The sequence below is a fragment of the Gymnogyps californianus genome, chromosome 11 (assembly GCF_018139145.2).
Source record: "Gymnogyps californianus isolate 813 chromosome 11, ASM1813914v2, whole genome shotgun sequence".
Classification (NCBI taxonomy): Eukaryota; Metazoa; Chordata; class Aves; order Accipitriformes; family Cathartidae; genus Gymnogyps; species Gymnogyps californianus.
The window spans coordinates 21051323-21188029 of NC_059481.1; the positions used below are offsets into that span (position 1 = coordinate 21051323).

Sequence of the window (136707 nt, forward strand, 5' to 3'; positions counted from 1 at the left end):
CCTGCGCTCTCTTGCAGGAGCAGCACAAGGACCCGCACAAGGGTCCCCGGGACAGGGGTGTCCCCCAAAACTGGCCTGAGCCCAGGGAAGGGCCCCATCTGCACCCCGGAGTTCATTGCTCGCTGCAGCAGATCGTGGCAGGTGAACGGCACTGGCACCCTCATGTGGTGGCCGGGATCAGCGTGTGCTCGCAGCCCAAACAAGCGGTACAGGGAGACTGGAGGGCACCGGGAGGGTCCCGCTGAGGAGCAGAGAGGGGCCCAGGACAAGAACCGAGCCTGACGCCGGTCTGTAGGCCAGCATGGCACAGGGAGGGAGTGCACAGCTGATGCTGCAGGGACTAAGTCGAGAAATCAGAGTAGCGGGGCTGGAAGGGTTCTTGCAAGGTCACCCCTCTATCCTGTGACCAGCGGCAAAGAAACCCCCCTTTTGCAGTCAGCTCCCTCTTGGCCACTGGGAAGCCATACACAGGAGGAACCAAAGTCCTGCCTTACCACGATTTAAGCTCATGCCTCCTAGTCCTGCCCATCCTGGGTTTGCAGAACGGGTTATTCCTTTCTCCTCACACCGCCTTCCTATGGATTTGAAGGCCAACAAACAGCATTTACTCAATCAACCCAAGGCGTCACTCAACGTGTCACCCCATATCCATGGCAACACTGAGTGCAAGCAAACACAGGAAAGGCTAGAAAATGTAAGGAGTAGGGAACACTCATGTGCCACACTTACCCTGACAAATTAGATACGGGGAGAAAGCTGTGGGGCCCAGACCCACGCCAGAGACCTTGCACTGGCTGAACTGAAATGGCTGTGGCAGAAAGAGTGGCTCCCGTGTAGCTCCAGGAAAGGTTTGCTGCGAGAAGAGCCACTACCTGGTTCTTCATGAAAAGGCAGCATCATCTCTCAAGCCTGGAGAAAGACAATGCTGACAGGAGCAAGCACCCAGTTTTGTAAATTTTTTGGCTGTTTTGGACCTTTTTTTTTGTGCCTACCTCAGACCTCCCCGAAACAGATGTGATTCTCCCCTCAACCTCAGCTCAGCCACTGCCTGGTTCCTTCCTCCTCAGACTATCAAAATGGAAAAGAAAATAAAAGACAAAACCAGCCCCAGATGCTGAAACAGGAGAAGTAACTAAAACTCTGGGTGAAGAACGCTTTTAACTCCCTCCTGCACCCACTGCTGTGCCCCGGCGGTGTGGTAGATGAGAGCACCTCATCCCCTGGAAACACCAAACCCTGAACCCTGCTTTCAGGGAAAAAAAAAACAACCCACCCTGTATTTCCCACAGAATAGAAATCCCTCTCCTCCCAAATCGGGTTTGGAAACAGAATTAAACCACCCACAGCCTCGAAGTAGCAGCACTTAGTCGAGCCACGCTGAGGTAAAGGGTGGCACCGGCCTAGGTAACAGCCGTGCGGCCCCCTGACCGAAATGGCGGTAGCTGCATTTTCCCCCTCAACTCATCCCAAAACGGCCCGAAAACACCGTTTTTGTCGGAAAGAGGGTTTCTTTTATTTATTTTCCTTTAAATGACAGTTAAAGAGGCGCTGTGCGGCGGCGGGGCGGCGACTGTCAGCCCGCCCGTGAGGCGGCGGGGCCGCGCCTGTCAGCCCGCCCTGAGGCGGCGGCGGCGGCGGCGGGCTGGCGGGGCCGGCGGGCCGCGCCATGGGGGACGACCTGGCGTCGGAGGGCGATACCCGTGAGTGGGGGCGAGGCGGGGGCTGCCCCAGCGGGGCGGGGGGCTCCGCGCCCTGAGGGGGGGCTTTGTGTGGCGGGAGAGGGCGGCCGCGGCCTCCCCCGGGCCCGGGGCCGGGGGGGACGGACTCAGGGGCAGGGCCGAGGTGTTTTAAAGAATAACAAGATGCATAAAAATCCGTTCAGAAACAAAGTAGGTGTATAACCTACGCGGGAATCGAGGTTTTTGCCTCAAAGCACCCTGTATCCCTAAGATGCTGCATATAACGCCGGTGCCCCCCACTTCAGCGTTTTGGCCCCCTTTATCGACCAGTCCCCGGCCATCCTGGGTTGTCTTTGTGTCCTGCAGCCTCAAGCAGAGCCCAGCAGACAGTTTTAGTGCATTTCTTTGCATGCCTTTCATCTCCTTTGCTGCTTTTTTTAAATCTCTTGCATAATGAACTGCCTGTGGGTTGGTGCGTTGCACTGAGGGTAAATCGCTTAAATTGGTTTCCACGCTGTTTGGGATGACTGAGTTCATATTCGGTACCATAAGGTATGAAATACCTTGGAACCTGAGCTCAAAAGAGAAGGAAGAACTGCTAAATATCTACTGAAATGCTGCTGTTGGACGGGTGCATGCCATGATGAGGAGAGCATTTACATTTACAGGGCTAGCTTCGCCGGTGTGGACACTAAGTAGGAAACTCAGACCATCAAATGGTTTCCCATGTGTTGCTGAGAATAAATAAACTGTGGCTTCTACAACCTTAGCGATGCAAGGTTTGTTACTGCATCTTCCAAGGTAGAGGAAAGAATGAATGAGTCAAGGGGCAGTTTGGCATCTCTTGACAATGATGCTTTGTGCAATCATAAAATGTAAGAACACATTTCTGTCACCTGGAGAGCAGGGGCAGCAACATTTGCTTAACTGAAACATAGGGTTTACTCCACTGAACGGAGGTAAGCGTTTGCAAGGAGGTAGTATGTGTGTAGCCATTGGTGTTAATAATTAACATAAACTCCACAGGTTTTTCCTAAGTTCTCCTGATATTTCTGCTCAAATGAAGGGTCTATGTGGTGTGGAAATGCAGTCCTGTTAACACAACTGACCAGACGAGAACGGGGTCTCAATATACAGCACAGAAAATCCTGTTCCTGCAGAAATCAGTGTCCAAATCCTGCTGCTTTCAGTGAAGCAGCAAGTTCAATGCTCTTGAATGACCCTTTCTGGTATTAAGATTTGTGTTATTTGTGTTTTTCTTGAGCTAAAGGTTTTTGTTTGAAGGTAAGAGGAACAGAAATTGGAGGATGAGGTTATACCTCTGTTGCCTTAAGAGTCCACGGTGGGGGTGCCTTTTTTCTGTGCCCTCCAGAGAGAAATGGGGTAGTGCTATTTAGACAGCAAGTCTCCTGTTTCTCTCCTCAGTGTGGTGGAACAGGAACAATAATATGTTTCGATGCCTCTCGTACGGCATGTGGTTAGTGTCTAGTTGATACGTTGATACAAACTGAAGTTGCGTTGAGCCCCTGCTACCCTCAAACTGCAGCCTGAGATCTGCAGAAATGTAGAAGAGAGCAGGGCATCCGAGACAGCTCTCCAGCAGGATGTGACAGGCTGAGGGTCTGACTCAAGCGCTTGTCAAAAGAATTCCCCAAAAGCACTAGGGCAGAGACTGAGTCCAACAAAAACTGACACCAGCCTTGCCAAAAACCTTGAGAGCCTCCCTGTGGGGCTGCGGCAGGCCCAGAGTCACAGCCTTCCTCTCGTTTCTTGGCATGAAGGTTTGTTCGATCAAGGAGAAGATTGCTGGGGCAAGGCCCAGCATGGAGAGTAAACACCCTTAAATTGTGCCTAACTGTGCAGGACAAATACTGCCGGTTGTGGTAAATTATGCCCAGAACTGCCACGGTCTGTTAAGAGATGCAACACTGATCACGGGCCAGGCTAGCGGTTTTGTGCTGCTTGGCTGATTCAGGTTACCCGGAGGGGCACAACAGGACCACGTGTAAAGGCCTTCTTGTAGAGCAGTGGGATGTAAGTGGAGGGATGGAGGAAAGGGTCTGTGTCATCTGCCTGAGCCCTCACACCAGCTCTGGGCCTCAGAGGATGCCCAGAGGACACGGACCTAATGGATCAAAAGGTTTTGCAGCTGGAGCAAGCCCAGGCAGAGAAAGACACTGAATTAGAAGAGAAGCTGGTAGGACTGGATGTGGCACCACTGATGTGGCACAGGGGTACTCAGGAAAGGGGAGATAGTGGGAGAGGACAAATCCAGCAAACATGCCAACGTCTGTAGGGCTGGGATTCTTGCTGGAAGAATCTTTCTGCAGTCATCCTTCCTTGAAGCCACCGGTGCCAGTGAGATGAAGGGAAGGTTTGTTGGGGCATGCTGCTCCGTGCTCCTTGCCAGCACTGTTTTAATGCCCGCTCTTCTGTCTCTGCTGCAGTGCTTCACTCAGAGAAAGAGTTCCACGATGCGGCAAAGCGTAATGACACGGCCAGAATGGAGGAGCTCATCAGGAGAGGGGTCGACATCAAAGCCAAAAACAATGTAAGTAAGTCCTGGGTTTTTCCACCTCTAAGCTGCAGGGAGTGCTGAGGCTGTGTTTCAGAACTGCGGCTCCTTAATGCTACTCTTCTCATTAGCTGCTCAATTGGTCAAAGCTTTAAAATACACGACCCAGTGCTAAATAGGGCCTGTGGCAATGAAGCAATTTCACATCACACTGAAACCCACAGCCCTGTCATCCTGGCCAGACTGGAAAGTTGGAAGCACTGAGGGAGGGTGATAATTTATGGTTCCCCTTGGAACCCTTGTGCCAGATAGACATGGCTGCAATGAAAGGCTTTGATTTTGCTATCTCTGTACGCCAAGGCTGTGGGACTAATTCAGTTCCTGGTGCAGGTCTCCCCTTGTTGACCAGTAGGTTCCTGGAAATATGTGATTGCACCCATCTTTACTCTTTCAATCTGTCCATCCATGGTCAGTGATGTTTCTTATTCCTGTGCTGTCATTATAGTCCAGAAGTGCAGTTTCTGAGTAGAAGGTGACTAGCACCTGGCTGCCTGACAAGAGAGCAAAGAGACAGAGGGCTATGTCCAAAGAAAACCCTGCACAGCGTGAGAAATTCTGGCTCCATGGATGGCAAAGGAGATTTTGGCCTTCAGGAAGGCTGGTAATTACACATGCACTCTGCATACATCAGCCTTCCTTCTCTCCTTCCTTCCCTTCCAGACAGACCGGACAGCCCTGCACTGGGCCGCAGGAGCAGGGAACGTGGATGCTGTGCGATTGCTCCTGGATCACGATGTTCCGGTGGATGACAAAGACAGTGTATGAAGGCGGATCTCCCTTGCGTGTCATGCAAATGTGTTCTGTGTGGGGGAGCGCCAGGGACTGGGTGCTGGGCTGGTAGTTACAGACTGCACCTTTGCCCTGGGTGGGTGGCACAAGGCATTGCAGTGGTTGGGAAGCTGTGGCGTCCCTGCTGAGGCAGGTGCAGTGCCTTTCTGGAGAAAGCCTTGTTTTCAGATATGTTTGTGCTCTGTCTTTGGCCTTTTCCTTGCACGCACAGTGACCGGGAAGTAGGCTGGTAGAATCTGTGAGGTTTTCTGTACAGCATGGGGATGCTTGGCTTCTTCAGGTCGTGTTGTTGGGGCTTGTGGGAAGACAGTGACAGCCAGCAAGTTCTCCCTCCCCCGTAACAACCAGGCTAATACACACCATTGACTAGGAAGTGGCTGTCAAGAGGCAGGTCTCTGCTCAGCTGCTGCGACCATCTGTGGCAGGAATAATAGTAATTGCAGAAAGCGGGGCTAAAAAAAACCCAGAGAGAAACAAAAATATTTGGGAAACTTCACTAAGCTAGAGGGACAGCTTTCCTCCAGGGTGGGGATGGCGGCGGCTGCAGTTTAGCTGTAAGTATCTCTCTTCTCTTCCGCCCAGTTTGGAATGAGTGCGCTTCTCCTGTCTGCCTGGTTTGGCCACCTCCACGTCCTGCAGATCCTTGTCAATGCTGGGGCCAAGATTAACTGTGTCAATAGGGTGAGAGAGTCTCTCTACGTGAGTCCATCATGTGGCTCTAGGCAGTGACGGGGGGGGAGAGAGAGAGGCTTACCTGTGAGCTAAGGTAATCGTGTGTGACAGCATCTGCTATGGGGACTGCCATCTGCACTTCTGTCTTATTCCTAAAACGGGTGTAATAATTGTAGCTATAGAGACGTACACGGCTTTCTCAGCTCACATTTGTGCAGTGCTGAGGTGGAAGGTGTTACAGAAATGGGAAATGAGTTTAGTGAACGAGCAGTCCCTGTATTTTGAAATAGACCTTGGTTGGGAAAAGGAGCATTAATACATCAGTCATAACTTGCTGTCTGCAGCACAAGCTAGTTTAGCCCTAGAGGTGCAGGGAGGCATGGAATGGGTCTTTGCTAACAGGAAGAAGTTGTTAAAAGAGACTGTCCTGCAGTCTTGGACTTGTTAAATGAGCGGTCCTTTATCTCCTCTCCAGAATGACAGGAACCTGCTCCACTGTGCGGCTCAGAGGGGACACATCCGGGTGATGGAGTTCATCATGGAGGACTTGGAGGACATGTGTGTGGATAAGACAGACAAGGTAGGAAGGCTTTCACTGCTTTGTTTCACGAAGTCTGATCTTACTCTGCTAAGCTTAGCAGGAATGTTGCCCTTGGTCTTGAGAAGGGACTCGGAGTCAGATGCTACTCCAGGAAGCCCTCCTGCAGAGCGGGGCGTAGGGATGATGGGGATTCTGGCTCTGGTCAAGCTTCAGCAGCCAGGGCTTCCCAGTGTAGCCTTTTGTAGAATAAATTCAGGGATTTCAGTGTCCTCTCTTGCAGCTGATGCTCCAGAGTGTATTGTAGGTAAGTAATAACCAAGGGTAGCCCTCTCCCAGCATGTTCCGGCATTGGCTGATCTTTCTTGAAGACAGCACAAGAACACACAGGAGCTAGTGCACACTCTTTTCCACTCCATGGCCTTCATGGTTCCAAGAGTGATCCCCACTCTGATGCTTGGCAGTTAAATGAAGCAACAAGAGGTCTGGCTTTCCCCAAAAGGGGTTCTGACTCACTTGATAACTGGGGTCTCAGATATTAATTCCGTTTTTTTATCCTTAGTTGCTTTTAGTAAACTATTTATTATCCTCTATTTGTATGAAATAAACGCTGAAAAGATCTCTTTTCCAGTGTTTGGCGAGACCAAAGTGCTTGGAGTTGTTAGCCCCAGTGGGTAGTTCTGTTCACCTTGTTTTGTTAGGGTCATCCTAAATGTAAAGCAGAATAAAAGTTAAGAGCAGGATAAAAGATAACAATTTTTGAAGTGCAGCACTTTTTCTTCCTGTGGACTGGGTTATCGCGCAAGGCATTATTATATTGCTTGCAGCAGATGATCTAATCTTTTGCTTTCTGAGCCTTTCTTGGACTGTATTTCTTTGTTTCCTTTCAAAGATGGACAGGACAGCGTTTCACCTGGCTGCAGAGTATGGGCGGCTGGAGGTGGTGGAGTTCCTAATTCGACTGGGTTGTTCTCACAGTGCCAAAGACAAGGTACGGGCATAAAACCACACGCAAAGGAGGTAAAGTCCAAGGATTAGAGGATGTGAAAGTCAGTGAACGGGAAACCAACATGCAGGCAAGTTATCAGCAGTTGTAACTGTGGCTGTGGTATGTCAGGGCTTTTTTTCCCTATCCACTTGCAAGCCATTTGCACCTCAGTCCGTGTTGGATTTATCTCCAGGACTTTTCAGACAGGATACACAGCGAGCCTGGTGGACCATGCTCCAGTTTAAGGTAGCTGGGTTTCTTCCCTCCCTGCTACACCTATTAGAAGACTGTTTGAGACTTGTGCTGCTGGTTACAACCTCCTTTTCAGTCACGCTGGATATACTCTGTGCAAGGTTGTGGTGTATGAACACTCAGTCCTGGGATACATATATGTATGAAGTGATGTTTACTTTCAGGAAGAAAATACAGCATTGCATTTAGCTGCTAAAAATGGACACCTCTCTGTGCTGCAGAAGATTATAGATGTTGGAGTGGACCTTGATGAAAAGAACTTAGTAAGTACACTTAAATGAAATAAAAACCACATCAGTTTTGCCCTTTCCCTCCCTAAAAATACTCTCCTGCCACAGTCATTACGCTGAATAGTCAGTATTGACTGGAGAGGTCTAGAAGATAGCTGATTTTATCTAAACCATATGTGTGTAAATGCAGGTCACACTTGCAGAATATCAGTGAAAGGCAACATCCTTCTTGGACCAATATCCAATTCTAAAGTGTTGTCTTTTCTTCCTGCTGTATCTGCTGACCTACCTTATCGCTCTATTTAATCTCCCTTTTTCTCCCTGACCCTTGTACATTCAAGTGCCTAAATGGTTATTGAGTGTGTTTTTAAACTAAACTTCACAATGCTTTATAGTATTGACTTAGTCACTGAACATATGGACCTTCTGTTTGAGATCTCTCTTTGACAGATCTGCTTTGGGAAATTATGTGGCTGGAACACAGTTAATGATTTAGATAGCAAATATTGGCTTAGTAACGCTGTTACTTATTCCAGGGCACACTCTGTTTATCCGCAATTTTTTTAGTCTTACTTGGTTACTGTCTTTGAAAAGTGTATTTGATTGTGATTAAGATCTGAAAGAAAGGGAAAACCACCTTCTGTGGTAACTCTGGTAGCATTTGTCTTCCCCCAGATGAGCTGCCCTTTGTGCGGAGAGCAATAATAAAACCAGATTAAATCACTTGGGAATTCTGCGTGTTTCTGTTTTCTTGTAAAGAAATGAGCTGCAGCCCTCAGAAGGGAGAACCAGTGGTTGAGGGCCACAGGTTTCCAGTTTTGCCTATGGCTGTCTCTGGGCTCCAAACCAGGAGAACGGTTTGTCTTCATTGTCCGCGTGAAATCCTTTTTTGTTTGCCAATGGGCTGAAGGGGAGAAAAGATGGTGAACACGATGTCTGTCTTGTGGCCCATGGGCCAGCTATTTCCAGTGGCATAAGGACAGAGCAGTACTCTGATATGTCATGGCAGATAATTGTGTTCTTTATTTTCCTAACAATCGATTAGAGATCCCTGGCCCTCAGAATTGGTATTTTAACGTGTCGTGGATTCAGAAGACAGGGCAGAGGCTTACTCATTCCACTGCTCTGTCTTGACCTTGTCTACAGAAATGCTGCTTGTCTCCTTTTTTGCCCTGTCCAGGAAGGACTTACGGCTCTGCACCTGGCTGCTGAGGGGGGTCACAGCGACTGTGTGAAGCTGCTCTTGGAAGCAGGTGCCGATGTCAATGCCCAAACCCAGGTTAGCTCCGTGGAGGTGATTCCATTTCCAGACACTACTTTGTGGATTTTTGCCCAGACCTGTGGCCTCCCAGGGAGGGCACCCGTTATCGGGTGAGGCTGTGTGGAGCCCAGCGCTTCGGAAATAGTGCAGGGAGTCCAGAGGAAAGTACACACGGCTTTGTACGAACAGGCGGGTGAAGCTCCTTGGGACTGGTTTGGCTGTGGAGACAATCTCTATGAATTTGTCGGTATAGGGGCATGGAGCTCTTGCAGGAGGGAAGCAGGGAGATCTCTGTGGATAGTCTGTAACAACTGCAGCCTCTGAGACGAAGCCCTGACTAATACCCATCTCTTCTGACTTGCCTCTCAGAAGAAGATGAACTGCCTTCATTACGCAGCACTGCATGGCTACGAGGAGTTAGCCAGGATCCTCATGGATGCAGGAATCCACACAGACGCTGTTAATTATGTAAGTCCTGCTCAATGCTCTCATCGCTTACAAAAAGGCAAAGGCGGTTTGCGGAGCTGTTGAAGAGCACAAAGCAACTCTGCAAGGACCAGTGCTGCTGTGGGGTCTGTGCTTATGGGGCAGTATCCCCAGTCCACCCAGAGCCCAGGCTGGCAGCTGTCTTACAATAAGACATGCTGGGCACAGCATGGTCCTTTCAGTGCCATGAGCTAAGCTCTTCCTAAGCACGGGGTCTTCTTTCCACAGCAAAATGCATCGGCGACACACATCGCGGTACTGCAGAACTTCCCAGCCATGGTGAAGCTCTTCATCGACGCAGAGTGTGACCTTGACATTCCAGATAATGTAAGACTGCAGCTCCTGTACTTTGTCTTTGAAATGTGAACCCATTTCATGGGGGATTTGATCGCCTTGGGGACAGGATTAAAGAGGAGTGCTTTAAAATGGGGAAAACCTGGAAGCGCAACTTAGGAAACATGAAACCTGTGAAAGATTCTGAGTGTTGCAGTGAGGTAATCGCTTGATGGCATTCAACATGTGGGCTGTGCCATGTCCCTGGAACCTGTGCACAGTGACATTGCGTAGCCAGGCTCTCTTCTCCCTGCTGGAAGCAAGTGGGAGAAATTTCAGGCCGGAAGATACTTTGCAAAATGTTTGGGGGGCTGAGAATGGGAGGCAAGCCTGGAGGTAGCTGGTTGTCTCACCAAATTGTAATTTTGTGAATGAGGGGCTTTGTGTAGCTCGTTTGTAATGTTTCGGTTAATGTTCATTCTTGTAGTGACATTCTCTCCTGATGACACCATAGAATTGCCACATTTTGTGTTTGAATTTAGTTGTTTCCATTAAACAGGCCCAAGGTGCGTACGGTTTACAGTGCATACGCATTAACCCAGCCCTGTGTCCCAGGAACAAAGAATTGGCACAGGTCCTTTCCTCCCTTGGCCAAACTATCTGCCTACAAAAATTGTTTAAATAACAGGAAATAGTACAGTCCTATAAGTGACCCTAGGGAGCTTTATGGAACTGAAGAGGTTCCTTCTTCAGACTGAAATGTTACCAGGGAGGCTTCCTAGTGCTGATGCTGGGACAGGGACAGACCAGTTCCGCTCAGCCTGAGGAACCCAACTCCAGTTTGAGGTAGGAAGGTGTTTGGCCCTCAATTATAAAGGGATAGAGGGAAAGGAGGGCAGAGCTGACAGCATTCTTATAGTGCTTCCTCCTGGTATTGTTCTGTCCTGTCCTTCCAGTCTCACACTTGTACTCCTCTGAAATTTAGTCCTTTCACCCTCCTTCTGCAGAGGCAGCAGACCTCACTCCACCTCGCTGCGGAGCATGGCAGGCAGGACATTGCTGAAATGATTCTCATTGCAGGAGTTAATCTGAAGCTAACAGACAAGGTAAATGTCTCCATGGGTTGAATAGATTCTGTGGGCACATGGAGGGAAAATATGGATGGTCTTTGCCACTGTTTTTTATAATTTTCAAGGAAGGCTAGTAATAACATTAAAATCTGGATATTTCCAGGGATAAGGCTTTGAAACACTGCTGAGTAGGTTACTTTGATGTGTTTTCCAGGAAAGAAGTGGCTGGTTCTTAGGAAGGTAGAAAACAGTTCATACAGTGAGCAAACTTTTTCTTCTCAAAGTTGTTCTAGTTCCTTCTACTTCTACTTGTGCTATCATGCACATTAGTATCAAAGATCTTCTCGAATAATGATAAATAATATACCTCAAGAATTACAGCACACATGTTTTAATAGGTTAAAAGTATCTGGTTGGTATAGATCTGGCACTGGTATCCAGGGCTTTTGCCCTCTAATTAAACCAACAAAAGGAATTCTAGAGGAATCAGGCAAGTTGCGTGCAGCCTGAAAGCCTGGTATGTGCCCAGAAAATGCTGAAGGGGGCTTGGGCAGAGATTAAAATAGTGTCTGCCATTCACAGTGGGTTAAAGCACATACATACGGACTCCAAGCCACCTGGCTGAAACGGCCTTCGGCTGCGGTGAATGTTTGCCACCTTCCAGCAGTCTGTGGAACCACAGGGAGACTCAGCGCAGGGAACACGTTCACACTTTTCTGTGTGAAATTGGGTTTCTGCTCACATCTGAGGCGAGAACTGTTCTCACTGGCATGCCTGATGGCTGGGCTGGCTCGCTTTCCTTCATGCAGCTTTCAAGTCTTGTTCTTTTCTGCTATACACTTATACACTTTTAGATATAAATACAAATTGCCCTCCCACCCAATCCAAAATGATGCTCGTGTAAGGAGCGTAATTACATTTTCATAGTCCCATCAGCCTGTGCTTCTAGGAGACTGTTTCTAATCATGTGTATGTGGAGCCTATAAAATTAATGAGGTTGTATAAATCACTTCAGTTTCATGTGTCAGCAAACCCGCTGTGCAAAAGGCTGTAAAATGCCTGGGACTGTAGTGCTGAGCTGGTCCTTTGATGGCCGCACCCACGTTGCTGGGAGCCTGAAAGCACCCTGCCATCCACCGTGGGTTACAGGATGCTTTCCCAACCGCTTCTGCCAAACCGGCAGATCCCCTGCGGCAACAGAGGAGATGCTGCAGAGCCTAGAAAAGGACTCCCTGTGCCCTGCACGCAGTAGCTCGAAGCTAGAACCAGAATCATAGAATATCTCAAGATGGAAGGGACCCATAAGGATCATCGAGTCCAACTCCGTGCTCCTCGTAGAGCAGGTAGTAGTTGGTAGAGGTCTTTCATCCCGGCTGGGTGCATTGCTCAATAGGCCATGCTGCCTGCTGCTACAGACTGCCGGGTGGGCATGGAGAGCGTACCTCCTAAGCGTGCAAGGTCTTTTCCAGCTCATTTTTCCCCTTCTAATTTCAGCAAGGGAAAACATCTCTGGATGTCGCCGCCCGAGGCAATCACATCAACTTGGCGGACATGATTATCAAAGCCGATCGGTTTTACAAATGGGAAAAGGTGAGCAGCTTACACCACCGTCCCCTGCGCTTTCCAGGGCAGATGTAGCTTTATCCTCTCCATTGAGACTCCACATTACCAGCTGTCAGAAGGCAAAGAAATACAGGACATCCTGTGACAGCCTGACCTCTCGTCACCTTACTTAAGAAAAACAAAAGTCCTCACCATGCCAACAACATCTACTTAAGGCTTTCCTTATTTAAAAAAGCCTCTGTTGTTAAAAACCCCAGGCTGCGCTGAAGGGAACAGGGATTTTCAAAGATTCTTTGGCAGCTGTTCCCAAAGCCCTGTAGAAGGGAGTGGGATAGCATTAGTTCCTTTTCCCAGAAGGAGAAACTGAAGCACTGAGCAGGAAAATGCTTGGCTCAAGGTCACCAAATGGGACGTGGGGAGTTTTTCAGCAGTGGAAGGGAGCCTTGCGAGCAGAGTGATCAGTTCTTGTTGGAGTCATACAACCGATTTCCCTCTCAAACTTCCCCACAGCTGGGGCTGTTCCTCCTGCGTTTCCCAGTGAGGCCCAGCAGCCTCTCTCCTGCCACGGCCCCGTGTGCAAGGCGCAGCTGCTCAGCCCCGGTCCCCCCAGCTGAAACCCTGCCTACCCCAAGCCTGCGCCCAAACCAAGCTGAGCAGAGGGCGTGCTGAAAGTACAGCCAAACGCCACGTCCCTTGCGTCTTCCTAAGACTTTGGGCATCCTCCCATACCAGGACAGACAGTGCTCTGGCGGGGAAAGAAAAGGAAAGAAAGGAGGGAGTACGCCTGTGGCTCAGGCGCAGCTTCAGGAGTAATGCTGTGTATATCAGGGCCTTGCATGGGCTTCCCGCACAGCCCTGGGGAAAGTCATTTAGCCTCTTTGCAGTCTAGCGTGTAAAGAAGGCGAGCGCGCGCCTATGTTGCAGGGGAGCAAGGAGATTTAGTTAAAGGATTCTGCGTACCAGCCCCAGATAAAAGGCACTGTAGAAATGCAAATTGCGATTTGCATGGGCTTCCACAGCAAAGCTGCTATTAACAGTGTTTGTTAACGTGCATAGTTAGAACAGAGTGAAACAAGAGAATAAAGAGAATTAAAAAAACGTGCTGTGCCAGGATGAACTCACAGCGACCTGCAGAGCTGAGGATGTGGGAGGCTGCAGAATGACAGGTCCATCCGCAGCCTCCCAGCTGAAACCCCTGTGCTGGCTTTGCAGGACAATCTGAACAGCGACTCCGACTCCTGGGTGGCAAAGCACTTGACCTTTAAGCAAGATCACAGGCTGGAAACACAGCACATTCGCTCGGTAATGTGGAGATTAGCTACTAAGTACCTCAAACCTGGTGAATGGAAGAAGCTGGCACATTACTGGAAATTCACTGATGCCCACATTAGGGCCATTGAGCAACAATGGACAGGTATACAACACTGCCCAGGTATTTTCCTTCCTTCACGTGGACTGTGTTTCTAGGAGATAAGTCTGCAGTAATAGCAAAGCATGAAGAAAACCAGCTGGCTTATTTGAAACAACCAAAAGATGAGGTTAAAAAGCCTGTTTTTAATGAATGTGGAGTTATCTACACACTGGAATTTGTCTAGGAGTAAAGCACACAAGCATGGGGGTTAGTGGTTCATTGCTTGCTCCTGAGGCACTTCCCAGACCTGTGAGCTCTTGCTGCAATTCTTGTTCTATAGGACAGAAGAAACTTGCTGGGTTTATTTTTTTCTTTTAAGGAGCTGAACCAAGAAGGCAGTGATGTCCCATTTAGAATTTAAAAGAGAGACATTAGCAGAAGCAGGTTCTGAGTTTCAGAAGCAGATCACCGCTGCTTCAGTTACTGTAAGGATTCCTGTAGTTTGCATGATGCGAGCAAGGGGCTAAGCTATGCTCTGAAGGCAGAAACTCTGTATTGCCATGAAAGGTTGTCTGACAAATCCAAGCTCATTCATGGCCCAGTCCATTAAGTTTAACATTAATCTAGCAATCACACCACAACCAGGAATTAAGCTAAACTGTACTTTAAAGCCTCCTAGTAAAATCCAAAGAGGAGGGAGGGGTGTCCAAACCCACCAGTTGAGAAATCGGCTCCGTCAGGGCCGTGCACTGTAAGTGCAGGATTTCAGTTGTGGTTTGATCTTGCCAGGCACTAAAAGCTACAGGGAGCATGGCCACAGAATGTTGCTTATCTGGCTCCATGGCGCAATCACGGCAGGAGAAAATCCAATCAAGGGATTGTACGAAGGCCTTGTGGGAATCGGAAGAAGAGATTTAGCAGGTAATACTTTTGTCTTCCTTCAAATAACGCACAGTGAGCGCTACCTGAATTCTGTGGTTACAGAACATACACAGAGGAAAGCTTCAGTGAAGGCAATTCACACAAGCTGGAAGCCGCCCTGTCATGCTACCATGGCACGTCATTTCTTTCTCTTCCTTTTTACTTTGATAAATTAACACATCCTGCCACAGCGTTATACTTTCTGTGCAGCAGAACGTTCTCTCTTCTTTTACAGAAAGCATTCGTAAAAAAGCAAACGCAGACTCTGCCTCTCCACGGAAGTGCACAGCAATGTAACACCGGGAGGGCACCAGTGGTTCCTTCAACTGATGCGGCCTCAGCTTGGCTTAGAGCTGCAGGAGAAACCCTTGCTCCGCTACTCATCAGAAGGCAGCTGCAACTTCAGGGCTTCTCGTCATAAACAGCCAGCATCGCTGCTGCCGCCTTCGCGGTCTGAAACAACAAGGGTATCAGCAAACACGAACGGTGTAAAACGGCTCTTTACGCAGAAGGGAGATTCTTACCAGCTATCGGGTACGGTCGGGGGGCTGTAGTAAGAGTTCAGTGCGCGAGCCTCACTTGTCATACTGTGAGCATCAGGAAATACTACGCTATTTTACTGTAACTTGTTTACATCACATTTTTGTATACAAATTATTAAACTGTCAATTTTTTAAGTTATTGAGGGGAAAGCCTTTGTTTTCAGGAGTGCTCTTTACTTACCTTTTTGGGGGGAGGGGGTGTCTGTCACTTGTGTCTTAGCTGTGTTCATAAATTCCCACCCCAGTAGGGAAGTTAAGAAGAAGAGTCAAGGGTACCGCTTGGTCCTCTTGGAACCTTAAGGGTCGCAATCTTTAACGTTTCGACTCTTCACAAAAAGTACATTAACATACACTGTTTGTAAGTGTACATTAACATACATGTACTGTTTATAAATCAAATGGGTAACTTTTTTAATCCCTAGGTTACAGCTGGAAAAGTGTAAGATAAGAATGGTTGTGGGTTATCTACGCAGCCTCTGACAAGGACATAGGGTTTTCTTAAATACCAATCTGTCATGTAATACTTCGTATTTATTTTTTATGGTGTTTCAAGGGGAAAATAATGTCTGTATTTCAATAAATCCAGATTTTACCCTTAAATTTGCAAGTTATGCTTTAGTCATTCTTTATTAAAAAATACTACAGAATTCTTAGTTGGAGCTAAACCAGTGCAACCTTGTAATTCAAGCTGTTCCATGCCTGAGGTGAACTCAAGCGGAAGGGGCTGGTTTTCTTAATCTCTAGAGGTATCTGTGGAGGCAAACCAGGACTGCGGTAAGCTACACCGCTGTTCTCTTGTAGTGAAAACAAGAGACACTTGCTGAAATTGAAGTTTTATTGAAAACCTTTTTAAACAGGAAGAAAGTTAAAAATTCAAACGCTTTATTTCAAATAGAAACTAACTTACAACACAACATATGAAGCAAATAAGTGATGGCAACATTGGCACTTAAACATCTTTTAAACCAAATAACAAAAATATATGTCAGCTTATAAGTACACGATCTGCAGGTGGCAATATGTACAGCAGAGTGAAAAATATAAAAAGAAATGCTGTTCTGCTTAAGAACATGATAGTGAAGACTTTGGTAGCAAAAATGTCTTTGTTTTTAAAACTGTAGTCTTCAAAGATGCTTCCTTGAATTCAAAGACTAAAAATGAAGCAGATCTATCCCATTACACTGCTGGAGGTTACTGTCCGCGGGTTGTTCACTAACTATTGATCCTGTTGGAATCACACAGTGATAATCGGCTAACGCAAGGAAAAAGGCAGAGCGGGAACACTTGATTGTACACAGGAAGACCACCAAACCGATGCCTCATTTTCACCGGCACTCCAAAACCTACTGCTCTTCTTGCTCATTGCTGGTGTGAAGACTGATCTTTTGGACTTCCAGCTCTTCTGCGCTGACCATGGAGGGATCGATGGCCGCGTACCGGGTACCGTGGAACTGCAGTAAATGGATCTGTCGGGACACAGAAAACAACACTGAAACAGGTGTAAAAGCATAAGGTTTTGGTAAAAGAGAAACATTCCTTCGGAGTAATTTTTGTGAGGATGGAATCATGGCTCTGGAGGACAAGAGTTCAGAGAGGACAGAGGAAGCAGGCAACAGCCAAGACCCCAAAGCCAGCCCTCCGTGAACGTGGCTGCTCCCAGCCCTGCCCTTCTGTATCCGTGATCTGGGAGCCAGAGCAAATGGAGCTCAAGCAGGTGAAGAAACAAGAGCAAGCACAGAACAGGAGTTTCCTACTGCCGTTCTGGCTACACCTGTTAGTAGATTGGGTTGGAATGCAGAGACTCACTTGAATATATAGGTTGACCTCAGCACTCCTGCAGAGATATGGGAAGTTGCCTCCTGTTTTCAGATGAGCTCTTCTGGCATTAGGATAAAGCTTATACATTTCTTCTTTTGCTTCGGTCGAAAGTGCGCTTTGGTCAAACACCTACGTAACAAGTCACAGCAGTTAGTTCTGAATCTCAGATTTGGCTTGTTAAATCAGACTGGAAATATGCTGCTCCTAGAAGCAATTCTCAGCTTCTCTGTGGAACAGCGTTAATGAAACAAAACCCGCAAACACGTTAGGCATCGACAGCTAGAAAGCTAACGCTGCGCTACGCAAACATACGGCTGTGTTACTGCACGGAATATCCAATTCCTAATGTAACACAGAAGAGTCAGGGTGTTGCCCAGTCAGTAGAAGGCTTATCTAAATCTGAAGTTAGACGCTGCAAATATTTATTAAGTTGGAAACAGAATATCCAGGCCCCACCTGCCAGGGGGAGGAAACAGTGTTAAAAAAAAAAAAAGATTATGTTGAGATTAACTTACATCCATAATGGTTACAGGGATGTCTCGAATTTTATGAGGTTCTACATAGGAATTCTGGCAGTTGAGGGTAAGTCTCGAAGCGAGCTCGCTCTGGCCCAGACTCTCCAGCTTTCAGTAGAGAGAAACGCTGATTAACAACATATTTCACTGCAGGAAGTTAATGCAATATTAACGATACAGCCAAAGAGAAGTTAGGTTGGAAGGGAAACAGGACTGCACTTCAGATGAAGATTAGAGTTCCAACTTAGTATCTCTCTGCATGAGACAAATGCTTAAAACATGTTCCATTAGTCGCGCCTGCCTCCAGAGCACGGCCTACAGACGTATCCCAGCACTTTCTCCTCTTCCATCTCAATTTCTTAACTTCCTCTCTTCGGATCTACATAAATAAACAGAACCGTAAGGCAGACGGTCACAGCATCAGTTAAATTGCTGGGGCCGTGACAGCCAACACCCGCTAAGGATCCATTCCTTACTCCTCCCTTCTGGGTAAGTAAATGAAGAAAGCAGCAGAAATACCTACAACCACCTGCTAAGTAAATCTGCTACAGAGATTGACATCACAGCCATCAGAGCAGACAGCTACCTACCCTGTCCACCATGAAATCAATCCCGTCGGCCATTTCAGGATCTAGAGGACCGGATGCAAAATTCCCAAGGACAATTTTTTTCAGCATAAAAGCAGGCATCAGCCAAAAGCTAAAACAGAAACAAGAGGTAACAATCTTCAAGCACCCAGGACTCCAACATTAAGATGCTTTGTTGTAAGCGCTCCCTTTCCTTGCACAGACTTTGTGCTTTTAACTTCAAATGAAATCCTGAAGAAGCTTCAGGAGCACAGCGATGGAAAACCTTGCAGCTAGGTGCTCGAAACGCTCTGGGAAGCTGTTAGCCTTACATTGCAAAAGTATATTTTAAACGTGGTGAATAACACTTTTCTCACTCTAAATGGCTTTGCTAGAAAACAGGCAGAGTTCTTAAATCTGACCACACATCCACAGCGGATCACAGGATGACTCGTCTGTCAAATTCCACAGTCCCAGTTGTGACAATTTCCATTCTCCTTGTGGCGTGGCTTTAAAAGTCACAAGTATTCCATCCTGCACCTCCCTCACCCAGCCTGGAAACAGGTTAGACACACGTCCAACCAGATCAGCATGACATTTCATTGCAAAAAAGACAATTAATGCCACAAATCTGATTGTTTGTCTCAGTCTTCCTTACCTGTTTGCTGTCCATGTCTGATTGAAGATAGAAGTGTCGCTAAAGGAATTGCACAGGATCAGAGATTGAACTCTCGGAGATTTGTGTGTGTATTCAGCAAATTTTTGAGCCAGAAAGCCTCCCAGAGAAGCTCCAAAAAGGTGAACCTAATTCAAGGAAAAAAAACCAGATCATGTTACACTTCTGAAATAAGTGACCTCTAAGTACAACGTTTCATTACAAAAATAAGTCATTCAAGTTTTACCCTGTCCTCATAACCCATTTTTTTAAAAGAATCCAACTCTTCTATTCAGCTTCTGGTTTTATGCATGACATAAATGTGATAAATACCGAAAAAAGAAAGCGTTTCCAGGTCACAGTTCAAATTTCTGTTTGCTCATCAAGCTTAAGAAAAACCAAACATTTCACTTTGTCTTCAATAGCTATTCCGATCCAAGATACTTTATTGTGGTATTCCGCGCTACATGAGTTAGGAAGAATAACTTCCACAAGATCTCATGAAAAACTAGTTAACCAATACAATTTAATAAGCCTTGAACAACAGTTGAATTTAGACCAAGGTATTCACCTTCAAAAATAAACTTGTTTCAAAAGTAAAATTGCAACACAGCTTCTTTATTTATAGGCTATGTTTTTGTGTCATATTTTATACACTTGCTCTTAAATGAGACTCTTTCAAACATTAGGTTTTTATTGGAACTATACGTCCGTTTCCTCATCTCGGAGCACTCACTTTATCCAGCTGAAGGTGGTCTAACAGTTTTCTGAATCCGTCACAGAACTCAAGGTGATCCCAGTACACCGGATACTGCAGCTAAAATAATAGGAAGTCAGAAAAAGCCGGTCTCTGATCAGTACCTGTCAGCTGTCCGCTTGAAAGTCATACCAATTCTCACATGAAAGGTTTCAAAGACAGCAACCTGCCTCTCCGGTACCATGAGGCTCACGCTCCTCAGCAAGGTGAGGGTGCGAACACCTCCCCCTCGCTTGCACAAAAATACACAACTGAAAGCACCGCAGAGCAAGTGTGTTGGGGAAAGTGCAGCATTGCTTCATTCTGTAACCAGGGGGAGGAGAGGCTGGAATGATTTTTCAGCGATTCTGTAGCACGTAAAGTTGGCAGGTACAGAAATCATTAACTGCTGCTAGAGAAACAGCAGTGCTCCTAAAGCCATACTGTTTAGCAGAAATATTGTTACACAAATCAATCGCTTCAGTTCGGCTCAGGAGCTGAAAAGTCACAAAACAGCATCCTGTTAGGATTTTTAAGGAGTTACTTAGCATTTGCAGCTAGGCAGGCTAAGAACCAGGTTACCCACCATCCCTAAGGCAAACAGGGAACCCTGAACTAACCCATACACTTGCCTCATGGCTAACAAAGATCCAGCTGGAGGCAAAGATGACTGGTGTCCAGGGCACACAAGGGAGAAAATAGACCGAGAAGTTAATAATGCGTACGCATTACCTAGACCCAGCATCTGGGTAAACATTGCCATAAACGTACAGCAGATTTCAGCCTGGATCTGCACACTACATACTCTGGAGTACAACTTAGAATAATTTTTTTTGTGGATTCTCCTTAGTCAACACTAAGAAGTTCATCTTCATTATCCAACCTCTGATTAGAGCAACAAGCACGAGTAAGCTAACTTTGACACAGGACTGAGAATACTCACAGCGATGACTCTGTAGCCCCATCCAGTCAGCGCCAAAATTTGCTGGAAAAACACATCTGCAGTTCCACTTACAGGAGGGAGAAATATGAGTGGGCACCGAATGCTCCTAGGTCCTGCATCATACAGCGACCACACTTTACTGTCGTCATCATCTACTATTATCTGGAAAAGAGAGAGGCATGGGCGGAGAAGAAACACACAAGACAAATGAGGTTCTTCAGCCAGCTTCCAGGATTGCTTATACAAAATTTCTGTCATCTAGTAAATATTATAATACTCAAGACCCCTTTGAACAAGACCATCTTTTCCTCTTCTTCACAATAGCTTTCTTCTCTAAGGCTGTTTACTAACTGGAATTACAATGTTTGTGTGAATACTGCTGGAAACAGAACTGCGGCCATGCACTGTCAGACCAAATGCTTTGTGTGTCCTGACGTAAGCTGGATAACGAACACCACGTCTTGGGAAAGGAGCCACTGTGCCATGGCCCAGGAGAGACTCAGGAGGTCAGTTCAAGGTACCGAGAGCAAGAGCTGTAGGCTGGAAGAGCCAGCACTGTCCCCGAGGGCAGCTTTTTAAACAACCATCGACATTTGTATTCACCGGACAAAAGATGTTACAGGTCTGGACACATGCAAGCCTACTGAATTAAGCAGCTAACACCACACATTATTGATCTGAAACAGCTATAGCTGGCTGCCAGAAGCAGAGATGCACACAACTCCCAAAGCAGCACTGCAAAGCTGACCTGGAAAGGAAAACGCTTCCATCATCTGGCAGCATCTCGGGAGCATCTGGAGTGCCTAGGACACGCAGCTGGCTGAAGCAGATTATTCACACACAAGACGCTATCCTTAATGAGCAGTTCCTCATACAGTGCCCGTCTCAGGGCAGAAGCTAGAAGTCCTAGCACAATTAGTATCTTTAAAAGTATAAGAATTAGGTAAAGGTCTTCTTTTCTAGCACTGCTGGAGCCTGACTTGTTTTTACAGGGCCTGTTCTACCAGCAAACTGTTTTGTATATTTAGGATGCTCTTTCAACACTCCACAACCCAGCAAAAGCATGCAGCTCATACCAGATCAACAAGCACAAACCTCTGAGGAAAGCCTGTGTCACACAGCAGGAATTCATCTCCTCCGTACCAAGATTTTATAGCTTTTTGAATAGCAATATACAAGCACAATTCACCTTTCCATCACAGCAGTTAAGCTTCTCAGGGAATCAGAGAACAGAGTATCACAAATCAGATTTGCTTGACTAACAAATCTGCTTGTAATAAAGCCAGTATTTCAGGCTCTGGGAGCATGTGAGAAATCACATGATGCTGTTGTTCTGCAAAGTCTCTACGAAAATAAAAGATTGCATACCAGAGCTTCCAGACCACTGAAACCATTTAAAAATAAACTCTGTACAAACCCCCTCCCAACCCCCCAAAACCAACCCTTTGCACACAACTCCAGAGCTCCAGGCCTTGCCGTTCTCAGCTGTTACTCCATCGGTAACGTTGGATCCATTCAGGGTGGCTGTCGGTGGCTACTACAAAGTTTATCTTTAGGAATATTTCCAGAGGCAAACCATACTCCTTGAAATCACAAAACCAAAGTTAGTTCACGTCAAGAGAGCTGAGGCTGAGAGATAACGTTTCTTTCCTCGAGCCCAGACAAAGAATCAATGGGTTTAGACAATTGTTCTATTTGATTTCTAGCCACATAACCGGATAGTTTAATTCCGGCTCCCAAACAAGGCTAAGCGCTGCGTAGGCGGACAGCAGCATGGTTAACTGCTGATTTGGTAGGTCAGCAGCCTTTTTCTTGTTCTGATCGATCGACCAAATTCGCCTACAGTTTACATAAAGGGCAAAATCTGCACTGCATTGAAACAAGGGGCAGAACTTCCCCCTTGAGTTTAGCAGAGCCAGGGTGTCCCCTGCTGAAGACTTTTAGGAAGGACTTACCTAAGACAGCAAGCAGCATATGCAAATAGAGGCTCACAGGCAAAGCTAAAGACGTAGTTTAAAAAATGTTATTTTCTGTGCTGTACTTCCTATATCTGACAAGAGCAGGAAGGGCGATGGAGCTGTGCGTTTCCTGCTCCTGTCAGGAGGAGCATCTCAGCCCGTTTTCAAACAAACAGCTCTGGCTCTGCTTCCTGAAGTCGATCTGACAGCAGTAATGTGTGCTCACCAGCAGTAATGACGGTTGGTCATTCCTTCCTCTCTACTGCATGTGCTTTGCCTATACTTTTGGGGGGATAATGCAAGCAAATGTATTCCTAAAGACTGCTTCAGAGATTAATTACATCTTCAAATTGTGGTGGTTTTTTTTTTTTTCTTCTCTCTCCAGAAACCAGGACGAGTTTGTTTACTTCTACCTTCTTCATACCTCACATTCATCACTGTGGCATCATTTTACTTTTGAGTAGACTGAATCACTCAAGAGGGTAAGGTATTCCCTAGTCTGAAGGTCACCAGGTCAACAGCAGCTTCAGTTTACACGTCCCCATTTGTGAAATCCTGAGTAGTCAGCAGCAGCTGAAGGCAGTGGCCCCCAGCAGTGAGCTGCAGCGTCCCACAGCCCCCACAGCAGCAGCAATGCGTTCCGTTGTAACCACAACCTCCAGCTCCCTTCATTTACCGTACTGCATCCCATAAAGCAGCGCCTCAGAGCACCCACGTGTCTTTCCGCTGAAATACTGCCTCCCGGCTTTGCTGACCCGGTGAGGCATTGCCTGGAGGCAACAGCATGGCACAAACAGACCCAGCAGATCTGGTACTGGCCAGAAACGGAAAGAAGGTGGACAACTAGAGCCTAGACAGAGCATGCATAGTCAACAGCAATGGATCCTTCTTATTTACAGAAGACACAAACTGGCAAAAATGAATGAGAAACCCTGAACGGAAAATCCTACAGCCCTTCCATAAAGGTAATTTCTTATAGAAAGCTACACACCACTCAGTGGAAATAATGCTAGGCACATATAAGCGTTGTTCCTTAGGTTTGGGGACACAGTCCCTTTCGAGTGGCCCAACTGCAACCAACTTGCTGTTGAAAGAGGTAATGCTGCTCTTGCCTCTGCTGCCAGCACCATCCCCGTGTTCTTGCAGCCCACGCAGTCATCCAGATTAGGGAACTGAACCAGCTGGAAGTCAGCTTAGCCCAAAAGCCCCCACGCTAGGTAGGTCACTGACTCTGCTCGGCTTGTACGGTCATGAGTGACCGTGCTTGCAGGAGCAGCAGGCTGGGGTGTAAAGGCAAGACTGTCCTTCAGTCTGGCAGGATTCTGGGCTGCTGCTGCAGGTTAGTCTGTAACCACAGCCTCAGCAAGCCTTATCTGCACAGGTACGCGTGAGAGCTAGCCCAGGTCAGGAGCTACGTACCAGTACTGCACTCCGTGCCCTCTGCCGCTCGGCACATAGAGAGTAGAAGTCGGAGCACTGCACACCTCAAACATCCTCCTGTGATTCAGTGAAAGGAAGCGGAGAAATCCAAGCGAGAGGAGAAAGTGGTGGGACAGTGTGATTAAGCAGAAGACATCTAAAGGACTCGCAGCAGAAGAAACCACTTGGTTTTTTCCACCGCGGTTAAGGCACCTTCCCACTCTCAGGAATGCTGCGTGCAGCCCGACTGCTGAGAAGTCACCTTCAGATGCTCTGCTTCGGCCTGAGGACAATGGGTAGGAACTGCGGAGGTGGCTCTGGCAGCACGGCTGCATGGCAGCCGGGTCAGCTGCCCTGCCTTGGTGCGGTGCAGTGCACACAGGCAGCTCCGTGACGGGCCATGCACGTGGTCCCCAGCACACGCTATTTCCTCCGAGTCTCCTCCTCAGGCATGGCTGGCATCAGGATGCCAGGCACCGCTGCCGTGGCTCACAACTGCAAGCCTCTGCTCCCCACCACTACATGCAGAAGTGACCTCCGAGAAGCATGTGAAAATTAAGAGTGTGCTTTCATGCATTCATATGACACAGGGAACAACAGTTCAGGAGATAAGCCAGGTCACTAGCACAGCCACAACTGTTCTGCATTAACCAAACAGTCTCCCCCACTACAAAGCAAGAGGAGACATTTCACCCACAAGTCGATTACAGCTGTACCTACCTTTTTAAGAGGAACTGTGCTTCTGAACCAGTTATAGTCAGGAGAGACTTTAATCTCTCCCATGATGTTTAGAAAAAACTCAGTTTAGGTCAGCCTGAAAAAAAGAGACGACAGAGTTAGAAATCAATACGACAGCTTTACCGCAGGCAGCACTCAAAAGCTGTGCCCTGTACATAAAGCATTTGCAGGGTGAGTTTGCTCTTATCAGTTGATTGTACTACCTCTGACTCACGCCAAGTTTACTTATCCTCAGTTTTCATCACAAACCATTTAATTATTCTCCCAAGAGGCAGTCACCTGACGGCCTTATTAAGAAATGATGATGCTTTTGTAACAGCATTCCCATGTAACAGTTGTAGAGAAAGACAACTGTGTTGCAGGCTGTAAGTGGCTTAAAAACCTAAAGGACGTTTTCAGGGGTTTTTTAATTTATAAAACAGTCCAAATTTATATCTAATAAATATTCACACAATTCACTCCGCAGTACAAACCATAGACTTACATTATTTCATGAACCTACTGCTGAAGTATTCAGACCACATTCTTCCATCTCAGTATAACTGACCCAAAGGAGTTCCAAAGCATGTTGGGAACATCAGCTGATCTGAGGCTTAATTTACAGAAGAGCCCTGAAGTTTTAATTCTATCCACACAGAAGCTAACTCTTGTCAGGGGTGACCAACAAAGATATCTTTGAAGCACACCAATTAATACAGAACAAATTGATTCACAGTTGGGTCCACACAGGAATGCCACTAATTCACTCTGAAGTCAAAATGTCCTGGCATACATAATGAGTGTCTTATAATACTCCATTAATTAGTAATAAACTCTTTGGTAACTTCTAGATTTAACTTTTTTTAAAGCAGCAAGAGACCATTAGTTTCCATTTATACAACAGATGGTATCAAACAGTTTTGAAGCTTGCAGACTCAAGAGTTTTACTCTGAAAGCCAACTGCCTCAGGAGATTATTTTCATGCATTCACACACAGCACTGAGCATAATAAAACAAAGCAACTTTTGCTCTGGTTACTTAACAGTTGCCAAGTATAAATCAATAGGTTTTGTTTCTTAATTCTCCATAAAATAAGACCTTGGTATGTTCTGTGAGTCACTCCATTTCTCCCTGCAGCAAAGCTGCCAGTGTGCAGGCTTAACTAGCTTATTGGGTTACAGCTAGGTTAACAGTTATTCACAATTTCCTCATCCTTCGGTCTTCATTTGCCATTTTCCAAGTACAGAAAACATGAATTTTAAAAGGGAAATTACTTTCTAAATTGCAAGACAACACACATCTTCCACAGAGCACGTGATACACCTCTCACATCCAACGAGGCTTTGAGGTAGGAAATTCAGCTGTGTGGCCACTGTTTCAATTTTGTGTAGCTTCATTTTGGCGCTTGCATCAACTATTCTGCTCTTTGGTATAGTCTGGCAGCAGGTAAAATTACAGCGGAGGTAAAAAAATATCTACTCCAACAACCTGCAAAGCAGAGCAGGCACAAAGATGCGTTACTGGACTAAGGGGGACAGCTGGTCACCAGAGAACGGAAACAGCAGTTCAGACTACTAATTCCTTTCTGTAACTACACATCAACTAGTTTTCAAAAGCTATTCAGCAAATAATGGGGTGACAAAATTATGGCAGAAATAAATTACAGCAAATGCCTTAAAACAACATGTTAGCTTTGAGTATTATATCACAGCAGGGCCAAGAAATACCAGTCATGGTCAGGGCTTCACTACGCCAGGCACTGTGCGAACACAGAGGCGCAGGAAAGGAAGACTTTCTGCTAATAATTCTGGTTGCCATAAAGGGTTGGCAATGTCCTCCCGCTGTGATCACCTCTCTTTTTCTGCCACCTCAGTCCTTCAGCACCATTAAGCTAATTTTTGCGGGCTGGCACATCACTTGGGAGCACAAAGCTGTCTATCGTTAGACTAGGTAAGGAAAGGGTAGGATGCAGATGTACTTCGTCCTGTCAGCGTACCTCAGCTCGCAGCAGAGCAAGTTAAGAATCCATTTGAAACCTAAATTTTGAGCTTCCCAGTTCACCTGTTACCACTTGTGGAAGCAAACCATTAGCCACCAAGACCTGGGCTGATTTTCCCCAGCTCCTTTCTTGTAAAGATGCATCTGTGACCCCACTCCTAAGGACTGCTCCTCTTTTAAAGCAAGAGTAAACAGTTCTTCTTTGATTATAGATGTTTCTGCTGAAGTCGATGTCCTATTACTGAATTTTTTTTTCCTTGGCACAGAAATGCAGCATTAAATTTGCACACACAAATATTCATGTCAACAACAACTATGTGCCCTTTCAGCCACAGAAAAGCTGAACCATGAACTCAAAACAGGGAACCAGCCACCGAAGGTAACTCAAATCACAAACAAAGAAACCAATGTTGTTCATGACCCAGCCTCTAAAGACCCAAGTTTCATTTTTAGTAAAACCAAAAAACCTGAAGAACTCTCATCTCTTAAAAACAATTCCTCTAAAGGAAGAATCACCTATGGATGTGTTCAGAGCACTTGATAATATTCTCCTTGTGAGTTATCCCCGCTACACTAGTGACATGTTCCATTCATTATTGATTTAGAAAGACTTTGACCCTGCCACTAGAGAAGACACCCCTGTCAGAGTGGATCAGACGAGTGGCGACTCGCTCCTCTCCCCCGTGCCGTGTCTGCCTGAGCCAGGGCCGCTGTGCAGCCGCTCTCCCACTGCACAGGCCACGCAGTGCCCACTCCCACGGGCCAAGAGACCTGAATCAGCAATACCAGCACCGAGGGCTGACGGGGGCTGCAGGCAAACACCAGGAGACGCAGGGGAGACGCCAGGGCTACGGGTGCTTTATGAACACCAAACGCAAGGCAATGGAGAAGAAGAGTTACAGACAATTGGGACGCAGCAGCAGGCACCTTCCCCTCTTCCCCAGCGCTGTTCCTACCGACCCCAGCCCCTGCTCCATGCCCCTCCTCAACCACAGCCGGCTCCCCCAGCTTTGCAGGGAGAAGGGGGCAAAACCCCACTCAGCACCCCCAGCCCAGGTTCTCCCCCCCCCCGACCCGACGCCTCCTCATAGCCCCCCAACCCCTCAGGCACGGCCTCGTCCAGAGGTAACGCTGTCCCGGAGCCTGAGAGACAGACAGACAGACACACACACACACCCCCCCCCGCTTCAAGTCTCCTCAGAGCCCACCCGGCCCCTCAGTGCTCCCCCACCCCCTGGGCCCTCAGGGCCCACCCAGCCCCTCAGAGCCCCCTCCCCGGTCCGGGGCCCTGAGAAGAGGGGCAGGCCTGTCTCCACAGCGACGAACACCCTCCTCCCCCCCTTCCTCTTTCGCTGCTCGGCCCTCACCGGCTCGGCAGGGCCCAGGGACGGCGGGGACGCAGGACCGCCGCTCTCCTCCTCCCCCCGGCGCACCCAAGCCGGGGCACCCGCCGCTGGCCGCTACTTCCGGGTGCTGCGCTCGCGCCGGCCACGTGACGGCGGGGAGGAGCGCGGGAGGAGCGGAAGGCGGGCGGCCGCCATTGCTGCCGAGGCGGAAGTAAGCGGTTCCGGCGCCATGGCTACCGAGGCAGAAGTCACGTGCCCCCCCGCGGCGGGGCGGTGATTGGTCGGCGGGCTGTGAGGGGGCCGCGGCCGCCATTAGCGCCTCTGAGGCGGGAGGGTCTGAGGAGTCGGTTGCTGCCGTTGTCCCGCCGCTCGGGCGGTTCCTCACAGAATTGGTTTTTTAGCCTAGGAAAAAAGGCACGGTGGCTCTCTGGTGGTGCTTTATTCCGCTCTCTGCCGCCGCTCTGCTTGGCGCAGGCGTCACTGTGACCTGCCGCTGCCATCCAGCGGGAGAGCGCGTCATTTTTTTGATATATGTGAGAAATCCCGAGTGATTTCAGTGAAAGCACTGGTGAGTGAAACGGCGTGTGTTCAAGTCGGGGTCTTACTTTTAATGTAGTAGGTTTTATCCAGCTCCCTTGGTCTGGGTGTTGTGCAGCGCTTGTTCGTCTAATACGAAATCTGGATCTTTTCATCAGCTGGGTCTATTCCAACAGAATGTATTTTAAAAAAGCTAAATTCAGAGCTATGCTAAAAACTGAGTTACAAACCGCTTCTGTCGATGCACATCAGTATGTCCCTGAGCCTAACCTGATATTCCTGCCTAACTCCCTCAAAAGGCTCCTGAAAGGAGACACGGTGGTGGATTTAATGCAGATTAAAATCAGATTGGCAGGTGTCTGGCTCTAGGTGGTGGTGTTAAACCTGTATTTTACAAGGGTTAAAATCCATCCGGAGCTTGGCAGAAATTAAAACCACCGTTCGGTATTCCTGCCGTACGCAGCCGAGCAGCACGGTGCGTGTTAGCCGCTGTTAGCGTGCTCTGCTGGCGTTTGCTGTAGGGCAGCTCGGGGGGATTGAGGAGGGCGACAGGGGATGTATTCCTGTCTCTCGAGCCATTCCTCTAAAGACCAGTTGGGATCAATTAGCTTCGTTTAATTGGTAGGTGACACATAGGAGTTGAAGGTGAGCTGGAAGAAACAGACCCATAGATACCTGTTGTTGTAGGTGCGTTCTCCGTGAGATACGTCTAAAGGATACGTCTGATTAGGTAATATCTATATTTATGCATAATGTTGTTCCCTGCCTGAAGATCACCCCATGACACGAGGCATCATTTTCATCTCTCCCCCAAAATTCCTTCATTTTGCCTAAAGTTTAGGGCTGCTGTCTCCATGTGGTTTTTCACGAGAAGCCTTTTTCAAAAAAATTATTTCAGGGATCCAAGGGAAATATTTTTCTCGGGGATGCATTTAGGAAGCAGAATTAAAAGGCGGCAATCGCCTGAAACACCGTGTGTGCGGGGCAGAGGGAGGCCGTGCCCGCGGGGCCGCCGCTGCCCGGACTACATTTCCCATGATGCAATGCGGCGGGGCCGCCGGGCTCCCCTCGCCCCTTAGGACTACATCTCCCATGAGGCTCCGCGCGGCCGCCGGGACTGCGGCGGGCGAGGCGCCCCGCGCGCTGCCCGCTGGGAGCGGTAGTCCGCGGGGTGTGCGCGGTGACGCCAGGCGGGCGGCAGCGCGCTGCCGTCACTGAGGCGGCGCAGGGCGGGAGGGAGGGGGTGTTTACGGCGCGGGTGGGGCGCGCAGCACCGCCGCCAGCGAGGCCTAGTCGGCGGCGGGGGGGAGCGGGCCGGGCCCGCGGCCGCACCATGTCCGCCTGCCATAGCTGCGCCGCCGCCGCCCGCCTCCTGGGCTCCACGCTGCCCTCGGCGCGGAGAGGTAACCGCCGTCCTCCTCCCCTCGCCGCGGCTCGGTCAGACGCTGCCGCCGGCGGGGCTGGGCCCTCCGTCTCGGGGCCCTGACGGGGCCGGAGTGCGGCGGCCCCTTCCGCTCCCCGCCGCTTCCCTGAGGGGAAACCCCGTTCCCTCCGGGCGCAGCACGGCTGTCACCGCTCCGCGCCCCTCTAGCCCGCCGGTGCCGGTGATTCTCGGGAGCGGGGCCCGCCGAGTCACTGCCGGAGCGGTGTCAGCGGGGAGCAGCCGCGCTCCGGAGGCGCTGCCTGGGGCCGGGAGGCGAGCCCTCCCGCGGCCCGGCGCCCAGCGGCAGCCGGCCTGGGGAGTTGCGTGCTGCAGCGCTACGATAAGGGCTTCGGTTAGGCAACGGGTGGCTGCTTCGGCCTTTTTCTTTCTTTTTTTTTTTTCTATTAATCTTTTGCTAGTGTCAGCCTGGGTGGTGTGAGGGGACGGCCGGTGGTGTGTCAGGATTGAGGGCAGTATTACATGGTGTAATTTCTGAAAAATTAGCCCGCATTGAAATATCTTTTAGGAGATGTAATGCGAGAATAGAGTTTATTTCAACAGGAGCGATTTTCAGCAGCAGTTTTCCAGTGTGTTGTACCCTGCAGTGCTAGTAAATGAGCTTAATTAGCTGACTGATTAAAAGCCTACCTTTTTTGCAGCCTAAACTTGAAATATTTCTTATAAAGACTTGGGCTCAGTTAGCAAAAAGTAATTATTTCCAACTTGGTAGAAGGGTGAGACTGTGCAAACCACTTACTAGAAGTTGAAGCGGAGGGAGACTGTTACTTTTTTACTGCTTTTGTCCTTTTCATGGTGTTCTTGTGGGTAGTGAGAGTTGACATATCATGTGCTGCTTTTAGTGAAAGGCACACCACTCCCAAATTGTGCTGAAAATCTCTGCTGCTGCCACATTTGCAACAGGGTTTTGAATGATTGTACCCTTAGCAATAGCCTGACGAGTCTGAGATGATTTATTACCTTCAAGAGATGAGTTAACTCATTGCAGTTGACTTTACATTTACATCTCTGACGTCACCTGTGCTGAAAGACTTAAACCAGTACTTTCAACTCCAGCCTGTCTGGCCTCACGTAAACCCACTGAAACAATAAACTTTAAAGCCAGCAAGGTTCTGAATTAACTTTAGGATTATCTTTTCTAAAATTTGTATTTTTATTGTCAGAACTAAGATTTAAAATGGATATGTAGAAGAACAAATGAGACTAAAACACTGATACAGAGTAATAAGATTATTCATGCATCGGTTTTCCATGAAAGTTCTTTAAAAAACCCCAAAACTTATTTTGGTGCATTTTTGTTGTTGTAACAGATTACGTCGCCTGCCAGGTACTTGGTTTGCTATTGCTGGTTGGTGCAAACTTAAGAGTATTCGAAGTGCATGGCTCAGTCTAGTCGATCAAGTGTTGTGTGGGACAGAGAGGAGACTTCTCTTTTGTCACAATTCTCCCTGTCACTTCCTTGGGCAATAAATTCTTCCAAAGTATTTGAAGCTTGGCCCAAAAGTCAGTATTTCTTTCCTCAAGTATCAATTAAAGGTTAATAAGGTGTAAAGGAGCCTCCCATTATTTCTTAACACACTAATCTGAACAGCCTGGATAGATGCCATTGCTGCTACCAACATTCTTATGTTAGGTACATGTCCTTTAAATTTACTGGTTCAGAAAACCACCCAAGCCCTGACTGCCAGCTGTGTGTGTGAGCAAATACTGCTGTGCTAGCCAGCTGGTGCAGATTTGAACATTTATCAGTATCTGGATCATTCAGTGGAAGTTGCCAGGCATTGGGCTGGAATGTTGATTTCTCCCGCAAATCTGCCTCTGGGCTTATTTATGCAAGAAAGTAGTTGCGATAACTTTCTTACTGGTTCATTCTTTAATTGTACAATGATATCTTGTCAAAAAAATATCACTCAGACCTCATGATAAGCACAGGGACGAAGCTTTCTGTGTTGAGCCACAAGCTGATGCAGCAGTAATATGATACTATTTTTTTTTTCTGATTTAGTCTATCTACACCCTTTAGAGTTCAGCACGTGTAGCAGGGTGAGTTTAATGTTCCCAAAAGGCTGGCCAGCTAAGACTTTAGTGACTTTATCAGCAACAGAAGCGTTACAGCGTGGGTGTAATGCTGCGGGCTAGCCTGGGTCTGCTGCCAGTGTCCCGTCAAATGCTGGAGGTGAAGCCCCACAGCTGCAGTGTTTCTGATCAAGAGATGGGCACAGTCAATAACGTGGCACTTACCAGCTCAGTACCTGACGCTGTGTATAGTTTCATAGTTCATCCAGTACTGTTTTCAGTGCATTTTCTGTGTCACGGGGGCACTCTGAATTAAAATCACCGATTGTTAGTCCACGTGCAGTGCTTAGCGGTAAAATGTTTGAGTTTCTGTATTAGTACTTCATCCTTTCTCCACAGGCCAAATCTCCCTGTATTGCAGGAAAGTTGTATGACTTTGGGTTTTGTTCGGGGGAGGTGAGGCAGTTTGGGTTTTTTATTTTGTTAAGGGGTCTTTTCTCAGTTCCCTTTAGAAGTGGTAAAACAAGTCTCAGTAAAGGAACTGTCTGTGAGGAATAAGCCCCCAAGACAGGGAATTAATGCAGAACAGCTATTGCGTTGTAAACGCTCACCACAGCTTATTCTCTACTGGCAAGTGCACTTGGCGCACGTAGTCTTCAGAGTTCTGTGCAGATTCAGTTGAAAGAACACAACAGCTTGTGAAAGTGAGCCAGCATTTTTAAGTTTACTGTGATATTTTCATAGTTTACCCTATGTAATCTAAAGCATCTTACTGTGTTGCAGTGGCACTCAGCAGAGGAATTTAAAATTGGAAAGCACATTGATCATTATTCCTCCCTCACGTTTACAGACAGAAGTAATGCTATTACAGATTTTTAAAAGATTACATTTTTAGTCATGTTAAAAATAACTGCAAATCATCTTAAAGTTCAGGAATCTTAGGCAGCATATAAGTTAATAAAACAACTTCAAATCTCATTTGTCACTGTCTTGTTGGTTGTGACTTTGCAGAAGCCTGTGAGAGTTTTCCTGGTAAATTTAGGCTTGTCCATAATGCTTTTCTTCTTTATTTTTCTGTTTTTCTGTTATAGTAGCAAGGTGAATTTTCTTAAATGTCCTCTTCAACTAAGATTCCAGCTCTTAGTTGTCATTGTTACTTCTTTCAGAGCAAATGAACTACTCCTCTTGCCATTCTTACTGTTTTTATTCTTTTTTTATAAGAGTTTTTTTGCGTTTTCTATAGGATTCTCTCATCTCTCTAACAGTAAAACCATGTATTGTCAACAACTTTTTAACTGTCGTTGTTGCTATATAGCTCTTCTGTTGGTAAGTCACAGAGTGCTTACCAAAACCAGAGAGCAAGTGAGAAATTTGCCACTTTAAATGAGAGAGAGAGATGAGATAGGGATTCCAGGCTCTTGTCTATGTTGAGAAATGTTGAAATAACAAACATGGCAGATGTTGATTCACATCATACCTAGTCATGAAATGTAATCCTGCCCAGTGTTGCAAGAGGAGGAAAAGGCTGTTTAGTTTCTCAGTGAGGTTTTTTTCATGCTGGCAATAAGCTATTTCAACAAAGTTAAGATTACACTGAATTTACTTGTGCCTGTCTGTCAGCACGTGCCAAATATGACACTACCTTTCAGTTTTCCTTAGGACAACTTTTTTTGTCAAGCAGTACCTCAAATTCCTGGAAACTAGTTTTTAGTAGAGTTCACAAGAGAAAGCCAAATCCAGACGTGCAGTCCGTGAGTCTGAGACACTTCTTCGGTGGTTTTTGCGTAATAAGGAGACACTTCAAAGGTCTCTCTTTTTACTTCGGGGTTGAATTATTTCACAATAGGTGCTGCCTGTTGGTTGTATTTATCATTCTGAGGGTCGGTTGCATAACTGGGATGTTCCCTATTTCATGACACAATGGGACTCTCAATTGTCTGACGTTAGAGGACCTGGAATTACTTTTGGGTCATTTTTGGACAATCCAGGCAGCTTTTAATGAGATGAACATCAAGGTGGTAAAGAGAACTTACTTTGGATAACTGAAATTTGGATGTCCGGAGTTGAGTTCTGTTGCTGAAACCTTTGAGCTCCGTTTAATGTAAATAAATTCTGGCGTTTGGTGGCATTGGGATTAGAACTAGAGAATTTTTAATGTTTAATTTTCATGTTTTCATTTTTTTAGGTATTACTTGTGGTCGTACACGCATCCCTGTTTTAGGAAAACTTGGGACTTTTGAAACTTGTTCCCTAAGACGAATTCCTCTTAGAAACTTTTCAGAAACACCAGCCTATTTTGCTTCAAAGGATGGTGCAAGCAAGGATGGTTCTGGAGATGGAAGCAAGGTAATCTCCACGCATTTGGTTTTTCAATAGTGTATATAAAATGTTTCTTAAATGTTTTTAGTAGATTTTTTTCGTTACTTAATTAGAATCTTCTTGAAATTTTTGCTAACTGTTGACATTTCTGATCCTTCAAATTGCTACAACTGACAGTGAAGAAGAAATAGTGTTGTGAATTTGTTAGCAGACAAACCTTATAAACATCCCATAACGCTTTTCCCAGGTATAGAAATCTTTTTGCCTAGCATAAAGGGACACTTGAAAACTTTGTAGAATGTTATAAATCCACAACAGGTTTCAGGATCTCAGGAAAGAGTAGTAATCAGAACTATTCTCCTTCAAAAGCCTGCTACTCCCAAGTAGGCTTTTTAAAGTAAGCACATTTTAAAATGTTTTTGTTTTCAGCACTGATTTGGTAGTTCTGTTAAGCAAGACAAGTTTGAGGAGACTAGCTTTATTTTTGTTAGTAAATTGTAATCTATTTTCATCTTAGTCTTTCTCTGTAATTATAGTTAATAAACAGCTTCTTCAGTTAAATGATTACCTGAGAATAAAACTGCTCTTTAGTCAGCAAATAAGATTTTGAGAGTTCACAGGCAATAACTTTGCCTTAGTATGGCGTGTTGTGACATCTGAGGAACTGTCCAGATGACGCAGGTGTGTTCTGAAGATTCAGATTAAACTTTTTAAAAAAAATAAAGAAGGAAGACAAAAAATTTTAATAGTTTTTTTTTCTTGAGAAGGGTTGTGAGGAGAAATGAGTTAGGCAAGCAAGGCTTAAAAAAATGGGGAACTGTCTTAGAAAAGGGAAGAGATATCTTTGCTGTTTCCTCAAATATAATAGCTTTTATTATTAATCAAAGTACGAAGGCATAGAAGGGATATACATTTAAAAAACGTTAACCTTGAACACCACTAAGCAGGGTAACATGGAGAAAGACAAGCAGGTCTCTGTCAGGGAACTCTGTCTTAGAAGTAAAAAATAAAATCTTTCCAAGCAATTTCTGAGATGCTTGTTTTATAGGCTATATCTACCCTACAGCCGTCTACCAGCATAGCTACATCTGTCAAGGACGTGAGAAGAGTTGTGGCTTCAGAAACCCTTAGAATCAACACAGTTGCGATAATGAAATTACTGTCTCTATAAGTATGATTTGTTTTCTTCTCTGGGGTTAGAATAAATTACATTGAAATATACTATTAAAACATTCTTTACACAGTTTTGTTTGTTATTGTTCTAGTGCCAGTCAAGCACTTATAATGTAGATATGGGATGCCTCTTCCATGGGCATCCAAAATTGGCAGACCTGTGAAATGCAGGTGTGTGTACACTTTAAAATGTTTATATCGTGTTGTTCTAAGTTTTCGAAGCCTTTAAAAAATCCTAACAGTAGGTATTTTGTCATTCAGCTATTGCAATATTCACATTACTGGATTCCATAAACACTGCTAAATGCTTAATGTAACAGCTCCATTGTTTGGGGCTAATTGTCTGGAAATCTTTTTTAGAAGTCTGTCGGTGAGGGGGGTGGTAAAAAGTCAAGCTCTGGAAGCTCTGGGAAAGGAGGGAACCAGCTGCGCTGCCCAAAGTGTGGTGACTTGTGCACACACGTGGAGACCTTTGTGTGTAAGTTTTAATGAATACTTTCTTTTTTAAATACACAGATGTGACTATATTTGTGATCTAACGTAGTCCTGATAGCTAGGTTTTAGCCTATCTAATTATACAGTGTCAAAAATTTTGTTATGCTTAGTTTGGCCATGTTGGTGTAAGCATGTATTGTCTCAGTGGATATGTTTGTGTAATTTCCTATGATGTGTGGTGGAGCAGAATGTGGTAGTGGAATTTGGACTGCCACTGTGAATATGTGGTTTTAAAATAGTTTGTTACATTTTATGCAGTGGAAGAGATGCTCACATAAACAATACCATTTTAACTACTGATATTTCTTTCTGTCCATTATATAAATGTATACTTATATATACATGTATGTTTGTAATGTCTGTCCTTTGTTTACTAAATAATAAAACTTTAATCCTGTGTGTAGTATAACCAAAGTGCTTATCCAGCAGAGGAATTAGTATATGACAGATGGCTTACTAGAATGGTCTTCTATGGCAAAGTCAGATCCATAATACATTTCAAATAGGAGGCTGGGAAGTCCAAATAGAAAATCCAAAACGTGTCAGATGCCTGGTGTCCAGCAGCAATAGCTACTTTTTTTTTGAAGTACAGTCCAAATTAATGCCAGTTATGCTTTAGGTTCTATCAGACTTGAAGACATTTCTCCTTATTTCAGTGCTAATGAGACCAGCCTAGAAAATAGTTGTCAGAAAGCAAATACCCATTGTTAGTTGGTGGGGCTCAAGGAGGAAGTATCAAGTCATAATCAGACTTGTGCCCTAAGAAGCTTAAGACAAGGTCAGCATAAACTTGTTCAACAGTTGTTAATATTGCGGTTGGTGAAAATAATGAGCGCATGTGCTATTATTTGCTGCTACTCATATTAAATACTATTTAATAAAAATGATCAAACATCATGAATCACAAGACAATTCTATAATAACAATATATTTACTTATGTTAGATAAAAGGATCAGTCTTCAGCTACTATTTTTTTCCAGAAATTTTGAGCATTTTTTTTTTCTTTGAAACTATAGGCAACAGGGTTTTCTGAAAAATTTGGCACTAGTTGATGGAACTAGAAATACAATCCTGTGGGGCATTCAGTATGTTGGCCTCTCCCTGGACTAGGGGTGGTTGAAAACACTGGAAGATTTTTACCCTCATTTACCTTCTTATCAGATGATTCATGAGTAGACAGAGACACTTTGAAACTCTCACTTCACTGGTGCGTTTGCTCCCCTTGTTACTGGAGTTTGTGCTTTTATCTGGAAATACCACTTAAGCATTACCCCAGAGCAGAACAATCACTGTGTATCCCTGGAAAGCAGAGATGTAATTTAGTATGTTGTCAGTGTCGCTAGGAATCTTTAAGCATGCTTGAAGACTGTCTTAGGAAGAGGATTCATTCATACTAACGTTATGGGAGACAATGTCTGGTATATGCAATCTCAAATTCACAAGTAGTGATACCGCACTTGAATTGTGGCATCAGAATGGCACAGGTACTGTAAACAGCTTGGGACTGGAAACCTACTTTGTACTTGTAAAAACAGTGTTGCGGCTGGTCAGATTTATCAGAACCTTGAAAGTCAAAATATGAGGAAGTCTGCTTCTGAATAATTGAATGTATCTACTTTTCTCATCCTTGCACGTTCTACTCCGAGGCTTTAGGATTTTACAGCCTTTAAATGAAGTCTGTTACTAGTTCAGACTAAGCACAGCGTCACCAGATAATGGAGTAGAGCAGACTTTTTTGTTCGTCTTGAGAACAGCAGTCGTCAGTTTTCTATTAATTGGTAACTTAAAAAAATTAAACCAAAGCTTGTAATTGCTCTAATTTCTCAGAAGTTCCTGTGAGTCATGGTCAAGTTTTCTCTGGACCTGTGTCTTTCTGATTTAGTCTGTTAATATGAGCACACTGCTTCCCAGCCAAACTGTAGAATATAAAGCAGCTGGAAAACGGAAGAGCTAAGTTCTAATTATCTTAAAAACAATTTTGAAAAAGAAAACAAAAACTAATAAGAAAAAAAAATCTCTCCCATTCTGCCCAAAATGAATGGGTTGCAGGTAGTGTTAAACATACTGTAACTTGATTTTTCAGATAAGCCTTTGATGTTGCTTAGTCAGGAACAATGATGAATTTGCTCAATTCTGATTTGAATTACTGAACTGCAGAGCCTTAAGTAAATATCTAAAGCCAAAGGAAAATATGCAATTAGCATTTGTTTCAGTTTTTAAATAGTAGGTTTTTCAGTCATTTTGTGAGAAGTAGGGAAACAAAATAGTGAATAAAAGCCACATTTATTAGTAAACTAATTGCCATTGAGTGGCAATGTGACGGGCTGGTTGTCCAGTGGAGTTTGTTTTTAACGGGGCTTCACTTTGTATCTGCAAATCTTGCACAAGGATTTGCTTGGCAAAGGTTTTCGAGTAATTAACAATTAAGGAAGAATATGACGCAAACCAAAAGGAATTTTGCTTTGACACACTTTCTCAGCAGTTCCTGTATTGTTTTGGGTTGTTGAGACTCTGTAAGGAGAGTTTTGTGACCAGTGAAATAAGACGTGAGCCTCAGATGTAGAGTGAAATCCAATAGCTGTAAGAAGCCTTATCTAGGCACTGCTTTTACTGTCTCCCCCTGATGCCATCAGGTTAGCTCCCGTCCTCCAAAGCAAGACTTCCCTGCTACTGTACATGCTTAATAGGCAAGAAGCTTCCCTGCTCTCATTCTCCTGATGTCTTTTTACCTTCTAGCACTTTAACAGTAGCCCATTATCTCAACCCTACCAAGTGTTTTTAAGATTAATCCTCCAATTGTTTTGGCTTCCTGTACGTATTGTAAAAAGCCGGCAATTCTCTTTGGCAAGGTCAGCTTGTATAGACTTTAGAAATCTCTTTGCAAATGCAGCCTCTGAGGTAATGTTGCCTGAATCAAAAACAACACTTGACTTGCATTTTACCACACTGTAAATATTTGCAAACATCTTAATGACAGTCAGGTAATTTGACGTGAAGGCTCTTTGCTGTGCATTTATGTGTTTGCTAAAAGAGCATATAAAAACATGCCAGTATTTAAGAATAGCAAAGTAGCTCGCAATTTTGAATGCTTAGTTTTAGGGAGATAGCAGTACTTAAACTTGGTTTCCTTGCATTTCAGAGCAAACTTCTCAAATTTTTTTGTTCTGTTAAACCTCATATTGATACTTGTTTCCAGATTGCTGTGTAGATGATAGAAACTGGCTCGTTTCACAGCTGTGTTTTGATAACCGAGTCTCCTTCCCCATACATCAAAGTTTCTCTGTAACCACAGACCCTATTGGTCTTGCTGAAAATTAGGAAGATCTCTAATAACTTTCCTCTGTGCTGCTTGGAGTAATTGATACAAGTGTACTCTGCATAATAATTTTTTCGGTGAATGATGTTTTAAAGATGCACAATAGTATTTTTATAGCCTGCTCTTTATTTTCTATTTTTTTAACCATTTCTGTGGATCTGTAAAGGGGGCAAGTATTCTCGTGGCTATTCCATCCTAATAAAGCTGACTATTAGCATTGCATAAGGAGGACAAACAGCCTCATGGCACTGTCAGTCATTATGAATATCAGAGGTGTTTTGAGTGAGCATTGGGAGGAAGTTTGGGGTTTTTCCCTACAATGCTCTTGCTAAATAATAGTTATGTAAGAGGGGTGGGTGCATTCAAGTGGTTCTCCACTGCGTTCCCATCAGGCAGATAATGGTAATTTGGAAGGTTGCCGGGAGAACTTTCCAGCTGTTATAGAAATTTTCTTTGGAGTAGAGTTAATAAAGCTGCGATGGTCACAGTATTATGTGCTGCATTCTTAAAATAATCTGCTGGTCTTACTTATCCAGTCATAAGGTGTGTTTAATATTAAAAAAACCCCACTCATTCCTCTTTCGCTGATGCCAGCTCTATGGGAGGCAACAAGTTATAAATAAGCAGCTTGTTTGTGGCTAGAGGCTGTTATTAAAATCAGCTGGTACTACAGTGTTCAAGCCATTTTCTAAAAACTTTTTATGATTTCAGAAGTTTTGACATTGAAGTTTTTCATGTGGTGGTTTTGCTACATTTACTTTGCTTTTAATTTAATACATTTACTAATATATTTACTTTAAATCAGTCCTATTGCACATGATTTACGTTTAATAGAATGGTGATATGGTCAGAAAAGATCTATTTTGAACTACAAATTTATTCTTCTCTACTGTATTTTCAATTTTTCTTCCTTTGGAAAAGCAAAGTTGAAATAAAAATAGTGCAAGTTCTAGTTTGCAGGGTTTTGAAACCAATCTTTGCAGATAACATGATTTCTTGAGACATAGTTCACAAAGTCAGTGGTAGGAGGGTTTGGCTTGTGGAATTTGAAAGAAATTTGTTCTACTCTTGACAACAAAAATAAATAAGCAAAAGATCTTGCAAAACATCAAAGTCGTGATCATTTGTTGCATACCACAGCTGCCTCTTGTTGGGATGAGCCCTTTGTGTGACCCCGCTGCGCTCCCTGTCCTGGGCTTAGGTGACTCGAGCATGCTCCATAGTGGGATGCAGAGAGCGGGCGCTGCCGCAGCTGTCCTTTCCTGAACCTGCTGCATGCTATCTTTGATACTGTAGGTTGCTTCCCCGCACTTTAGAGTAGTCAGTCCCTAACCAGAATTATTTTTTTTGCCTACTAATTTGAGAGTTAAGAGCAATTCCTGCATAGTTAGAAGCCCTCATTAATTTTGCATCGCTCCGAGATGCAAAGTTTCCTCTTCCGAGTGTAGATTTACTGAATAAGTATGAAATAGATTTTTGCTTTTTAATCCTTTGTTTGGTTGCTGCCCTGTGTTGTGACTTTTTGGGCAAATTGCATTCCCTCTGTGTCAAATTTCATAGTCCAATAATTGCTTTTAAAGCTTCTAAGATGAACAAAGGGGAAGTGTTGTCTGAACACAGGTGGCTGTGCTGTCTTACAGGTGCTTGCCCTGTGTATGACGAACTCGGGCAGTTGAATGAATGTTGTCTAAGCAATTCCTCTTACTGTTTTGTTTTACTTTTTCTGCAGCTTCCACCCGTTTTGTGAAGTGTGAAAAGTGTCACCACTTTTTTGTTGTACTGTCAGAGGCAGACACAAAAAAGAGCATCATTAAAGAGCCCGAGTCAGCAGCAGAAGCTGTCAAATTGGCATTCCAGCAGAAGCCGCCACCTCCACCGAAAAAAGTATGATTCTTAATTTCACCCCAGTGTTTCCTTGTATTACAGCATGGTGAAATGGTTTACTTCTTAATCTGCATCAGGTGTGTAACGGTCTACTGTGACAGAGCAACAAACAAGAAAGACGATTAGCTCAAGATTAAACCTTTGAGAGCTATGTGACCCAGCAGAGCACTGATAAAGGCAACAAGTAGATCCAATAAAAGTAGTTGCGCTTGTTTTCCTCTGCCTTTGTCTTGTGACTGAAGTCCACTACCTTCATTTTCTCCTTGTGACCCTGAGGCTAACCTCAACCCTCACCAACCATAGTGTCTTTTATTTCCTGCTGTGGCCTTGTATTCTGCACCCTTACGTTAGCAGCTTCCTTCTGTAGCTGCAGAACCTTTTATTTGGCCTGTTTCTGGGCAAGAACTGTGGCTGATTAGCTTGTGGCCATGACCCATCTTAAGTCATTTGGTTTCCCTCTCCCGAATAATGAGGGAGATTCTTGTGTTCCTCAGTTCCTGGTGGACTGTAATGGTTTCTGAAGCTGCACGTGGCTCCTGGATAGGCCTCTTTTAAGAAATTAAGTAGTCTTGAAATTTCTGTTCCTCTTACAAATTTGAGTGAAAATGACAATGGGTTTAAATATTAGTAGGGGAGAACTGACAAACACAATATGATTGTGTAAGTGCCATGTTTTTAAGTAAACTTCTTCACAGGAATATATTTTGTATTTTAGATGTTGGGTTTCTGTTTCTCAGTTCTGTAATGGCTGGCTTAGACCAAAGTCCACCTTTGGCACAATATGCTATTTTTTCTTTTTTTGCTGCAGGGTCGTTTAGAAGTGTTATTAAAATTGAGTTGTTTTTCAGATTTATAACTACCTCGACAAATACGTTGTTGGTCAGTGTTTTGCCAAGAAGGTGCTTTCAGTTGCTGTGTACAATCATTACAAGAGAATCTATAATAATATCCCAGCTAACCTGAGACAGCAAGCAGAAGTTGAAAAGCAGAATTCTCTAACACCGAGAGGTTTGTATGATGTTTGGTATTTTTCTGGTCAAATAAAACTTACCATTTCAGGGCTTTAACATAAGAAACCTGAGAGAGGTTTTACCTTGACACTAGATGTTCTGTAATTGGAATGAGCTAAAAGAATTTCTATTAAATTTAACTTTCACTGTATGTAAAGTTCTGTGATTTATTTAAAAGTAATCCAGAAGGTTTATGATGGCATGGGTGTTGCCTGCTGTATTACACAGTTAGCATTTTTTACTGACGCATGTTATTAGGTATTTTCCTTTAACTTTATAAAGTGAGCCTCCTAAACTTTTCTTTCTAATCTCATTTACTGCTTAACACTAAATCCGCTGCTTAATCTGCAAGCGACAATGCAGATTGTGAAGGCAATTATTTTGCATCGTGAATTTGATGAATAGCTAGCTTTCTAACCTCACTTGCTGCTGTTGACAGCATCTGTTGGTCACCATAGTATTGTTCCATATCTAGCAGGCATAGATGGAGTTACTCTTGGCAGTACTTTTGCTACTGAGTAAGTGTGTAGCTATGTTGATCTAATTTATTTTTAGAAGTAGGATTAAGTTACTGTCTCTGATTCAAAGTGTACCTTGGTTTTTTTTTTTCTTTAAGGTGTTTTGTTCTGTCTTGCAATAAATAGTATGCTAAGCAAACAGAATCTTCTTTGTTTTTTGAATTTATGTAAAGTAGTATTTTAACTGAGGGTGAAACATTAGTAGCGCTCTCCTGGTAATGGTAGGAGAGCGGTTGTGTACCTGGCACAGAGAAGTTCCTGACCCTGCACAGGAAGATAAATAGTGCATACTCAGAGGGACTGGCAGTGAACGTTTATAATGGATAGTACTTTGAAATGTGTGAAATCTTACATTGTAACACTGGGATATAAATGTGAGAGTTTAAGGAAGCCTTTTCAAAACAAAGTTATAGAAGGGGAAAAAAATTGCTATGATATAGGTGGCTTTAAAATGAAAATCTAATCAGAGGTAATAGACTGTTACTGTTTTAAGTAGTAAAAAGCTTGCTGTCATTTTAAAAGCATGCAAGTTGGGTTTTGGGTTGATTTTGACAGCAATAAAAACTAATTCATGTGGAGATTTCTTGTTAGAAATACATTCATACACAGTAATGAGATGTATTCAGAAGAGGGCAAGAGGTGGAGAATTTATAAGCTTTTATAAACTTATTTTTTATTACTGTTTTCATCCTCTCTCTTAGAATTAGAAATCAGAAGACGGGAGGATGAGTACAGATTTACAAGTAAGTGAACTCTCTCCTCATGTCCTCCTCTGCAATATCTACTCTTTTGATGTTAATGTAGAATAGTCTTTAGTGACCGCTAGTTTGAAATGCTGGGTAAAATCCTGTTTGCTTTTCTTCTGTAAGTAAATTTAATTGGTGGCATTGAGTGTATTTTTAACAGAGGTGACTAGGATCTGACTCTTTATCTAGTTCTAGGTGGAAAGCAAGTAAAATTTAAAGATACCTTTTATGAAGTTGGTTAAATAATTATCTGTCCTTAAAGTTGTTCTCAATAGAACAAGTGGAAATTGAGATTTATTTTTAATTTAGAACTGAGGTCTGATTATATTAATAATGTCACACAAGATGCAACGGGAGGTAGATAATAAGGGAAGTTAGGCAACTGTTTTCTGCAGGGTATTTGCACCCTTAAAAGGCACTGTCACCTTGAACCTCAGAATGCCTCTTTTTTTTTCTTTTTTTTTTTTCTTTTCCAGAGTGAGGTCAGTCATGTTTGTTTTCAGTTCACCGGAACTCTCACTGGCTATTGAACTTCTTCCTTAGTCTAGTGTAGATCAATTTGTAACCCCAGTTATACCTCTTCAAACCAGTTTTCTTAATCTTCAATATTCTACTCTGCAAACCAGTTAAAACTAGTGCTCTGAAAAAAGAAAATCCAGTTCAATCTCTATATCCATGTGTAGAGACAAAACCTGTAACAACTGATCTAAGACAAATTTTTAAGTCTTGAGAGTAGACCTGTGCATTGCTTTTGTAATTGTTACAGTATACCAGTTCTTGTACTTCTTCATCATAGAGATCAACAGTTTGGGTTTATTTCTTCTCGTGTTAAAAATAAAAAATTACAGGTAAAATGAGTCAATTTGTAAGGACTGAAAATTTCTCTTGTTTTTAAGGTAGAGGAATATTTTTAGATAATCCACAGTACCATTGGAAATTCTTTTCATATATGCAAATGTGTGCTCGTGCAAAAATACGATTGGAACTCATGTTTTTGTAATAATTGTGCCATATTTCTGTTGCAGTCCTATCTGTAAACTTCTGTACAGATAGAATTGTAGGTTTGCAGAACAAAACAGAAGAACCAAGGCTTTATTGTGTATTTAAGGTAATGGCAGACCTTGACAGTGATCAAACAGTACTGTTATTGTTCTCTTCAGAACTACTGCAGATTGCTGGAATCAGTCCACACGGTAATGCTTTAGGAGCATCGATGCAGCAACAAATGAACCAGCAGATACCTCAGGAAAAACGGGGAGGAGAAGTACTAGATTCACCCAATGACGACATAAAACTTGAAAAAAGTAATATTTTGCTGCTTGGACCAACTGGATCAGGTATACAGCTGCATGTTTTTATAGGTGTCAAATTTTTATTAGACTTGATTGTCAATGAGTGATTTTCCTCTTCTGTGATTATTCCAATTTGGTGTATAAAAAGTTAAACTTTGAATTCCAAACTGGGATTTTTGTGCTTTCATGTCATGGTAACAAGCTGAGCTAAATGGCCTTGAAAAGGAAGGAGGTCTAGTCATGTGGCTTTCTTGTCTTTTTTTATGCCTATATTTACTGACTGATTAAAAGATGCAACTTTCACTAAGCTGAAATAAAATGCATTTAAAGTTTCTCTGCTTTAGATGGCAAGCTGAGATACTGCAGTTAAAAAGTGTTGTTTCACCTCTGGGACAGATCAGTTGCAGGGGGGTTAAAAGAGAAATTATATTTGTATGTTCCTAAGAAGCAGGAGTGTTTGTGCTGAAGTGATAGCATTTCGCAGACTATTTGGGAGAACATTCAATAAATAATATTTTAATTCTGTTTCTCCCCAACTTCAAAGCAGGAGCAGTTGGACTTTGCACTTCACCAATTGCACTGCACCATATGCAAGTACATGTATTCTGGTTTTTATATTGTGTGACATTTTATTTGTGATACTGTATGCACTTCAAGCTGCATTAAACGTGTAGGATTAGTCTAATTCAGAAATACAGCTTGCCAATGTAAAAAAACTCCGTTTATGAAAACTGGCTTCCTTGGAAAATATATGAATATATGAACATGCTGGCGTCATTCAAAATGTCTAATGATGGTAACGATGATCCTGTGGTAAATATTTGGTTTTGTGTGCTCTAAAGAAATGTATGGAAGTTATAACATACAGTTTTTATTTTATCAGGTAAAACCTTGCTGGCTCAGACTCTAGCTAAATGCCTAGATGTACCTTTTGCTATCTGTGATTGTACTACCTTGACTCAAGCTGGCTACGTTGGTGAAGACATTGAATCTGTCATTGCGAAACTCCTGCAAGATGCAAACTACAATGTAGAAAAAGCTCAGCAAGGTAGACTTCTACAGTACATTTCCTGAAGTTCATTCGTAGGCTGTGTTAATCTTGCCTAAGTGCTCTAAACTTTGAGACCACCACTGTTTCTGTAACTTATATTCCTGTTGCATGTACCTGAATTTTAACACTATAAATCAGAAATAATAAACCTGAAAAGAGCTCTAAGCATGCATATTTATAATTGTTGTTCTTGTCCATAGTTGGACAAGATTGCATACATTTTTGCAATCTGCAGTATGGAAGTAGAACACACTGCTGCTGTCTTAAATTATGTTCTTCTCTGCGTGTAAGTTCTTGCTTCTCTTAGAAAGTGGAGTCTTCCTTAAATCCATTTTCTGTAACTGCAGGAATTGTTTTTCTGGATGAAGTAGATAAGATTGGCAGCGTTCCTGGTATTCATCAGTTACGGGATGTTGGAGGAGAAGGTGTTCAACAAGTAAGTACTTCCGTGGAGTTATTTTACTTTGTAAGCGAACAGCCCGTCAAGTCTACGTGTCATCCTATCATATGTCAAGTAGCACCAGAGTGTATAGAGTCATAGTTCTTCAGTTCCTTAATTATTAACCTCTGAAACCCTCATCTTTCCTCTTTACTTTCTTCATTCCAAAAAAAAATAAATCTCAAAAGCAACTCGAGACTGCTTCATAGAAATGTTTTAATTGAAAAACGTCTTTGCAGCATTCAGATAGCAAGTTGCATAATGTAGGCAAGAATAGGTAACACTTTCCATTATGTTATGGGAGTCACGTTAAAGGAAGATTTTTGTCTGTCCTTGAGTGGGATTGTCCTGTATGGAAAACTGATTTCTTTAGACACTTACTGTTACTATAAAGGCATAAGGGAGCAAAAAATGTAAGTACACCTGTGAAAGTAAGCACAGTATGGTGTGCCTTCTTATATGATGCTACACAGTGAAATTTTACATTGCTTGTTTCTTCTTTCCTTCGTAGGGCTTGTTAAAATTACTAGAAGGCACAATAGTAAACGTTCCAGAAAAGAATTCCCGTAAACTACGTGGAGAAACGGTGCAGGTTGACACAACAAACATCCTCTTTGTAGCTTCTGGTGCTTTTAATGGCCTTGACAGAATTATCAGCAGGAGGAAAAACGAAAAAGTGAGTGCATCAGGCTATATTTGAACTGAAAAATTATCATCTTAATTACTGGTCACAGTAGTGACTCCTAAAGGTCTTGCTATATTTGTAAACCCACTCAGTTTGTTTGTAGAGCAGTGGTTTTCCATCTGTTATCTGGGAACCTGAGGTCAAGCCTAAGAAAGGTAGCAAAGAACAAGCCTATTGTTAGTAGACTTAAGTAGCTTGCAGTGGTCTCTGCATGTGCTAAAAATTTCTCTGTGGAAGCAAATAGGAAAAAATAGGGGGAGAAAAATGTTGAAAGCTGTTGGTAGAGGACTTGGTGTCCATACTTAAGTGGTAAACTTTTTACATTATTGTCATGTCCTGTGTTTCCTAAAAACAGAATATGTGAAACAGTTGTAGCAATTATAATAGGATTTCTTTCAGTTGCAGTGAACCAAGTATGAAACTGAGAAAAAGCTTTTTTCTACTGATATTCAAAGGTTTACTGTTGATACTCAGATAGTTTGAGCAAATGGTGCTAAAGCTATCATCATCTTAAAATACCTAGTCATGCAGTTCACTATTTTGTGTATTAACATCTGGGGACAGAGTTCTTCTGACTGCAGCTTTCTGACAAAATGTGCACCCTCTTTCTAACAGGGGAGTGACTGAACTCCAAATTACTGTTTATGATAATTCATGTAGCTTTTCATGCAAGCATTCTTGTATGCATTTGCTTCACGTCGGAAGAGCCCTTTTTAGTGTCACTGCTATTTGTAAACTTACCAGGACATGTTACTAACCTTTTTTTTTTTTTTTTAAGAAAAACTTGCTCTTATTCAGTCTGATGTGTTGATACCTTACTGAGGGAATTAAATGTTGTAAGAAATTGATTATGTACAATGTGTCCCATTTTACTATAATTTCTTGAGCTTGAATTAATATGTAATGACATAATCAGTCACTCCCGATTTTTTTTATTTTTTTTTTTATGCACATGGAACACGAATTAGTTACATAAAGAAAACTTAACTATTATAGTTCTGTAAGCATAACACGTTTGTTTTGCAGTATCTAGGATTTGGGACACCATCTAATATGGGAAAAGGCAGAAGGGCTGCAGCAGCAGCTGATCTCGCGAATATAAGTGGAGAATCCGATCCGCATGAAGATATCGAAGAAAAGGATCGCTTGCTGCGTCATGTGGAAGCCAGAGATCTCATTGAATTTGGCATGATTCCTGAGTTTGTGGGACGTTTGCCCGTTGTGGTTCCTCTGCACAGCCTAGATGAGAAAACCCTTGTACGGATTCTTACTGAGCCACGAAATGCTGTGGTTCCTCAATACCAGGCACTATTCAGCATGGATAAGGTTTGAATTTTTATTGGACAACTCTTCAATATTCTTGTGTTTAAATACAGTGTTAAAGCGATCTAAAATACCAGTTGAAATCACTTCTTCCTCCCACATGTGCACCTCCCCACTCTGAAAAAAAGCAAACTAACTCATTAAAACCTGACTGGTTTAGACTGGATAACTGTCCTTGTGGGGCAAGTAATCTGGAAGTAGTTGAGCTGCTCTTCATGTTAACATTCAAATGAACATCCATGACCTTGCCTAATAGGCATCAAGAGCCACTTCATGTACTGTAGAGGTACTTTGTAGTAGTTGTAGGTAGAGGGACGTAGTCAATACTGGTAACGTTAGTCAAAACCGAAGTATAGCTGAAGCTTTATGTATGTAGCTTAAATGTGAAATGTTCTGGTCTGTAACAAGTAAATCGCTACTGTTTATTATTTTCAGTAACGCTTGCACTGTCGCACTCAACACACTGTTGAGTTATGAATGAAATAATTAACTAAACTTACCATTTTTTGCTATGTAGTGTGAATTAAATGTAACTGAAGATGCATTGAAGGCTATAGCTAGACTGGCCCTGGACAGAAAAACTGGTGCAAGAGGTCTTCGATCTATAATGGTGAGTAAATTAAGTCTCCTATTGAGTAAATGAAGCTACCTACATTCGTGTGTATGGACCTAACCGTGACAATTTTCAGTCAAAACCTCACTTAGTTCTGGGTCTTACATGGATACAGTAAGTCTCTTTCTAAAACTGTGGGTATTCAGAGTTGTTCCCAGAAAACTCTCTAGCTCTGAAAATCACTTGCTAACCACATCGTTATGTAGAAGAGGGCATACAGAAATATTTTTTCCCCTCTGTTTTCTTGTAGGAAAAGCTGTTGCTGGAGCCCATGTTTGAAGTGCCCAATTCTGACATTGTATGCGTGGAAGTTGACAAAGATGTTGTAGAAGGCAAAAAAGAGCCAGGATACATTAGGTAAAACCGTAACGAAGTATGAGAACAGATGAGTAATACAGCTAGACAGGTATTCTGATGGTTGCTATAGGAACAAGCGTATAAACACAAAACCATGCACACAACCTGAAAAGGATCCAATTCTCTGTATACTGTACACAGCTGAATTAGTGCCTATTCTGTCCTGGAGACTTTGGGTTTGTATTGCTTTAGTTTTTAAATAGAAATTTAAAAATAAACTTATATATGAAGTTACTTTAAGCCTTTTGTGTGTATGTGTATACCTGTAGAAACAGAAGTAAATTATAAGCATCGTAAGTTAACAGTAAAAATCTGAAGTTTAATTGTGACTGTACTGAAATTTCTGAAACGGAACTTTTTCCTTCCTCCTTCTGCTTCCTACCACTGAGGTGGGGTTTTTTTATGCAAGCTCCAGGCTGCTGCAGTTTTCTTCTCCATTGCTTTTGCAGCAGTGGAGAACCACAAAGGCACATCTATTGATTTGCTGAGCTCTTGTTAAAATAATCAATTTTAACGTTGTAAAGATTGTATTATGGTAGTGATGTGGTGGAATGCTGAAAGCACTGGACAAATCTGGATTTTAAAAAAGAATAAATCTTAATTTTAGTGAACAAAGGATGGAGTTGAGAGGAAGTGGGTCAGGTTAAAAACACAGATCTGAAATTTAGAACTCTGGCTTGGTTTCTGCCCCCAACAACTCTTTTGAGTGACTTTCTCCACTGAGGTACACGCTTTGTATTCATCTGTGTCTGTGCCAAAGCTTGGCTCAGCACACCTAGTGTCTCAAAGGGGATGGTTGGAGTGGAAACTATATTATGCTTACACTGATGGTTTAAGTGATTTTATAGAGCACCAGCATTCATGTTTGCTGGAAGTATTAAATTTACTGATTAAATCAAACGAGTTAACTGAATTCAATAGCCTTTTGATTTTCAGTAGTGAGACTGCATACCGGTAGCAGTGTAAATCTGCACAGCACCATTTTCAGATCAGAAGGTCGTTTAGCAGATGGATGCTTGTCAGAACGTTTGTCGCTGGGGCACTTTGCAGGTGGCATGTTTACCAGAAGCTATGGAAACTGTCTCCATTCTTTTCCTCAATTTCTAAAGTGTCTGATCAGTTCGTTTTAATTATAGGGCTCCCACTAAAGATTCATCTGAAGAAGAATATGACTCTGGCGTTGAGGAAGAAGGCTGGCCTCGACAAGCAGATGCTGCAAACCATTAAATACTGTCAGAATGCTCGCCCGCATAAAGCGCACTTGGTTATTTCCTTACGATTGCCTCTGGCTTCAGTCTGATACTAAAGGCATCGGATCTATCTCAGATACGATACGTGACGAGGAACTTTATTAGATAAATCAGATTGTGTATTTTGTTGCAACATCACATTGATTTATTTGATGGACATTGTGTGGACTTGGGTGGCATAATGTTCAAATATGAATTGTATATTACACTTGTTCAATTAAAATGTATAGCAAATATAGCAGCACCTGGATTGCTCTTTCTAGAAACTAAACCAGCAACGCAGGTGCTGCCAATAGTTAGATTTTACAATAATGTTACTCTACAAATGGGAAATCAAGATTAATAATTAGTCGAGGGTGAATAAACTATTAGCTCCTCATACGACTCGCAGGGGGTTACGTTCAGGTCAGTGTTAGATTTCTGCTGGTGTTTGAAACCGGATGGGTGCTGGAGTGACTTGTTACATTGGTGGGGGGGAAGCCCTTGCAACAGGACTTGGGAAAAACTGGGACACACTTTGACAGCGCTGGGAGATTTTGTGAAAATGCGACACGAGTTTGTTACAGTAATTTGAATGCAATATCAAATAACATCCTTTCCTTCACCGCTCCGTTAGGAGGAAGTTTCAGTCACCTTGAATACTGTGAAAGAAAGTGAAGTCAGTAATTTGCTGATTTTTCCAGAAGGGTAAACAGGATTTCTAGGAGGTGGTAAGCCATCGGAATTTGGAGGAGAAGTCGACATAAATTTTTAAATCTTAATGTTCTAATATAGTACATTTTGTTTAACGTATTGGAACTATCATGCATCAATTTTTTGGTGCCAGGTATTTGCCCAACCTATCTTATAATGTTAAGAGATGAAAGAAGTAAATGTATAATATTTTTGATGTAATCAGTAGTGCTTGTTCACATGACACAGTGCTTTTTTAAGTTATACGCTCAAATGCTAGTATTGCATCTTGTGGTTTTGTCTTTGATTTTTAGTCTCACAGCAAAGCAATCCTCCCTCTTCTGTTCTACACCACAATTAATTCAATCCTTTAGGAAAGTCTTTGTAAAAACACTAAAGGACCTGTATGTGTTTGATTTGTTTCAGGAATTAAAATTGTTGCTTACAACTTTGTTTGTCCGTCGGTGATACGTGGACTTAAGTTTTACCGACCCCTTTTTCTAAAACTTTAATTCACGCTATTTAAATAAAACTTTTCATCATTCTTTTCAGTCTAGTGGATGTTTTAGGACAGGAAAGGATACTGCAGATGTGCTGACCCTATTTTTGTTGTTAATTTTTGTCATGTAAATTTTATGTAATACTTGTGTTCTTACCTAGAAGCAGTGTGACATGCAGTCGTAGCCAGATGCAACAGATACTTCCCTTAGGATTTCAGGGGTTTTCAGGTTAAAATGACCCACTGATGGTTCAGAAAAAGCTGCCTTCGGAGTGGAGGCTGTTTCTAGGAGCAGCTTAGTCCCCCAAAATGGGAACCTGTGGTGAACTATCTGTAACTGCATCCTCGCTTTCCTTTTTGTAGAGTGAAAAGAATATAACCGCTTTTAATTCTGAATCCTTTAATTCAAATCCTTTTTTAAATGGATTGAAAAAAAACAACATTTTAGGTGAAAACTGTTCAACAACTTAGTTTTGAAAGTTGTTTGGAATTATGTAACCAAGAACTGTTTTTAAGGAAACAAAATGCTGTGTAACTACAGTTTGTACTTCACCTCTGGCATTTGAATAAAACAAAGCGAATATTCAAGCAGCGGAGAGTTGTCATCCCTGACGTCATCTCCAGAGATTTTAAATTTTATGGGTATTTGCAGCTTTTGAGTTTTGTTTTGGGTTCGGGGTTTGGTTTTGTTGGTTTTGGGTTTTTTTTTTTTTAAGTGGATGTCAATGAAAGAAAAAAGGCATTGGGGCATTGGGGCGGGGCCGGGCGGCGGCTCCTCCCGCCCGCCAGAGGGCGCTGCGGCGCGGGCGGCGGTGGGCCGAGGCGGCAGCATGGCGCAGCCACCTCCTTTCGCCGGGCGCTTCCCGCCGCCGCCGCCACCGTTCCGGGCCTTCCCGCCGCCGGCGGGGCCCTTCCCGCCGCCCGCCGCGCCCTTCCCCGGCCCCGCCGCCCGCCCGGGGCCCTTCGTAGCGGCGGCAGCGGCGGCGCCCCCGCCCTTCCTCCTGCCGCCGCTACCTCCGCCGCCGCCGACCGGGCCTGAGGGCGACGCGGGGCCGCGCTTCCCGCCGGGCGGCGGCCCCTACTTCCCGGCGGCTCCTCCGTTCCCGCCGCGGCCGGTGGCTGAGGAGGAGGCGGCGGCGGCGGCGCAGCGGCAGCAGGACGAGCTGTGGCTGTCGCAGTTCCTGGGCCGGCGCCGGGCCGCCCCCCGCCGCCGCCTCCGCCGCCGCCTCTCGCCGCCGCCAGCCCCAGCAGCGCCCGGGAGCTGGCGGTGGAGGCGCTGGGGCGGGTGGCGCGGCTGGCCGCTCTCTGCCGGGCCCTGCGGCGGCGGGAGGCCGAGGGGGACGAGGCGGGCTGGGCCCAGGCGCGGGAGGAGGCCGAGGCGGTGCGGCAGGAGCTGCGGGAGGTCGTGCGACCCCTGAGAGAGCCCGGCTACCGGGAGGCGCTGCGGAGGAAGGCCGAGAGGGCGAGGAAGAGGAGGCTGCGCCTGCAGCGGAGGAAGCAAGAAGCCGAGGCAGCCAAGGAGGAGGAGGCGGCCCGGGCCGCCGAACGGGAGGCCAAGATCGACCAGTGGAGGGCCAAGTGCATCCAGGAGGTGGAGGAGAAGAACCGGGTACGGCCCCGAGCGGCCTGATCCTGCCCGCCCGGGCTGCAGCGTGGCCTCCCGGGGACTCCTGCGCGTCCCTCTGGGAGCAGGGCAGCGTGGCGGAGCTGGGGGAGACCTGCCGGTAATGGGCTTGTGGCAGGCTCTGCGTGGCACCTGGCTTTGGCCCCCGCCGTTCCGTAGGTGCCACCTTGGTGCTGCATGGGTTCGGCTTGCTTGGAGACACAGTTTCCGAGGCCTGCAAGCCCTGCTTCTTCCTTAAAAGCCTTGGTCGGCATCTCAGCTTTGCCACGCTCGTGTCCTAGGCCTTGACAGCTGGGGGTTAAGTGGTTTCTGAATTCTCGGTTGCATGTGGGGTTCTTCCTCTCTGGTCCCAAGCTGTCAGCCCGCCCCACGCTGCTCACAGCTGCCCTAGGGCGGTCAGTGCCATTTCAGTAACCATAAGCCTTGCCTGCTGGCTTCGTCCTTGTAAAGCTTGTTGTTTGCAAGCTTTTCAGTCTCACCGGGAAGCAAAACGGCTCCAACGCAAAAAAAAAAACCCAGCTCAAATGAGGCTTGCTGGGAAGTGCTGTAGGCACCTTTGTGTTGGCTGTTGGCTGAAGGGCTACCCTTCTGCTGGTGCTGGGTCTGCTGCTGGGGTGGTACAGAGCAGCAGCTGGGAAAGGTTTTGCGTTCAGGCTGTGGCACGTTAATAGTCTTTAATTGCCGAGCTGTAGAATCGGGATGGTTTAGGTTTGTTGTTAATGTTTTTCCTAACTTTCTGTGGTTAAAGGTTATCGGGCTTTATGAATTCAGTAGCCATTTGGCCCAAATTTTTGAGTTGCTCGGCATTCTTTTTTTTGTTTCCTGAAGTCTCTCCTGTTTTACCTTTTTCATAAAAAGACAAGGTTGGATGGTTGACCTAACTTGCTATGGCTGTGTTACTAGGCAGTTATTCTGATCTCCAGTGCTTTGCTAATCTTTTTGAAAGTACCGTTTCATTCTTGTCTACATGGGATATTTCACACATCGTGTCTGTTCTTTTTCTTTCTTTCGTAGGAACGAGAACTTAAGGCTGCTGCAGACAGTGTCTTATCTGAAGTACGGAAGAAACAAGCAGACACAAAGAGGATGGTGGACATCCTGCGCGCATTAGAAAAGCTTCGGAAACTGAGAAAAGAGGCTGCTGGCAGGAAAGGTTAATTACGAGATTTTTACCAAGCTTTTTTAGTGGCGCACACTGGAAATAAGATGATGTGCGTGCCCTGTGCTGACTAGCAAGGTGCAGCTTGAAAAAGCTGTTTCTTCATTAGTGGTTTTTGTTACAGTGTTATGCAAGAACAGCTATAAAATGCTGAATACAGTGGTGGTGCTCCTACGTTTCCAAGCTCTTTCTTGGTAGAATTATTCCAGTAAGATAGTTGTTAGCAAGGTTAAGCTCCAGTTAGCAAGGTTAAGCTCATGTTCTTCTGAGATTTTGCCAGCTCTGCTCTCAAGTCTGATAACAGAGGCCCTTCTGAATTTGAAACTTTAAAATTAATTCTCTTTCTGTTTAGGTGTTTGTCCGCCCCCCTCAGCAGACGAAGCATTTGAAAATCAGGTGGAGAGTCTCAAAACGTTGCTCAAAAATCGCACAGAGCTGTATGAAGCTGAGGAGAGAGCATTAAGAGTTATGTTGGAGGGAGAACAGGAGGAGGAAAGGAAGAGAGAAATGGAAAAGAAAGAGAAGAAGGAAAGGGAAAAACTACTACAGCAGAAACTTGAAATTGATTCCAAGCTCTTTGGGGATCCAGGTAAATTCTGCATGCCATACTTAACAGTATTGTTCCACACCACAGCCCCATCTCATAGACACTGGGTTTAAAATGCAGGCACAAAAATAGTTGAGAAAGAAAGCATCCACTGGAGTAATTTATGGTCTGAGGAAAAGATGAGATAAACGTAGCATGCTGTTAGCACATGTGATGTAAGAAGAACTGTTTAGCTCTTCAGCGTCGTCTGCAGTATATCTCAAGCTGATTTCATAGTGTTTTGCAAGAAGAGGTTGTAGATTAAGCTGAAGTGAGAATAAACAGAATAGATTGAAGACTTCCAGCACCCAACAGATGCTTTAGTCTGGTGATTTGGTAAGTGCGACTCGGGTAATCTGTAAAGATGCAGCGTCCATATGTTCCCCTTGTTTAGAGGATGGAAGCAGGAAAAGTTTTGCTAGTCTTGACTTGCCTCTGACAGCTCCAGTAAGGATGAGGAGACGTGCAAAACATATAAATAGTCCTTAATATATTACATAGGGAAGTGATTTCAAGTTATAGCTGGGGAGTAGCAAACGAGTTGGCAAATTTGGGGCTTCTAAGACTTTCTAGAATCAAAGGTCTCTGATTTATTGAACGATTTCTATGTTTGTGTTTTAACAGATGAATTTCCTCTAGCCCACCTATTGCAGCCCTTCAGAGAGTATTACTTACAAGCTGAGCATTCTGTAGCAGCTCTAATCCAGATCAGGTAAAACCAAACAAAGTCTTTATTTTAATCAAAGACGACAAGTATTGTGTGTTGAGATTGTACAATTATGATCCCTTTTGGTTCGCTAACTTCCAAATATGGTTATGCAATGAATTGTCCTGGTTTTTTTCAGCTAAGGATCAAGCTTCTCGCTTGATAGAGTTGTATCCAACAGATTCCCGTGTGAGGCAGGGTGCACTTCCATGCATAACCATTCCATTTAATAGAATAGTACATATAATTTTCACATTTGTGTTTTGAAAAACAAGTTTCAGAGTGCAATTTATAGTGCTTTGTGTATTGATCAGTATGGAAAAATACCTATGCGGGTATATAATAAATATTACTACCAAATTCATGCCAGCTCTCCTCTCAAACGACGCTTTCTCTGTTAAAGGCATGAATGGGATCAGTACTTGGTGCCAGCTGATCACCCTGAAGGAAGCTGCATCCCTCCAGGATGGGTTCTTCCGAGTCTCCCCACAAACGACACTTGGGCCACTGCTGTCAGATAATTTAGTAATAAATTATTTTAACGTTGGAGGAATGTTTCATTATAATTGCGTGTGTAAATATGAGAGGGTCCGAAGAGGAAGCCTCATCCTCTGTTTCGGTAGCCGGGTGCTGGAATGTCTTGAAGAAAAGTGTAAGAACTGTTTTTGCTATCTGACACTGCAGGGAAATACCTGAGCGAGCCCAAAGCTGCTAGGCCTCGCGTGGTGTGGAATTACAATCCCGCTGCGAGTTTTTGCTAACAAATCTCAATCTTAATAAACATTGCTGACGAGGGTAGTTGTGCCAGCATTAACATCCTATTTTTAGTGGCTTTTTATCTTTATAAGCCTAAATCCAGATGATGAAAGCTCCAGAAATAAAGAAGTTTAAAAAAAAAACAACAGAGATCATTAGTAAACATGTTTTTCTTCTTAAATGAAGCATGTCAGGCATCACTGTCAAAATAATTCCTGTATTTTTGTGCGTAGAAATGAACCTATTACAAGTTTAAACAAATTCTGAAGTACAAACAAGACGGGGTTTTCCAAGGTTGATTAAAGCAGCTGTTGACATTTTACTTTTGTGGACTAAAACTGGTACCACAACATGGAAAAAATTCCTGGTTGTGGTGAAATAGGTCAGAGAGCCGTGTGAATATATATCAATTTGATGAATAAGCCTGCTGGAAAAAACCCAATAAAATCTGAAGTCTAACCTACTGTAATTGTTTTTGCCTATATAGCTATTTTTGTGTAGGGACAGATCATGTATATAATATTTGATTCAAAAACACAGCTCTATTTTGTAAATTGTTTTTTGTACAGAATAAATAGAGAAAAATGGAATTTTTTTTTCTTTGAAGCGTTTTTACTCCGAGGGAGAGATTTGGTTTAGTACTTGGCATCAAATACGACTCCGATGTGGAGAGAATTGCTGGCAAAAGGTTTGTGTGAAGGAACTTCTCCCTCTTACAAGGTGACAGAGGCATCTGATTTCAAAGCCGTCCATGTTCTGGACAGTTTGCTCGAAACAGCGACGGCCCATATAGGTTTGGGGCTTTGCTGGTCTACGCAGATTGTCGTGGCAGCTTTCCAGAGCTGCAGTCGTTATTCTTGCTTAGCCCTCACGTGTGGGAATGGATTTAATCTCTCCCATTCCTTACCTCTCCACATCACAACATTGTGTAATTCATGGAGGAGGCAACATGTCCTTGCCTAAATTCAGCGCTTGGGCCTTGTGTATAACGTTAATTGTTTCTTGGCTGAAGCTTTGCGTTGATTTCTGTTAGTAAGAGCACACGAACTAGTAATTTTTCGTAGAGTTAGAATTAATCTGGGTGCAGAAGTTTGCAGTTCTTGCTCACGCGTATATCGCCTACCTATAGCACCCCAAAATACAGATTACCGTGAAGTCCTCTGGAGGCAGGGGGTTCTGATTTGCATGTCCGTACGTCCTCCCGTCCCCACTGTCACTTCTAGCATCTCGTTACTCCCAAGACCTATGGCTGGGTCAGATCCTGGGGAGTCTTACCTGATGAAAAAGCAAAAGTTCAAATAGCATAAAAACAACTGCAGAAACAACGCTTTCAGTTCAGGAAGCTTAGTGACCGGAGGATGCTCTGCTTAAATAGTTAGGCTCCTTATCCCGTCAGCATGTCTGATGGCACAGGCTAACCGCTTAAGCTACGATAATCTTAAAACTGTCAAAGTCAGATGCTTGCCTGACGCTGCAAAAATGTAAAGAACTGAGCAGCAGATAAGCGGGCAGCGTAGAAGCAACCCTGTCCTCCCGGCCCTGCGAGAAGAGCTCCATGATTTCGTCTGACGGTAAGGATAACTTCATACTGTTAATAAAAACAGGACTTGAAAATGCCAGCGGATGATGTGTGTTTAGGTATATTTCGATCCCTCCAGCTTTCTGTGGTTTGTTCTACATATTTGCTCTTGTCTAATGACGTCTGCATTAAAATGTTTTGTGTTTTTAGTGAGGAAGATGTTGAAACCACAGATGGAGGAGGAATGTTTAAAGTCTTAACTCATAAAATACACGGAGACAGGGTATATTAATTCTTGAAAAAACCTTGTGTATTCAGTTTGAAGATTCAGATTTGTCTCAGTATAGTATTTCCTACTATTTTTAAGTTTTAAAAAATTACTGTTGCCCAGAAGAAAAGAGGGGTTGGCTATGAGTTTCTGAGACTTGTTTGCATCCTATTCCTTCCCTGGTCCCAGGGCAGTTCAGGTTTCTCACGCTTTGAAGGCACATCCTCTTCCTGATACGAATTTGTTCGTTTGCCAGCCTGGATCTTTGATGTGAGAGCGGGCAGAGCTGGCGTGAAGCAGATGAGGTCAGAACCCTTGTAGGAGTTGCTTTCTGGTGTAAGTTGGTGTTTACAGCTGACCCTCTTTTATTCTCGTCTAGTAGCGTTTTCGTTGTCATCGCTCCTCGCCCCAATGTACTTCTCTTTTTCTAAATGGTGCTTTTGGGCATTAACACTTGTGCGAGCCTTTCTTAGAGCACAGTATTTATGCAGCGAAATACAGTGAGATACGGTCCCATAATCTCTCCCTATATTCTTCATCGTGGCTTCAGACACATGCACTACCCATCTCCAGCCCTTAAAGTGGCATTTAAAACCAAGTAAAGCCGTTCTAAGTGATGGATGACGACATACTTTGTTGCTTTTTTTGCCTTTGCACCTTTGTACCGCACAGCTTTTGGGAAGAGCTGGTTTACAGCCTAAGCTACAAGGAGGATCCGTCCCTCTTGCAGGCAGGGGCTGCACGGCCAGGCGGAGGAGTTCGAGAGAGCCGGGGGAAGGTGGCTTCGCTTACGGATGTTTTCACGCGTTGTCTTTGTCGGTGCTGATGTGGATTGCAACTTCACGCTGAGCCCTCTTAGGCTGGGGAGCAGATGGCCTGGCTCCGTGCAGGCTCCCAACACGTTGCCTGTGTCGCGTGTTAGCAGCAGGACACGTGCGGGAGCCGCAAAGCCGGTTAGGGGCTCTGCCTGCGCTACGGCCCCGGGTATTAAAGGCTCCCGGCGTAAGCAGGTGAGCGACAACCGTTCTAATTCTGAGAAGAGCAACTGAGTTGAAGCGAGCGATTGTGCGTGTCGCTCTTCCTTTGTGGGCTAGAGGCAGTTCGTTAGTCCTTTGCCAACATAAGAAATGACCTTGAATGCCATTTCCCATTATAGACCCTTATTTTTGCCTGAAACAGGCAGCTTTTTCTTCCTTGTATGCATTCATCTGCTTATTTTCTTTTTGTGGAGTGTTTATCCTCATTGTCATAGAAGCCATTTCTTTTCAAAGCGGGGGGAAAAAAAATTGGTAAAAGCACTTAGGGATGTCACAGCAAGTATTTACTGTTTGTTGTGAGGATGACTGCTGAGGACTTTGGGACGAACAGGCACAGGCTGCAGGTACCAGAACTCGGTGGAAGACTGGCCGTCAGCTCGTGCCGGTTGACAATATATAAAGGAAATTATTTTGCACACTGTCATCGCTGGGAAGCTGGGGACTCGAGGCTTCACGCAGCAAGTAGTGTCTTTTTACTAAATTGAGACATTTATATAGAGCTGATGGCTACGCTATTGCAGTAATATTTTCCATGCCACCATTCCCAGCTCGTCAGAAGTTTTCCTCTCCCCTGCTATTCCCAATCTAAAAACATCACCGCACTTAAAAAGAATAGATGGTTCTTAAAAGCTAATCTGGCCTTAAAATGCCTCGTTCGACATCCCTCTAATGCCGTAGCTTGCCTGATGCACCAGCCTCCTTGTCTGGCTCTCGGTTAAGCTGCTGCGGCGCTGGAGGGGATGCCCTCGCCCCGGCTCCCCCGGGCTGCTCCGTGTGACGGCTTAGCAGCACGTGGCCACGTGCATGAGCTCCGTGACCACGGGAGCTCTCGGGTCACGCAGAGAGAGGAGACCTGTGAGGTGTCCTCCTTGGCTGTGGTTTCTCCCTCTGTAACTGGAAAAAGCGCTCGGTCTGTCCCTGGCTTGGGAAAGGGAGCATGCGATGGGCAGCGGAGGGAGAGGGAGAGGCGGGAGGAGGGATGGGAAGCAGCGGGGCATGCACGGAGGTGGAAACGGAGGAGAGAAACGCTCAGATCTCTGCCAAATGAAGCTGTAAGCTTGGTCAGGTCCTGCTGGCTCAAGCTCAGAACAGCAAAGGTTAGTTCGGACAAATCTTCCCGGTATCAGTAATTAAGATTTTTGCAAATCTGGGCATTGCACACAGCGGTTTTTACACAGCATCTCTAAAGGCTGCGTTCCTTTTACCGGCATCACTTGAAATAGCTCATCTTTCTCTCCTTCCACCCAACTTAAAAGGTGCTAGTCCTGCCTTTTATAGTTTTGTTTCATCCCTTCCTCCGGCAGCAAGGAATCAGGCAGCGGTGATGAGCTACTTGGATGAAGTTCCCTTCCGGACGGCCAGGAGCCTCGACGGGGACTCGGGGGGAGAAAACACTTTAATCACAGCTCCAGCCATCGAGCTCCCCGACTGCGCCGACATCCTCATGAGCACCATGGTGAGTCGCCTCTGCTTGCGTCCGCGCCTGGATTCGCTTCTGGCGGGATGCTCAAAGGGGGATGCTCAAAGGGATGTCAGCGGTGTTTGTCTTTTCTTATGAAAGAAGGGAAGGGAAACCTCTCCTCCTAATTGATCTCCTCTTAATTGGCTGGTTTGCAGGAGTGGGAGGAGGTAAAGGGGTAGGTAAGGGGTTGGGTTTTTTTAATCCCATCCAAGCAAGAGGGTTGGGTCTTTCTGGGATAGGAGGACAAACTTCAGGCTCTGCTCTGGGATTGTTTTCTGCTCTGGAATCCTCACCGTCTCATTTATTAATAATACTTATTAAATACTTATTAATAAATCTAACAGATGTAAGCAGGCAACACTACCTGTGCTGGCAACATATATATATATAATATGTATATATATATTAAAAAAATTCCTGTGGTGCTTTGTGTGCTTCCACATTGCTCAGTCCTAAACTGCTTTTGAATCTACACGTATTGCTGTAACGGCATTGTCACCAATTTTAAACCCCGGCACAGCGATTCGAAGGAGCTGTCTGTGTTCTGGAAGGGGTTAGGAAGCCTTTCCCCGTCCAACTGCCCTGAAGGCATGGAGTTGGCTCTCCGGGCTTACGGGTAGCGCTAGCACAGCTCCAGTTGAAGACGATTTCAGACATACTATGCGTGTTTAGCCTTAAGTAGTCTCACCCATAGATGGGGTCAGTGCACTTCACGGGGGGAAGGCGATCTGGGCGATCCCAAACAGCCTCTGCTCGCTCCTGGGGATGGGTGGACCAGCAGTAAACCCCACATCTGGCTTTTCGCTAGCTCAGCCTTGCTCATCCCTCCCCCCCAAAATGACGCAGCCCAAATCCGCAGGATGTGTTTAACATGAAGAGTCGCCGTGGTGTTCATTTTAAGCAATTTCTCCGAAGGAAATTTTAATGCACACATTTTTTGCCACCCGGGTAAAGGCAGGTGATGGTCTGCATCCCCATGGACCAGCTGAGGTAGTCCACCACCCCGTCCTATCCCGGGAAACCCCCAGCCCAGGGTTTCTCCCTGATCGGGGACGCGTCGGTGCTCCCCACCGAGGCGGAGCGATTGCGCTGGTGATCCGGGCTGATCCTTGTCGAGGGACGTGGTGGTGTTTTCCTCGGGCAGGCTGGTTTGGGTCCGCGGCTGACAAGTGGCAGGGAGCAGTAAAAACAGCATTCCTGGGCTGTGAATGTACTTGCCTGCCCGTCCGGAGGAGACCTTGTTTGGAGAGCTCTGGGGCGGGCAAGGCTTGTTTATTCCAGGAAAACCCTCCGATTTCAGACTCAAACACGCTTATATTTTAAGCCGGACTACGTGGAAACGATGACTCTGTTCTGGGACCGGCTGAGCCCCCGGCGCTGCCAGAGACACCCGTGGCTGGTCCTCCCTCTGCCCAAGGTGGCATCTACCCCCTTGGTGGCTCCCGAGCCCCCGTGGCCGAGGTGGCTCTGCCGGGTGCCACTAATGGGTGCTGTCCCCTTCCACAGCGGCCAAACTGACACAAAACCACCTCCGAGCGTAAAACACCTATCAAAAGAATGGTAGATACAACTCAAAATAGTAATAACTTTGTACCCGGATTTTTTCCAAGTATAAATTTGGGGATTCCCTATAGGGATGAGGCTGGCACTGCCCAATCCTACAGCCCTAGTGCCCGCAGCCAGCCCTGATGCTCGGGGAAAGAGGAGCCGATATGGGAAGGATGCATGCCCTCGTGAAGCGCGTGGTTTGCTCTGTGCCGCGTGGTCTGGTTTCAGATGCCCTCACCAGCCGCTTCTCGCTCTTCCGCAGCACGACTTCTCGCTGGAAAGAAAAGTGCTTTACTGGGTTGAGGTGGCCTCTCAGCAGCAAACCTCCCGGCAACGGGTCACCTCCGAAGTCGTCCCCACGGCTCCGCCGTGCTGGCTGCTGCTGGTGGACCCGGCTGACAGCTACGGGGGGAAAGCGCGGGACGGGGCGGTGCGGCGCTGCGTCAGCCTGAGCGCTGCCGACGGCAGCTACGGGCACGCCAAGGGCAGAGGCGCCTTCTCCGACACCGAGAGCGAGACCTGGCACTCGGAGGACGATGAATACTCGGAGGACGACGAGTACTCCTCAACCTCCTGGGAAGAGAACGACAAAGATGAAAAGGTTTCCGGGAGGAGAAACACTGGGAGAGGTGCGGCACCGTGTCCCGGCTTTTACCAGACCCGACCAAAGACATCACCCGGCTTGCTGGAGCCCTCGCTGGAGAATGGTGGTCACAACCCAGCCAGCCCGGACCCGAGCAAGCAGAGAAGATCCACGGTGATATTTAACAACATGAAGAACGAGCTGGAAGCGGCCAGGAAGAAGCTGGCTGCTTTGGTGCATCCTTTGAACAGAGCCGCCGCAGAAAGCAGAGGGGTCTCGGAGCCACGGCCGCTCCCCCAGCATCCCCGCACCGGCCGCAGCGTCAAGTACGGGCCAGCCCCGGCCGTGTCCCATCTGGGGACCTTGGTGCCGGCTCCTCCGGCCACGGCCGCGCCGATCCCCCCGATCAAACGGCATAAACCCACGGTGCCGGTGAGGTGTTTTCTTCTGGTAGCCCTTTGCTTGTTGGTGAGACGGGAGGGAGGTGGAGGGCGTTGAATCAGTAAACGGAGCTGGGGTCTGGCTAGCAAAACGGAACCGAAACGGGGCTTTGGGAACACTGAACCCATGAGAAATTGCTGACGAGTTTTCGTAAAAAGTGAAGGAAGGGTTTTTTTTTGCCGGGGTTTAAAGGCAAGCTTTCTGGGAGCACGTTTACTTGCTCTGTCCTAACCAAAACATCCCTGTTTTTCCCAACAAGCAAGGTGTCTTGTCTGATTTTTCCATTGAAACACACACACAAAAAAAGTGAAATAAGTTTTTTTCCCTCTTTCCTCTCCATTTTCCCCCCTCTAACAGATATAAATGGGTTTATGGGGAAATGCCCCCTTACAGCCATCATGTCTTTTCTAGGAAACTTTGGACTTCATAGTCCTACTAGAAATACAAATCGTTTAATGACAGAGACAGTGATGCGAAGTGATGGAGTAAATATTTCTTTCCATCACCTTAAATCTGAATTGCACCGTGTTTTTTAAGAAATCACATCTCATCCAGCTACTTGAGAGATTTAGGAGATGAATTACTGAAAACCTGCAATTAAAACCAACGGACACATGAAAGGCCGAGTTATTTATATGTAGTTGCATTAGACGTAGGGTAATTAAGGAAGGATTAAATGCCCGTGTGTATTTGTACGTTGCCCACCCTGCTTGGCTGCTGTTACAGATGCGTCATGCTGAATGCTGAAGCCTCAATACCAGGCAAGCGCATGCATGTGCAAGGTCATTTCTGGAGATGGCTTTGTAACAGAACCCTAAATACGTCTGATAAACGTCACGGCCGTAAACAGGGCATCAGGGGAGCATCCTCCTGCCCGGGCTGCTGCATCGCGGGCAGCGCTGCCTCTTGCTTGGCTGGTCAGGGACAAGCATGGCATTTATTGCTGGAGAGATGACCAGGATTCCCAGGAAAAGGAAGCTGCTTTTGCTCGCTTTGCCCCATGAACCCTCCTGAGCGCTTTTTTCTCTGATCTGTATCTGTAGCTGAGCCTGGATTTAATTAAGTCCAGTCTCCTTAGATGCCCAAGGGGGTTTGTTCCATGTGTGGGAATTTTCCTCTTCTGGAGAGAGCAAGGTAACTGCCGGCGTTCGAAAGCATTGCTTCAGCCTGGGTTGTTTAACATCGTTTCACGAGCCGGAGCAAGAAGACCATCTGCTGTTTTTTCTTGCAGTCCCTCAGCCCCTACGCCTGCCTCCCCCCTGCCTCCACGCCTGCGCGGCCTCTCGGTTCCCACAGATCCCAGCCGGATTCGGCGGCTGACCTGCTCTCGGCGCTGAGCCAAGAGGAGCGAGACCTCATCGAGCCCGTTATAGCCTTGGGCTACCCCACCCACAAAGCCATCCTCACCCTCCAGAAGACTGGAAGGCAAAGCTTAAGTCAGGTTGGTGGAGCTGGCACGGCGCCGTGGAAAGCTTTTGGTAAAGAGAAACTTGATTTTCATGGAGAAAGGGATGGCTGTCTTGCTTGGGGTGGACTTCTGATGGCCTTGGGTTTCCCACTTTGGTATCAGAGCTCAGTTGACAGGGTTTTCCATGAGATCACACGTCTGCACTTTTGCTGTAATAAAATAGCAATGAGTCGCCCTCAGCTTTTCAGCGAGTAATAACGGCCGGGAAACGTTATCTGTTCAATCTGTTGTATGGAGCATGGTGTCCTTTTGAAGTACAAATTTTGCCCCCGTATATGGAAACCTTTTGCACATCATTTTTTCCCGGCTGTTAGATTGATATCGTTATTGCCATGGCTCATCCTGTCAGAGCGGGACTGTACAAATACCTCGGAGATTTGTCTGGGCTCTCTCCAAAACACAAGTTCCCCATGTTGGAGCAACCAGGGACTCCATGCAAGCATTGCGGCTGGGTCCCAGAGCTCTTTTCCTGAGGAACCCTCTATAATAACCTGGAGTTTATTGAAAATAATTAACATACAACCTCTCCCTACCCCTGGTACCTGAGTACATCACAGCCCACTGTGCTGCATCCCGATTCCCGAGTTCTCTGCTTGTCCAGATGAACCCGCCGTGGTCCAGGTGGGCTCAGAGCATCCGTGCCATGAGGGATGCTGCTGGCTCTGACCCTCTGGCTTGGCAAGCTCGGGGCTGGACCGGCCCATCCCAGCGGAGGATTTAGTAGGGCTAAATTATCCAAAGAGCTCTTGCAGAGAGAGAAGGGGCTTGATCGCAGCTTAGCAAGAGGGATGTCCACCAGGCTGTCATGCCAGGGAGCAGGAGCAGACCCCAGGCAGAGGTGTGAGCAGGCACGGCACCGAGCGGCCGCTGTCGGGTGCCGGTCCCCTTCCCGATTCCCCAGGGAGCTGCCTGTGCTGCGTGGGCCAGCTCTTACCCGTCTGGTCGGCGCACGAAGCTGCTCCGTGGCTGAGTCATCCTGCAGCTTCTGGCTCCCTCCTGAGTCACCCCCGGCTGGACCAGCCTCCCCAGACCCTCGCTGGTGTTTCAGGCGATCGTCGCTGCAAGCCGAGGTGGGAAGGGAAGCTTTATTTCTTCAGATTCATAAAGGTTTCATCTAGGCAGAGGGAGATGGGCAGAGCCCAGCCCCCGTTCTTTGCACAGAGCCGTGCAAGGGTGTCTTGTAGCAACTGCTGGCTTCAATATGAAGAAGCAGTGCATCTCATTAAGGATGGAAATGGGTACAGTCTGCTCCCTTCTGTATAAACACTGGGACTCCCATTCCCTTGGAGAAGAGATTAAGGCACCAAAATACAAGGTCTGCCTTATATGCTATGCCTTCTTCACCAGCAGTTCCCATCTTTCCCATTTATGCCCAATACAGCCAAGATAAAACATAAAGCCTAGCCCTTTGTGCGTCTCTTACAAGTACAAAACTACCAAATTAGGGTAAACCTTCCTGGAAAATATGTTTCAACTCAAGTTAAAAACAAGAGCTGTGGGCGCTCTTCATTGCTTGCTGGTGTCATGCGGGGTTTCAGTGTGTGACGATGACAGCTTCAGCCGTGAAGATTGATTGCAGTACCAGATGGTAGCCAAAAATTGCTCAATTTCTTTGCAGTGTCAAGTCAAACTGGCAGAGCCCACCCTGGTGAAGGCAAGTCTGCTGCCTTAAAGAGACGATGCCTTCTCAGTTTTGGTGAAAGAACCTCTCTAAAAGGCTCAAGCGGGGTTAGTTGCCCCAACACGCCAGAGGTTCATCATCTAGGATGTCATGGGCAAGGCCTAAACCAAAACTGCGTCATTGCATCTCGATCAATGATCATTGATCAATCAAAAATGCATCGTTGATCCACGGAGCTCTCAATGTGCGTGTGAGCTGAGAAGCAACAAATGGCTGCAGCGGGTCAGCATCCATCTCCCCAAATAGCCGTAAGCACGGGGTTCAGAGCAGGGCGATCACCATGGGACACAGCCCACTGCGCCAGCCACCTCCTGGCCGTGCGCGGATGGGGAGCCTCTTCCTATGGACTGTTGGACTCTTGTGAAGTCAATAATACAGCAAAATATATGCTCAGCTGTGCTTCCATAATGTGCTCCTGCCCCTTTCCTCCTCCACAAGAACTTGCTGTCTTTCCCCAAGCAACGATCTAGATCTTCAGTGCTTCCTACAAGCCTGGCATCAGCCGTACCCACCAGCTGTGGCTCCTCGAGCCTCTCTGATGCTTGTAGGAGTTGCGTCCTTGGTGGTGGCGTTTGCCGCAGTGAGTTGAGCAAGGCTGTCCGCCGTGGTGCTGGCTGGGGTCTCCCTGTCCCCCCAGAGAGCCTCTGTCCCTGGAAGCTCAGCGCCATCCCTGGCTTGAACCCTGCTGCAAGACTGAGGAGATGTTTACCCTGTTCCTCCACAATGAAATCATCGTTTGGGTCTTTGGTGGTGGTTGCTCATGGTTTTTTCCATGCTGGCAGCATATAGTCTGTGGTCCAGGTGGGTCGGTGAAATGGTTGGTGGTAAGGCTTTGCTCTTCTTAAGCAGCCAGTTGTTGGAGCACCTGAAGTGGGGACCTCATGGGGACGGTCCTTTCCGATGGGAGTCAGCCAAAGTGGTATGGGGACGTGGAAGATAAAAACCCACCAGAGGGGGGATTTCCTTTATGTCCCTGCACATGCTCGTCTTTGCTGTGAAAAGCTAAATTGCTGCACATAACATCGAGTAGCAGCAAATGAGGGAGGAGATAAATCAGCAGGTTACTGATCTACCAGAGCCTGGAGGTCTCTTCCCACGTGAGCAGTTTTTGACAAGGTTATTGGGTTGGCCGTGTAGTGGATAAAGGCGAGCTCTCCAGGGATGCCTGCGCTGGAGGAACTTCATGTCTAAGTGTTGTAAGGAGCCTCCTTGAGAGCTACAAGGGGGAGAATGAGCTTCAAGAGGGCAGTGGCACCTCCTCCTCCTCCTCCCCAGTGAGCGGTGGGGCCGGTTCCGGACCCAGGAGGTTAGCAGGTCATAGTATTTAAAAACCTGTTTTTGTTTAGTCTTGAGGATATATATATTTTTTTTTTTTTTAATGATAAAAATCATTGAGTTGACAACAGCACCGCTTTCACGCTGGGCTTGAACAGGCTGCCAGGACTGTCTGTGTTCTGCCGTGAGCACGGCGAGCGGCTGTCCCTGCCGCGACAGGGCAAGAAAATACAGCAATGATCTGGGGTTTTCAGTTAGTAAGGTAACGAGGAAAATAAAAACAGGTTATGAATGCCAATGACGAGTGACTGTCTCATTTTTGAGTTAATAAACCACTCCTCAAGGCTGACATTTCTTAAAATCCTTACTATGCTGTTTAGCCAAACTAGATCAACTCAATGTTTGAGGGATTTTTTTGGCTTTTTCATATGTTTTATGGTCTTTTACTGAATCCTTCTCCTCGCCTACGGCGGTGCTGGGGAGGGTGGAGGTCTGTGCGCTGGTTGATCTGGGGAGATAGGAATCAGCTTCTCCTTGGATGAAGACGGCACAGCTTCGGGGAGACCCGTGGGATGTTTTTATTCCCCTGGCTATTGTATAGCTCATTTATTATTGTCTGTCCCGTATGTTTTTGGACAGTGAATGACTCTCGTGGTATTTAAAAGATACCGCTGGGAATAGTGCTGTCAGCACTCCAAGAACAACGAGGAAAGCCAAAAATAACTGTTTACTTTCAGTAATGACAGCACACGGGTATCCCCTGGGGTGGGTTTTGTGCTTGGACCCTGGAGCAAACCCACAGGCGCCCGAACCCCGGCACATCAAAGGGATGCGGGGTTGGCCGAGGGTAGACATCTCGCTGGGATAGGCTCTGCTTCACCCCCCAGCCTGGAGGTCATCGCTTTGTATCTCGGATGGTTCAGATGTTCGGTTTGCTCCTCGTCCTCCCTCCGCCTTGTTCCCGTTCCCACCCTGGGAGAGTGGCGGGGACGGAGATGATGTCTTCTCCCGGTGGGAGCCCTGCTGACAGACAGACCACCCTGGTCGAGCATCAGACGGGAACCGGCAGGACGGTGGTGGCCCAGGTCCTCCCCATGAGTGTGTCCCCGGGAGGTGGCAAAGTGGGCTCCTGAATGCACTCGCTCCCTGTGTCTGCGAGGTTGGATTAACCCCGGTTGTCTTCTTCTGCAGTTCCTGAGCTACCTGGGTGCCTGTGACCGGCTGCTGAAGCAGGGCTACGAGGAAGGGCAGGTGGAGGAGGCCATGGAAATGTTCCAGTACTCGGAGAAACAGGTCAGAGCGGGACGGCACAGCCCGGTCCTTTGCGCTGCGTCCTCCGGGCTCGCTTTTCCAGCGGGCTGCACGCTCCCCTCCTCCTCCGCTGCCCCTCATGCAGCCTCCCGGCAGGTCAGACCCATTGCCCTGCAAGCAGCGAGCCCGCACTCACGGCAGACCCCTGGGGCAGCGTCACCGTAAGGAACCCCCGGGGAAGGACACCCGCTCCATCGCTCTTCTCCATCCATCCTCTCGCCCTGCCGTGCAAGCACGATGCTCGCTCAGCCCCTGCGCGGGGAATCCACCGGCACCCGGGCTCGCTACCTCCCTCCTGGCTCCCCCTTTGCATTCATCCCCCAGGGAGAAGAACCGTGGCACGCCGGGCGTTGGTCTCCATCATCAATCTCCTCCCGGGGGCAATGAAGAGCTTGGCGGGGGTAGAACTGCTTGAAATTTGGGCTGACGGTGTTTGACATGATGCCGACGGCACGTAGGATCGCCGGCTCACCGCTCGTTAGGGCTGTGGCAGCAGGAGGGCGCCCGGGTCTCGGTGTCAGGCAGGGGGTTATTTATTGAGGACACGGCTCCGGGAGATGTTGTGGTGCTGGGGCCCAGCCTGAGCAAGGGGGGAAGCAGGACAAATTAATTCCAGCTTGCACTCGCTGCCTTTGCCCGGTCTCTTTATAACGCAGGCAAACACTTGCATGGAATTCATATTAAACTTTGTAAGGAATAAGTGAAGCTAGAGGCTGACTTTATTAAATATTTCTTATTTAAAAAGTTGATGTAAAGGCACACTTCTAAATGCTAGCAGCGGTATGTGTGCCCTCAGTCTGCTGTCGGAGTGCCCTTCAGCGGTAATACAACCCGGCCAGGTTGTCTGACTGCAGCCTTGTCACCCAACGCTGTTTCTGCTGCAACTCTACGATAAATCCATCCTTAAAACCCCATGATAACATCACTCCTTTCTCCTCCTTCTTCCTCCAGGCAGCTGAATTCTTGCATTTGTTAGCTCAGTTTAACGATATGGGTTTCCAGCAAAATGAAATCAAGGAAGTTCTTTTGCTTTGTGGGAATCAGAGGGAGAAGGCGCTGGAAGAGCTTGTGATGAAAACCCAGTGACCAGCATCCTGGACCCCAGTCCCAGCTTCCCCTCTCCAGACCGGACCACCGAAGGACTCGGGTGGGTCACCAAGCGTTTACCCTTCTGCTGCTCCATCCCCACCCCGAGCAGGACGGCTCACCGGGCACAAACCTTCAAAGCACGGGCTTGGTGTCTCATCTCATTTTATGGACGTCCATCATAAGCGTATTTGTGACTGTACTAAGGCAAAGGCTTTATAGCAGGAGCGTTTATCTCTTCACCCGCACATCTCCACCCTTGATCATCTCAGCAGTTTAGATTAGATGCAATAAGATCCAAACCGCCTTCGGCTTCGATTTTGCAAAACGCAAACCACAGTTTTCTCCCTCCACCTGGGGTGATGGGTGTCATGTTTTCATCTACAATCAAATGTGGATTCTTAAAAGATTATATAAATCAACAGAAGAGATTGTTTTCATAAAAACTGAAGGCTCCTGCGGAAACATTTGTTGGTCCTTGCTTGGGAAGAGTCTCAGCTGACTTAGGCATGGTTGAATACTGTAATTGAAATCCAGTCCGATCACATTAGCTTCTCCGTTTAAACTAGAAACTTGAGAAAAATACACAATTCAATGAGGGTAAGGAAAGAAAACAGGCTGCCCCTGCTCTAGAAATACATGAAGTTTATCCAGTGCAATGAAAAATGGCTTATGCAAGGGTTTGTGCTCGGGGAATTTCATGAAATCAGAACAGAGAGACGGGGAACGGCTCGGCTGCCCTTGTGCTCTGCCCAAATCAGGAAGATTCAGGGGATGTTTCCCTAAACTGTGGAGGCAGTGGCTCCAGATGAAGTTAAGCACGAATGTCAGATCAGGAAAATCTGGATGCCCGGGGGAATTTTTGTGTGTAACTGAAGGACGGAATGGGAGATTCAGATCACCTTACGGGATGTGTCCCTTGGCTTGGCAGTGGAACAGTGGACAGTGTTTTCACATAAAAGTATATTATTTTCCTGTGAATTAGATACAGATGTAATTTCTTTGAGTAAAGATGGTTGGAGGGCTTCTTCTGAAATGTATTTGTGTCTTTTCCTGTGAAAATGCCAACTGGCACAACCTAGCAGAGAAAATCCTGAATTAGTTGCATTAGTACCATTTTTCCATTGTATCCTTCCAAACCATCTCCCAGCCCAACGTACTTCAATCAAGTTAAAAACACCGTGTCCCTTCTCCCTCTAGGTAGGTGCCAAACACCAGCAGGAGGGTACAGCCCTCCATGGCCGCCTTCAGCCTCGCCTGGATGCGACAAGCCAACTTGGCATCCAGGTTTGGGGAGACTTGACCCATCCATACCCAAGGATGCTTTATACCTGCTCTTCTTTTATACCTGCTCTTCTTTAATGGCACTGAAAAGGAAAACGTGGCACCTTGTATGGCCAAGGGAGATATTCGTGGAGAGCTCACAGGCTCTCCTTGGAGCTCCCAGCCCTGTTTTTCCTCCAGCTTTCCCTTGGTTATACAAGCTTTTATTTTTGATACGGCCCTTATAAGGCAAGTCCATTCTACAGACAGCTTTTCGTTACGTTCATCCTTGCCAAGATGACGTCACCTTAAAAAAGAAACTTGCAAAAGGTTAAACTGTGATTAGATAGATCGCTTCGCCTCAAACTGTGATCTTTGGCGGAGTAAACACCATGAAGATTGAAGGGGGAAGATAACGGTGCTGTGCTGGTGCCAGTAATGCGTAACGCTGAGGGCTAAATTCTGGTGGAGCAAAGCCCATTTGCAGCGTCGTGCCCGCTCACTGTGCAAAGGCTGAGCAGCCTCTCGCTCTCGTTAGAGATTTGCTTGGTCCTGGCTCATCATTTTTTCCCCCCTACTTGCAGAGGTAAGGACTGTATGTTTTTTCCTCCCTGTGCACCTCAAATTATCTTGTGTTACTTTCTGTATCACCGTCTGGATTGATGGATGCGACAAATTACTCCTCTCTTGGGAGCGTCCATGCCATACTCAACAGTGCCTGCCAAGACCTGCTCTTTCCCCCAGGTGCTACCCTTAAAATCGTAAAACCTTTTTGCGTTTTGTTGGCAAATACCTTTGTAAACCCCTGAACTGTCAAACAAACAGCGTGTGAGGGTGGGGTGAAGAGGTTGTATCGCTTGGTGGTGTTGGAGCTGGAGGGAAGGGGAGAGCCTGCCAAGTTCAGCTGTCCCGGGTTAGCCACAGGAGCCCATCATAAATATTTTAGTAACAGAATTATTTTAACTTTATTTTAATGGAGGATTTAAGCTGTTTGTTCAACTTAAAATGGTTTTAAAGCAGCGTGCTTCCATGTGCTGCTTCCAGTTAGGAAAAGAGAGCATGAAATGGTAATTGGCTTCGTCTAGAAGGGGAACAAGGATTTGACTTGATGGGCTTTCTGCTAACGGGCCGCCTGAGGACAGTAAGGCCGGTCCAGTGTCCCCTGCCTCCCCCAGGCCACCATCAGACCTGCACCTCCACCGGCTGCGGTCCCCACCCCGGGGGTGACAGCAGGGTGGTGGCCTGGCCCAGTGGCAGAGGGCAAATGGGGACAAGGCGTCTCGAGTGGGTTTCAACGTGGACATGGATGCGAGGTGGGGTTTTCTTGTTTGGTTTGGTTTGTGGTTGTGTTGCGTGGGTTTTTTTTCTCAAAGGCGGTAGCTGTTTTGAAAATGCTGAGAACTTGGCGAGGGTCAGCAGCGGAGGTATTTGAGGCATCCCAGCTGGTATTCCCTTCCGCTCCGTCTCGGCCAGGACCGCACGGGCAGCCCGAAGCCTGCCCCACGGACGGGAACCAGCTCAGCCATAGTCTGGGTTTGCTGCTGTCCTGGTCCCCGCAGGTCTCCCAGCAGCGCTGCTGTCGCAAAGCGGAGCTCTGCGTTCTCCAGCCATCCCCAGAGCTGGTGTCGAGGGCTATCAACCTTCAGTACCGGGGGCGGTATCTCGTGAGAACAGCTCATCTGGTTATGGAGCTCTGCTAATGGAGAAGACCTCTGCAAGCCTGGCATTGCCATGCAATGGTGGTGCTCCCTCCCTTCCTTCCCTTTTTGCACCTCTATATTTCCAAGATTTGCCATGTCCTAAAAAGACCCTGTCTTGGCTCAAATGAGCCTCTGATGAGCTCCAGCACTTGCCACCCCGTTGGGTCTGTGCTGGGGCTTGGCAGACAAGCCTGGAGGAGACAATAGCTGGCTAATGCACTTGGCGGGGGTGACAGATGGTTCCCAGGTCCCAGAAATCCCTCAGTGCATTAAGCACCCGATGCCCAGGAGATGCTTTCCTTCACCCCCGCCCCAATCTCCCCTCCTCCTCCCAGGACCCCGCTGCGGCCGGGAGCAGCCGTGGAGATCTCCCCGGGGAGCGCGGGGCTGCGTGGGAACCGTGCTCCCACGTATGGCTCTGAAACGGAGCTGCAGCTGAAAAAGCATTCAGTGGGCAGGAGCGAGCCTTGACGTGGAACCCCTGTTATGAGGAATTTTCCTTCAGAAGTGGGGAAAAAAACATCCCAAACCCAAGAGTAATGAAAAACACAGGGGGTTTTATAGCTTTCCTTTTAATTCCAACGTATAATGAATGATTTCCCATCAGAGCAGAGAGGACTTGGGATGCTGCACACCTTCAGAGTGCGGTCAAAATAAATATAACCTCTGTTTGCATCTCTTTGGTACCTGTCCTCTGCAGAAGCCATGAAGCCCCGCACGCAGTTGGCTCGTGAGCCCACATCTGCTAGGACTTTGCACGCAGCCTGTGCAGTGCAGGCAGAGGCAGGCAGCAGCTGCCTGCAGCCCCTTCCCCTCTGGCAGGGTCTGGTGTCACCTCCAAGGTCCAACATGACGCATCCCTGGACCTGAGCACGGCTCCGCGGAGGAGGAGAGGAGCCCGGGGGAGCGGCGGGTGCAGAGCCGAGACCACGTGCAAGGAGAGCATCCCGACATGGGGTGGGGGGGCCACCTACGTCGCGACATTGTGGTCACGCCTCGGCAGCCGCAGGAGGAAGGTCTGCAGGGAGCCGCTGCGTGGGAAACCTGCCCGCTCCTTCTTGAACCTCCAGGTCTCCTCTTCCACAGAGTAGAGGAGCGTCAGCATCTTGTTGACGGTGTAGACGGTGTCACCCCTGATGATGGCGGTGAAGAGGGCTCCTTTGCTGTTCACGAACTGCCCGGGCAGGGCGGTCCACTGCCGCGACGTCAGGTTGAAGCAGTCGATGACGCAACGCAAGAAGTCATCCGAGGGGCCGTTGCGCATGATGTAGAGGTTGTCGCGGTGGGCCACCATGCAGTGCCCGTAGCTCTGGTGCCGCTTGAGCTCGGTGATGGGAAGCCATGCGTCTTGCTGGGTCTCGTACTCATAGATGACAGTGGTGTCCAGTGGCTTCCACAAGCAAACGAAGATCTGCCCCATGGCTTGGGCGCAGGGTGCCGCCGTGCTCGGCTGCGGCAGGTCAGAGACGAACGTCCAGGTGCTGGAGGCCACATCGTACCTCTCCACGGACTTCAGCGAGATCTTCTCGTACTCCCCGCCGATGGCGTAGAGATAGCCCTCGTGGCCCACCAGCCTGACGTCGTAGCGCAGCTGATGAGGGCTGGGGAACTCGCTCCAGACGTTGGCATCGGCGTCATAGCAGAAGCTGCTCTCCACCACCTGCTTGCTGGCCCCGTAGACGCCACCCACGATGTAGATCTTATTATCCATGGTCGCCATGCCGGCTAGGAACGTGCTGGCGCTCAGTGGCAGGCAGGAGAGGGTCCTCCACGTGTTGGTCTCCTCGTCCAGGTAGCAGATAGTCCTGGAGAGGTCCTCCAAGAACTCGAAGGTGGGCGTGTGGGCTCCCACTGCCACGAAGGTGCTGGGTAGGAGGGCTTCCACGTAGGCCAGCAGGTCAGCAGAGAGGCAGTCCAGGTACTCCTCCAGCTCAGCGTAGCTGTCCTTGATGTAGAGTGCAGCGCAGTGGAAGAGGTCCAGGAGACCGAATATGGCGGCGGCTTGGTACAGCAGGATGCAGTTGTCGGAGTTGATGGAGTGGATCAGGTACTTGGCCAAGGGCTTCACCTGCAGGAAGGCGGCACACTCGACCGCCTGGAAGGTCTCCTCACTGCCGAGGATGGGCCTCTCACCCGCCAGCACCCGCAGCATGGCGAGGAACCCGGCCGCGCTCAGCTCCCCCAGCCCTATCTCCTCCTGCGTGCTCTCCCTCATGCCCGAGCGGAAGAGGGCACGGAAATACTCACTGCTCTCTACCAGCAAGGACTTCTCCACCCAGAACGACTGCTCCTCCACCCGGATACGCACCCGCTCTGGGGCCTGGGAGCCTTCCTCCTCCGGGGTCATCCTTGCCCGGGGGGGCTCAGCAGCTCTCGGGGGGTGGGGGGCAGCACCCGATGGCTCCTCCGTGCCGTGTCCCGGCGCAGCCCCCTCCTGCCTCCACCACCCTTTGATGCCTTTGCTGCGCTGCCCGGCGGCCGCCACGCCACTGCCTTGTAATATAAATACCTTCGGCTAAAGATAGCCAAGCTCGTGACCGGGGCCTTTCAAAGGCATCCGCCGAGCTCAGCTGCCCACCCAAAACACAGGCAGGGCTCCGGCGTCACCGTCCGGCGCGGGTCACGGCGGAGATGCCCGGCTCTATCACGGCTCGTCCCATGGAGGATGCCTGGCCGCACCGGGGGAGCCGGGTTTTGCTCTCCCGGCTCTCAGGCATCCTCCTTGCGATGCCCTAAAGGGACAGTCCCCACCTTGGGGAGGGCAACATGTTTGCATGGCTGGGAAGAGCATGTTGCTGCGCTACTATTTTTTTTCCCTTAAAAAGTGGGGTTTACAGCCACAGGGAGGTAACCGACGTCAGCAAATCTCGGTGCCGTCCAGCCCGGCCCTGGGAAAGGGGCTTTGCTGCCCCTGAGCGTGGCCACGGGCAAGGAGAGACCTTTACGGGGCCGTTCCCTTTGCAACTCTCCCCAGGGAGGAGGCATCGAGCAACCCGGGCAACATCCATCCTGGGCGCAAGGAGCCATAAACCAGCCTGCGCTTCATCCGGGGATCCCGTGGCGAGGAAAATGAACTGCAGCAACCCCTTCTCATCAAAAAAAGCCCCCTCCGGCCGCAGGGCTCGCCCCGCTCCCCGTAACACCCAGCTGCAGGCAGAGACAACCCCCCTGCGACTCACGTAGAGGTTGATGGTGAAGAAAAGTGTTATTTGTGGCACATCGCTCCTTTATGTGCTATTCGCAGCTTTTTCTGGCTAGAAATCCCATTTCGCCTCCGCCGCGGCGTGCTGAGGAGGGCCAGCAACAGGGCTCACGCGGGACGGCTGCTCCCCGAGTCTCCCCATCGCCGCCTGCAGCCGGCGTTTAGTTTTGATGCATAACATAACCCGAGCAGCCCATCCTGTTGAAGGTTATATTTTTTCCTCCCTCCTTAGCCCCTCATCCCAGCAGCCGGGAGCTCCCCGGGCACCACGTGACAGCAAAGCCATTGCCCCAGGATCGTGGCCCTGGCAGGTTCCCCAAAAAAAACTCAGTTTAGGGGAGAAGGTGAGAGCTTTGCGCTTGTGTTACTGTCATTGATCCTTATGGATACCCAGCTTAAAATACCACATTCAGCTTTGATTGCTTTTAAGCATCCTTGACCTGTGTCCAAAGGGGCTCTGGGGTTCCCAGAGGGGCTCTGCTTCCCGCAGGAAAGTGATCCCCATCCTCCCCGTCCCCGGGGCTTGCAGGGACTTCCACACTCCCAGACTATTTTGGGAGGGTTTAAAAATATCCTGCCTGCATTAACGGGCAATAATCCCAACGGCGCAGCAGCCCCGCATGGTCACGGAGCAGCCTTCACCCCCCAGCCCCGGCTCCGGGCCCCCATAGAAACCCCCTCGGGGCCGGCCCAGGGGCCGTATCCTGCGGTCCCGGGCGCTGAGCCTCATCCCAAATGGCTGCGATCGCCATGACAACGCTGACTTCAGCCTCCGCCACCTACTCGGGCTCGGAGCCCGCTGGGTGCCGGCTGATGGCTTGGTGCGGGCAGCGGTGAGTACTCCCCGTGCTCCCCTTTCCCCCTCAGGATCGTGCCTTTTGGGTGGAAAAAGGGGATTTTTCCCCCCCCCCCGCAAAGCCTCTGCCAGCAGCAGAAGGTGTCTGTGCTTAAATGCATGCGAAGGAGCCGGGCAAGTGGTGGGCAGGGTGGCTGTCCAGGCAGCATCGCTCCTGGGTGCCGCTCCTGCCTGCGGGAGGTGTAACGAGTGCACCGGCCTCAGCCAGGGGAGCGGGACAAAGCTTTTCCTTGCTGGGGACGCAGCGAGGTGCTGAGGGCTCGGCGAGGTGCCAGGACACAGCAAGGCGCCAGGGACGTGGCGAGGTGGCCGCCGAACGGAGGCACGGCGGGTTTCGGGGCCGGGGGTCCCTGCCCGAAACCCTGGGAGCTTGGGGGGGCTGGCTTGTGCCCAGCTGGGGACACCGTCCTCGGGGTGGCCGGGGCAGCGTGTCCAGCCCGGCGCCGGCGCGGCAGCTTTCCTTACAAGGAGTTTGGCTGGGGCCCGAGCGGCGGGAGCCGTGCTCGCCTCCTCCGCCTGCCTCATTCATCGGCAGCCCCGGCGGCACAGGGGCCGCTGCTCCCCCAGCCCCGGCCCTGGCCTCGGCCCCCGCGCACCCCAGTGAGCCCCGCATCTCCTCCGGCAGCGGGTTTTAAGGTGGGAGGCTGCGTTTCTCTTCTCTTTCTGGGGTGCGAAGGGTGGGCAGAGGGCTGGGGTGGGGGGGATCTGTCTGTCTTTGCTTGGGTGGGGTGCTGGCCGCCAGCGTGGGATGGTGATGCCGGCCACCCTGGCTCCAGGATGTGGATGGAGGAGAGGGGATCCCCCTCCCCGGTGCTGCTGAGCCCCCCTTTCCCCCAGGCTGGGGCACCCCACGAGCCAGGCGGCGAGTAGGTCCCCATCTGGCATGACAGCGGGTGCCCCACGTCCCCCCCCGCTCTCTCCCGCAGGACAGAGGATGTCCTCGATGTTCGGCAAACCCCGAGCCGGCGGCGAGCGGCCGCCCCAGAGCCCCCTCGCCGAGTGCAACGTGGCCATCCTGGGGTGCCGAGGGGCCGGCAAGTCAGGTGAGATGGGTGCCCCGCTGCCACGGGGATGGCCGAGCATCGGGGGGGGTGCCGGGGCGCCGGTGCTGTCGGGGGATGCCCACCTCACTCCCCTCTTTCACCTCCTGCAGCTCTGACCGTGAAGTTTCTAACGAAGAGGTTCATAAGCGAATATGATCCGAACTTGGGTAAGATGCTTTCTCCGCGGGTGTTTCCCCCCAGTCGTCCCCCACCAGCTCCCACAGAGCATCCTTCCCGACTCCCACGTTTCCCATGAATATGGCATTTAAGGGGAGGAAAAAAACCCACCCAAAATTACATGAAAAACAACGGAAAGGCTGGATTTGACCCAAACCCGCCTGTAAAAACAGAGGTGAAAGCAGCGCGCTCTCTGCGGGCACGTCCCACGGGAGAATGTCAGCTCCTCGCATCGCCCCAAAGAAACTGAATTATTGGGGTTCCTCGGGGAGCATCTCGTGCCTCCTGCTCGCTCCTGGGGGTGTCGGGCAGGGGAAGGGCTGGGGGAGCGAGCGGGGGCCGCAGAGCGGGCGGCCCTGGGGGCTGCGCTTTGCAGCTAGCGGTTCTGGGCATTTTTTTTTTTCCACTCATTTGAGTAATTAATAACTATTTTCCTAGGCCTGACTCCAGGGCGCAGGGAATAACCGTAAATGATTTATCAGGGACATTAGGGAGATATGGACCTTGTCCAGGAACCGACTCCAGCCCCTAATAACTCAGCGACTCTTAGGAAAGAAGGATAAATCCTTTCCTCCTCGGATCTTTTTTGGGAATGTGGTTTCATCTTCCCACGTCAAAACCTTTCCGAAACGCATCCATTAGGACCCGGCTGGGAGAAGGCATCTTCCTCCCGGGGGAACAGCTCAGCGGCTCTCCCTGCCTGCCCTCCTTCCAAAAGAAAGGGGTGCTCCTTTTGCCTGATTTATGGGGAAACAGCCCCAGTGTCAAGCCCCCAGCTCGCTTTATCTCGCCAGGTCACGGCATTTAGATAAGGGCCGAGCCCCAGGCGCAGCGATGGCCGCGCTGGGCTCCTTCCCCTCCCTCCTTCTCCCACGGGAGCCCACGCTTGCAGCATGCGAGGGGAAATAACTGCTCCTAGCCGGGCTTGCCCAGCGACATCACCGCCAGTCCCCCAAAATAATGTTGTCTCAGGAAGGAGCGAGGCGGGAGGTGTCGGTGGAGGATGCTCCTCGTCAGGGGCTGAGATTTTTCCACCGTGTCGCAAGCATCCAGGGCTTTGGAGAAGACGGGACACCCCAGCCCATCCTTACAACCACCCTTCTCCTTTCAGAGGACACCTACGCCTCGGAGGAGCTGGTGGACCAGCAGCCCGTGCTGCTGAAGGTGATGGACACCGCCGACCAGGTGAGGCACCGGGGCACCGGTGGTGCCAAACGCCCGGCGTGACCTGGCTGGACCACGGCTGGACCACGGCTGGACCACGGCTCAGCCGTTCCTCTCGCCCCCCAGGATGGCCCCGGGAACTGCGAGCGCTACCTGCGCTGGGCCAGCGCCTTCCTCGTCGTCTACAGCATTGATGATAGGAAGAGTTTCGAGGGCTGCCAGCGCTACCTGGATGTCCTCGCCCTGCACGTGAGGGGCTGCCAGCGCCGCTGCCCCGTGCTCCTGCTGGGCAACAAGCTGGACATGGAGCAGTACAGGTATCGGGCGCGGAGCAAGGCTGTCTTTTCCCGGTGGGGGAGAGCTCACAGATCCGCCCCCCCATCCCTCCAGCTGGGATGCAAAACCCAAATCTGAAATTTTTTTGTGGTTATTTCCACCCCCGTTGGTATTTGCCACCTCCTCCCACATCTCTGAGGTTCCTGCTCTCCTGCCCATGGGGGGATGTGCTTATTTTGAGCCTGTTGATATTTTCAGTGGGATGTTTTTCAGCTGTGTGGTTAAGGCAGCGTCACCGTCCTCGGGCAGGGCTTGAGCCCGCTCCAGCTCCTCGCTCCCCTCTGGATGTGCCCTTTCCCTGGGGCCCTTTCTCGCCCCGTCCCCGCTGCCAGGACTGGATGTCCCCGTTGTGTTTTTTTGGCCTTTTGTGCCGCTCTGGGGCCGTGCTGAGTGTTGGTCCCACGGGTCCTTGAGTCACGTGCGTTGCCGAACCCCCCCCCCCCCATGCGTTGCTGAACCTCCCCAAGCTCCCAGCATGGATTCTGGCAGGAGGCTTCCCCCTCCCCACGGCGAGGACCTGCCCCATCTCCTCCCTGCTTCCCAGCGCGATGCCATCGCATCCAGCCCCCTGCATCCCTGGCACACGTCCCCGCTAGGCTCACCCGGCACGGAAGGTCGCATGATTCCCCAGGGACCCGCACAGCCCCTTACTCCGGGATTTCCGGAAAGGCAAAACCCTTTCGGAACCATTTCCCCTGCTTGTCGCAGGACGGGGGACGAGCGGGTGCTGCCCTGGCGCTCACCGGGAAGCAGGCACGGGGTGTGGGGTCCGTTGCTCCCCGCTTGCACCCCTCGCTCCCCTTTTTGGGGTGGTTGCAGCGCCCCGAGGGATGCTGCACCCATCCCCTCCGCTCTCGCCAGGCAGGTGCCCGCAGCCGAAGGGATGTCGCTGGCGAGCAGGTTTGGGTGCCTCTTCTACGAGGTGTCGGCGTGCCAGGACTTCGCGGGGGTGCAGCACGTCTTCCACGAAGCCGTGCGGGAGGTGCGGCGCCAGGCGGAGCGGAGCCTGCCTGTCCGGCCACTCTTCATCACTGAGGAGCGTCCCTGCCCGCCGGTGGCCACGCCGGTGGCCCTGCCCACTCGCCACGGCTTGGCCAGCTGCACCTTCAACACCCTCTCCACCGTCAACTACAAGGAGATCCCCTCGGTGGCCCAGGCCAAGCTGGTCACCGTCAAGTCCTCGCGGGCTCAGAGCAAGAGGAAAGCTCCCACGCTCACCTTGCTGAAAGGCTTCAAGATATTTTAGGACGCGTCCCTGCGGGCTGTGGAGGAGGTGGCAGCGAGAGACCCCCGTCCCCCCGGCTTCGCAAGGTCCGAGACCATCCGTGACGGACTCACGGGCACCGCAGCAGCCGCTGGTGGACCGTGGCCCCGGTCTCCGCGCCGCGGCGAAGCCTGCGGTGGCAATTTGGCGAGCAGACGGGGTGCCGAGAGTCCGAAATCGGCTGTGGCATCACTCTGCCTGCCCCCACCCCAGCTCTCGTCCCTCCCTGGCCGGGCGCTGCCGCGGTGCTTGCACCCTGTCGTGCCACCGGCACTGGGGGCCAGCCCGGTTTTCCGTGTGGATCCGGGCAGTTCCCGGAGCAGTCGGAGCCGCGGGCACCACCGGGTGGGCGAGGGCCGTCCCCAGGGCCCCCCAGCTGGCTTGGGTGCCTGGCACACAGCGATGGGAGCCCAGGAAGGGGGAATGAATCATGAATCAAGCATGGAGGCCGCCATCTCGTTTGTCTCACGGGTCCCCTGACCGAGCAGCGAGTAGGAGGAATTTTCTTTTTTTTTTTTTAATCCGAACGAGAAAGGTTTCAGCCGACTAAAGGCCTCAGGCGTCCTGAAACTGATTCCCATGCATGGAAATAAGTCATACCAAAATAGCTGGGTTTGTTAATCAACTTTTTACACTACAGTGTTCCTTTTCAAAGGCTTTGCAAGGAGAGATGCTTCACTGACCAGGACATGCTCTGAAAAGCCTTTGTTTAAGACTGAGGTATTTCCAAAAACGTCTTAAATTATTTCGTGGCTTCTACATGTGCCCAGTGAAGCGCGTGAAGTGAATCCTAAAGCAGACCAGGCTCTACCTGTGCCCAAGCCAGGGCCAAGGGCTGTGCGTTCGGTTTCATTTGCTGTATCAGGTTAAATGTTCTGCTTCTCCCTGGAGTTGCAGTTACTCTGCAGAGTAAAATATCCACATGTATATTTGTACATATATACATATATATATATGACCTTACCGATGGAGAGAGAGATTCAATATGGGATTTTGATCAACCACTTTGGAAAATATTTTAATAAAGACGATTTCTGAAAAGAACAAAAGCACCTCCGCTTCAGCGCGGCTGTTTTCCTGACGGGACCTGACGGCGTGTTCCCTGGCTGACCGCAGGAAAAGCCTCCCGCCTCCCGCCTCCCGCCCCGGCTCGGCTCCCACCGGACTGCGCGGGGGCAGGCGGCTTCTGAGGGAGGGGGCGAAGCTGGGGCGGGAGGGAAGGCTGGAGGCAGCCGAGCGCAGCGGGTGAAGATCAGCCAGCCGGGAGCTGAAACGGGGGAGGCACGGGTTTGCCTCGAGTCCAGAGCCACTTCTGCTGGTGCAGCTCTGCTGCTTTCTTTTTTTCCTCTCTTTTGTTTCCCCAGGCTAAACTGCATTTTTCAACTCCCATCACTATGAATTGAGACGTTCTGATACATTCCTTAGGGCCTAAATGGTTTGACTTCAGCTGCCGTTATAGAGCATCCTCAGACCTCTCTGTGTACAGAGACGTGACGTTCCCGTCCTTCCACTGGACCACCACTTCTCCTGGTCTCTGATCCTGGGGCACCAGCTCCTGCTTTCGCAGTTCGGCCGGGCTGTACTCCTGCATAGGCATCAGGGCTTGCTTGGCTTCCAGCTCAGCCTGCTGCGCCGTTTGCACTGCTTCTTTATACATGTGGATCTTCCTTTTCCTGCAGGGAAAATAAAAAGGAAAGGCGGAGTGAAGCAGCAAGCCCAGCCCGCATCTGGGGGCAAGTATGTACCCCCGGGGACGGTCACATCCATCTCTTCGCACCCTGGTGCTGGGAACGCGTTAGGTGCTTATGGGCAAACCCCGCCGGCTGCACTCTGTCATGTAAGTGGTCTGAAGCGTTTGAGTACATACAGCCGCCGGGTTTACACTTGGAGAACACACAGCGCACCACATCACCCAAAGCAAGGCAGTAACACCCAGCGAGCCATCGTTAAAACGAGAGCACGGCCGACTTGTAACATTAGCTCTTTTTCTCTCATTTTAAGATGAAAGCTCTGCCCCAGATGTAAGTTTTCTTGCTGTCGAAAACAGCGAGTTGCTCCTCAGCTGCAGGGTTGTTGTGCAGCAGTACGGCCCAGGGGAACATTGTGGGAACGCAGGCGGGAAAGGCTGGGGAGTTCTGCTCCAGAGCCCCTATATGCCCCTGTACTTATGGGAGAGCCCCTCACACCACACATTTACCACCACTTCCCTCCCAACGGCCCTGCTGGGCTGGGCAGAACTGTTGCAGACGCTTTACTGGTGAGGATGCAGGGCCCGGAGAAGTGAAGCGGCTCGTTCCAAGTGACACACGAGGAGAGCAGGGAGCCAGACGAGGTTTTACAACGAAGCACGGTTCAAAGGGAGTTTGTCTTTGCTCTTCTCCCCATCACCCGGGGCTTGTCCTGCCCTGCGTCCCAGCATGCTGCCCTGCCCTGCCAAACCCACAGGTCTGTCTGCTTGGGGGGGGGTTTCAGCGCACCACCACACACCAAAAGACCCCCAAATTTTCCTGTCTCACCTGTTTCGCACAATGTTAATGCCCAGAAGGAGAAGAGCCAAAATCATGGCCACGAAGGAAAGCGCAAGGATGGAGTAATTCCACGTTGACGCTGGGGGAAAGCACAGAGAGGCAGCGTTAGCATGCACAGAGCAGTGTGACCCGCAGAGCCCAGCCAGGCGTTTTCTGAGGATACCCAAGCTCAGAGTGCCATGCCTTAGCTGCAGGCTGAGGGCAGAGGTGCTGGTGTCCAGCTCAGCACCCAGAGCAGAGCACCCAGGTCACACGTCTGGAGATAACCTCAGGCAACTCTCCCTCCCTGGGCAGAAGACTTACACAACTGCTTTCTGCCGCTCACAGCCCCCCGCCTCGGGCTCTGTATCTCTCACGCTGACCACATCTGCCACGCGTAGCTTTTCAACCTTGCCTGAAGCTGTGAGCGGCTGTGCCCAAGGGTGGGAGCAAGGCTGAGAGCTGCAGCGTCCCACCATGAGCACCACCAGAAGGGCCCCTCCGCTCTGCAGCCTTTCTCGCCACTGCCACACTCGGGCAGGCAGATTTTGCCTTCGAACACCGGCCGGGGTGTGCAGCGCAGGTGGCAGCGGATGCTCCGTCCTTGATTTTTGTGGCTTTGAAGTCGATCCTCGGGGCACTGACCTGCTTATATCAATCTGCTCCTTCCACCCTGCCAAAATCACTGGTCACCCCAGACCTTTGCTCTCTTGGCAGGCTATGCCTGGAAAGAGGCTGAACCCCTCTCTGGGAGGAGACACTATCTCAACAAAGGCTCATGCCTGTCTTCACCCAGGGCCTGCTTCTTCTGGAGGTGAGACTGAGGGCTTAAATATCTGGGGTAAATCACCTCCTCAGGTAATTCCCTCGGGCATCTCCATTAGGCAGGAGGGTTAACAGCCAAGGACTGTGTAGCTCTATTTCAACTCTCAACCCAGGAACGTCAATGGGACTTACGGTCTTCTCTGCGGAAGAACCAGAGCAGGTTCTCCAGCTCTTCTTGACCTATACCCAGCTCAAGGTTCGCGTTGCCTGCTGTGTGCTCATACACGTGTGTGCTGGCAAGGGCTGCAGGGAAGTACCTGTCTTCCTCCGCCTCGGCTGTGGAGGAAAAGAGCAGAAAGATGCAATGGTCGCTCACTTCAGGCTAGAAATGACCTTCCCCTTGGCTCCCAGGGTTGCCCAGCACGTCTCTCCAAGCAGGCAGAACGCAGCCATGAGGGCACAGCCTTATCTTATGCACCGAGAAGCGGAGAGCATTTCTAGCTCACACTGCAGATCCCATTATGGTGGGGCACCCAGGGTTGGAAAGGCCCCAGGACACTGATTGTGCCCTTCCACATTCCCCAGCAGCGCGTGTATGCGTGTACCACCGGTCCCCGGGTGCACGGCACATACCTGCTTTCTCCTCGCACACGCTCCTGTCTGCAATATCTTGCCATTGGGCCTTGAGGCCTCTCACGTTATTGAGAGCGACTCCTTTCCTGTTTGCCACCAAGTAGCCCTGGCTGCTGCCCAGAGGAGAGAGCAGCGAATTCGAGCAGTCCCAGCGCGTGTAGCCCGCGCTGCCGCAGAGACTTGTCTGCACTCTGTCAGCCCCCACCGCGGAGAGGCAGCTCTGCGTGCCGTGATTCATCAAAGAATCGCCTTGCCAAGACCAGTCTTGGAAATCTGACTCTGGATTACAGTCCTCCAGCAATAAATTCCCATTCATCGGGCTGGCTTGTAAACACAGCTTGACTTTAGCATTTTTCATCAGAAAAGCTTCAATGTCTGCAAAGAAACCAGCATATGAGTGTGGCCATCCCCTAGGCACTGGACATATATGCACACAGAGTGTATAGGGCAGATGGGAATGACACCCATTTCTGGAACTGGGAAATCGGCGTAGGGCAAAAGGCATTCAAGAGGCAAACTGCCTCCAGTCCAGCGTCTCTCTGCCAGGGCTGCTGGGCTCGTAGCTGAGCTTTGCCTAGTTCATCCCACGCTTCTCAGCAAACATGGCTCAAGCACATCCTTTTGGGTGGGTCCTGGGAAGCCCAGCTAGACTGGCCCTTGTGACTAGTGCTGAGCTCTGTTAGAAGCTGTATCTGTAGCTGTTCCGTGGAGAAGAGATGACAGTAAGCTCCTCTCCTAGACTTGAGCTCTGCTGGGCCCCTTGGTGTGCTGGCTGGTGCCAGCCCACAGCGCCGCGCAGCCTGGCCCACGCTTAGCCCCTTCCTGCTGATTCTGGGAGGCGGGAGGCTGCTCTCTTGGTTTGTTCCAAGAGGCAGAGGAGGCTCAGACCCTTTGGTGAGCCTCATTGCTGGCTTCTGCTTTCCCTCTGGGGACAGACACCCTGATGTCCTGCTCCAGCTGGACGAACTAGGAACTGCCTCTAATGTCTCTTTCTGGGGAACCCCAGGGGAAGGGTTTGGGGCTCAGGTCTTTCCAGTTTGGCTGTCTAACCTTAAAGTGTCAGCTGAAACATCCCTCTGCACAGTGGAGGTGCAGATAGTCCCAACAGACATTGATATTGGGTTGAAAAAAATCAAATCTCCATAAGTCAGGTGTCTTCCTTGGTGTCAAAGAGATTGCAACCGTGCTGTAAGCACAGGCTTAGGGTGCAATTTTCCCCATGGTTGAGCCAGGCTGCTGCTGGTGTATACTGAGGAAAATGGGCCCATGGAGAGGAAGAAGCCATATTTCCAGAAAGTTAAGGTCTTTAATGCATGCCTTTGCCATAATACTGTCTGTATGTGTTTGCCCTCAGACAGTGAGGCGTTTGTAAGGTCATACAACAATGCTGGAAACTCTCGCATGTGTACATCCAGCTCCTGTGAACCCGCCCTGCAGACAATGTCTTGTTGTAAGCCCTGCTGAGCCTGGTGTGGGTGAGAGCCTGTGAAGAGACACAGCCTCGGCACGTGTGACCTACTTCACCCACACCGTTAGCCTCTAAGGCAAGACTCTACCTTGCAGCAGGAAAAATGGGATTATCCAGAAGAACTTCATATTTGTATGTGCAGCTGGGATGGATCACGCCTTCACCAGTGTTTCTTCAGTGCACAGACGCCTGGGAAAGAGAGATAAGAGGTGAGGGATAACCTCACAGCATCCTCTGCTAGCTCCCATTCTACAGTGCCGCTGGTTTTATCAGTGGGAGCCCTGAAAGTTAGACGAGTTACTACTCAGAGGGACTGGAGACAGCAGGCCAGCACGTGTCTCCTCTGGTGTCTACAGTAGACGAAAGGAGACAAAAGCACAGTGATGATCTTTTAAATTACTCTGTGCTCATGCTGATTCCCCTCCCTGCTCCAGCTCTGTGTTCAGAGAGGGGATCTGATGTACCCCTGCAGCTGTGGCATTGTTTTCTTCTGCGGACATGAGTCTGAGCTGCCAGGATGGGGTGCGGACAGACGGTGACTCCAGGAACCATTGAGGTGACAGCAGAGTGGGTCTGGCACAGGGTCTGCTGCCTGGGGTTGGACCCCTTGCCTAGGTGACCCCGTGCAGATGCAAGCTCAGCTGCTGAGAGCCAGCCTCTCCCCAGCTAACCTTGCTGCTTCCCTCCTTGCTCCCCTGCCACAATCCTTAGAGAATACATACTTTGTGGACACTGACTACCTGCTGCCAATCCACGGATGGCCGAATAAGGGTGTGGAGATGATGAAGTGGAGGGCTCAGCTCCAAGAGGAGGAAAAGCCAGCTTGCCATTGAGGCAAAGGTATCTCCCATCCCTTAGGGAAGCAGAAAGCTCCTCCTTGACCTTTAGTCTCTCATTTGTCAGTGGCATCAACCCAGCTTTTATGGCTGCTTGTCCAACCCAGTTCTTCAGCCTCCTTTGGAGGGACCTGACCTGAGCAGAGGGTTCCCGTCTGCCCACGGTGAGTTAGTTTGAGACAGTTAGGTTGGCTCTCCTCAGCCCACTGCTCAGCCACTGCTCACTGGCCTCATCCGAACAGTCACCCACTCGCAGGTGAATGACACCACAACACACGTGCGTCCCTCAGACATGCTGGCCCCACAGGCCATTAATTATTATACGAAGACAGACTTTTATGACTGATACTCTCAACTTCTACCTGCCTTTGTAGTATGGCCTGGCACTGTCTGAAACTGTTCCCTGGAAATTGCTCACAAGCACGTTCCACTGTGCCAGGCGTGTCAACAACGCTGCTGCTGACTCCTCAGGGAAGCATTTGTCCTACCGGTTATAGACCTAATGATTGCTACTATTTCCCCCCCCCCCCTTTCTCAATGTCTTCACAATTCAAAGTTCACATTTTACAGCCAACCAGGCATGCAGGCTTGCTCCCTGCTGCCAGAAAACCGCCTGTTAGCAATTCTTTGAGGATGGGACTCTCAAATACATGGTCCGCTTTCACTCTGTATTTCAGAAAATAGGAGTAAAGCTGCTCCCTGCAGTTAGGTATGCCAATTACCTTACCGTCCAGGTAACCTTTAGCTTATTCACATGGATCACTCCTCAGAAAGGAGGAAATAAAGTCTTGGTGCCAATGAAATCAAGTTACAAGCCTGCTACACCCTAATAAGAAGTGCCACTTGAATGTGTTAAATCTTGCTGTGCAAGGCTTCCGTCTAATCATTTGCTAGAACAGGAATATTTGACATGCATGTTGCTGATTTTCTCCTAAGGTGTTTCATAACTTGTGGGCCACCTCCTGGCATGCTCACTAAAGCTGCCATGCACAGCAGGGATGCTAGAAAGCTGCTAGAAGTACTTCACTATTTCATAAAGTAGTGACTGCCAAATCTCCCCCAGACGTGGGAGGCCGGAACTTCTCAGGTACAATACAGTAGCAGAATGGATATTTACTGTGCATTAACAGGAAATTTAGGTAAAAGACTTTAAGGGAAATGCCCGTTATTTTAAAGATCTTTTACATCTACATCAAACTGACCAAACTAGTTTGGAAGTTTTTCATCAAAGCTACAAAACAAAGTGTTCTCAGGCCAGTGTATCTATCCCAGTGGAGAGCCTGAGCAGGATCCAGAACACTGCCTGCACCACCAGTTTCCCCAGCAAGGAAACAGTGAGTCCCACAATTGGGCTGGATGTGCTCTGGAGAGTTTGGATCTTCCAGTCTGAAGGAGAGATTTTTAAAGTCATCTCCTCCAGCCTCCCCCACACAGCTGCTCTGCCCCGCTGCCCACATCCCAGCGTGGGTGAGCACTGCTCCACCAAACAAGCTGAGAGAGCGTGGGTGATGTCTTCTCCATCGGTCCCCTGCCCACACATCTCAGCAGTCACTCTGGCTGCTGTTGGATGGGGATCAGCCCTTAGATCCGGGCCTTAGACAACTCTAAGCTGTGGATTTTGGTCTCCCAGCCCTCTGAAGACACCCAAGACCCTTCTGAGGTTGCTTCCCAGTTTGGGTATAACACAGGAAGCTCAAATGAGAGGAAGCTCGTGCATTTTATGCTTGTATGGAAGGAGGCAGAAAGAACAAAGAGGCCAGCACCTCCCAAGGAAACATTTTACCTGTGTTATTTTGAGTTTATATTTACACCTGAACAATTTTGTAAGTTCTTTCTTTTTGCAAATGGGATTTTCACATCAAAAGCTGCAAAACTGATATGTCATGCATACTTCAGGAACAAAGAGTCCCTCGCCAATGCTGCCCCAAATCCTCTTGTTCAAAATCAGGATCTGTGGACTTTGGTGGCATCCTATAAAATCTTAAGAAAGTACAGAAAAATGGCAGGTGACTGCTTTTTGCCCTACATAGTGATCCCAGCACTTAAATGGTAAAATCCTTCCTCATGAGGGAAGCCTTTGGAGCTATGGGACCCATCACACGCACAAGGCAGAGCTGAGGGATCGGTGCTCTAAAGCTTGGCATAATCCGGCAAGGAGCCTGTCCTGTGCGGGAACACGCACGTCCCCAGCTGCATGCGGACTCTTTCCAGCCAGGGCACAGCACGCCATGCTGTGAAACCACCATGCGCTTTGTATGTTGGTTTTTATCAGGACTAATACTCGAGGCTGCTTACCAAGCCAGATGTTGCCCTCACTCTGCAAAGGAGAAGTCTTGAGATACTTGCTATATTGATATAAGTAAAGATAGGGAAAAAACGTCTTCTGGAAAGACCATCAAGTACAGCCTCTGTTAAGATGATAATGTCCCTTTGGACACTACTCACTACACAATATGGGACAATGCACTTATAATGTCCCAGTCTTTGTAAAATAGTCTCCTCTCGTCATTCAGACTCTGTCTCTGGTGGTTATCTTATCTTAACTGTGTTAAAATGCGTCAGTTATTCCAAATACATTATAAAAGTGGGATGCCCTGTCTTTGGGATTCATAGAGGATATACAGTGGCACACCACGGAGACACAAATGGATGGGTTGGTTTATAAAGGTTCATTAAGGACTGAGTTCAATTAAAGAACACAAGAAAAATGTTTAATATTTAAAATACTAAAGCAAGAAGGCAGTCTGTACTATTTTTTAACCTTTGTAAAGTCAAAAGTTAAAGAGCAAATCTGAGTTATATTAAATATTTTCCTTTGACTGCTTTCCAGGCTGTTTATATGCAGGAGTTATCCCAGCCTGCTTCTCACTTGCCATTCAGTCTCTCCTTAAACAAGTTATGCAGCCTTCGCTTAAAATTTCCAGAGATTTGAGCTTTCTAACTGAAATAAATAAATAAGCCTTTCTTTACAGATAGCTATAAATTAACCCACCAGCTAGTGCACCAGGAATGTCCATTAATCTCCGCTAACTCACCAGAAACATGCAGTTCCCAGCAAAGAGGAAGCTACATTTCTTCTTTAAGTCCTGTTGTCTGAAGACGTCTCCTCCGAGCACCCGTCAGCGCCTTACTACGGCGACGAGGCTGCCTTTCCTCCTACTCTCGGTATGCTATGAGCTGTGATTCATTCTGGTCCTGAGTCATGCATGAAGGCCAGTCCAACAGGTGAGGTTCACTCCAGCCCCTGAAAAAACCACACCTCTTTAGTGGGTCCATTTACAGCATGAGGTGAGTGACCTTTTCCCAAAGAATGAACCGTAGGAACTTCCAGCTTATTTGCTCAAGCTATTGGCATAATCAGTATCACAAGAGCACGCCAAGTAGAATGACAGTAATGTTACCCTGGGGTTAAAACAAACGATAATGTTCACTCTGCCTGGCTCAGTCCTCATTGCATAAAGGAAGCATATCCTGATAAAGCAGATTTTTTTTTTAGTGACTAGTCATTCTAAGGCTCTCAGAGCATCTTACGAGAGCGACTGACTTCGCAGGCAAAGCACAAAGCACCCATCTGAGATTCTGCCATCCCCGTTTCACAGGTACTGGCCACAGTTGGCTAAGTCAATAGACTGCTAAGAGGCTTTGCAGCGTCACAAGGCTGATGTGCTGTCTTTGTGCCAGCCACATTTGGAAAGGAGGATTTCTCCTCCATGAACTACTTGATCCCATGGATGGAGCTGCATACTGCAAAGCGACCTAGATACCTCTCGGGGATGGGCTTGGAGCACACAGCTCGCACTGGTTAGCTTAAGCTTAACTGGAGATGGGCGCGGTATGCTTACGTTCGTCCTGTTCTCAAATGTTCTCCAGCTTGAAATAAAGTGTCTTTGGCATTGAAGCTGTGTTCCAGTGCAATTAATCCTTTGAATCCTATCTCACATCCGATTCAGAGCTTTCTCTGGCTGCCCCTGTGAAATTTCACCCAGCAGACATGCATACTCCCCAAACACAGATGTTTTACTGTTCAGCGTCAGCCTGGCAGCCATCGGATGGGAGCTCACACTCAGAAACACATCCTCGGTGAAACACGAGCTCCTCTCTGCTGGGGGAGGCAGGTCGAGCTGGGACATGACACCACGCTGTAAATCGTGCCATCTTTCCTCCTCATTTCAAGTTGGATCATTTGAAAAGTGCCATCACGCTAGGGAACGCTTTTCTACAGTGTCCTTGTGACCTTTCCATTGCCAGGGAAGGGGTGCATTGACAGGCCAGCAAGCGGTCTCACAAGCTACACAACCAAATCCTCTGGCCCCTGTAGTGCAATCTCCGAGTAGAGGGAGGGAGACGCTAGCCATGGTGAAGAGGTGGCTGTAACGGGAGAAGGGTGACTGCAAAGCCTCAGAAGGTCCCTTTTCACCCCAGGTTCCTATATGGCTTGATTTATGTATCTGTATTTTAATGAAAAAAAAAAAAAATTTCCCCAACGGCTGTGTGGAAGCTGGGCACGACGGTATAACCCACATTTCCCTCAACTGAAGCCTCTGAAAGCAGGTGGAGAAACCCGATGAGAGGAGACAGAGTGCCTGCAGCCCCTGGGAAGTCACGGGCAGCTCTGCAGCTCCGCAGGGGCCGTTTGGGTCCCGTCCTGCCTTTGGGCTGTTTGCAGAAGAGGTGTCCGACAGCTCCTCTCGCACGGGAGACCCCCAAAGCCCTACTGCAGCCCTTGCAAGGCCAATGTCCCACAGCCACTGGTGAAGCGATGGGCTACCTCCACTCACCTCCCTCGGGTGGAGTGGCGTGGGTCAGGGACAAGCCTTAGTGCACCAGCACAGCAGTTCCTATTTCACCCCCGATACCCCCCAAAAAATAGTGTCAGGATGCAGGTAGGTGGCTGAGATGCCTTTAGGACTCAGTGTGATGTACATGGAAATAAACCCAGTTTCCCACTGGTTAGGGTTGGCTCTTGCGCCCAGTAATCCTCTCCTCCTCCAGAGGACCGCAAACGTGCTCAGGAGCAATCTCTTCAGCAATGGCTGTGAGTGTTTTATTTCATATTTCCCTTCATAACACTGGCACTCTTTAATGGGAGATATATTTTACTACTTGGAGACGCTTTCAGTGTCTTTGGCTAGGAAGCAAAGTGGAGATAGGATGTTGATTTGTGTTCTGCTTCCTCCTCGGATTTGTCTTCACTACTCTTAGGAAGAACTTGTCTGACCTTGGTGTTTTAATCTTGCTTATCTTTTTTGATCCCTTCTGTGTCTTTGACCCGAAATGCCTGGTTACAGAATAACTAAACATTCAGGGTTGGGTTTTTTTTTCCCCCATGTACAAAAGCAGAGTTCAAATGCAGCAGGAAAGCAAGATTTGTGATTTTTTTTTTTTTTTTTTTGGTGAAACAATCAGATTGTTGCTTTCATTCTGCTGGAAAAATTTACACTGAAATAAATCTTCAGTTAAAATTCATGTACACTGTGTCCAAGGCATAATACTAAATAATAGCTGTAATCTGTTTGAACTGTACAGGCATATCAGAGCTGAGGATGAATTACTTGGGAGCAAGTATACTGGAGTGAATTTAAGTCCACTTCATAAACTCACTGCAAATGAAACATTAATTACTTCATGCGTAAGTCTGGCAAAAACTCAGCACGGAGTTTCAGTATTTCCAGGAGCCTGAGCTACTGCCAGAACTGAGAATCCATCTCCAGGGTTTAAGTCCCCTGACGAGCAGCAGGTGAAGCTCCGCACACAGTGCAGATGTGCCGCTGACACGTTTAATGCTTCCCGCGCTGGGATCCGATACCTGGAAATTAACGCCAAGCAGCAGCTGGATGTCGGGTTCAAATTCCCAGCTTTTGGGTAGCGTTTGGGCCATCCAGACACGCATGGTACGTCCCTGGCCTTTCTGAAGTGCTGGTGATAAATCCAGGGTTTCTCTCAAGACCTCAGAAGGCTGGTATGCACCGGCACGACACAGGACGTCTCCTTCCAGCTTGCCTTCCACCAATTGTGGGGTCTGCTTCTGGAAACCATGAGTATTTTTCAGCATCTGAGATATTATGTGGTCAAATTTTTTCAGCATCTGAGATAAGTGGTCAAATTACACGCTGTGTGGAACACTGCTTCCTCTCTTTTGGTGCCTGATACTTCTAAGTGCCTGTAATCGCTTACTTATTGTGCAACGACTAATTGTTCCCTGTTTGCCAGCTCCATACTATTTATGATAAGACAGACTGCTCGCCTGCCCTTCTCCCCATGTCCGCTTTCCAAGATGAACTATGCTGGTGGCTTTAATCTCTTCTCACATTCCTTCACCCTTGCTACCCTCTTGTTTATCTTTTTCCTTTTTACCAGATTGTTTCATCTATGCACCCTGAGATGAGGTGGCTGGAATTGAAGAGTGTCCTGGATGCAACTAAACTGAGGATTTTCATGGGGCTCCCCAAGTAATAGAGAATTAAGTTTTCTGGAACAATTGATTTTTACATACTGATTCTCAGCTACGAAATCACCTCGGTATTTGGTAGCGTATTCTCCTTTTCTCAGGGTGCAGGAATATCGGCACCTCAGTTAGGATGGCCTGACTCATTTGTTTTTACCTATAACAGCGCTTTCTCATTAGTTTTCCTTTGTTTCTGGCACTGGAGATGGAGGCATCTTCCATGTCTGAGAGAAGACAGCCCCAGTGATGGGCAAAACAGACGTGAAAAAGGGAATGAATATGCACAGCGCCGCTTAGCATGGCACAAAATTTCACTTTCCTTAGTGATCCTTCCCTCGTGTATCCATCTGACATAAATTCTGTCATCCAATTTCCCAGTAATTGGCATGTTTTCACTGGCATATAGGAAATGTTTCCAGATTCTCACATTCAATGTTGTAGAAAATTCCTAGTGTCAAAGACTGTAGGATATACTCTGATTTAGATGCGTAGGGAATTTTTATATGTAATTTACATTAAATGAAAAGCTAGACAAACAAACCATGTTCCCATGGGGGGAAAAAATGTTCTTAGTAGAATGATAAAATATTTTCATTCTTATGTTATGGGAGAAGATAGTTCTTTCAGTGGTTAATTCTGACCCCACAGTTTACAAGAAAACATTCTTTAAATTATAATCACTGTTAAAACAAAGCTGTCCACAGAGGCAGACACAGAAATCAGCTTTTCAAACACTGCACTGGAGCCAGCAGAAAATCAGTGGCTGCGGTGTCATCACCCCTTTCCGCCCCTGACATTTTTCCGCGTTATCTTCGCGCTGAGGCAGAGCGGCCAATTTACGGTCATGAGGGCCAGGGTTACGGGCCCACCGCCACGGGAGACGCTCGCTCGGGCACCACCGACGCTGTGGAGAGAGAGAAGCCCGGGCTGGAGGCCGCGCTCGGGGTGCGCTGCCGAGACCGGGGCTGAGGCAGGGGCCTGGCTCCGCTCTCCGAGACCGCTTGCTTTCCCCTCGGCGTGGTGCTACCGCCTGGGGCCCGGGAAGCGCTACCCGCGGGGTGACGGCCGGCCATGAAGCACAGCCCGGCCGCTGCGGCCCGGCCGCTCCCCGCCGCTCCGCACCAAAATGGCGCCGCCCCCTCAGCCTGAGGGGCGGCCGCGAGCCGTCCCTCGCCCCGCGCCTGCGTGCGTCATCGCCCGGCGCCGGAAGCGCCGCCATGCGGGGCCGGCTGCTACGCGCCTGGCGTGAGGGGGTGAAGGCGGCGCGCGGGGCGGCGGGGCGGGCGGCGGGAGCGCCGCCATGGCGGGTGCTCTTCTTCGGCACCGACCGCTTCGCCGTCACCGCCCTGCGAGCCCTGGAGGCGGCCAGGTACCGCCCGCTGGCGGGGGGGGGGACGACGGGCCGAGGGGGCCGGGGCTGTGAGAGAGGGGCGGGGGGGATGGAGGCTGAGGGGACGGGGGCTGAGGGGGGACGGCAGGGGCTGGGGAGGGAGGGGCTGGGGACGGTGAGGGAGGGCTGGGGACCGAGGGGTGGGAGATGGGGGCCGGTGATGGGGTTCAGGGGCCATTGGGGGTGAGCTGGGGTCGGGGGGAAGGGACGGTGGGTTGGGCAGAGGTTGGTAGGGAGGCGTGGGGGGCAAGGCACCTTAGGGTGGGACAGGGACCATGGCGTCACGAGTGGGTCGATGGAGAGGGATCACAGCGGGGCAGGATTTGGGGGGGTGGGGGGGCAGGGACCGTGGGGCTGGGTGAGGGGGGTCTGGGATCGAAAGGGGGAAGCCAGGGGTGGTAAGGGGGTTGGGGGGTGGCAGGGTTGGGAGGCTGGGGTCAGCGAAGGGAGGCTGGGGACCAAGTAGGGGATAGGAGTTGGAGGGGCAGGTGCTGTGGAAGGGCGCAGCGAGGGGTGGAGGTGACCCAGCCGCCTTCTCTCCCTTGCTCTGCCTGCATGAGGCCTTCAATGCCTTGCCCACCCCAGGGAGCCCAGCAAGGACTCGCTGGTGTCCAGGCTGGAGGTGGTGACCCTGCCCTCCCGCCTGCCTGGGGACCTGCCTGTGAGGAGCTGTGCCCGGGAGCTCCAGCTGCCTGTTCATGAGTGGCCCCACACGGGACCTGTGGGGCAGTTTGATGTGGGTGTGGTGGCATCATTTGGACGTCTCCTAAGCGAGGACCTTATTCTGCAGTTCCCATAGTAAGTGACTTGACAGGACACCTATCGCTGCTTCGTTAGCAAAGCTAGACTCTCCTTTTTGAGTCAGCACCTGTGACTTGTAGCAGGTGAGGTCAGCTTCTTTCCTGGCTTCGTCTGCTTAGCCTGAGCCCTACTTCTGTCTTTGTGAGGTTCACTGTTGTTCTTTAACACGGTGATGTAGATCTATGCAAATGTTCAGCATAATGCGTTTATATTTATTCCTCTCATCTCCCTTTCTGTGTTCACTGAGAAACTGAAGCTTATATACCGTGAATTTTCCTTTAAATGTATATTTACACCAGTAACACTTCAGAAGGTCTGAGGAGTTAATTCTTAAAGTAGTTTCAGTGTAATAAATATTGCACGCCCATTTACATGTGGGTTCAGCTTCAGGTACTGTTCCTGTTCTAACTTTAAAATATTTCAATTCAGTGGCGTGCTGAATGTCCATCCCAGCTGTCTCCCACGATGGCGTGGTCCTGCACCAATAGTCCACACAGTGCTTCATGGTGATAAAGTGACTGGGGTGACGATTATGGAAATAAGACCAAAAAGGTAGGTTAGATGTGCTTCCCAAAACAACTCACTGCTGCTCTAGCCTCTCAGGACTTTAAATCATCACTGCTTAAGTCATCATTTAAATCATTCTGTGTAATCACTTTTTTTTTTAAATGTGTGTGTTTAATATTAAAATTTGAAACACTTAGAAAGTTTCATCTGACCATATGAGACTTGCTACAAATACAGTATTTTATGAGTGCATAATTTGCACTCTAGGCCTGTTCTGTAATTCTTAGCATTATTACAGGGAGCAGACAGAGGACAAGCAGTCACAAAGCTAGATGGATAGGCTTGGTATGACGCGACAGAAAAGATCTGGTTTTCAGACTTCAAAGTCGCCTGTAGCCTCCTGTAAGTGAAACAGAGAACAAGCAACTGCCTGTCTAGGGATGAGAGAGAGATTATGTGTTTAGTTTCAGCACAAACTCTGGCTTAAAAGGCTTGTGAAAACACGTTATCATAGTTTTCTTTCTTAGATGCTTCTCTGATAATAGATCTCAGGAAAGTGCAAAACAACTTTCTTCTGAATACTTCAGGTTGTTTCTTCTGAGATCTTATGCTTCTGAACTGTAAATTGTGCATTCACATCAATCTCAGCTTGCTGAAGTGAATCTTGCTTGCCAAGATATATCTGATACTCTTTTCCCTGTGTTGTCTTGTGAACCAAACAGTATTTGATAATGTGTGAAAAATAAAGTTTTAGAGGAAAAAAAGGGTAATTAGTAACTGAGTTAATGTATTGAGTGTAGACTTGTGAACTGCTAATTGAGTTATAGCTTCCTCCAGTAAGCTTGTATGTTTTCTGCCTTATAGGTTTGATGTAGGTCCAATTATTAAGCAAGAAGAGTTTGCTGTTCCTCCCCGCTGTACTGCAAAGGAGCTGGAAGTGATGTTGTCAAAGATGGGTGCAAACATGGTAAGGTCATGCAGGCTAGTGTCACTTCTGATTAGTACCTTGCTTTTAATCTGTGTTAGCAGAATTCTTTTTAATCTCTTCTGAGTTGACTGCAACTGTTAAGAGGAGAGTGATCTGAAACTTAGTGTTTGTGAGCGCTTTGCCTTGCTGAGAGGCAGGCTGAGTGGTATGTGATAAGCTGTCAGTGTTGGTCTTGTGCGTTGCCGCGCTGTTTCTATTCAGTGAAGAGCTCAAGTGCTTTGTATGGAAACAGTGCAGTTTCTTCTTTCATTGAAGTGAATATCTGCTTTTTTGTCTTAATCAGCTTTCGTCCTGTTCTAGGATTAATATCAGAGAGGAGATCATCCATAAAAGAATACTTGGGTTTTTTAACTATGATTCAGTGGGAAGGATGCCTTTAGTGTGTTTGTGTGTATGATACAAGTCTTCTGAATATACTGACCCAATTTGCTAAAAGCTCACAAGAAAGTTTCACTGAGGAAGAATTAAGTACTGTATTTGTATGTCTTGGATTTACTGTTACTAAATATACTCCACTTAGCTTTGCTAATAGTCTGTACAAAATTTAATTTTGCAGCTGATATCAGTTTTGAAAAACTTGCCTGAAAGTTTAAAAAATAAAAAAGAGCAACCAAAAGAAGGAGTAACATTTGGTAGGTACACATCATGTTTAATGCAACTTGTTCATTTTTTCTTTTATGGCTAGAAAACTAAGTTTCTTCCTACTGTGCTGGGTTATATTTTTTTTAGATACTTTTCTTAATATGGTCTCTTCACTGCCTTCTCTGTCTTAAAAAAAGTCATGCAGAGGAAAAAATGCTTCAGAATTCTTCTTCAGACTTACTACATTAAAGTTTTTTTTTTTCCAGTTGCCCGTACAATATCAAAATCACTAGTGGTGTCACAAAATCTGAGTGAGTTTGTTATTCTTCATGGTTGTAACACAGACAAAAGTGTTACAGCTGTGCTTGTAAATATATGTTATCAGTTTGCAGTGCAATGGGTAAATAAGAGGACAACTGAGAATAAAGTATAAATAATAATTGAGGTTTTTATGAAATCTTTTCTCCAGTTGTTGTCTAGGGTACCTATGGCTAGGGGGATAAAATTGGGTTTAAAGTAGGATAAAATAGTACAGCTATTTGTTTGCCAAAAGATGCAAAGAAAATATGAAGTCTTCTAATTTTTTTTTCCCCCTAGCTCCTAAAATATCTATAGCCAGGAGTTGTGTAAAATGGGAAGAGCAAACAGCTGCACAAGTAATTCAACTGCACCGTGCGATAGGAAGTATGGTAAGACAGTGGATTTTTTTTGACCCTTTTCTGTCCTCTAGCATGTCTGAGTTTGGTGTAGCTATTTTAACTAGTGACTAAAACTCAAGTTTAGTTATTTTAGCCTCTAAAACCTAGCATGTGTTTTAAAATCCCAGCATAGTTTAGCATTAGAGATGGAACTAGAGTGGAGGAGGATTTTCTTGAACTTGATCCCAAGTGTAAAATCAGGTCAATAGTTTTATTTTGTTTCCTTAGCTCTGAGATTTCCACTGATGCATTTGAGAGGGTTTCAGAACACCTACAATGACATCTTTGCGTGACAGTAAACAGTGCAACCAAACAGCTAATGGAGTTAGTTGCTTAACTCATTACTGCGTATGGTAATGGTTTGCTTGTCAATGAGATGAAGAAGAACAAGGAAGACTAGACGTAGTAAAGAAAGTCTCTTATCTGGAATTATACCTAAATTTGTCTCCTAATGTTGTTATCACAGGTATCTTGCATAAGAAAAAAAAGCTAGACAGTTGCCTGGAAATCATGAAAATATTCTCAGTGTGTCATCTGCTTCTGTTTCCAGTTTCCTCTGCAGACGCTCTGGAAGGGTAGTACTGTTAAACTTCTGGATTTTGTGGAAGTGGATAATATCCCTGGTTTTGCTGGTATTTACTTTTAAATTAATCTGTTAAGTTAAATTTTCCTGTCTTTTCAAACATTGACTTGGAGATCGTACACAATTGGACTAAACAATAGCTTTAAGTACTGCTTTCTGAAACTCCAGTAGAACTAAGTCAGTCTCATATATGCTCAGAGCGCAGTAAGTGTCTGTGCCCAAAGATGAGCATAAAATGGGTTTTAAGGACATTCCTGCTTTGTGCTGATGTTGAGCGAGCAGCAGGGATAGTCCTGTGAATCCTGAGACTGGAGGATTTTAGTCCTCTATTAGTTAGAAGATCCTCTTGTAACGCCGTTGTCTGGGGATCTCTCAGGAGGAAAGCTGTCCCTGTGTACTGTCGCTTAAACCATTTTCTGTAGTCGTCTGTGAGTCTGAGAGCCCTGTGGGCTGAGTGGTGTGCCAGAGCACGCAGGGCTTGATGGCTCCTTGTGGATCAGGTAGGGAGCAGTGCCAGAGAGCGACTGTTCTGATTCTCCCCTGCTCATTGGGGTATAATAAAACACAGAATACAATAAAAATATTTTTGAGCAAAATAGTGACTCAAGATGATTATTAGGTACTTCAGAGACGTAAGTGTTTCAAACTTCTTTGGACTTGTTGGCATAAAAATGCAAGACAATCTTGCTTTGCTTTTAGATCAAATATTAAATGACTGTGGAGCTGTTCCTGGTTCACTACTATACCATAAAGTGTCCCAAACGCTGATAGCTCGTTGCAAGGTAGGTTTTCCCATTTGTTTTATATTCACTGCCCTAAAGATGAGTTGTTTTAGTATTTGTGTGTTACGTAACTTTTGTCTTAATTGTCCATTGTTATTCACTGAACTAGTTTAGATTAGCATCAGTCTTTTTATTTGATGCCTTGAAGAACTTTTAATTTCCACCAACAAGCTTTTCACTTGCAAGCGAGATTTGACTTGTAAACATGATGACATTAAATAAAATGTATTCCGTAAGCCAGCCTAGTGAGACCTAAAGATAATTTTAAAACATGGAAGAAGCTTACTGCCATTTTTTTTTTTTATTTTTAGGAAGGCTGGGTTGGAATCAAAACAGTCGTATTAAAGAAGAAGCTTACAGCAGTTGACTTCTACAATGGATATATGCACTCTTGGTTCCAGCAGAACTCAAGAACAGTTCATCAGGAATGCAGATTTCAAACACTCAAACTTAGCACAGCAAAAAAGACTCTGAAAGAGAGGGAAATATTGGCACAGGATGTAAAACAATAGGTGTTTTTTAAAATGTGGAAGAAGATGTCTCTAAATTAATAGTAATATAAAATATGTCAATGCCCACCTATAACATTCAACTTAGTTAAGGGGTTTCCTCCCAAAATGTTTGATCTCACTGTCATCTGCATGTTTTCATCATGGATTCCTGATGATACTCATCTCTCTTTCCCCCATCAAGGAAGAGAATCTCTGTGAATGCTGAAGATAGTGAATAAACGCCTGCTTCCACTGTTGAGTAATAAATTTATTTTTATACAATGTTTTCAATTTCTTTTTGAGGACTTCTGGTATCATTTTCTTCAAGTGTAAGTTCTGCACAGTTACTTTAATCTGGAAGTAATAAAATCCTGTGCTTCTCTGTCATTCAGAGTTTAGTGTTCACTGAGACTCTTAGATTGTCTAGTTTGATTTTCTTGTGGACCCTTAAACTGCCTTTGTATCCCCACATTGAGATGAATAACTTAAGCCTTAGCTGGCAGCATCTGGAGCATCTTTTCCTGTCCGTGATAGTAGTCAGCTACACTTAACGCAGAACATCCCTTATTTCTCACTGGAATTTCGTGCCACAGCTCCAGGTACGGTATTATATAAAGATGTGTGCAGTTGGTCATGTGCCTTTGGGGGGGTTGTTTGCTAGGTGGGGTTTTCTGAGCAGTCTGATGTTCCATCTGATCGTCCTGTGCAATCATTGCCGACTGCTTCATTACCTGTGTCTTCCTGCTTCTTCTCTTTGTGTAGTCTCAGTCTACAGGTGTCTGCTTCCAGTGTGCTGGAATTCAGTTTCAATAAATCTTCGATTTAGAAAGAGAATAAACAAGAGTATTCCTAATCTATTCGAATCTGAGATCTCCTCATCCAGTTCTCTTAGGACCATCATGTTGTTTATTTGGGCCTGTTGACTCTGAAAATGCTGTAAAGAGTAGGTACTGTTCAACGTCATCCATGAATGCCAGCTGATGGTTTTTAGTCACCCGCATGTGATGCGAGCACATCATTTTGTTTCCTTTGAAATTCAGAAAAGAAAAAATTACTGTGTATATTTGCTTTTCAAGACAAGTGACTTGTTTTAATCTCATTGATTCTGTTTTGAATCTATAAACTTGCCATTCACCTTGTTCAGTAGATATTTTACTTTGATATCTTTACCTTTTCTGGTCAATTTCTTACCTTTCCTATTTAATTCTATTGATCGCCATCTCTTCCTTCTCCTTTTTGTTTTCATATCCTAGAATATATCCCACTTAATATTTGTGTGCCATCCATCCAGAAAATTTATGTTCTACTGTCATACTTTCTCTCTGATGAGAGAGGTTTTTACCTGATGAGGAGTTGTTAATCTAATCCAAGCTCTTCCTCAACCTGCCTTTGGTTTATGGCATGTATAAGAAGGAGCATTTCATGTGAAGAACCCCAAAAGTGATGACTCTCTTACTTTCTTGTCTTAGAAGTAATGTAGCACTGTGAGGATAACAGCAAAACAAAGACCGGCCGCATCTTTGGAGCTGCTCTAGTGTTATTTGCTCAACGTATTCCTGCTTTTTCTGAATATTACTGAAGTAAAAGCAGAGCTACTGGAGCTGTTCAGCCTTGGGGAGGCACTTTGCTCTTAGCTTCATATTTACAGCATTATCACTGAAGTTTTGGAAGCCTCAAAAGAAAAAAAAAAAATTGCAGGAGTTCTGTAGGCTTGGTGTTAGAACGGTTCTGTTTTCCTCATGCTCATCAATAAACGCCAGCACATCCTCTTCCACGCGTCCTTTTGGCTCTTCAGACTTTCCAACGCGTTCGTGTCTTTTCAAGCAGTCATGTCTGGAACTTAAAGCTCAAGTCAGGTGTTAAATTCATGGGACATATCAAGGTGACAGGAACTTGATGTGCTTGAGTGTGACTCACTAAATGAAAGCAAGCAAAAAATCTAGAAAAATGTGTTGTATCACATGGATTCAAATGTTTCTGAAGAAGCATCTGTTAAAGCAGATGCTGCAGTATTTTTTTTTAATTGCCATTGGTCCAGCAATTAATCTGCCCTGACAGGTTTTCCAGAACACATGATCCTCCAAGAAATCCAAGCCTATGAATCACAGTCAAAAACTGGAAACAACAGCAAGGTGGAAGTCAGGCTGCTGTGGAGAATTCCTTTTGTCTCTGACCACAGACTCAAGGGTGCAATTTGTGCTGCAGAAGTTACGAAACAGGCAAGTTTGTTTCCAAGCAAATGATGTATTTTTGTGTTTTGCTCCCACCTACTACTTGCAAGTAGAGGTTGTGAAGTCATTTTGCTTTCACTCTGTTCAGATCAGTCTATGAAAGGTTAGTTATCCCCTTATGCCAATAGAAGGGATGGTGGGCGGGTGGGTGAGTGGGTTTTTTCTGTGTTTGTGGGGATGGTGGGTGGGTTTGGGGGTTTTCTGGGTTTTGTTACATCCCTGGTCTCAGCTGTATGGCTGCTTGCCTTGTATTCTCCCTGCTGGAGCTTCTGGGGATTTTTCATCAGTTATTTTTAAAGAACGCTCCTAGGCATCATTGGAATTCAAATATTCAATGTTTGCTGAGGATAAGAACATTTTCTCTAAAGCCCCTTCCCCATAGACAGTGAGGTTTTTGACACTAATCAGCTGCATGGTAGGGGTCTGGCCTCAGGCATGGATTGTATCAGAAATTGAATTAGCAGAGAAATGAGTACACAAAAAAAAAACCACCACCCAAAAACCCAGCACCACAATTTATAGATAATTTTAAGCACAAATGATAAAGAATTTTGAACTTAGGAGAAGTGAAGTATTTTAGTTATCTGTTAGCATGGGTGGACCCAACTTTTCTGATGTACCAGGTCCCCAGGCACTGGAAAATGAATTGTTCACTATGACCTGAGCAAAATGAACGGTGAGATGTGACTCCCACAGAAAGAATACAGTATCAAAAGTTCAGGCAATTTAAGGTTAAAAGTTTTCAGATGACCAAACTGTTAAATCAACTGCTTTGTTCCTAGGAATGGCTTTTGAGGAAAATTCCTTGAAAGTTCTTTAACTCCTTTGCTTTTTGGAATCTGCTCTGGCATCGTAAAGTTGGTAGCAAAGACGAACTACGTTTCTATCCTTTGCATCTCCGAAACGACACGGAGCAAAGCCATGTTATTGCTGGGTGGCATTACTGCTGCTAGTTGGAATATCAGCTTCCAGCCAGCAGTGTCTGTGTTAGATGTTAGCATCGGAGAGAACCTCGAGGGCAATTTGTACATCTCTCGCTGACAGTTGTAGATTGCTCCTCGTGTGAGATCTGTTGCTGTTAGTCATCGCTGGCAGGCGGTAATTTCAGTTCTAACTAAAGCATAAAGCAACAACGAAGAGTTTCCCTGCGTCTTTGGGGGAGTTTGAGGTGGCATATGCTCAGAAACCCTGTAGATGGTGCTCGCTGCATCTCTTTTAGGGGAAAACCAAGGTCAGCTGGGCAGAAGATCGTGAAAATCTAGTACAGAACGTCTTCAGTTAGTTGTTTAATACCAAATAATGTCTAAACCATATTGTAGCCAGGATACCTATACTTGTAATTTAATCTTTCGATCTGTGCAGTGTTGGCTTTAGGGCTTCTCAGAACTGCTTTCTATGCAAGAGGTTATCAAAGATTAGACAGTTCTTTGTTGCTTAACAGTTAATGTCCTAGCTCTGAATACGCCCAACTTTTACTCCAGTTGTTTTATGGAGGAAAAGAGGGTAAGATTAGTCTATTTTATTATGGAGGAAATCTTTGGCATGCTATTTTTGGCATGGTAGAGAAGCTTTAAAGGGAATTGGTGTTCCCCAGGCAGCTGTTAGCCGAAATGTCTCTTTGGAAACTTTGCTTTCACCTGGCTCTGTAGGGATTTAACTTGGTAGGTAATGAAAATCTGATTATTTTTGCAGAACAGACAAAACAAAAATGGGGCATTCACTGATGAGGTGTGGAATAGCATGTCAGGGTTGACTCTGGAACATAGACGTGGTGATTTAATCCCCAGTACCACTGCTGAGGTCAAGTACAGCCACCCTAGCAATTGGAAAGTGATACTAGCAAAATAAAACAGCTGTCCTCCTCTCGGACGAGAGAGGGAAAGTAGCAGAGGCAGTCATAGACCCAGCATCTGCTACGGCTCAGTTTAAGATCACTGAAGCCAAATTACTGGTAGACCTGCAAAATGTTTGGGCACCAGAAGGGCTCTGGTGTTGGACAGGGATGATTTCAAATAAATGTTAGAGGGAGTGATATTTCCTAGGATGCTGGTGACTCGCAGTTAGATGCATCTGTTTCATGATCTGAAACCTTCCTACTCCCCCTGCTTCCTAGGAAACCTCTTTATTCCTGTTTTCTGCTGAATAAATTACAAATAAACAAAAAGTGTGAGTGACTAATCACAGGAGTACTTGAGTCTTTTTAGAAAGTTGATTGCAAAATCCCTGAATAATTTGAAGGTTGAAACTAGACAAGAATATCTCTTCTCTTGTTTATCCTAACTGCTGACAGCCTGATAGCTTCTGGGAAGCAATGTTTTCCCTTTCTTAAAAACAGGAGGAGGGATAGGTCACCAGATTTATCTGAGGGTTGGAAACTAAGTGACCTTAATGGAAGATGCTTTGCCATTAGCCGCAAACCTGCCGATGTTTAGGAGCCAGGTCTCCTGCTTCAGCCTGTTTCTCAAGGTTGGTGGTCCGAAGGCTAAGGCCGAGGGAGGAGCTGAGTCGCAGCCCTCCTGCGTTCCTCCGGCTGATGCTCTCCTTTGATATGTGGGAGCGTGGGTTAGCTTTCAGGTTGCAGAAAGGACATTGCCGTACACTGACCATAAACACAAGCTCAAGAAGTCAGAACTGACATTGAACTACAGCATAAAACTTGCGTGAGGGGTGGATGCCAGGACCTGCTGTAGCTTTTCTCCTAGATAAACTTCCTTAATGTATTTGGCATGGTGGCTCATCGGTAATGATGAAGTGTTAGCACTGAGTGGTGGTTGTTGGGTCCAGCTTGTTTTCTGTCGATAATGCTTAAGCACCCATGTTTGAAACGTCTGTCTTGCTCTGTGTCCAATGTGCTCTGCCAGCAGCCTCCTCCAAGAGCTCAGGGACTTGGTGAGTGTGGAGATTAGTTTGTTCCTCCAAGTCGGAGTTAAGCTGCAGTGGGGGACAGATCGGGGAAACTTGGAGAGCTTCTTGCTGTTTCACGGATAGGCAGAATTTCAGGCTGTAGGGCTGTGACCATTTCATTCCTGTTAAACAGACATTTCTCCCCAAAAGGAAGAGCCCTCTACTCAGCTGTGTTTTGCTCTGGCAAGCCCACATGCAGCACAGGGACCAGATCCCGAGCCTGCTTTCATCCATGTATCTCCTGGGTTGGTCTGTAGAAGTCATTTGTGTTACTTCACCCTTGAAGTGATGAAACTTAAGTTCAGGATTTGGCTGTCTGTCTGCAGAGGAGGAGGGGAGCAAAGGGAAGAGACATTTCTCTGCAAGTCTGCGGCACAAGCCAAGAGCTCTGTGGGAAGGTCCGAGCTAATGCTCCCCACTGGCTGCCTTGGCCCCAACTCGCGCCAAGCCCTTGCAGCAGACTAGACACAAAAGAAAACACACAGAGTCTAAATTCATTGGTATGAAGAGGATGTGCCAGAGTATTCCACAGCTCTTCCTTTTCTGCTTCTCTTTGATAACTGTCAATTTGCATAAAAACATAGATTAAGGGGTTTTTTTACCTTTTTAAGCATAGTTCAGGCTGCACAGCTCTGTGTTTAATGCCTGGGGTGCCCTGTGTCAGACCTGTGAGCCTGTTCTGAAGCTTGCTAAACGCTATCGAAAGATTCCCCGTGCCCTTGATGGGCTGTAGGTAAGACAGCATAGACCTAGAACTGGCTTCTTACCCATGGGAGGGGATCAGGTAGGAGAGGGGAATCCAACGCTTGGGCATGTGTTTTCATCCAGTAGCACTGCCCACCTTTTTGTGATCTCTCTCGGTGGAAATTCCGGTGTTAGAGGCTTGCTGGGTTGCCTGCACCCCAAAAGTTTATTGCCAGTGTTTGGGTGTAAACACGACGTCTTCTGTGCTGGTGAAGTCCTCGATTCCGCTCTAGAAGTAGTGGGGGTTTGATAGGGCAACTTAATAGGGCACTTGGAGACGGATCGCTGTCTCACCCCTTCTGTGGCCGTCCGTACCTTCAGCTAAGAGCAGCTTCTTGCCCAGCAGCGTCCTGCTCACTGCTGCTGAATATGGAGGGAAGCCTGTCTTCTCCCTGTCTCTGCACCTCCCAGCCCTGCTCTTACATTGCCTGGTTTCCTATCATCCTGAAAGCCTGGGTTCCCAGCCCTCTTTCCCCCACCATCTTGTCCCACTGTGGGAGCCCTGCTGCTGCCTCCTTAGTTCATCCCTTCCCCAGACCTGCTGCTCTGCTTCTCCCAGCACCGTTGCTGACTCTCCACATCTCAAGCTGGGGACAGATTGCCTGACCGCAGCACACCGCGGCCAAGCCCTGGACGTGGGGGAGCACCAGCAACCCACCAAACCCCTCACCCATACCCAGGATCAGTCTCGCATTGATAAAGCTGTGACACGTTTGTGAACAGAAAGGTGAAATTTTGCAGGTTATTCTTTGGTCAGCTCTACACGTGGTTTATTTACTTGAGCATTTCAAACACAAAAGCAACACAGCATTGTCGAAGTTACAAAATGACTTTTTTTATTAACCTACCCTATCATAGAGCATGGATTTTCTTGTCAAATAATGCAAGAAGCAAGAGAAAACTGTAGTTTTATCCATGTGGAGCCTACAAATCCACATGGCTTCTCCGTGCTATCGAGCATGTGAGTTCTTAGAAATGCAGCTGCCGGTAGTTTAGCTTGAATACAGTCATTCTAAAACAAGCTAGAAATAAATAAAATACTTACATTTCAAGTACAAAACCTTGCAGTTGAATTCGGTATGAGGAAATCAGTTTATTCCTTTTCATGTTACCAACTACTGTACAGGTACTTGGGCTGGCAAAGTCTGCAGATGCAGAACAGAAGAATGTTTTATGTACGTGACTTAATTGGATCATGTGTTTAGTCTTCCCTTTAGGCTATCTTGTGAAGCTGTTTAATGTCAGGCAGAAAGAAGATTTTTATGGATGCATTTAATAAGACACGAACTCACTACCACTACTGGCCCCCAATTTTTGCCTTATGTCTTTCCTTTCTGGTGCAAAAAAAAAAGAAAAAAAAAGTGCACCTTAATTATGTCTCAAAAATAATGACACCTACTAGCTTTGAATTAGGTTATTAGCAGGTAGATGTTACTTTCAAATTATATTTAATCGAGTGTGAGCGACTTTACCGAGGCTCCTATACAGCTCTAGTATGTGGGAGAACGTTGACCTCTCATCGGGATCCTGCCTTGGGTGATTCGGCGGCTTGCCGGCTGCCTTCGGTACGCGGGGCTCTCCCCTGGCAGAACCAGTGTGGACTGCTGGCCCGAGCTCCTCTGAGACTGGAAGATGCTTTGCTCTGCTGCACTCCTCTCCGAACAAGTGAAAGTCAACCCAACGCCAATGTTGCTCTTCATGGTTCTGGAGGTGCCATCAGACGTGCCATCGAAACACCTGCCCAGGGCGATTTCCTTGGCGATCCTCGGGTCTTGGTCAGTGACGGTGTAGATGCCGTAGTTGTGTCCCAGCGGGTCGAGAGGAGCCAGCATTGTGTACTCGCTGGAGTCGTTGTTTGTAGCCATGGGGAGGTGGTTCACCAGGTACTCGTGGAGCATGCTGTTGACGCTTTCTCGGCGGCAGCTGCCTTGTGGGACCACTCGCACGAGCGTGCGGTCCACACGGTCTTGGTCGAAGAGCATGCCGCTGCACTTGAACTCCAGGCAGGCTGCTGACACGTCCGGCTGCTCGGAGTCACGAATGCTGCGGACATCCCGGATGCCGTAGAGCTTGCCAATGGTACGCGGGTGTGTCCCACCCATGTTACGAGATCTTACGTTCACCTCTTGGGGTCCATTTATTTTTACTTTAATGTAGCAGGCCCTAAATTCCATGGGCTTGGGCCACCACGCCAGGTAGTCATCGGTCCAGCTCATGAGGTCATCTTCACTGAAGGGAACGGTGTTGTAGTCGTACCGGTCTCCCTCTATCCTGTAAAACCTGAAGTGAGCAGCGTTGTGTGGAGCTTCCTCACATTCTCTTAGGTTTTCATAGGCATAAATAGGGCCATCGTTCTCTTCTGGGGAGTTAGGGCTTGGCTTGGCCATGTTAATGCTGAATGCTGTTTTCTTAGTGTTGGAGTCCTCATGGTCTGTTCTCCTGTAGTTGAGCTTGTTGAGATATGGCTGTGGGACCCCAATAGCATTAGGGTTGAGTTTGGGAGCAGAGGACACAGCTTCGAGCTCTTCGCCCCCCATGCTCGCCAACATATAAGCTGTGTAGGCCTCAGGGTTTTGCTCATCGCAGAAGGCGGGCACGCAGGCGCCGTTGGGACCAGTGACCACGCTATCGAAACGGCCCCATGCTCGGGGGTTGGATGAGAACCCCGGTTCTGGCTCCATGTTTATAACAGAAATCACAACCCCTTGGATCTGCTCGCTTTGCAGAAATCTCTCGCTTCTGTAGGCTCGGACTTTGACGTAGCACCGTCTGCTCTCTGGGACGTCCAGGTTAAAAAGCCGCCTTTCTTTGATCTCCATGTTCCCAACCAAAAAAGTTCTCTCCTCCCTTTTGCGCCGTCTGCTTTTCTCAAGGTTGAAGTCCCCTTCTTCCTCCCATAATCCTGTCTCCGGGTTCAGGGACCAAAGCTTCATCTCTTGCAGGTGCTCTGGCATCTTGACCTGAGCAGCATCCAAATGAACCTTCACCTCTTCTGCATTAAGAGACTCGGTGCCCCGTTCGTCAGTGAAGTCCACGGAAAACATGCCGTACGTGCGGAGCGGAAATATGTCTCCTTCCTCATCTACAAAGTTCAGGTCACTTTGTGTCACAGCGGCCGTTGAGATGTTTCTTGGGTCCAGAAATGTCACGCTGGCTTTCACTTTGCCTCTGTAGGCTTCTCCATTTTTCCTATAAAATGCATTGGGAGGAATTTCTAATTCGGCAATTGGATCATCTTCTTCCATTTCTCCCAAAGAAATCACATTGGTTTCGGTGGATTCCAGTGTAAGAGGGGCTTTCTTTCTTAGTAGCTTGATCTCATGAAACACAGCACCTCCGTTTTCCTTGAAGGGCAGAACTTTCGTTGTGTTCACAAACTTCTGCAGCCGATCGACGAAAGTTAGAACCAGTCTCTCCGTGTCTGCTGGGACTTGGATGGAGAACGTTCCCTTGTAGCCGGTCATACTCACTCTCTTGTTCCCCATGTAGATGTGGCCAAACCTCAGTGGCTCACCATTATCTGCTGCTGTGGCTCTGCCTCGAACCGTTATTTTGGTCTCGGTGCATTTTTTGCAGCCGCATTCTACGACGACTTTAGTGGGGAGCGTGTACCCATTGCAGGAGATGTCTCTGGTTTCCATCTTGGACACCCCGCAGCAGTAGGCGACGTTGTCCTTACACCGGAGTCCCTTATCCAGCTTCCCAGCGCAGGTCTTCGCTGGGCACTTGCCCACGTCGTAGTAGAAGGAGTTCGTTGCTTTTTGGAAGCAGTCGTGAGGAAGTTGGATGAGGTGGCTTTGGGGTTGGGAGTTGCAGGCTGCCTCTTGTCTCCCTGTTGAATAGGATTTCTTAATGAGCAGCATGAAATAATTGTACAGTCATCACTCTGTGGTCTGAAACCCTCAGAGCTTCCAATAACAGTGGGGTTTTTGCAGCCATAAAGAGATGTTTTGCAAGATTTTGGTTAGCTGAATTCATCTGGCCTCTGTTCTGGTGAAGCAGGTGCTCAGCTTTAACTTCAGGTACCTGATTAAGAGCAGTGCTGTTTGCAGGAGCATCCCAGCTCCTGCTTACCCACCGCTGCCATCCAACCCACCCTCAGCTAGATGTTCTGCAGCTGCCTGGCTTTTTGGCTATGGACAGACTAAAATGTGTCCCAAGGTTTAAAAAAAAAAAACCCTAAACAAACAGAAATATTCACGTCAGGCAGCAAGTACAGTGAGAAATCTGCTGAAAGCAGCAGATTGAGTTTGGCAGGTCACCTGCAATCCAGAGCTCCAGTTTGTAGAGAGCATCTGCTTCATAACCCGCTCACGCAAGCTTATCTGCTAACAGATGCATGAAATAAACCCCAAATATTTTTCCTGCGACTTTTCTTTCCCACATGCATCACAATTTCTGGTTGCTGCACACCGCCGCCTCCCCAGCTGCTTGGAGTGCCTCTTGCACGTTTTCTCTTACCTATGACGGCAAGTTTGGCAGATTGGGACTTCGCCGACCCCCCGGCGCTGCTGGCCTTGCAGAAATACTCTCCAGACTGGTCTCTCTTGAGGTTCTTCAGAACCAGGTTGTTTTTATATTTGTATAAGGAGGGATCCAGCAGTGAGCCATTGTGGTACCTGCCAGGAACAGGCAGGCAGTTAAGGGGACAGAGGCTGATCGCCTGGCCAGAGCAGAGTGATGGCCTAATCCTGCATCCTGCCGTGTGGATTTTGCCAGACCTCTTGCCTCAGTTTCCCCATTTGTGGTCTGGCTAGGGGCATCACCTAAAAATTATTCCCCTTTCCCTGGCAGTACTGAGATGTGCCGGCAGTTGGCAGGCAGGCAGAGCTGCCAGTCGTGCCTGCTGAGGTTTTTCAAACTCTTGCTTGGATGTTTTTCCAGGAGGTCCCTGGGCAGATGACATTACTGCACCTGCGAGAAACGCCAGCTCTGCGCATCTCGAGGAAACCATCATTTGCAGCAATCGGTGTATTTAGCTTTTTATCGCTAAAAAAACCCACCTTCATGGAGATGGTAAGGAAATAAAAATTGAATCCGTGGGACAGCTAAGACTTCTGCCTGACCAAACTCGAGTTCCTTACCAGAGGTAGCGGTCGGGGGCCGGGCTGCCGAGGGCATCGCAGCAGAGCGACACGCTCTGTCCCACTCTCCTGGCTTTGTCCTCGGGGCTCCTGAAAATGTAGGGTTTGCCTGCGGGAGGAGGAAAAGGCCATCTCGTTACTCTTCCCCTCCTAAAATCACGGTTTATTTCTGATTACTGCGTAAAGCCTCCTGCATTCCCCCCCCGCCCTGCTTTGGGGCTACCTGATCGTTGCAGCTGCACTTCGATCGCCAGGTTTCTTCTGTTGCTCTCAGGCACGGTGACAGTCGCTGCTGCATATTTGGCTTTCTTTATTTTAAGGGTGTTTTTGCCATCGGGACAAACCCCCGGGATCCTAAACATGCCCCTGTTATCGGCCGTTGTCAACAGCTTGAGTTTCTTGGCTTGCAGGTAGACCCGGGCATCGGCAGCAGGCGACCCGTCCTCGAGAGAGACCTTCCCGTGGAGGGTTGCATCCTCGCACATGCAGGCATCGCAGTCGGCGTTGACGCGGCCCATGGGGCAGCTGATGGTGCAGGCTAGAGGAGAGGCAGGCAGGTCAGAAAGCAGCCCCGAGTCCCCATAACGCTCGCGGCACGGTCTCGCGTCTGCTTTTAATTTAGACGCAATAAGGCAGATACTGCATAAGGAATAAATTGTATCCAAAACATATTTTACTGATTATCAGCAGCTGTGCATTAGAAACACAGGGACGATGTCATTTTGAACCTGACAATTAGTAGAAAGCAGCCACGTGGATATAATTACAGCTAGGAACTGTTCTTTACCTTCCCCAAAGGGCTGAATTTCGGGGAAATTTGAATCCAGATCAGCATGTGAGCTCTTAGCTCAACCCTGGCAAAAGTACAAATCCAAATGCCTTAAACTTTGGAGGTTTCTGTTACTAACTCATGCCCAAAAGTCATGACTTTGGTCTGTCTTAAAAGCTGTCTCCCCTATTCAATGGTATCCTGGCTTGGGCAGGACATAGGTGAATTGCCAAAGGACCATTACCCGACAGGTTTAACGAATGGTCTCCCAAACAGTGAGTCTGAAACATTTTCATTACCTATAGTGATTAATCCTAAATAATAATCTGTCTCTTCCCAAGGCAAGGGCTCAGGTCATTCCTTTTACAATCGCAGAGCATCCCTGTACAGCAGCTACCTGGTAATTTTTTTTATAGCTGGAAATAAATGGAAGAAATCAGGGAAAACCTGAAACAACTTTCCTGGAGAAAACATAGACTATTTTCAGAATGATTTGTTTAAAAGGGGATTATAAGAATAATATAATTAATTACAAGCCCCTTCAGCAGGGGCTGTGGCAATTCGATATTCCCAACTCTTCTCCTTCCTGGAGATTGCATGGAGGCAGCTGCCTGCAATCGCTGACTCCACCTTCAGAGCTGCTGTTATAACAAGATTAATGAGATTTTTCCTGTATCCCCAGGATCTTTATGGGTCCCTGATCATTCCCCATATCTGGATCCCCCCCTTATTTGCTATTTGGCTACAAACTCCCCGTGCTCTGCTCCCTTAGTACTCTCCAGCCCTGCTTGGGAAGGGACCGGCATCATAAAATTCCGGCAAGGGAGAGAAAGATGGTAAAATAGCAGTGAAGGGAGGACAACGCCTACGCAGTGGTGAGGTCAGGACATCATCCCCTGCCCGTAAGTGAGGTTATAGGAGCACCTGAGCAAACATGTCCAATGCAGAGCCGCCCTTCCTCGGTTGCTTCGTTACAGTGCGTGCCCCAGAGGCGCTCAGCTAGGCAGGATCTGGTACGCTTCTGCACACCGGTTTGGCCACACTTTGCTGAGCACTCGCTCCATTTCGACCATGGAGACAAAAACCTTTTTGAATCTTGCACCAGTGGACCTTGAAAAACATCAGTGCTGTGTTACTGAGACGCATATTACACGTACAGCTGCCCGAAAACGGGCAGTTGTTTTCTTAGCAGCTTCTATATAGCTCAGACTATGCATTTGGATATTATGCACCACATGGATTAAACAAACTCAAAGCATGTTCAGGGAGCTGGGAAATAAAGCAGGAGAAGGCGTCTGAAGGCTTCTGACTTAATTCCCGCAGGCTACCGAATTCAGGATGATTAAGATAAACTCGAGGGGAGCAAAGTGCACGCAGCTCATGCTTAGTGTTGAATAACTTTGGCTTAAAGGAAATCAAACACACATTGTCATTTAAATGCTGTCTGAGGGGCAATGCTCGCCTGCGTTTCAAATGTGGTTAAATAAAAACAAACAAACAAAAAAAAGGGTAAAATTGTTGATATGATCATGTTGAATGTCTTTAACCATACTTCAACATATGTTCGCTGTAGGGGAAGCGTGTGTCCTATTGTGAGCACCAGTTTTACTGTGTGCAAAACAGAAGCCTAAGATGCTACCGAGCAGGCTGAGCATGTTAGGGGCCAGCTGATTTGTTAAACACAAAGAGGGTTTATTGAGAGTTTAATATGCGGTTAGATTTTTAAAGGAATTTCTTTAACCGGGCTACTAGATGGTATTAATTTAAGCTGCTTTGAATGGGTGAGATCCACTCCAAGTCTGTGGTATGGGTTTATTTTTAAATGACAATGTTCTAATAACGTTTACGAGGATGCGCTTGTGACTAAAATTTCTAAAAATGAGGTTTCTTGGAGACGTGGGCCGTGTTATCTCCCACACCTACTCTTCCACCCGATTTGTAATAAACCAGGTTGGGTTATTTCCTAGCAAGGCAGACAGGCACACGGCTGGACTGTTCCAATAGTGATGGTTGAAAACGAACCCCTGGCTTACAAAAGCAGGTGGCTGGAAAAGAGCATTTAAATGAGAGCAGCCACAGCAGTGTCATGGCTGGTTTGGAGCGAGCGCTTGGCTTAGATGGGTGAGTTTTTAATTTGTTGGCACATCAGCATCTCCAAGTTCAGCATCCCAAGTGGCGAATCCGTAGGCCTTATTTAGCAATTTGGGAGGGATGCAGGAGGAGGTGGGCTTGGGGACGTGGTCCCATCCCAGGCAGCACATGGATAAACGCCCGTCTGTACTTGCCTCGAGCAAAAATTTAACGTGCAACAAATTGAAGTGGGGTCTCAGTAAGATCCTAAGCTTGTTTGGGATCGGCTGCTTTAATCCGCGGGGCCAGTGATGATAAGAAAGGAGGGGAGTCCTGTGGAGGAAAATGGCATTATAGGGCTCTGGGTAGCACCTCGACAGCAGAAAAAGCAGAAAGCGGACGACGAGGGAGAAGCCAAGGGGTCGAGCGCTGGCGGGGACGTGCGGAGGGACAGGGCTACCCCACGGCACTGGCCGGCAGGAACGTACTGCGTCTGGCGTAGGTGAAGGTCGGGTCTCCCCGGTGAGAGCTGCTCCTCGTACCTGCGGGCAGAGGAGGCGCGGGGTGATTCAGGCAGGGTCTGCCAGCTCCCTGGCCGAGCACCAGTTTGTCCCACCGGACTGGCTGCACCAAGCCCGACTGCTCAACCCGACCAGGTCTGGCACACCCTCTCCTGGAGGCAAAAACTGAGTTTACAGCTCACTGCTGCCAAAGGCAGATGCTTTAGTTTCCAATTGCATTGGTCAAAAACTCAAGATTTTGCTTTATTTCTCCCTAGAGAAGCGCGAGTCAGCCCCTGCTCTGCGAGCCCCAGCCTCAGCATCGCTGCCTTATGCCATCCACTTTGAGGGGAAAACAATTTTCCTGGTAGTTTTCCTAAAAATAACTCTCAGCAGGTGGAGGAGACCTCTCTCTGAGTGTCCGTGTTTTCAGTGCTTTGATTCTCCCCAGCGGCTAAGAGAACTGCTGGGAGCGGGATGGGAGGCTGGGAAAGTCCCCTAATCCCTCGGCTATGGCATCAGCAGTCAGCCTTTCAGTCTCTGCTGGAATTTAAATCCTGAGCGCTGGGCAGTAAAGCTTGAGGGGTCAGGGTATCTCCTGGGGACTAACGAGCAGAGCGGGCTGTACAGGTAATTAATGCCCCACGGGCTTTAATTCGAAAGGAATGGTGTTGCAGACTGCCCCAGGCGTGGGGACAGGGTGGGCAGGGGAAAGGCAGGTCGGAACGTGTGCTCGCCCATCCCTGGGCTCTCCTCGCCCTCCCAGCCCGTGCGTGCCTCCCGCGGGAAATCGGGGCTGTGGTCACGCACTTGACCTTCACTTTTCCAGGAGAGGAGCCAACAGCGTGTGTCAGCGATAGCCAGAACCCTACAGGAGCTCGCGGATGATTAACATTTATTCCATTGCCTAAATGTCTTCATCTACTCAAATAATATTGTTCGGTTGTAAATTAAGGCTGAAAAAAATAATACACATGCAAACACCCCTTGTCTCGGCGAGGGAAAGCCGCCTGAGCTGGGAAATAACTTACTCTCCAAGCTGAGCATTACCAGCGGGCTGAAGGTTTTCTGTCCTATCTGGATCCTGCCGAGGGCTGGTTTCAGAAGCCTTTGACCTAAGGGTCAATAAATTAGAGATTAAATTAGATTAATAATAAATTCATTAGATTCAAGGGATTGGGCATCCTTAGGCTCAGTTTTTCAGATTTCCCTTTGGGTTGTGACTGGTTAGAGCTGCCGGTTAGAGCTCCTGTGGGATGCCGTGCAGGAGACGCCAAGTGAAGCGTGTGACGGAGATGTTCCACAGCATCACCGCGGCTCAGGTGTGATGCAAATTTGCCATTTCCCTTATCACTCAAGGAAAACTTTTTTGTGCTTTCTGTGTTGGAGCAGCTCAGATCAAATCATCTTTTTATAGCTGGAGATATAAAATATGTCCTGCCCCTCCCTGCGCGGGGAGAAATGAACCCGAGGTGGATGAGGTTGGTTGTCGCTATGGGACATGGACTGGTTTCTGCACTTGCTGGCCACCTGCATGCCCAAGGGGAGCTGGTGGTTGTGGCTGGTTCCTGGGACCAGTCCCATTTAAACTGGGGAGCTAAGCCCGAAGCTGCCCAGCACCGGCTCTCGCCTGTGCCCAGCTCCCGGGGGCTCAGCAGGGCTTCTGGGCACCTCCCCAGCGACAAATTGACTCTCCCTGTTCTTATCCCTGGGCGTCTGGCCAGAGTACTTCAGGGCAAAAGTCCTCTATAGCCTCGGAAAACAAATCCAAAGAGCCTGCGAACAGGTTTTCTCTGCAAGACCCGCTGGAGCAGAGGGGCAGGTTGCTTATCGCTCAGGGCTTTGGTACGAGCGACCCGCCAGAGCCAGCAGCAGACAGATCCCGCTGCCCCTGCGCATCTTCTCCTGGAGAAGAGCCACGTCGCTGCTTCCCGAGGGCTCGGCTCAGAGGCTGGGTTGGTTCGTGCTCGGGCGATGGATAAGGCACCGGCCAGGGTGGATCTACTTGGAGTAGAGGGGAGCTGGGATGGGAGCCAGGGTGCGGGCTGGATGCCGTGGGGTCTCGGGGGTGGCAGGCAGGGATGGGTCCCATCATGGCCGGTGGGCAAGGGGGCTCATCCCTGGTCAACCAGAGGCTGGCTGACTCGCAGACGGGCTTTACCCATGCACCGGGGGCTGGACGGGCACCAGCCCTCGTCTAGAAGTCGTTTGGCCGGGCGAACGCTGCGCTGACCCAGAGCAGCACCCGGCGTCGGTGTCGAGCCCATGTCTGCTGGCTCAGCGGCCGCCAGCGGACGTGCCTTCATGCCAGCGTGCCCGCGGGCAGGGGACAGCATGGTGACGGGAATAGAAACGTTTAACCTTCACCTAAAACGGACGTGGCTCCCAGGAGGAGGAGGAGGAGGATCCATCCTTTCACGGTGACCATCGTTGTCTCCAGAGGTGACTGGGGGCTTCTTGGAGTATCCGCAGCCGTCCCCTGCCTTCCCCAGACCTGCAGAGACAAGCCTGATGGTGTGGAGGCTCAGCCGGGGTCCTGCTGCTTTCAGGGAGCTTCTCCCAGGCTGAACCGGTCCAAAACACGCCGCGGGGCCGCTTATACGCCCTGCCCACCCATCCACCCCCAGCAGCCCCCCACTTAGCCCCCGAGGGGGGAGCAGCAGGGGCTCCACATCTGCGCTCGCATCCCCTCCGCTTCTTGCCGTCAGATCTGAGCCCAAATCTATTCTGCAGAACGCTGCTTTGTAATGACATCTCCTTAAAGTGCTTTTTAACAGCTTAAACACTTCTGCAGGGATGCTCTCGCAGCCCACATGGCTCCACGGGCCCTCCGGCACCCCGCTCTGCCCCCACATGAGCAGGGACATCTTCGTGCCTCCATCCCTCTGCCTGCAAACTGGGCTTAGTGCGACAATAGCATCTTATCCTGGGAGCGTGGGGAGGGGGGAAGGCTCCTGAGCGCCTCTGAAAGTGGAAAACCCCGTGCACAAGCCAAGTCTTTGCTGCAAATGTGAGCAAGAAGCCAAATATTTTCCTTTTTCTGCACGCAGAGATGAGGGACTGAGGCTTTGTGTTGCTCTTCCCCAGCTCAGCGACTTCAGATTTTTTTTCTAAGCGAGTTCCTTAGCCCTGCGGTGTCAAGCATTTGGGTTTTTAATTTCTGAAGGTACCCATGGAGCTGGTGTTATCCCGAGTGACACCAGCTGGAATTCCAGGTGCTTTATTTTATGCACCCAAAATTAATGAACTTGGGGGGGGGGGGGAATGTTGCCTCAGCATTTCAGTGCCTCAGTTTACCCACAAAATGAGGCTGACAAAGAGCAGCCGGCAGCAAGAACACCCTGTTATTTGTAAGCGGTATTAACCATCCCCTCCAAGACCGGGGAATGTGGGACTAGGAAATACTTTGATTATGGCTCAGCAAATCCCAGTCAAGCAAAAATAACAAGCAACACATGAGCGGCGTTTTGTGGGCTTACGATGGGGTTGTGAACTCGCAGCCAGACAATAACCAGGAAAAATTAATCCAGGCTGAAAGCCTGTTTCCCACTCGGTGGCTATTTTGGGAGCTGGCTGCAACTTGTTCGGCGCTGGGTTTGGAACGGGATGCGTCTGTCTTTCCCTGGGACACGCGATGCTGGGAAAGGGGGGGGGTTCAAGCGGCCGGATCCCAGCGGTGGGGAGGGTTCGGCATGGCCAGTGTCCCCTCTCTGGCAGGGGGCTGGGGGAGCCGGCGTGGGACGGAGCCATGGGAGATCAAACAACCCCGCGTGAGCAAAGCACCGTTGTCCCCCCCCCCCGAATTCCCCCCGCTCCGGCCGTCCCCATAACCCTGCCCCAAACCCACTAGCTGGGATGAGGAGGGGAGAAGCGAACGCAGAGAACCGCGTCCCCACTGATGTTTTCCAGCCCACAGCCTCTGCGCCTTCATCTGCCCATCAATTAATTTCCACCTCATCCTCAATCACAGACGCTCTTAATTACGCCGCCTTAATAACACAGCAAAGTTATATAACCCCTAGCTGCGACGAAGGGGAAAAACTTAGCAAGGTTGGCGGTTTTTTTTTTGCTCTTACCTACAAAAACCATAAAAACCCCAATTAAGGAAAGTCTCGTCCTCTCGCCCCGGAGCCGCCAGCCGAGCAGCGGTCTGGGGGTGAGGCGAGGGCTTGTCAGCCGCGGGTTAAGGGATTTGCAGCCGGTTGGGAAGAAGAGAAAGAGCTGCAGCTTACCGAAACCTCCCCTGCGCCGCTGCCGAGCCGGGCTGCGCGCGAGCCTCCCCGCAGCCGAGGCGGCGAGGTCGCTTATATAGCCCGGCGTGTAGCTTAGGGGATGGCAGCGAGCCACCGGCCGCCAAGCAAAAACAGATCGGACGAGCAAGGAAACCGCAGGCTGAATAATCCCTTAACAAGGTGATGGTAAACACAAACCCTCGGCAAAACAGCAGTCGCCGGGGCTAGCGGCAATGCCACGGCATGGCAGGGTGCTGTCGGCGGCGGGGCAGGGCATGGTGTGGGTACCATGTCCCGATGTGGGCACTGCATCCCGGCACAGCACCATCACTGTTAGGGGTTTGCCCCGGGTCCGGATCCAAAATAGATGCTGCTGAGCGTTGAAGATGGAGATACAGCATACAGGCACACGGTGCAATTTGTTTCGGGGATGCTTTTTTGGCTCTCGCCCGGTCTGGGACAAACGCCGTACCCACCCAGAGTTGCCCATGGGGTTCCCAAGTTTCACAGGCAGGGCTCGGCTGGGCAGCGTCCCCCGTGCTGCCTGCGCTACCTGCGCTGCCCACTCGCCTCTGCCCCTGCGCTGGTTCTGGCAGGGGTCAAATGAGGATGCTGCGGGGATGCGAGGATGTGGGACAAAGCCAGATGGATTGGTTTGGACACCCAGGGTAGCACAGAGCTACAGAGGCAAGACCATCCTTGCAAATAAATGTGACTGCATCTCACTCGAGCCATGGGGAGATCTAGCAACAACCCCTAACGAGAGCTCCCCGCCTGCCCCAGGCTGGCTTCAACCCCCCCCAGCTCCTTCCTCCCTCTGCAGCCACATTTTTCCCGTGTAACTCATGGCAGCCGGTCCTGGCTCGAGGCTCCTGCACGTTGCACAAAGCGCGCGGCCATGTGAGAGCGAGTACCCGCCACGCACGCAGCCCCGGGCACTGTGGGGCCATGCTGGTGGTTTGCTGCAGGAATCTGGTGCGAAAGTGTGTGCTTTACATGGCAGGAGCCGTCCCCGAAGGCTGGGGATGGGCGTCGGGGCAGCCAGCGGCCTGCGGGATGTGCCAGCCGTGTCCTGGGCTGCTGCTTAGTAATCCTTGCCAGCCCCGCTGCCAGAGCGAGCGGTGCAAGAGGAACATAGATCAAGATGTCACATAAAAAATAATCGGTGGTGGCCTGCACCGGCTCCTGTTTATGTTTATGAGGGAAAAGGAAAAAACACCTGAGATGTGCCAAAAAATGGCAGAATGTTTATCCGGTGGGCAAGGAGCGCCCAGCGAGCCAGAGGCCCCGGAGCTGCGTGATAAACACGGAGCTCAGCTGTGTTTTCCCGCCGTGATGAGGACAAGATGTGGGAAAGGTGCTTGAGACTGAGAGCAAGGAATTCATCTTCCCCAGACGGCATCTACCTCCCTCCGCAGCTGGCCCGTCCCTAGCACAGCACCGATGCCTCGGCAGGCAGCTCCGGTCCCACCGGCTGCGTGGCACACACTGGCATCGATTTCCATGGGTCGCACTGTGGGGTAAGGAAACGTGCTGTTCTGCAAAAGGAAAAAAATGTTATTCTTTATGTTACGGGAACCAGGTGATAGCTCTAGCCCAGCGCAGCTGCAGGCATTTCTGCACGGGATTTTGCAGCCTCCTTAGCATAGGTGTCTCCTCCTTAGCATGGGTGTCTCCTGTCCAGCACGGCTTTTGCAAGACAAGCTCAGGAGACACGTGTGCAGCTTCAGGAGCAGGTTTGGGACACGTGAGTTCATGCAAAAACCAAATCTCTAGAAAAGTCCGGTTGCGCAATCTCTCTTGGCTTGGCCATCCCTCGCTGCAGCTCCGGCATGTGGCTGATGTTGGATGGATCAGCACAAGCAGAGCCACAGATGTTTCCAGCGCTGAGCACCACCGGCTGCACTGTGGCTCCGGGAGATGCTCGGCTGCTTTCCATCCACCTGAAGTGGGCGATGTCCCGACCCGTGGGGCGGAGGGGACAAGCGGGGTGCTGCCCCGTGCCCAGGGCGGTCACTCTGCAGGGCTGTAGCACCCGTGGCTGGCGGGGAAGGATGCATCCCAGACCAAACTGCTCTTATCTTTCTGGCCATCGCCTGTGAGTTCAGCTATCCAAGGCTAGCTTTTCCCAACCAAAGCATCGGTGCGGCAGAGCCGCAGCCCCACGGACACATTCCCCTCCCGGATTAACCCCGGGGACCCTGCCAGTCTCTCATGGGTTTTTTCCATGATTTCATTCACCACTGTGTTATTACAAAGCCATAATGCATTTATGTGAACGCTGCCATGCTTAATGCTTCCCCCGGCACTGGTGCCAAGGATGGGGCAGTGGAAGAGGACTGTGATAACTGATGGTGCAACAGCAACCCTCTCTCCACGTTCCTCCGTGGTTGTCTCCATCGCTCTTCTCATGTCCTCTAATAAATCCAGGGGAAAACAGGCTAGTGATTCTCATCCTGGCTATTTGTGCCTCCCACCCTTTCTGACACGGCATCGGCAGAGTGACCGTCACCAAAAGCCGACTGCACCGTGCCGGGAGAGCGGCAGGTATGGTCGGGCTGCTCTCAGGGCTGTGCGTGGGATTTACAGGCTGTGGGGTCTGTGAAATGCTCTGTGGGCTCCATGAAATATCCTGTAGGGTCCATGAAATAGCCTCTGGGGTCCATGAAATGCCCTTTCGGGCCGACGCTGTGCTCAGCTCCCCGCCGGCAGCCCCTGTCCTCCCTCTCCGCACCCTCTTCACTCCACCGAAGGGAGCTGACGGTTATTTTCCCCTGCTGCATGTTTCTGGGCTCGCTCCTGTTTACGGAGATGGGAGTTAAAATAACTGATTGATGACTTTGTTCCATCCCAAACACTTTGGGGAAGTTTGTGTGGTTTAGGAGGGCGAGCTGGGAGCTGGGATTTCATTAAGCACTTGGCTCCCGGCACTTCTCCAGCCATGCTCCAGGGGTGGCTAATGTTGTTTTTTAAATCCTGTTTTGCTATCCCGGGAGCTGGACTGGCGATTTCCATGGTTTGTAGGAGAACTTGGAGATGTGGTGAGTCCCCGGGGTTCACTCTGAGCTCTGAACCACCAGCAAACCTTGCAGCCGCCACAATATTGTTTTACTTAAGCCCTCCTCCACCGCTTCATCAGCACAAAATCGCACTCCAGCTGCCTAAAAGCTTTGGAAAAGAGCCCAAAAAATGAACTACTGGAGTTTGTTTTTATTGCACGGATGAGGATTTACAGGCTGTGGCTGGGAGAAAAGGAGCGAGTGGGCCTTTCCCCCTGGCAGGATTTACTTAGGAGCTAAAGCCTCGACCGTGGCCGTGCGGTGCTCAGCTCCACGTACATCATTTATGAAACAGATGCAAAAAGCACCGCAGAGGAGGGACGCCATGAAAGCCAGGAGCCAGGGAAAGACTGATATTAGCTCTGGAGGTCAGGAAGGCTTTTTCTGGAGCGGTGAAAGAGCTGGGAGCTGGGAGAGAGCAAGCGGCTCTGGCCGTGCTGCTCATGGGGTCCGGCCATGAGGTGAGCACCCAAATGTCTGCTGGCACCAGCACAACATGACTGACCCCCCCAGCATGTAAAACGGGGGGTTGCTCTGCGATCACATCTGTCAAGGAAAAGGGCTTTTCCTAGTGCTTTTGCAGGGCACGGCTGTTATCTGAGTGCCCAGGGACTGTTACCTGCATCCCTGCTGCACGCATACAGCCCCGCATCCAGACCCATGTCGCCTGGAGAGGGGTTCACTGGTCACTGGGATATCGCGGACCATCAAAGGGTCCTGCTGGGGTTTCCCTCCTGGACGCCGTGTCCATCCCTGCCATCTCTCCTTCTGCATCACAGCTCAGAAGAGCAGAGATGGGAGATGCTATGAGAGCGCCAGAAGTGTCTCGATAGTGAATCCCTTTTTAATTACATTGCTGAGCTGGGGAAATTAAGATAAGTATTCTGGCTCATTTAGAAACTCTCTGCGAGATTGAGAAGGCCATTATTTTTGAGCCCTCCATGAGTAATGCACGTCCCGGCCTCTCCCTGCACTCTGCCTGGAGCATTACCTCCTCGAGGACACTCGCAGGGCAGCATCATGGTGCCACGTGCCGGTGTGACTCCAATATTTGCCGGGAACATCTTGCCGGCAGATGCGGGCTGGTGGCAGGGCCTGAGTTATCGCACAACGTCAGATCGGTGATGGAAACGCAGCCTCAGGATGCGAAACGGGTGCGATGGGAACGTGGCCAGGTCCGAGCCAGGGCAGCGCCTCGACGGGGACATTTAAACCGCGGAGGAAGAGCAGGAGCAGAGCTCCAACCCACAGCCCGCCAACTGTTTGCTTTAGCTCTGGACAGGCTTTGGTGGACAAAGACCATCCTGTGTCGAAGCACATGTTGCTTTGGGCAATTAATTGCTCCTGAAGAAATCCTTAATTTATTGCTCTTATTTATGGGCATTAGCTTTGGGCTCGGATGCACTCCGGGCTGTGCACCCATGCTGGTGGGGAGGGCAGCCTCCCACCCATGGGATGGTGGTCCCTGGTCTCATCTCTGCCTTTTCCTCCTCAATTTTCTTGCTATAAACCAGGTTGAGGAGGGCAGGTTTGCAGCTGATTTACACCAGCAAAGCACCAGCCAGTTTTTCCTAAAAACCAGCAAAATCCTGCATGACTCGTGAGCGTGCAGGGGAGTGCTTGGGTCTTCCAGCACACCACGGTTTGTCTCCCTCCTGTTCTGCACGGATCGCACCGGCAGCACATGGGAGAGGTGTAGGCTATGTAAGCCGGACCAGAGGCAACGGTGATGGTAATGAAAGCGGAGCATCAGGTTAAAAAGTGCTTTTTAGTGTGCGGATGGGCGTCTACTTGGGATGGGCAGAAAACATTCAAGGGATGGAGCCGGGCGGGTGGCAGGGACTCCCCGTTGAACGATGCGTGAATTTATTTCACGTTAATTATTGCACTGAGCAACGTGGAGCTGAGCCTGGGCTGGGGTAATCGGGGCCGATCCGCCTCCAAGTTTCAGCTCCGAAAGAGTTTGCCAGCATCCGCGCTGGCAAAAGAGGACATGGAAACACCTCTCCTTCCCGGAGCGGTCATGGGGGTGACCGGAGCCATAAAATATCTCACGACCTCATGCATTGTGCCAAGGGCATGCTCGGAAAAGCCGGTCTCTGCCGAGCTAATTCCGGCGCTGCTGGGATTCCCCCAGGGGCGGTCGTGGCCGTATCGGCTTTCGCCAGAAGGTAAATGTGCGTTTGCCGGCAGCGCAGGCAGAGCTGTTTGGTGGGGGCCAAGCGCGGCCGAAGGGAAGGGCTGGCAGCCTCCCCCTGTGAGCACCTTGGACTGGCTGAGATGAAAACTGCTGGGAGCAGGTTGGGAAGGCAGCATGGGAGATAAGCCCTTCCCGAGAGAAACTCGGCGCAATGCTCCTGGCATCGGATCGAGCACTGCCTCCCTGAAACGCCTCCCCAGGAGGCCAAATCCGGCTGAGGGGAGATGTCAGCACCAATGCTCATCCCAAGGGACACCAGGGTCCTGCAGTCCCAGGGCTTGGCTCAGAGCAGGTTTTTTGCACGAGGGTAAAAACAGGGTTGGGGAGCAGAAATTATATTCCTCTGGCTCATTTAATTCAGTGTTAATGGCATCTCTCCCCACCGAGCCACTGATCCTTTCCTAAAAGCAGTCATGTCCCCACAAAGCTCATCCAAGGGTGTTTTTAAGCCTTGAAAACTGCTTGCAGATACAAAACACAGGGAAAAGAGGTGCCAGGGAAGGTTTTCCCTGCTTCTCGCTCCTGCAAGCCCCAGGTAATGCTGCCGAGAGTCCCGCGGGGCTTTCAGCTTTCCCCACATCTCACCTCGCCCCCAGTGAAACGGAGGAAACCAGCCCTTGAATCTGGCCTGTGTTTGGGAAGGAGCATCCAAAGGGAGCGCTGAAATATGGCCTTGGGGCACACAATCCAATTTGGGAGCATGGAGAGAGGAGGATATTTGATGTTTGGAGCAACGCGATGGGCAGGTCCCACAGGGAGTAAAAAAAAAGCGGAGGATAAAAGAGGGCACAAAAGGCAAAGAGGAGGAGAGCAACCAAAACCCATCCAAAAACAAGGGCAAAATTGTTCACTTCCGTGGGTTAGTCACAGTGAAAACATTGGGATTTCATAATTTCTTCCAGCTCAAGAAAAATACCTGGTTAGGGCAGCGAAAGCCCTGGCTGGGTCGGTGCGTGCCGGAGCCGAAGGGGACCCACGGCCCCTCCATCGACCCTGTGGGGGATTTTCCTGGTTTATTGGGGACAGGAGGATCACGGGACCGGGGTCCCAGGTGAGACTTCCCAAATAAATCCCCCCGGCTGGGGTTTCCAGGGCAAGGAAGCGAAGCTGCTGTGGGAAAGATGAACTGTGGGTGGAGTGGCGATGCACGCACCCAGGTTTTATCGCTTGGTGGTGAGCAGACGGGGCTCGGCAGCAAAGCCCACCACGTTTTCTGGAGCTTGACCTCAGAGTTTGGTCTAGGGTGATAAATGCACTCTTCTCTCTTGTCTAGCTTAGAGATGGGGAAGGGGGATTTTGTCCTGGTCGAGATGTCCTGGTGAAAGACGGAGGAAAGACCCTGAGAGCTGCTGCTCCATGTGGGAAGATGTTAATTTGCGGAACCTCTGGGAATGATGCTCTGGACATCTGGGCTCCCCTGCCACCAGAGTCCTTGTCTTCTACACCATCCTGGCTGGGTCCATGACTTGGATGGCCAGTGTGATGTGCTGGGCTCAGCAACACCAGGAACAGCAGCCACGGTATTAAAAGATGGGAATTGCAGTGAGTCTGAGCATCAAGAGCATGTTTTTCTCAGCGCCGTTGTCCGATGGCATGATAGCCCTCAGAGAAGGGCTTTTACCAGCAAGGTCTCCAGCAAGGCTTTGATATATGAAGCTGAATCAGAAACAGCACGTTATTTCACCAAGAAATAGTCCAAAGACACAGTTCACCAAGATATTGAGCCCAGTGGGCAGGAGAGATCCCTCCCTCTGCTTTAAATAAGGACTTTTAGGAGGGGGACGGGATGACCCAGATTATCCCCACGAGGGACAGCAATTATTGTCCCTGTTGGCAGGCTCGGCAGAGCGGCCAGGGCCGGGTGAGCAGGCAGAATGAGATGCTGGTTTATCCCCGGTGACCGCTGAGCTTCGGTCCTCTGCCTTTTGCTGCAAAGATTTCAGGGAATTTAGGGTGATGCCCTGCTACGGATGGGTCCGTAGCGTACAGCCGGAGGCGGCACCACGCCGCACGCAGCCCCGATGCTGTTTTTTAATGAGAGGGATGAAAACTGGGAGCTTCACAACCGCTGGACTTGTGAACTTTGGGTAAGAAGAGAAGCCGTTCCAGAGGTGAGCTCATTTCTAATCCCGGGAAATGACTTCATGGATGCTGGTATTTACTCACAAAAACACTGCATGTCAGATGTCCCTGACTAGACTTTCTGTTTCGAGTCCAGTATGAGACAAAAATTTCCTTGGACGAGCTGCTCCTGAGACAATTCAAGGTTTGGAGGAGGAGAAGAATTGGAGGGGAAAAAAAAAAAAATCAGCATTAAAAACTCTGAAATCATGAGGTTTTTCTGAGCAAAGGGGAATTTTTGGACAGCCAGCCCGGCAGAAGCACCTGCCTGGGGTGAGGGTGCTGGGGGTGAGGGTGCAGGTGAAGGGTGCTGCTGTAGGATGGCTCTGCTCAAAGAAGAGCAATCGTTACCCCCCCATAACGCCCAGCAGCAGGCGTTTCTCTCAGAGGTGAAAAGATAAGTTTTTCTCTCTTTTGTGAAGCCAAGACCCCGGCAGTGATTTATTGGGATAAACGGCAGCAGGTTCCCTGCCCCGCGTTTGCATTAGGTTGATGGAAATTATATCCCGTACCACTTTCCCTGCATGAGATCCCAATTTGTACGGGATGTCCGATGGAAAAACACAGCACTTGCATTTTTGTTTAAGGTCTGCTCGTGCAACGATTGCCACTGGGGCTGTACTACCTGCTGTGGCTTTCTGGTTTCTGTTTCCTCCAGCATCCCGGGATGATCTGTATGGATTCGGGGAGAAAAGTCCAATTTGAGGATGACTGGAGATGCTCTGACTCCCCGTGACCCAGTGCTGGGCTGCAGCTCCGGGGATGTACTGGGGCAGCATCCCAAAAGGAGGGGATTTCGGAAAGAGCTGAGCCGGGGTGTATGGAAAGAAGCCCTGCCTGCCAGCACTGTTTCCTAATCCTGGGGACCAAAAACCTCTGATCGTTAAACCAGTGTTCAGAGATTCAGCTGAAGGCTGCTGAGCAGACAACATCCAAGCTGACCTTTGAGGAGACACACAAAAAAAAAAAAAAAAAGGGAAAACACAAGGGGGTTACTGTGCAAATGCCGGAGAAAAAGAGTCATTTTAATAAGGGACCCCACCCTTAAAAGAAGACTTATTGCTAATGCATGCCCAGGACATTTCTGCGTGATGGCATGCTAAAAAAATCCTCTCTGAAGAGGGACCAAAGGCTTTGTTGTGGCATAAGTGAGGCTTACAGTTCCCAAGAAAAATCCTGTCCCTCTCTTGCATCATATAGTCGGGGACGGAGAGGACATTTCTAGACAAAAAGGCAGCCAGCCGGGAAGGAGGACAAACAGGGAATACATTCCTGACTCGCTATTTAATTGCTTTAGTGCAGGTGCAAAGAGCTAAATGAAAGGAAAAATAAGGATGAGCGTGTGGGGCTGAATTAATCTCAGCTTTAACCAGGAGGCTAATGCAAGACGGAGGTGGCTGCTGTAATAAATGGGCTTCCACCCAACTTCTTTGTGGTTTCTGTGCTTTTTTTCCCCCAGGGACCAGGCTCGTTCCCGCAGCGCTGCTCTGGCCAGGTAAGGAGGTGATGGGGATGGTCCCCTCCAGCGCGGCAGGGGTGGCTGGTGCTTGCTGGGCGCCTGCCCTCCCGCTCTGCCCGCGGTGGCTTTGGCATTTCAGCCAGGCTCCGGCAGGACCGGGGTGCCTGGCATCCCCCTCCGGAGGGATGTCGTTGATGCCAGCTGCTAAGCAACTTTGAAACTGGGTCTTGGCGGGATGATGTCCCTTCACTCTCAGCTTGTGAGACCGCGTTTTGAGCGGAGGGCTGGCAGGGCCAGGGGTGGCTCTGCTTTTCTCTTTCCCCTCGGATGTAAAGCACTTTGAACGCATCAATTGCCTTCTGCGGCTCTGAGCAGAGTTTCCAGCCCGGTCCCTTTCAGCGGTTAAATAGGTGCAATGGAGGGTTTAGGGGACTCCGATGGACGGCGATGCCTCAAGGGCTGACGTGGTCCAGCGGCTGCAGCATCTCTTGGGTCTCAGGAGCTGGTCTCTCTGCCACACAATTTGACTCTTAAACCCACAAAGGGGAAAAAATCCTTTTTTGCTGGGCCCGGGAGCAATCCTGCAAGCAGAGCAGCGTCAAAGATGGTGCAACCCCCCCTCAGAGCTCAGGCATCCCCTCCAGAAAATAAGTGGGAATAGGTTTAATGATGGAAACCACCCTATCCCAGAAAGTGAACCTCATCCTCTCGGGGAACAATGCAGAGCCATCCCTGCCAGCCTGGGACCAGCTCAGCTGTGATCCTCCTGTATGTCCGTGCACTTCTTAATTTGATAGACCAGGAGATGTGAAGGTCTGCTTGCGTGGAATTAAAGTCCCTGTGATGCCCCTGGGAGCATGCGTGCTGGCGCTGGCTCCAGCAGGGCTTGAGGCTGGCCCTCTGTCATCCCCGCAGCTCTTTTACTTTTGCTGGCCAGAGAAGCAGGGTGTCCTTGGTTTTCCTCCCTGCCCTTGCATTGCACATCATATTTTTTAAGCCCTTGTGAGCTCTTTGTCCCTCCCAGGGTTTCGTGCCGCACACTGAGCTCTCACTGCGTTACGCTGAAAGAAATACAAAAAGAACAAGGTGGGAACCGATAGAGTGCAGAAAAAAATGTATATTCATTAAAATGGCAAAATGACCCAAGTTTCTCCTTATTAATTCCTTCCTTACAGCATTGCCAGTCCAGGCACATACCTGTGTTCATCCGTGATGCTCTCACGGACCTGTGTGATCCAGGAGCATCGCTGGGGCGTGTGTGTGTGTGTCTGTGTGTGCTGCGAGTCTCCCGGTTGTCTGAGCAACAGGACGTTCATCACTAACTCCAGGGATAATTAACTCATTTTCCTGTATTTATAGAAATCTGATGCAGGGAGTGTTGGCACTTCTCCCTGATGGGGCCACATTTGGCCACAACATCTTGAATTTTGGCCATTTCTTGCAATACGGTGGCTTTGTCATCATCCCCGCTGCCTGCTCATTAAGCCTGAAATTGGGCAGCTCGTTAAGCCCACAAGGGCAGGGGTGCCGTCCCCTGCCCAGGGTTGGAACACCAGCAGCTGCCTGAGCCGGGCTGCCCGTGGGTGCCCACCTCCGCGTGCCCCGCTCCTGGTTTGCCGGTGCAGGGGATGTTTGCATCAGCGTTGCCATCTCCAGATGCCTGCATATGCACGGGCTAAAAACAGCACAGCTCCCGGCTCAGCCGCTGGCAAGGGGAAATTTTGCTGTTTCGAGGGGTTTGTTGCAGGGATGTGATGCAAAGACGCGCTGGAGCATCCTGACTCGGCACCGCGGCGGTGGGAGACCCGTGGGGAAAGACAAGGAGCATCTTCTCTCGGTGTCAGGGCATGCATATGCCAGGTACGTTTCCATCAGCTGGGAAAAATCCAGACCTGGACATGGGTTTCCCTTTCTTTCTCCCAGACAGCCTGCAAGCAGCTCGGTACTTTTTAACTGCTTTTTCTTTTTGCTGCTTGCTTGTTGGGATGGTCTTTGGGGAGGGAGGGGGGTGAAGGCAGCAAGGGGGCTCGCTCTCAGGGGCTCGGGGTGCGGGTGGTGGGGCTGGAGGAGGGCGGCTTGCTGCAAGGTGTCGGCATCTCCATCCCACAGAGCTGGGAAGACAGATTGGATCTCTGCTGCTCGCGTTATTTGTGCAAAGGTGAGGAATGCTTTATTTTTGGTATCAGCAAACCGGAAGGTGCCTGAAATGGTAAGAGACGTACCCTACAGCTCGTGTCCCCACGAGTTGGAAGTATTTGCCCTTGAAACATGAGTTGTCCCCAAGCTGGTTGTGCTCAGGCAAAAAGGGCAATTAAATCAAGCCATGGGGGACCACCACGCTGCTCATCACCCCCTAGCCACCCCCCGTGAGGGAGTGTTTCTACCTTCACCTCCTCCTCCTGCTTTGCCTCCCGAAGGCAAAGGGACAGAGGTGTTGAGCTGGTGCTGCCTGGGTCCTGGGAAGGTCCAGGCTCCTAAATGCCACCGTGATCCTCTCCCGAGAGTTGCTGTCAATCCCCAGACAGCGTGGGATCTCCCTTCTCCCCTCCTGGCCACCCTCAGGTGCTCCCACCCATGGCCCCGGATCCAGCACTGGAGATGAAGGTGGACCATTAAGGTTTAAAACACTAATGGAAAGTGCCGTGGGGTTTCTAAAAAGCTGAGCCCTTCTTGCAAAGCCCCTTTGGAAGGACAAGTCCTTGAACCAAGGACGGCTGCCCCGGCACAGGCTCAGCCAGCTCCGGTGTGACCCATTCCCGGCCGGGCTCTGGCGGGCAGCGGCTTGTCCCGTGGTCCTGGCCACCGCTCCCACTTCCCAGCTGCTCAACCGCCTCGCAAAGAGCTAAAAATATATGTCTGTGTGAGCAATCACTATAGCTACGGCAAGGGTTAGCCAAAGAGAGCAGCCGGGCAGCGTCACTGCGACCAGGAGGTGCGGCGGCTCGGCAAAACGGGCAACACGGAGGGGACAGGCAGGGACAGGCCGGGACTGGCAGGTTGCTGCTGGTGCCTCCGGTGCAGATCCCACCATCTCCCCATTTCTCCTTATACTGAAGCTGCAGCACACGACACAGTCCCTAAGAGGGAGTTCACTTTGCCGCTTGCGTTTCGGCAGGGGATGAGTGACGAGCAGCTCCCCGCATCTCCCCGCCGCCCCGCCGCGGAGGGGGACACCAACGTCTCGGCCTCTGGCTGCCCTGAGCACTGGGTTGAGCCCCGGTTCACGCAAGCGGCGAGGGTCCGCGTGATCGTCACGGCCATCTTCTTCTTGCTGGCGGTGGGCAGCAACGCGGCGGTGCTCGGCAGCCTGCTGAGGAAGAGGAGGAAATCCCACGTGCGGCCGCTGATCCTCAGCCTGGCGCTGGCTGACCTGCTGGTGACGGTGGCGGTGATGCCCCTGGACGCGGCATGGAACGTGACGGTGCAGTGGTACGGCGGGGACCTCTCCTGCAAGCTCCTCAACTTCCTCAAGCTCTTTGCCATGTACGCGGCCGCCCTGGTGCTGGTGGTCATCAGCCTGGACCGGCATGCAGCCGTCCTCCATCCTCTCTCCCGCGCTCGCCGCCGCAATGGACTGCTGCTCCGCGCCGCCTGGGCCGGCAGCGTGCTCCTGGCTTCGCCCCAGGTAGGGCTCGGTGCCCTCCCCGTGTGGTTTGCCCAGGCTGGGGTGGTTTTGGAGAACGGCTTCCCCATCCCGGCAGCCCCAACAAGTGCATCCCAATCCATGGGCTTCACCACTGCTGGATTGGCTTTGCTGAGCGAAGCGGTGTGGTTGCTGCGTTGGGTGCTCAGCGCTGCTTTGCACCTTCCTTATAGCACCCATTGGTTGCAACGCCATCAGGGTGTTACGCTAAGGGCTGGGAAAAAATTGTGTCCATTATTTTTTATTCCTCATGCACACGGTTATCTTCTAAATATGCGTCACTGCACCACTGCAAAACATGCTGGAGCAGACCAAGACAAACCTGAGCAGTTCCTGATCAAAATAACATTCGGTATGGCCAGAAAATGGGATTTCACAGCCGTCAGATCCTATCTGTCCTGGCCATAGCCATGAGTTAGGTGCCCAGAGTGCCTCTCCCAGTCCGACAGCGGTAGGGAGGTGCTCTCCATGCACAGCCAGGAGCATCCGCAGGATGTGGTGCCCTGTTCCGAAGCCTCTCTGAGTTATTATTTGGTTCTCCATTTCAGCTTTTCCTCTTCCACCTGCACACGATCCCGGGAGGGAACTTCACCCAGTGCGTTACTCATGGGAGCTTCCGAGCGCACTGGGAGGAAACCGTCTACAACATGTTCACCTTCACCACCCTCTACATCACCCCCCTGAGCGTCATGATCGTTTGCTACATCCGGATCATTTGGGAGATCAGTAAGCAGCTAAAGATCAACAAAGGTAAGCCGGTTCCAGCCCTTTAGTGTTCCACCATGACTCTGTGATTGACCCTGCTCCAGCCTGGAGCGTTGTTGGGTCTCTGCCAACACCCTTTGAAGGGTAACCCAACTGAAGGGTTTGACACAGACTTCTTGACCCCGCTCTTTGCTGTCTTTTGCTTCCTGTGGGCCATGGACCAGACCATGAGATGGTCTCCCCTCGCTGGCAGAAGCAGTCATGGATGGTTATGTTTTGGTTTTCTCCCATCTCCAGCTATCCTTTTGACTCTCCCTGGCAGGTTTGATAAGAAATCAAAACGACCACATCTCCAAGGCACGCATGAAGACTCTCAAGATGACCATAGTGATTGTTGCCACCTTCATCATCTGCTGGACCCCATACTACCTCCTGGGCTTGTGGTACTGGTTCCAGCCAGCCATGATCCAGAAGATGCCAGAGTATGTCAACCACAGCTTCTTTCTCTTTGGCTTGCTGCACACATGCACTGACCCTGTCATTTACGGACTGTACACCCCCTCCTTTCGGGAGGACGTGCAGTTGTGTCTCAGGGGCATTGAAACAGCCATTACCAGGCACGAGAGACACAAACCTGTCCCAGTCTTGGAGAAGAACATCAAGGATGGTGCTGTAAACGGTGGGGTGGCATCAGGGGGCTCCAACGGGACAACTGTCAACACGGTCTGCTGAAGAGACGTACCCAAAAGGAGATGGGAGGCACAGCTTCGGGGTCTGCTTTGTCCCACAGGGTCATTCTGGAGACTGTCGTAAGGAGGTTTGCCACCCAGCTTTGGTGGGTGAGGGTCTCTGGCCACAAACCGGGAAAGTGTCTCCTGCCTGTACTCAGGGTGAAAAACATTCCGGGGTATTTATGGTCATTCCTCCATATTCTGGCAGCCCCGTGACAACTACAAAACTGTCCTTTTTGTACCCTGCGCATGCTCGAGCCCTGATTCTGGGATCAAGCATCTGCCACACTTCCAGCATTGACGCCTGGGAGGAGACACGCCATCTCCTCCGTGGTCCAGGGCCATGTCCGCTGGGGTGGCCAGTCTTCAAGTGCCCTTTGCACCTACACCCAGGTGCGGACCTGCATGGATGCACAGCGCTAAGTGGTGTCACCCTGAGAGGCTACAAAGGTGCGATCAAAGGCTTTTACTCCATTTTCTCCACCCACTGTAGGAAAAGCTTTCTGGAAATTTCGGATCTCCTGGCTCAGAGCCTGCCTGGTTCTCCCACAGCTGTGTGTCAAGCCCTGGGAAGGATCTAATCTTTGAGGAGTAACTAATGTAGGGGCGTTAGTCCCCCTGGGCATGGTGGGGAGGGAGGAGGTGCTGTGGGGATGGAGGGGCTCGGGCAAGAGGGGTACCAAGAACCACAGTGGGATGGGATGGGATGGGATGGGATGGGGTTTCTTCTCCCTTCTGGAGACAGCCAGAAGGAAAAACAGTCCCTGCTGCCTTGTTCTGGCGTCCAGGAGGTGGTACGGACACATCCTCACAGCAGCAGCTCTCTGGGACACAGGGCTGACCAGGAAGGAGAGTATTTGGGGTCACCAAAGAGTGAGAACCAGACTCAACACTGCCCAGCTCCTCTTGACTGCCTCTGTCCCCCCGTCCCAGGACACGAGCTGGCAGGTCGCAGATCATGCGCTGGGCTGTCCCCATATTTGCTTTGCCTGAAGGGCCTGACCCAACACCAGCACCTCGTCTTTGCCCCAAGCAGGGTGGGTGCAGCCACCCTGCAGGTGATGCCCGGGTGTCCCAACGAGGAAGGTGATGGGAAGCACCGGTGGGTGGAGGGGCCCATCAGCACCCATGGATGTCAGGTGGGTGCTGATGGTCTTTGGCTGCACTGTGAGGGCAAGGGAGGCTGTTGGAGGGATCGACTGAGCTGTGGTGAGTAAAATGGATTTTTGGCTTTTCACCAACGTGCCAGAAGTTGCTTGTGAAGGTGGAGGCCTCTTCTCTGGGTGTGGGTTGAAGAGATGGGTTTATTCAGCTGTTGTTCCTTTCTGTGTAACTAGAAACAGTGGATTATTTCTTTGTTCATTCTCTGCTGATTGTTATTAAATGCATTTTTTGCTTTTGAACAGAAACTTAGTTTTGAGCCAGGTGGGTTTATTTTTTTCCTTTGGTTTTGTGAAATCTTCGGGCAGCTCAGGAGCTCTGGACTTGGCAGGATGCAGCTCCCTGGGCATTTTTGTGGCCACTGCAGCTTTCAATGAGCATCTGGACTTTATCAAGATGAAAGAGCTTTGTTTTAAAAACAACTCTTGACTTGGTGTGGTTGCATGTGTAGGGAAGCTGGGAGATGTCTCCACCCAAGAAAGCAGATCTCCTTTGGGCACCGAGGGGACTGTCCTGACCCTGTCTCCAAGAGGGGGATGGATCCCCATCGGTCAGAAAGGATCTGCACTGGTCTCCCAGTGCTCCAGCTAGCAAATTATTAAAATTGGAGGGGTGGTAAACAGTCCTTGCAGGTTGGCTGAAGCTGGGCGATGAGGATACGGGAAGCCACGGTGCTCAGGCTGATGCTGAGCTGTAGACGGGTGTCGAGCACTTGCCTTTCCCCATGCTAACTATCATTAGCTGCCCAAGGAGAAAAAAATTAAATTAGAGTTGCAGGAGCCCAGATCGACTGGTGGAGATTAGTGTGAGCCCTTTAGGAAGCATCCAAACTCCAATGAGATGCGTAATCGCCGTTTGGCTTTCCTGGACTTGTTCTGCCCAAGGTTAATTACGCAACGCTAATGGGAGCAGGGCTCGCTGCTGCCAGGCTGGCTCGGCTTGACCGGTGCAAAAAAGAGTTTCTTGTAAGGTGATGGGAAAGACTTGCAGTAGGGGAAGCTAATTTATTCATCAGACACTCATTTGCTCTCTCTGTTTATACTACTGATGATCGCTAATGGGAGGCAGACCTTGAAGGCATGTTGGTTTTCTGGCAAGTCCCAAGTAAGCAGGAAAGTGTCTTTAATCTCCTGAAAACATTCTTCATCCACTTTCTGCTGAGTGGGAGAGAACATGTCCAGCGTTGCTCACACACTTAAGGCCACTCGTCCCCTCTTGCACAGCAGCAGGAGAGCTTGGAGACCTCTGAGGAGCAAGAAGCACTTTTTCCCTTGTGGGAGGGACCCACCACCTTTACACCCCATGGGTACGGTGAGAGGGCAGAAGCACGTTTGGCTTTAGGTGAAGAGTAGGAAAATTGGGATGCTGGCAAGGATAGGTACCTTGGTCCTTGGGGGAAGCACAGCGCATCCCTCGGGAGGCTTGCAGGCACTCCAGCGCTGCTCCTTCTGCCCGCCTCTTGATACCTTCCCTCCCGTTGCTGGTGCTGAAGGCTGACATTTTGGGAAGCCCGGAGTGTGGGCAAGGTGCCCAAAGTGACAGCTTTCATGATTGATGGGAGGAAAATGTCACTAGAAAGCGTGCTGCCGAGCCGTGCGCCCAACGTATGCAGGAAGGGCGAGCGAGCAGGCGGGCAGCACCTCCCCAGGGGTGCTGGGGCAAGTGTTTTCCAGGGCACTGGGAATCGACCCGGGTCTGGGTCCTGCCAGAGGTGGACCGAAGCCCAGGCCTGGTTTGAATGTCCCTGCATTTCTGATTCTGCATTCCTTAAATCCGTTCATACTTCAGAGGGCAAAAGATTTTTGCATCACTCATCAGGAGCATGAAACCGGGAGCCTCGCTCCTCCCCGCCCCGGGGGTGGTCCTGCTTGCTGCAGTGGTTCCCTCTCTCCCCACATTGTCTCAAACCCCTGGTCTCCAACAGCACCTGCCCTCCTCCTCAGCTGGTGCCTGAGATCTCTCCATATATATATATATGTATAATATATGTATATATAATCTATTTCCCCTTATGGGAGGAAAATTCTCCCACTTCCCCAAAATCTGCCCGTTCCCCTGGGAGACGCCAGCTGCCATCTTCTGTTTGCAGTCACAGCAGGATCAGATTTGTCTGACTTGGTAACAGTTCCTTAATATTCACCACAGTAATGTAACGAACTTATTAATAAACACAGGTAGCTCTATATTTTACAACTCCTCGACCTCACCCTGGGCTGCCTGCTTCAGACACAGCGGTCCTTTGTTTGGGAGGAAATTCTGATTCATTCCCCATTAGCATTTTTATAGTACTGTGCATGTTCAAAGAGCCACGCGAGTGGCTTAAGAGGTTAACGCGAACCTCGGGTTAATTCATAATATTGTTAGTTACTCAGCACAATACTCGCATTAATTCAGCTGACTGCATCTCACCACGTTGGGAAACACATGCTGAAATCAGCAGGGAGCGCAGAAAACAAGCGTGGGAGTAGGATATTAAGTATTTTGCTGGCCCGCTAAGGTAGAATCTGAGCACCTTAATTGTATTTATTTTCCCATTGCCTTTGAGGACAGCGTTACCCCGCTCCGCAGATGTGGAGGTGAAGCACGGAGGAGGCTGTGCCCAGCA

At 48.7% G+C, this 136707-nt stretch overlaps 11 protein-coding genes across 12 annotated transcripts; 7 read left to right on the forward strand and 4 right to left on the reverse strand.

Annotated features, from left to right (window-relative positions):
• Nucleotides 1-1664: 1664 nt before the first annotated feature.
• On the forward strand, nt 1665-15778 carry ANKDD1A (ankyrin repeat and death domain containing 1A). The gene is made up of 13 exons (XM_050903425.1): nt 1665-1700; nt 4127-4230; nt 4915-5013; nt 5626-5724; nt 6191-6295; nt 7146-7244; nt 7658-7756; nt 8904-9002; nt 9354-9452; nt 9699-9797; nt 10751-10849; nt 12308-12403; nt 14884-15778. Exons 1-13 carry the CDS (start codon nt 1667-1669, stop codon nt 15067-15069), a joined length of 1317 nt encoding a protein of 438 aa, XP_050759382.1. The 5' UTR covers nt 1665-1666; the 3' UTR covers nt 15070-15778.
• A 277-nt stretch (nt 15779-16055) lies between these two features.
• On the reverse strand, nt 16056-27948 carry SPG21 (SPG21 abhydrolase domain containing, maspardin). The gene is made up of 9 exons (XM_050903629.1): nt 27883-27948; nt 24521-24614; nt 20424-20585; nt 19481-19561; nt 18748-18893; nt 18114-18222; nt 17524-17631; nt 16997-17137; nt 16056-16656 (listed from the first exon to the last, which is right to left on the reverse strand). Exons 2-9 carry the CDS (start codon nt 24581-24583, stop codon nt 16534-16536), a joined length of 933 nt encoding a protein of 310 aa, XP_050759586.1. The 5' UTR covers nt 24584-24614; nt 27883-27948; the 3' UTR covers nt 16056-16533.
• Nucleotides 27949-29723: 1775 nt separating this feature from the next.
• On the forward strand, nt 29724-52089 carry CLPX (caseinolytic mitochondrial matrix peptidase chaperone subunit X). 2 transcript variants are annotated; one of them, XM_050903026.1, is made up of 14 exons: nt 29724-29801; nt 34041-34201; nt 35708-35825; nt 40889-41043; nt 41892-42051; nt 43273-43314; nt 44478-44654; nt 45493-45657; nt 46008-46096; nt 46611-46775; nt 47811-48110; nt 48625-48717; nt 48971-49077; nt 50214-52089. In XM_050903026.1, exons 1-14 carry the CDS (start codon nt 29732-29734, stop codon nt 50302-50304), a joined length of 1893 nt encoding a protein of 630 aa, XP_050758983.1. In that variant the 5' UTR covers nt 29724-29731; the 3' UTR covers nt 50305-52089. The 2 variants fall into 2 exon arrangements, with proteins under 2 accessions (XP_050758983.1, XP_050758984.1); XM_050903027.1 differs by lacking the exon at nt 43273-43314.
• Nucleotides 52090-52328: 239 nt separating this feature from the next.
• Nucleotides 52329-56919, forward strand: PDCD7 (programmed cell death 7). The gene is given in 6 exon segments (XM_050903232.1): nt 52329-52701; nt 52704-53107; nt 54137-54275; nt 54634-54870; nt 55492-55579; nt 55977-56919. Coding segments are annotated over 6 exon segments (1359 nt in total). The 3' UTR covers nt 56095-56919.
• Nucleotides 56920-60459: 3540 nt separating this feature from the next.
• On the forward strand, nt 60460-70032 carry UBAP1L (ubiquitin associated protein 1 like). Its single transcript, XM_050903670.1, has 5 exons — nt 60460-60609; nt 62426-63178; nt 64419-64628; nt 68803-68904; nt 69874-70032. The coding sequence occupies exons 1-5, from the start codon at nt 60478-60480 to the stop codon at nt 70006-70008; spliced, it is 1332 nt and encodes a 443-aa protein (XP_050759627.1). The 5' UTR covers nt 60460-60477; the 3' UTR covers nt 70009-70032.
• A 3909-nt stretch (nt 70033-73941) lies between these two features.
• On the reverse strand, nt 73942-75318 carry KBTBD13 (kelch repeat and BTB domain containing 13). Its single transcript, XM_050903636.1, has one exon. The coding sequence runs from the start codon at nt 75316-75318 to the stop codon at nt 73942-73944; it is 1377 nt and encodes a 458-aa protein (XP_050759593.1).
• Nucleotides 75319-77963: 2645 nt separating this feature from the next.
• Nucleotides 77964-81455, forward strand: RASL12 (RAS like family 12). The gene is made up of 4 exons (XM_050903562.1): nt 77964-78072; nt 79361-79434; nt 79540-79730; nt 80611-81455. Exons 1-4 carry the CDS (start codon nt 77964-77966, stop codon nt 80993-80995), a joined length of 759 nt encoding a protein of 252 aa, XP_050759519.1. The 3' UTR covers nt 80996-81455.
• A 990-nt stretch (nt 81456-82445) lies between these two features.
• Nucleotides 82446-85234, reverse strand: SLC51B (solute carrier family 51 subunit beta). Its single transcript, XM_050903529.1, has 4 exons — nt 84919-85234; nt 84478-84621; nt 83530-83620; nt 82446-82686 (listed from the first exon to the last, which is right to left on the reverse strand). The coding sequence occupies exons 1-4, from the start codon at nt 85232-85234 to the stop codon at nt 82467-82469; spliced, it is 771 nt and encodes a 256-aa protein (XP_050759486.1). The 3' UTR covers nt 82446-82466.
• A 6865-nt stretch (nt 85235-92099) lies between these two features.
• Nucleotides 92100-100775, forward strand: MTFMT (mitochondrial methionyl-tRNA formyltransferase). The gene is given in 12 exon segments (XM_050903530.1): nt 92100-92105; nt 93580-93671; nt 94831-94886; nt 94889-95036; nt 95643-95855; nt 96288-96410; nt 97230-97332; nt 97910-97985; nt 98533-98624; nt 99184-99265; nt 99916-99998; nt 100310-100775. Coding segments are annotated over 12 exon segments (1275 nt in total). The 3' UTR covers nt 100511-100775.
• Nucleotides 100776-107110: 6335 nt separating this feature from the next.
• CILP (cartilage intermediate layer protein) lies at nt 107111-117219 on the reverse strand. The gene is made up of 8 exons (XM_050903651.1): nt 117159-117219; nt 115823-115906; nt 114780-114833; nt 113146-113331; nt 111676-111990; nt 111453-111561; nt 110830-110987; nt 107111-110200 (listed from the first exon to the last, which is right to left on the reverse strand). The coding sequence occupies exons 1-8, from the start codon at nt 117217-117219 to the stop codon at nt 107859-107861; spliced, it is 3309 nt and encodes a 1102-aa protein (XP_050759608.1). The 3' UTR covers nt 107111-107858.
• Nucleotides 117220-130980: 13761 nt separating this feature from the next.
• On the forward strand, nt 130981-132942 carry LOC127020815 (gonadotropin-releasing hormone II receptor-like). The gene is made up of 3 exons (XM_050903622.1): nt 130981-131487; nt 132054-132255; nt 132533-132942. The coding sequence occupies exons 1-3, from the start codon at nt 130981-130983 to the stop codon at nt 132940-132942; spliced, it is 1119 nt and encodes a 372-aa protein (XP_050759579.1).
• The last annotated feature ends 3765 nt before the right edge of the window (nt 132943-136707 follow it).

What these genes read in the sequence shown, in the direction of transcription:
- ANKDD1A (XM_050903425.1), top strand. Translation starts at nt 1,667, where the DNA reads ATGGGGGACGACCTGGCGTCGGAGGGCGATACCC. An exon ending in ACACAGACGCTGTTAATTAT is followed by an intron (nt 9,453 to 9,698) that starts GTAAGTCCTGCT and finishes TTCTTTCCACAG; the next exon opens with CAAAATGCATCGGCGACACA. An exon ending in ACCTTGACATTCCAGATAAT is followed by an intron (nt 9,798 to 10,750) that starts GTAAGACTGCAG and finishes CTCCTTCTGCAG; the next exon opens with AGGCAGCAGACCTCACTCCA.
- SPG21 (XM_050903629.1), bottom strand. Translation starts at nt 24,583, where the DNA reads ATGGGAGAGATTAAAGTCTCTCCTGACTATAACTGGTTCAGAAGCACA. An exon ending in GGGGCTACAGAGTCATCGCT is followed by an intron (nt 19,562 to 20,423) that starts GTGAGTATTCTC and finishes CTATTATTTTAG; the next exon opens with CTGCAGTATCCGGTGTACTG. An exon ending in TCCCTGTAACCATTATGGAT is followed by an intron (nt 17,138 to 17,523) that starts GTAAGTTAATCT and finishes CTTGTTACGTAG; the next exon opens with GTGTTTGACCAAAGCGCACT.
- CLPX (XM_050903026.1), top strand. Translation starts at nt 29,732, where the DNA reads ATGTCCGCCTGCCATAGCTGCGCCGCCGCCGCCCGCCTCCTGGGCTCC. An exon ending in CACTATTCAGCATGGATAAG is followed by an intron (nt 48,111 to 48,624) that starts GTTTGAATTTTT and finishes TTTGCTATGTAG; the next exon opens with TGTGAATTAAATGTAACTGA. An exon ending in GAGGTCTTCGATCTATAATG is followed by an intron (nt 48,718 to 48,970) that starts GTGAGTAAATTA and finishes GTTTTCTTGTAG; the next exon opens with GAAAAGCTGTTGCTGGAGCC.
- UBAP1L (XM_050903670.1), top strand. Translation starts at nt 60,478, where the DNA reads ATGAGCTACTTGGATGAAGTTCCCTTCCGGACGGCCAGGAGCCTCGAC. An exon ending in ACATCCTCATGAGCACCATG is followed by an intron (nt 60,610 to 62,425) that starts GTGAGTCGCCTC and finishes GCTCTTCCGCAG; the next exon opens with CACGACTTCTCGCTGGAAAG. An exon ending in TCCAGTACTCGGAGAAACAG is followed by an intron (nt 68,905 to 69,873) that starts GTCAGAGCGGGA and finishes TTCTTCCTCCAG; the next exon opens with GCAGCTGAATTCTTGCATTT.
- KBTBD13 (XM_050903636.1), bottom strand. Translation starts at nt 75,318, where the DNA reads ATGACCCCGGAGGAGGAAGGCTCCCAGGCCCCAGAGCGGGTGCGTATC.
- RASL12 (XM_050903562.1), top strand. Translation starts at nt 77,964, where the DNA reads ATGTCCTCGATGTTCGGCAAACCCCGAGCCGGCGGCGAGCGGCCGCCC. An exon ending in CCGAGGGGCCGGCAAGTCAG is followed by an intron (nt 78,073 to 79,360) that starts GTGAGATGGGTG and finishes TTCTCCTTTCAG; the next exon opens with AGGACACCTACGCCTCGGAG. An exon ending in CTGGACATGGAGCAGTACAG is followed by an intron (nt 79,731 to 80,610) that starts GTATCGGGCGCG and finishes CGCTCTCGCCAG; the next exon opens with GCAGGTGCCCGCAGCCGAAG.
- SLC51B (XM_050903529.1), bottom strand. Translation starts at nt 85,234, where the DNA reads ATGAATGGGAATTTATTGCTGGAGGACTGTAATCCAGAGTCAGATTTC. An exon ending in CGTGTGCGAGGAGAAAGCAG is followed by an intron (nt 84,622 to 84,918) that starts GTATGTGCCGTG and finishes TTTCCTCCACAG; the next exon opens with CCGAGGCGGAGGAAGACAGG. An exon ending in ATTAACATTGTGCGAAACAG is followed by an intron (nt 82,687 to 83,529) that starts GTGAGACAGGAA and finishes TTTTCCCTGCAG; the next exon opens with GAAAAGGAAGATCCACATGT.
- CILP (XM_050903651.1), bottom strand. Translation starts at nt 117,219, where the DNA reads ATGGTCACCGTGAAAGGATGGATCCTCCTCCTCCTCCTCCTGGGAGCC. An exon ending in GGGAGCCACGTCCGTTTTAG is followed by an intron (nt 115,907 to 117,158) that starts GTGAAGGTTAAA and finishes ATTGACCCTTAG; the next exon opens with GTCAAAGGCTTCTGAAACCA. An exon ending in CTTCACCTACGCCAGACGCA is followed by an intron (nt 113,332 to 114,779) that starts GTACGTTCCTGC and finishes ATGTTTTTCAAG; the next exon opens with GTCCACTGGTGCAAGATTCA.
- LOC127020815 (XM_050903622.1), top strand. Translation starts at nt 130,981, where the DNA reads ATGAGTGACGAGCAGCTCCCCGCATCTCCCCGCCGCCCCGCCGCGGAG. An exon ending in TGCTCCTGGCTTCGCCCCAG is followed by an intron (nt 131,488 to 132,053) that starts GTAGGGCTCGGT and finishes TCTCCATTTCAG; the next exon opens with CTTTTCCTCTTCCACCTGCA. An exon ending in GCAGCTAAAGATCAACAAAG is followed by an intron (nt 132,256 to 132,532) that starts GTAAGCCGGTTC and finishes TCTCCCTGGCAG; the next exon opens with GTTTGATAAGAAATCAAAAC.